At 42.4% G+C, this 144179-nt stretch overlaps 1 protein-coding gene and 1 non-coding gene across 3 annotated transcripts; both read left to right on the forward strand.

The window, feature by feature from the left end:
- The first annotated feature begins 6079 nt into the window (after positions 1 to 6079).
- On the forward strand, positions 6080 to 113934 carry CAB39 (calcium binding protein 39). Of its 2 annotated transcripts, none has more exons than XM_025404630.1 (9): positions 6080 to 6471; positions 52328 to 52484; positions 83775 to 83939; positions 86091 to 86209; positions 91638 to 91806; positions 103166 to 103225; positions 106918 to 106983; positions 110632 to 110775; positions 111388 to 113934. In XM_025404630.1, the coding sequence occupies exons 2-9, from the start codon at positions 52371 to 52373 to the stop codon at positions 111574 to 111576; spliced, it is 1026 nt and encodes a 341-aa protein (XP_025260415.1). In that variant the 5' UTR covers positions 6080 to 6471; positions 52328 to 52370; the 3' UTR covers positions 111577 to 113934. The 2 variants fall into 2 exon arrangements, with proteins under 2 accessions (XP_025260415.1, XP_025260417.1); XM_025404632.1 differs by lacking the exon at positions 6080 to 6471 and adding an exon at positions 6789 to 7043.
- LOC112636871 lies at positions 44692 to 44798 on the forward strand. Its single transcript, XR_003122328.1, has one exon. It is a non-coding gene; the product is annotated as a U6 spliceosomal RNA (small nuclear RNA).
- Positions 113935 to 144179: the final 30245 nt, after the last annotated feature.

A 144179-nucleotide genomic window follows, 5' to 3' on the forward strand; every position in this document is an offset into this window, starting at 1 on the left:
TCACCTGAGGTCAGGTGTTCGAGATCAGCCTGGCCAACATGGTGAAACCCCATCTCTACTAAAGATACAAAAATTAGCCTGGCGTGGTGGCAGGTGCCTGTAATTCCAGCTACTTGGGAGGCTGAAGGAGGAGAATCGCTTGAGCCCAAGAGGCGGAGGTTGCAGTGAGCTGAGATCGCACCACTGTACTCCAGCCTGGGTGACAGAGAGAGACTCCATTTCAAACAAACAAACAAAAAATCAGTATCTTCCTCCACTCCTCCCCATCTCAGCTTGTTAAAAATGCAGAAGCAGGGGTCCACTCCAGACCACTAAAACCACTATCTACATTTCTGCAAGATCCCAGGGAGATGCACATTATAAATTCACATAGTTCGAGAAGTTGCCCCAGGCCTTATCATTCCTGAAAACCACTCCTTCCATAATCTCAGGAGCAAGCGACCTGGCTCTCCAACCAGCACGTTCTTCTTTCCAGCTCACTCCCTTACTGTGCTGATTCCAACCATCCACTGATCCTGCCGCTTCTCCATGGGCACCTCTCCTCCCACCGCCCACAACCCCTCCTCACTACCTCCTGGACAGGCGTGGATTCAACAGTCCACCATAATTATTACTTCCTTATGGTACCTTCACCTTCCTTTCCCCTGTCTCCCTCCATGGAATTATCTAGCAAAAACAACTCTGGTGGAATCGAATTCCCCACCTTCCCAGCAAAATGTGGCTGCTGAAAAACATGGAACAACCCTGCCAACTGGTCCTTTACACCTGCTCCTTTCCCCTGGAACTTCCAACACCTCCTCCCTCTCTGCACTGAGCGAATGAATGACTTCTTCCTGTTTCCCTGAGGAAATCGAAGCCCTCGCAAGGGACTATCCACAAGTTCCAGGAACCTCGTCTACCTGGCTCCCTGCCTCTGCCCACATTCTGCCTGCCCTCCTGGTACCGTGACCTCACCTGCCTTGCTCCTATTCAAGGCCAGACCTTCCAGTGCACTCTGCATCTTTCTCTTCTCACTCACTCAGGGACAGCTCTCCAGAAAACACCCCCCAACCCTCATCATCACATTTTCCCTCACAACTGAATCATTCCCACCAGCATTTAAGAAACAAAACTTCATGAAAATGTTCTCTACACCAATGGTCTCTCTTTCTAGAGCCCCCATTCTTTCTAGGGACTCCCCTCCCCTCCCCTCCTGCTTTTGAGATGGAGTTTCGCTCTTGTTGCCCAGGCTGGAGTGCAATGGCGCAATCTTGCTCACTGCAACCTCCATCTCCCAGATTCAAGTGATTCTCCTGCCTCAGCTTCCCAAGTAGCTGGGATGACAGGCATGCGCCACCACGCATGGCTAATTTTGTATTTTTAGTGGAGACAGGGTTTCTCCATGTTGGTCAGACTGGTCTCAAACTCCTGACCTCAGGTGATCTGCCCACCTCAGCCTCCCAAAGTGCTGGGATTACAGGCATTAGCCACTGTGCCTGGCGATTTTTTTTTTTTTTTTTTTTTTTTTACTTTTTTTAGAGAGTTCAAGCAATTCTCCTGCCTCAGCCTCCCGAGTAGCTGGGATTACAGGTGCACACCACCATGCCCGGCTAATTTTGTATTTTTAGTAGAGACGGGGTTTCTCCATGTTGGTCAGACTGGCCTTGAACTCCCAACCTCAGGTGATCTGCCCGCCTCAGCTTCTCAAAGTGCTGGGATTACAGGCATAAGCCACCGTGCCTGGGTTTGTTTTTTTTTTTTTTTTTCCAGACAGAGTTTCACTCTTGTTGCCCAGGCTGGAGTGCAATGGCACAATCTCGGCTCACTGCAACCTCCACCTCCCAGGTTCAAGTGATTCTCCTGCCTCAGCCTCCCAAGTAGCTGGGATTACAGGCATGCGCTACCACACCTGGCTAGTTTTTTTTATTTAGCAGAGACGGGGTTTCTCTCTGTTGGTCAGGCTGGTCTCCAACTCCTGACCTCAGGTGATCCGCCCATCTCGGCCTCCCAAAGTGTTGGGAATACAGGCGTGAGCCACCGTGCCTGACTAGTCTCATTCTTTCTAAAGACTACTCCAATCAGGCCTTGCCGCTTACCTCACCACCAAAACAGCTCTTACCAAGGAGTGGCCTCTGAGTGGCCTTGGTGGAGCTGAGATCAATGACCAATAGTAACCTTACTTAATTATAAGCCACATTTGGCAGCACAGATCCAGCCTCCCCACTGAAAGGTGTCCCTTATCTCCCAGAAGATGATTTTTTTTTACTAATTTCCTTTCTCTTTCTCTTCTCTTTTCTTTCTTTCTCCCCCTCCTTTTCTCTTTCTTTTTTTCTTTTTCTTTTCCTTCCTTCCTTCTCTTTCTCTCTTTCCGTTTTTTTTTTTTAAACATAGTCTTGCTGTGTCACCCAGGCTGGAGTGCAGTGGTGTGATCTCAGCTCACTGAAACCTCCACCTCCCAGGTTCAAGCGGTTCTCCTGCCTCACCTTCCTGAATAACTGGGATTACAGCCGTGCAACACCATGCCCCACTAATTTTTGTATTTTTAGTACAGATGGGGTTTCACGTTGGCCAGACTAGTCTTGACCTCCTGGCCTCAAGTGATCCGCCTGCCTCCGCTTCTCAAGGTGCCGGGATTATAGGCCTGAGCCACCATGCCTGGCCATATTTTCCTGGATCTCTTCCTACCACACTGGCTCCTCCCCCTCAGGAACTGGTTCCTTATCATTCCATGACCTGTCATTGTTGGGGGACTGGGCTTAGTACTAACACTCACATCCTAAAGGATCTCACTGAGTCTAGAGGTTTTGCCTACTCTGAGAACTACCTAAATTCTGTCTCTGGTCGAGACTTCTCCCCTGAACTTTTTTTTTTAAGCCGAGTCTCGCTCTGTCACCCAGGCTGGAATGCAGTGGCGCAATCTCAGCTCACTGCAACCTCTGCCTCCCAGGTTCAAGCAATTCTCCTGCCTCAGTCTCCGGAGTAGCTCGGACCACAGACGCAAGCTGCCGTACCCGGCTAATTTTTGTATTTTTATTAGAGATGGTACAGACAAGGTTTCACCATGTTGGTCAGGCTGGTCTCCAACTCCCGACCTCGTGATCTGCCCGCCTTGGCCTCCCAAAGTGCTAGGATTACAGGTGTGAGCCACCGCGCCCGGCCTTCTCCTCTGAACTCTTAAGTCCGACTTCCAACTTGGATGTCCAACAGGCAGCTCAAACTTTATATGTCCCTAAATAAATTCCCAAGTTCCTCCCTTCACATCTGTTTCTGCTTAAATTTTCACCATATCACCAAATTGTATTTTCCAGTTGCTTGAGAAAAAAAAAAATTAGAAGTCAGGAAAATCCTTTTAGCTTTACCCTTTATTTATTTATTTATTTACTTGAGTCAGGGTCTCACTCTGTGGCCCAGGCTGGAGTGACAGGGGCACAGTCACAGCTCACTGTAGCCTCACCTCTCCAGGCTTAAGTGATCTTCCCTCCTCAGCCTCTGGAGTAGCTGGGACTACAGGCATATGCCACCACGCCTAGCTAATTTTTTTTTTTTCTAGAAACAGGACTCTATGTTGCCCAGACTGGTCTTCAACTCCTTGCCTCAAGTAATCCTTCCGCCTCTGTCTCCCAAAGTGTTGGCATTACAGGTATGAGCCACCTTTTATTATTATTCTTATTATTGAGGCTGAGTACCACTCTATTGCCCAGTCTGGAGTGCAGTGGCACGATCTTGGCTCACTGCAATTGCCCCTCACTGCAACCTTTGCCTCCCTTCGCCCCTGGGGTTCAAGCGATTCTCCTGTCTCAGCCTCCCAAGTAGCTGGGATTACAGGTACCAGCCACCACGTCTGGCTAATTTTTGTGTTTTTAATAGAAACAGGGTTTCACCATGTTGAGCATGCTGATCTCTAACTCCTGACCTCAAATGATCCTCCCACCTCCGCCTCCCACAGTGTTGGGATTACGGGCGTGAGCCACCTTTTAAATGTGTCTAGAGGTGACCATTTTACTCTTCTACTGCCACCACCCTGGACGGAGCTTTTTTTTTTTTTTTTTTTTGAGACGTAGTCTCGCTCTGTCACCCAGGCTGGAGTGCAGTGGCGCAATCTCGGCTCACTGCAAGCTCCGCCTCCTGGGTTCACGCTATTCTCCTGCCTCAGCCTCCTGAGTATCTGGGACTACAGACGCCCGCCACCACGCCCAGCTAATGTTTTTTTTGGATTTTAGTAGAGACGGGGTTTCACCGTGTTAGCCAGGATGGTCTCGATCTCCTGACCTCATGATCCGCCCGTCTCGGCCTCCCAAAGTGCTGGGATTACAGGCGTGAACCACCGCGCCCGGCCGGGAGTCTCCTTCTATCACTCAAGCTAGAGTGCAGTGGCACGATCTTGGCTCACTGCAACCTCCGCTTCCCGGGTTCAAGCACTTCTCCAGCCTCACCCTCCCAAGTAGCTGGGGTTATTTTTGTATTTTTAGTGGAAACGAGTTTCACCATACTGGTCAGGCTGGTCTCGAACTCCTGACCTCAGGTGATCCACCCACCTTGGCCTTCCAAAGCGCTGGGATTGCTGGCGTGAGCCACCACGCCGGGCTGAACCGAGCCTTATCTTTTGGCTGGCTGATTTCAGCAGCCTTCTCACTGGTCCCCCGGCTGAAACCCTCAGGGTTTTCAGTCTGCTCCTCATACCACAACCACAGGGATCCTTCTGAAATGTCAGTCCATGTCCTTTCTTTGCTCAAAACCCTTCAAATTGCTTCCCATCTCCTTGAGAGTAAAAACAGGAAGTCCTAACTTTGGTTGGTAGGACCGCACTCCTTCCTTATCTCCTGTCCTCTCTGGGGCCTGGAGCCAGCACATTCTGGCCTCAGGGCCTTGGTCCTGCTATTCCCTCTGCCTTTCCATGCAGAAAGCTCCCAGGCGCTCTCTCTCCAGGAAGCTGCTCCCTGAAGGAGCGCTGTAAATAACAATACCCTGCTTTCTCTCCCCTCCTCACCCAGTGGTGTTTTTTAACTGTCCAGTATTTTTTTGCTTCCTTTTTGGAGACAGTCTCGCTGCAATGGCGCGGTCTCGACTCACTGCAACCTTCGCCTCCCGGGTTCAAGCGATTCTCCTGCCTCAGCCTCCCAAGTACCTGGGATTACAGACACCCGCCACCACGTCCGGCTAATTTTTTTTTTGTACTTTTAGTAGAGACAGAGTTTCACCATGTTGCCCAGGCTGGTCTTGAACTCCTGACCTCGTGATCCGCCCACCTCGGCCTCTCAAAGTGCTGGGATTACAGGCGTGAACCACCACGCCTGGCCTAACTGTCCAGTATTATACATACCTGTAGGTTTATTAGTCAATTATTTGTCAACTGTTTGCGCTAGGAGCAGGGACTGTTTCGCTCACTGCCCCCTGGCGTACAGGAGGCGCTAAAAAAATAGTTCATTAAACATTAAAAATTAGTTCATTACACATTAAAAATAAAGAAACGAAAATACACACATATGGCATTTGTATGTGCCGGGCTCCGTTGTCAGAGCTTTGCAATGCACTGTCCCGTTCATCCTCAGAAGCCCGTGGCTGGTACCACTATATTATTATATACTTCTTTTTTTTCTAACGTGTGAGGAAATCCAGGCACAAGGACGTGAAACAGCCCATAGATAGCAAATGGTGGAGCAGGATGTAAATCCAGGTTGCTGATTTAAATAGGAATGTTCCCATTAATCTGGAACGTTCCGGCACTTTCTATGCTGTGTGCCCCTGGAAGCTAAAATGAAGTGATCTGCTCCTCGCAAGCAAGAAAGAATCGGTCTGCACAAAGTGGGATCCAGGCCTTTCGCAGAATTAAGCCTAAAGAGTTCAGGAAGTGGTCGTTCAAAGTGGGCGCGCGATTCCCGCTGGAAGAGCGCTCAGGCGGAAGAGACGGGAATGAGCCCCGCCTTGGAAGCTGCGGCGGAGGAAGAGGAACTGCGGGGGTTGACTTGTGCTTTTCTCTGCGGCCCCTCCCGTTCGGGCCTCGCGCCAACTCGCGGCGCCCTGAGTCCGCCAGCCGCTCGGGGGCGCCCAAGGCGGAAGGGGGCGTTGCGGCGCCGCCCGACGTCGCGTCCTCGGCGGCTGCGCAGTGCGCACGTCAAAGCCGGGCTCGGGCCGCGAGCGGGGCGAGGGGATCGGGGAGCGGCGGGGCCTGGGAGACACAGAACCTTCAGGCGCCGGGGCGGAGGCACAGACGAAGACTAAGGCGGCGCCGGGCCCCACAGCAGCAGCCGCAACCCAAGTGAACGCAGCAGCGCGGCGGCAGCCGCGGGAGCCCCTGGGCCGCCGTCCGCCCGCGCAGCCGCCGCCGCCGCCGCGGGAGCCCGTCGCCGGGAGCAGGAGCGGGCGGAAGACAACGGAGGGGCCGAGCGTCCGAGCCACGCCGCGGGGACCGAACGAGCAGCCCGAGGCGGCGGCGGCCGAGGACGGCGACGGCGACGACGCGGAGGCAGAGAAGGGAACGCCTGGCCCAGCCCCGTGAGTGACCCCCGGCCCGGCCCTGCTCGTGGTGCGGACGGCTGCCCGGCTTCCGCCTGCCCCGCCGGGCCCTCACCGGCCCCGGGGTTGCCTCCATTTTCTTGGGTGGCGGCGGCCCCGGCTCAGCTGGGCCCCGGAGCCAGCGGGAGCAGCCGGGCCCGGCCTGCCCTCTCCTCCCGGCTCGGCCCCAGCCCTCGCTGAGACGCTCCCTTTGCCTTCGCCGGCGTGGGGCTCCCGGGGGCCCGCGGTCCAGGCGCTCCTGCCGCCCCCTCCGTGGTTCTCAGGCGGGGCTGGCGGCTCGGGGTGGTCCGGGCCAGAGTCGGGAGGGCGGGGAAGTGCGGGCCGGGTCAACTGTCACCGGCTGCACCCGGGCTCTGGCGCCTCGCTCCCGCCCCTGGTAAACTTCCTGTTGTCGGGAGGCAGATACCAGCGTTGTGATCAATTGAGGAAAATGTCTAACTGATTTCTGGTTAGGAATTGTGCGGTCGGAGCGTTCTCGAGTTCAGTGGAATCACCCGGAGCGCAGACTGCGTGCAGGCGCCGTAGTCCACCCGCGCCGGAGGGATTCAAAGGTGAAGCGGCCCCGGTCCCCTCCCCCGAGGAGCTTAGGCTCTGGTGTGGGAGATAAGACGAGTACACAAATAACTGCGATACCGGGAAGGAGGTGATAAGTCCTGTGAAAGAACGACAGAGTGCTGGAAGGGCACCTGGAAAAACCGAACCGATCACTTCTGCCTAGCAGAAACCTGGAAGGCGTTCTGGGCGGGGGGTGCTGAGCACAGCCTTGAAGGCCTGATGGGATTTAGGAGAGGAGGGTTGCAGAAGAGATGTGTGGAAGGGGCAGCAAAAACGAGAAGACAAAGCCTGGAAATCATGGATAATTCCGTTTGTTGGCGTGGTGCAGGGGGCGGGGGGTATGGGGCTAAAGAGGTATTTTGGGGCTAGATCCTTGAATGCTGTAGAGGAGCTATTTGAGCAGCATTCTAAGAGAAACTTAAAGCTCATTTCTCAGTGACTCATGAGCCCGGAAATGTAGGCTAGGGGATATTAAAGGCGCTCTTGTGAAAGAAGAGAGAAGGAGGCCCAGTCAGGAGTTGACATTCTGTGCCTTGAATATAATGCAGTTTCAGATCGATTTTGACAGCTTCCCAGATATTCAAGTAAATCCATGCCCAAGCTAAGCAAAGTACCTTTGCAGAAAGCTTCATTAGATGTCAGGTTCTTAAGAGATAATGAAAAGGTGTATATAAAATAAGCTCATCTGCACACAGAAGGTGTTTCTGTTTGTGCGTTCGCTAAAATGCATAAAAACTTACTGCACTTTGTATTAGGCGTCTGTACTTCGGAATTACTAAGTTAAACCTACATTCTTTGAGGTGGCATTTGTGTAAAATAACAAATTGACGATTTTTAAAAAATAGTTACTAATAGTCTGTAGAAAACCGGACGTAGACCTTTTTGTAGAAAGGTAAAACTTTGTTTTTATTTTTATTTTATTGCGAGATCTTTATAGTAGAGCCAGAAGTGAAAGTGTTTAGCTTTATTTTGTAGTTTCTTCAAATTGCTAGGAAGTAATTAGCAGCTGTATTTGAAATCTAGAATATACAATCTGTGAAAGCAGCTTAGGGCCTAAGTTTTGTAAGCGTTCAAATGCCACCTTTTTGCAGTTTAAAAATTTTCTACATTTCAAAATAATACATGATCTTTGTCAAAGCTTGCAAAATTCAGGGAGTACTAGAAAATCTTTATAACATTTTCTGTAATCTTACCACTTAGATTTGGTTACTGTTAACATTTTCGCGTATCTTCTTTGCAGTCTTTTTCTGTGTATTTTTTCTCTGCATCATGAAATATATTGTATGCATATGTATACACACACATATTCCTAAGCTTTTCTTATCATTAAATATCTTTAGATAAAAAATTTTTACTCAGCAATGGAAATCTTTTAAGCGTGTTATGTTTTCCTGACAAGGTTGTATTATTTACCTCAGATGAAATGCAGTAGTTACTCTTAGTAACTACTAGTGTGGACAGAACTTTTTCTAAAAGCTTCTTGTTTCAAGTACATTTATTACTTTCTCTGTAAGACTTGGATCCTCTTGCTTGTTGAATAAAGTTTTTATTGGCAAGATGTGTGTTGTCATGAGGTATGGAAGAGGAAGAAAGCACACAGATCTCTGCTATAGGAGTGAATGGGCTTCTAAAAGGATGCTGTCAAAAGATTACGATCATGGCTGGTATACCATCCCCCACAGACAGCGATGCAGTGTCCCTTCCTACCTCCCACTTCGCTCCTGAAAAATAGTCTCTACACTAGGGCCATCCATATAGGGTAACTATTTTTTGACCATGATAACACGGAGATTCAGACTGGATATCAGCATAGAATATTTCATGAAATGGTTTGCTACTATAACAAATGGGTGGTATTTGCTTTCTTGGTTTTGGTTTTTGAGACAGGTTCTCTGTTGCTCAGGCTGAAGTGCAGTGGTGCGAACACGGCTCACTGCAACCTCAACCTCCTAGGCTCAAGCCGTCCTCCAACTTCAGCCTCCCGTAGATGGGACCACAGGCTTGTACCATCACATCCGGCTAATTTTTGTATTTTTATAGAGACCGGATCTTGCCATGTTGCCCAGACTGGTCTTGAACTGCTGGGCTCAAGTAATCCTCTCCCAAAGTGCACGGATTACGGGTGTGAGCGTCCAAGCCCGCCTGAATATTTGTATTTTAATTTCAAGGCAGCTTACTTCCCTTCATTAACATTTTCTACTTCAGGTTCTTGTACTAAGTCAGTTTTTTCCCATGTATTTTGCATTCTAAGGTGTATTAATAAGATCTCTGTTTCTGTTTCATCACGTATAAAGCGAGATGCTGAGTAAGGCTGTGTACGTTTCCTAAAGTTAATATAGAAAAACTGCTAATAAAGTCCAGTGTAAGTATGGGGTTTGGTAACTTGATTTTTTTTGAATATTTGTATATTGCAAATGTGTATGCCACACAGGGTCTTTATTATCTTGGAATATTTACTAAAGTTTTCTGTTTTGATCAACTTTTGTGGGATTATAGATTTCTTTAGTTACTGCCATACTTTCCCAAGAGCCTTTTTTCCAGATTGATGACTAATCACTCACAGTTTTGCCATCTGCCATGAAAATACACAAATCCAACTTCCCCAACCCCACCCCCCCAAAATAAAATTGAATAGTGGGACGGAATTTCGTTTTAGGTATTGTCTTTTGGTTACGTTTCTGGCATTGTTTCTATTCCAGGTCTATTTTATTTTTTAATTTAGAAAATGTTTTAATTAAAAGAGATGGGGTCTTGTTCTGTTGCCCAGGCTGGTCTTGAACTCCTGGTCTTATGCCATCCTCCTGCCCCAGCCTCCCAAAGCACTGGGATTATAGGCGTGAGCCACCACACCGACCTCCAGCCCTATTTTTAAAGTTCAGGGCGAGGGGTGTAGCTTACTCCTATAATCTCAATGCTTTGGGAGGCCAAGGTAGGAGGATTGCTTGAGCCCAAGAGGTGGAGGCTGACCTGAGCAACATAGCAAGACCCCATATCTACAAAAATGAAAAAATTAGCTGGGCATGGTGGTGTGTGTGCCTGTTGTCTTAGCTACTCAAGAGGCTGAGGCAGGAGGGATTGCCTGAGTCTGGGAATTTGCAGCCTCAGTGAACTGTGATCATGGCATTCCAGCTTGGGTGACAGAGTGATACCCCATCTTAAAAGACATATACATAAAATAAAAATAATAAAAATAAAAATTCATTTTTCTCTTTTTTATTGCTCCTTTTAATTGGGCATTTGGTTTTATGAATGTCTTTACATGTTACAGAAATGGGACTGTGGAAGGTAGATTAATATGGATAACAGAAAAACTTTGGTAGACATTTTTTTTACACACTTTGTTGTGTGATAAAATTGTGTAAAAAAAGATCAAATCTCCGAATCTCTGGGTTAAATTACTTGTGACTTGTTATTACTGAGGTGTAAAGATCTGGCATTATTACGAAGTCAAGTAATCTAAAATTGTGTAGCGATTTAGTCATCAGTATCTTTTGGCTATTGTGAGAAGACTTGTATTAGAGCCTTCTTTAATTACAGAAGGAATTGAACTGTGTGAGAGTTCTTACATTATGTGCTCTTACTGACTCTCCGACCAGATCCCAACCACTTTTTAAAAAATTCTCCTGCAAGGGAGTCTTGCAGTGGGAAAGAGAGACTGTCCTCAACTCCCCTAATCTCTACAGTCCAGAATATGGGGGCAGAGTAAAGTGAAGCAAATATTTCTGCCATCACCATTTGTAGAGTAGACCGGTCTGTGAATAAAATGATCAGTGTTCTGCCTGTTTCTCAGGCCCTCCAAGGATTATGAGAAGAGTTGCTGCGGGCCTAGGTGGCAGATCATAGACTGGTGGTGATGAAATCAGGTTAACAGCTTGTTGCCATCTGCATTTTTGGTGGGTGGGGTGCGTTTTAGTCCTTCATTGTGCCATTTCTGTTTCACTGAGCTTGCCAGTCCCAAGTGCTTTTAACTTTTAAAACAGAAGGGGTGAGGGGACAGCAGAGTTGTGGTTTATAGCAGCTGTGATGTCAAGCCTGCAGAGGAAGGGAGAATGGCATGCAGAGAATTGCAAGAGGTCATTCGGGTGTGAAGTGGCTCCAAAGGAGGGAGGTAAATCCTGCCTTGGCCATTTATGTTGACCATATCCAGTGCATACCTATTTGTATGATCTTTAATAGCTTTTGTCTTGGTACTCAGAATATAGTGTTTTAAGTTATAGATTGTGTTTGCTTGTTCGTGTGTGTGTGTGTGTTCATATGCATATTTTCAAAGATGGAGAAAATCTAGCCATTATTTAGTGGCAGTTTGGTTTTATATGGTAATTATTCTTTGGGAGCATCATCTAGCAAAAATTGTTGAGGACCAAGAAAGTACGATACTGTTAAAAAAAAAACACACACTTTATTTTGGTAATATGTTTGAGAAACAGAACATACATTGTGTAGCTTTATCTTAATTAAGTTCCTACTTTGACCTTGTCTAATGAACTGTAACTTGCTCTTTACAGGGTACGGACTGTTAACATGTTAGTCACTGTTGCCTCCCTTCACAGTAGATTATATGTCAGCTGTATTGAGGCACTAGGAAGAAATACTTGAACAGGTTTCTGTTTACATGTCTGTAGTTAAGGCCCACTCTTAGATTTATAGAATTTGGAGAGGCAGTGTTAGCTAGTGGTTAAAAGCACAGGTGCAGCCAGACTGCCTAGATTTTGAACCCTCATTCCTCTGCTGTGGGCTCTATAACATTAAGTTCCTTCTGTCTAGCTTGAATTCCTTGGATGGTAATAATAGACAATATCTGAGAGGGTTGGAGGACGATTAAATGAGTTGCTACATCTGATGTGCTGCCGTATATCAGATGCCTAGACATAAGTTGTGTGATGCCGAGGATAGGCTTTTCCAGGTGGGAGAAACTTTAGAACTTCAGAGACAACCTGGGCAGAATGGTTCTTTCTGCAGGTGGGAACACTGAGGCCCACCATAACTAGAGCAGAGTTTGGTTCACTTTGAGCGGTAACAGGTGTAGCTTTCTGCAAAGTGAAGTCTCTTTCCTAGGGTTGTATGGCCTATTAGCCACAGGACTGAATCTGGAGCCTGGTTTTCTTCATTTTTTGTCCAGTTTACTTGAATTAAGTATCATACTTTATGCAATAATGTCTCCTTTTGAATCTTTTCACTAACATTTACAAAGGTTGTATTCAAAATATATTAAATGCTCTTTGTCATATAATTCTTTTTTAAGGTTTAATATACTAATATTCATAATATTTGTGATGTAGCTGGCAAGTCTTTTGGGAGGGATGTATGAAGTTAAAAGTTTAAATAGGCAAAGAATCAAGGGAAATTAACAAAAATTAGTTAGCTTGGGGGAACAAATTACCATTTAGGTACACTAAATGTTGGGCAAACCTCTTAGGTAGTATTGTCCCCAACATCATTATTGATGGGAAACCAAAGTGAGGGGTTTGTCCAGGATAACACAGACATTGCACAGTTGAGCCAGAATTTGAACTCAGGTCTGCCTCACTTCAAAATATGTGCTCCCTGAAATAGGGTATGACTCCCTCATATGAAATCATTTTATTTTCCTTGCTGAGCAGTTTTGAATTAGTATTTTAGAATGAAGGTTTATAAATAGATCCTAATTTGGATTTTAATAGATTTCCAAGCAGTAACCACATGTTATAATCTAAAAGAGATGGTTTATTACAAATGCTTTAGTTGTATAGTCATAATTTGATTAGTGGCTTATAGTTTAGTTAGGCCAGTAGATAGTATTTAATTTCCACATTATTCTTGTAGAGAAGATGGGAGGCCTGTGTTACAGTGGGAAACACAGAAGCCTGGGAATCAAAAGCTCTGGGCTGGGTCCTGACTCTGTGACTAATTATGTTGTCACTCTGGACAAGTAACTCCATCTCTCTGGGCTTCAGTCATCCCATTATTACACCAAGGGTCCCAGATTGAAAACCCCTCAAGTTCTCTTGCCCTTATTTTCAGTGATTTGTGTGTAGGCTTCTGACTTGCCTTTTTCTCCTGCACTGGTTCCCTCCCCTTTTGCTGGTGGTCTTACAGTCTGTGTGAGTACTTCATGGCATGTGACTGTGCTTTAACCTTTTTTCTCCCAGTTGGTCAGATGCCTAGTGTTATTTCATAGTACTGAAGTTCTCTGCTTAGGGTAAAGAGAGTAACATCAAAATGTGTATTTTCAAATTTTCTACCTTTGTGCTTATGAATAAGTAGTTGTAGAACTAAATCTTTTATGTTTGTAAAGTACAAGCTTAATAAGTCAGGCTATTTATTAACAAATCCTCAAGCCTCACATCAGTTTCGTTGTCACAACTGTGTTGTAAAGTTCTGCGAGCTGTTTGTTTTAGGGGAAGGAAAGATGTTACCCAAAGGCAGTGAGAGTGGGAAAGAAAGGACCAAAAATGTAGAATCAAATTTGGGGATGTAAAGAACATGCTTTGGCTGTATGTAGTTGGTATTAATCCCCTACCTATGTAAAGGTGGCATCCTGGCTTAGATCACAGGGTTCTTTGCAGCTCGGGATTCTGTCACTGATAAGACATAAAGGTGATATTCACCACCCATTAGCATTCATAATTCCTCAAATGTCTGTTATTTATTTGGTCCACAAGTAGTTTGTTTTTTTCCTCAGGACGGAGTCTCACTCTGTTGCCCAGGCTGGAGTACAATGGTGCGATCTTGGTTCACTGCAGCCTCCGCCTCCCAGGTTCAAGTGATTCTCCCACCTCAACTTCCCGAGTAGCTGGGATTGCAGGTGTGCACCACCACACACAGCTAATTTTAGACAGGGTGTCATCATCTTGGCCAGGCTGGTCTCAAACTTCTGACCTTGTGATCCGCCCACCTCCGCCTCCCAAAGTGCTGGGATTACAGGCGTGAGCCACCACACCAGGCTTAAGCAGTTTTTAATGCCCCTTGTGCTAGGTAGTGTTCTAAAGACTGGGCCTCAAGGAGCTCTCGGTAAACAAGTTTTTTCCTGCTTTGATGGCATGTGATCAGCCAGCCAGTTCATTTACTTTTGAATTCTATAGCAGGGAGACAGAAACTCAGGCTGTTAACATGACCCATGTAGATACTCTTTTGGCTTCCGTCTCTCTAGTTACAGTATGGTTTCATCGCTGTTCAGCATTGGTGAGTTACAGGTTTTTCATATGTATATAAGTTTCATGTCTCTAGATTGTAATTTATTTGAATAGAGGTTTTTAGTTTTTTACCTCTTAAAATTTATCTCCTCTCCCCTTTTCCCCACCTCATGTTTTCAGAGTATAGTAATACGTTCTTTCTATAAATACTAAATGATACAGCTGTGTGGTAGTATGATAAAACTTTTTTTTTTTTTTTGAGAAGGATTCTTGCTCTGTCGCCCAGGCTCAAGTGCAGTGGCACGATCTCCGCTCACTGCAACCTCCACCTTCCGGGTTTACGCCATTCTCCTGCCTCAGTCTGCCGAGTAGCTGGGACAACAGGCACCCACCACCACACCTGGCTAATTTTTTTGTATTTTTAGTAGAGTCAGGGTTTCACCATGTTAGCCAGGATAGAGTATGAGAAAACTTTGGCAGTCAGCATGGTGGCTCATGCCTGTAATCCCAGCACTTTGGGAGGCCAAGATGGGCAGATCACTTAAGGTCAGGAGTTCAAGACCTGCCTGGCCAACATGGCGAAACTCTGTCTCTACTAAAAATACAAAAATTAGCCTGGCATGGTGTCAGGTGTCTGTAATCCCAGCTACTTAGAAGGCTGAGGCGGGAGAATTGCTTGAGCCCTGAGGGTGGAGGTTGCAGTGAGCCGGGATCCTGCCACTGCACTCCAGCCTGGGCAACAAGGAAACTCCATCTCAAGAAAAAAGAAAAAGAAAATTTGCTTAGCAGAGATGAAATACTTAACGAAAATACAGTTTTTTTCTGTTTATCTTTTTATTTCAGCTATATTTGTGCTTATTTGAAAGTGATTTACATACTATGATAATTGAAGGTTATGAGGATCCCCTTTTCCCAGATAAGTTCCACATAAAGCCGTGTTTCCCAAATTGTGTTTTGTAGAATGCCAGTCTTATGAGAGATTGTTTATAGGAGAGCTTCCAGGGTGAGATTTTAACTTGGGAGAACACTGGGTTAAACGTAGTTAAACAGATGTTTATTTTTGATGGTGATTGTGTTACTGTTTTTCTGCAGAGCTTGTCAGAGTTTTTAGTAGTGTGTATTGGCAAGTTGAGAAATACTGCACCTTATATTTCCTTCCTTCAAGTGTATTTGGTCGAAAGAACACCCCCTCCCCCCAGGAAATACCCACAAACATCTTGAAGAAAGGTTCTACTGGAACACAGTTTGAGAAACCCTCTTATTTGCATACTTATTAGTATGGCATTCAAAGCATTTACTTGCTAATTGGGATGATAATTTTTTATCAGTTGAAATTCAACTAAAATTGTAGTGGCTTTCCAAGCCTTTTTTTTTTTTTTTTTCAGCCTGCAGTGAGAAATTATATTTTTGATCAGTGACCCAAGACATATACACACACTCTCAAAACTGAAAAAGAAATTTCATGAAACAGTACTTAGGTCTTACTACATATAATGCATTCTGATATTTTCTGTTTTATTTCTTAATGCTTTTTAAGAACTACGAAAATAATTCAGCATGCAATTTGAGAGACACTACAAGTTTACATGAATTTATAAACTTACGTTAGAGTGAAAATATACAATTCAAACTTTCATTTTTCTATTTAAAAAATATGTTTTGTAGAGATGTGATCTCACTATATTTTCCAGGCTGGCCTTAAACTCCTGGGCTGAAGCGATCCTCCTGCACCAGCATCCCAGAATGCTGGGATTACAGGCATGAGCCACTTTGCCCAGCCCAAACTGTTGTATAAGTGAGAAAACTAAAGCTCAGTGTAGAAATGAGATGGGAGGGGTTCTGGCCATTCAGGATTTAAATCCTGGTTGTGTGTTGTTGGGCAGGGTGTTTAATGGCTGTTCTTCCTCAGCTTTCTCATTTGTAACAGAGCAATAATAGAACCTATACATAAAGTAGCTGTGAGGATTCAGTAAGAATGCCATGCATAGTGTGTCTGCTAGTGTGCTGTAAGTGCCCAATACATTTTAGCTTTTATGATGGTTGAAGTCTCAAATTCTTTCTGCTGTACTATACGTACTTTGAAAAGTATTTTAAGACTGTGGAAGTGTTTAAGTAACCTCCAAGTAAAGCTAGACTCTTGATCTCTAGTTGGATGTATCATTTGTTGTGATCTCAGCCCTCTGAAATAGTAAGTTTTAAAAATAGCGAAAAGGAGCCACTTAAAGTTGTTTTGTATCAGTTGCAAGTGGACTCTCAGTTGCTGAGCTTTATAGTATATTATTGTATAGTTTTAAAACTATTCTTCTTTAACTTTCTTAATTTTTAGTTTTGTTAAAGAAAAGAACGAATACTTTAGCGGCTATTCAAGCCTTTTTTTTTTTTATTGTTTATAAGCTTGTAATTAAATACAAATATATCAATACCTGTAACCTATTAATTTAGCTTTCTTGTAGTTTTAATTCATTAAAATTAAAAAGTTACTGTTTCCTGTTTTATCCCCGTTTCTGCAGGTATAGTGAGTTTGCCCATTCTCAATGTATTATATTGCCTTTGGGGGTTTAGTTTTGTGTCCTGACCTAAGAAAAGGGACATTTACAGGGGATTTACAATAGTTGGAGCCTGATTTCCCATTATCTTTTTTTTTTTTTTTTTCTTTTCCTTTCTGGTTTAGACACTTTATTTTCATTTTTCTGCTTTGGGCTTCCTGAACCCACCCCACTTAAATTTTAAGGTTGAACCTCCCCCAAAAACAGGAAGACAAGCAAGTCTCTGATTCAACATTCTTGGGGGAGTAAGTTTTACTCTCCAAAGCCACATCACAGAAATCCTGCTGCCCCTTCTGCAGCAGGTGTGTCCTCATCTGTACGTTCCTGCAGTGTGTTGTCTTTGAGTTGATCCTTCAGTTGTCTCACCTCCCAGATCCTTCGCCTCCTTTTAGTGCCCCACCCCACACTGTCCTTGGAGAGCCGCACTATCACTGGGGCACCCAGAACCCCCTGCCTGCTGATTGGGCTTTGGTTGGGTCTGGCCAGTAGAAGCCCTGGGCAGGAGATTAGAGAGTAGGAGGAAAAAGAACTCAGCGTATGTCTTGCCCTGCCCTGTTCGTGCCCTCGTGGCATTGTTTGGCCAGGGGTTCCCATTGTCTTAAACATAGCTCGCTACTTCGTATATTAATGGCACTACTGAGGCATTTGAGTTTTCTAGCCATGGATTGTTTTTCAGTTTGTTTCTTTTATACTCCAGTTTGTCTTCAGTGTGACCTGAAGTTGCTGAAATAAGAGGTTCCAATCAGCATCACCACCACATACCAATTCAGTATGAAAATAGCATAGAGGGTCTGGTGGTGTGGCTCACACCTGTAATTCCAGCACTTTGGGAGGCTGACGTGGGTGGATCCCTTGGGGCTTTTAGGAGTTTGAGACCAGCCTGGGCAAAACGGTGAAACCCTGTCTCTACTAAAAATACAAAAATTAGCTGAGTGTGGTGACGCACACCTGTAATCCCAGCTACTTGGGAGGCTGAGGCATGAGAATCGCTTGAACCTGGGAGGTGGAGGTTGCAGTGAGCCGAGATTGCACCACTGCACTCCAGCCTGGGTGACAGACCGAGACTGTCTCCAAAAAAAAAAAAAAAGAAAAAGAAAATAACATAAAGGCATACAGATTCTCTACTTGTGTGAACAGGAGGAATGTAATAAAAAGAATAAATAATTGCTAACATAGCACATGTATGTTAGCTGCTGATAAATTGTTTAAGACCTCTGTGAATAGTTTACCTCGTTTAATCTTTTAATAGCCCTTTTTAATATCAAATTTTGTCCTCATACTTTTAGGTGAGTAATGGAGAAAAACAAGCAAATTATGTAATTGGCCTGAAGTTATACATGTAGAAAGTGGTCCTAGATTTGAAACCCAGGTCGCAGAGCTTGAACTTGCAACCTACCATGCTGCCTCTACCACAGGATACTGGAATGTAGCGTCATCCTGGAACGTAGGACATTTCTGATACAGAAACAGATGAGATCAAGTCTCCTGGTCAGGATGTTGGATGTCTCAGGACACAGAGAACTTTCATTTCTCATGACTGAGTTGCTGTCAATGATCTTTGAGGAGTTGTGATGAAATGGAGCCATGCAAGAAAATTAGGAAAGTTAAAAGTACGATTTTTCCATAAAAGGAAAAGATGGAATCTACAAATCATGAGACTGCACTTGATGTTGATTGCCAGAGTCTGAGCTATGTGTTGATTTCTAGAAGCTACCATCCATTTATTAACTATTTCCTTTTTTAGTAGGATTCTATTAAATGTCTTAGATAAGGATGGGGCAGGATAGGATTGCTGAAAGAATGCATGGTTCTTCCATATTTGAGATTATCTGAAAATATTAAATCGTACAGTTTAAATTGGAATATTTTTCTAGGACTTAAAGTCATTTTGATGTTTTTGCTTTTTAATTTAATTAATTTTTTTTTAGACAGAGTCTCTCTCTGTTACTTGGGCTGGAATGCAGTGGCACGATCTTGGCTCACTGCAACCTCTGCCTCCTGGATTCAAGTGATTCTCGTGCCTCAGCCTCCTGAGTAGCTGGGATTACAGGTGGCCAGGCTGGTCTTGAACTCCTGGCCTCAAGTGAGCTGCCCACCTTGGACTCCCAAAGTGCTGGGATTACAGGCATGAGCCACTGCGCCTGGCCTCATTTTGATGTCTTTATAGGATCCTTTTACTTGTGTTCATTATAGCTATCTAATATGCTTTGGGGGAGTCTCATATGGCACATTAGTCACAGGTACGGTGGCCTGCATCCCTATGCCTTAACCTTCCCATGTAGGCAGGAAGGAACTAGGAACTGTTAGTATCTTCCTGTATGTAAACACAGCAAAGTAAATACTTTCTGTTTTTATATTGTTAAAATAATCCATTTCTGTTCTTGAAGATCGTTGCTAACCTATTCGTTTACTCAGAAGCTAGTCTTGGTCTTGTTCACATAGTGATTGGAAACTGAGTTGATGGAAAGAGGGCAACCCTTCCCCACAGAAGCTGAAAGGGAGGGGCAGGGAATGTTTTTCTTTTTTAGTCTTACAGAAGGTCCCCAACTTTTTAAACATAGTGAAAGGAAGACAGAAGGAATCAGTGTGCTTAGCATACGAGATTGTATGCTGATGCCCTTCAGGTGTTTGAAAAGGTCAAAAGACTGTCTTTTATGGAGGCTTTTGTTATTGAGAAGAGGAAGGAATAATACGAAATACAGAGAGGGAAGAGGAACAAGACAGGAGTATATCCAGAAGAAAGTGACCAAGTAACCATAGACACTGGGTCTAAATTTGTGTGTCATACACAACTTTGAAAGAGCTAATAATGAAGGTGGAACTGATTGCTTTTCAGAATTGTCTTAAGAAGTAGAGCACTTGAATAGATTGTTAACCATATTTAATAATATATGTAAATATTTAAATATATATAAATTGAAAGAGGGCAAGCCTTCCTCATGGAAGCTAAAAGGGAGGGGTGGGGGATATTTTAAATGTATGTAAATATTTAAATATGTATGTATTTAAGAAGTAGAGCATTTGAATAGATTGTTAACTATGTGTGTGTGTGCGTGTATGTGTATATATATATATTTTTTTCTTTTTCCTTTTCTTTTTTTTTTTTTGCGACAGTGTCTCGCTCTGTCACCCAGGCTGGAGTGCAGTGGCGCAGTCTTGGCTCACTGTAGCCTCAACCTGGGCTTGAGTGATCCTCCTACCTCAGCCTCCTGAGTGACTGGGACTACAGGTGTGCACCACCATGCCCAGATAACTTTTTTGTATTTTTTTGTAGAGATGGGGTTTCACTATGTTGCCCAGGCTGGTCTAGAACTGGGCTGCAGTGATCCATTTGCCTTGGCCTCCCTAAGTGGCCAAGTGCTGGGATTACAGGTGTAAGCCACTGTGCCTGGCCTTAACTTATGGAATATATTAAATATATATTAAAGGTTGTAGTCTCCCAACCAGATAGGGGAAGGAGTACTCCAGACCCAGTTAGCATAGAAATTATATGCTCATATATAAATGATATACCTAACATATATACCCGTGTAGAAATTATATGTTCTCTTTAAAAGTTTCAAAAAATATAAACTAGATTTTTTCTAGATCCTAGAATACCAAAAGATACCAAATTCATGTTACAAAACTAGCCTAGGCCAGGTGCGGTATCTCATGCCTGGAATCCCAGCACTTTGGGAGGCCTAGGCAGGAAGATCACCTGAGGTCAGGAGTTCAAGACCAGCCTAGCCAACATGGTGAAACCCAGTCTCTACTAAAAATGCAAAAGTTAGCTGGGTGTGGTGGCACGCGCCTATGGTCCCAGCTACTTGGGGGCTGAGACAGGAGAATTGCTTGAACCTGGCGGGGGAGGTTGCAGTGAGCTGAGACCACACCACTGCACTCCAGCCTGGGCGACAGAACAAGACATCGTCTCAAAAAGTAAAAATAAATAAAAACTAGCCTAAACTCTTAAAAACCTAATCAAATATAAAATATAAGAACAACAACCTGATAAGACATTACAAAGGACGAAAATTGTATTCCAATTTATCTTTTTTTTTTTTTTCTGCTCACTGCAGCTCTTCCACCCAAGCTCAAGTGATTCTCCAGCCTCAGTCTCCCGAGTAGCCGGGGTTACAGGGGTGAGCCACCACTCCCAGCTAATTTTTGTAGAAATGGTGTTTTGCCATGTTGAAAGTGCTGGGATTACAGGCGTGAGCCACCGCACCCTGCCCCAATTTATCTTTTATATGTGTTTTTGAGACAGGGTTTTGCTTTATCACCCATTCTGGAGTACAGTGGCGCAGTCCTAGTTTACTGTAGCCCGGAACCCCTAGGCCTAAGCAATCCTCCTGCCTTGGCCTCCTGAGTAGCTAGGACTACAGGCATGTGCCACCACACCCAGCTATAATTTTTTAAACTTTTTGTGGAGACGGGATCTCATTTTGTCTCCTAGATTGGTCTCCAACTCCTGGGCTCAAGCAATCCTCCTGCCTTGGCCTCCCAAAGTGCTAGAATGACAAGCATGAACCATTGCACCTGGCCCCAGTTTCACTTACAGGAACAATGAACATTCTAAGTAAAACACCAGCAAAACTAATTAAATATGAAATTGTTAAAGAAGATAAAACCTGGTATTTACTATGTGCCAAGTAAGTGTTCTAAGCACTAACATGATCTCAGTTAATCCCTGCAGCTTTGAGATTACTATGCTTATTTTACACATTATGAAATATAGGCCAAAAGGTTAAATAGTCTGCTCAAAGATAAGTAGCAAATAAGCCACAGAGCCTGATTTTGAACCTTGGGAGGTTTGCACCAGCTAGTATTTAACCTCTGGCTATATTGTCCCAGTATGTGCCAGGATAGCAGTGTTAAACAGGTATTCTTGTTTTATGAACTCTTGAAATCAGAAAACAAAACAAGGATGCCCAGTAACACTGATGTTTGATAATATCTTGGCCAGTGCAAGAATACATCAAATAAAAGAGTTAACTATTGGAAAAAATGGTGGAATATAGCAGTATTTGCAGATGGTCACAATTTTAAACCTGGGAAAACCAAGAGAATCAAATCAAGGGTTAAAAATAAGAGTTTAGTGCCTGGTGTGGTGGCTCATGCCTGTAATCTCAGCACTTTGGGAGGCCGAGGCGGGTGTATCACCTGAGATCAGGAGTTCGAGACCAGCCTGGCTAACGTGGTGAAACCCCGTTTCCACTAAAAATACAAAAAAATTAGCCGGGCGTAGTGGCGTGTGCCTGTAATCCAAGCTATTCAGGAGGCTGAGGCAGGAGAATGGCTTGAACCCGGGAGGTGGAGGTTGCAGTGAGCCGAGATCTCCAACTTGGGCAACAAGAGCAAAACTGTCTAAAAAAGAAAAAAAAAAAAGTTTAGTAAGATGGTTTTATAACACATAAAGATGTTTAATAATTGGTACCATTTGGTTATGAAAAATCTTGACCAAAAACCTCATTCATTATAGCAATAAAAAATGAAATGCCCAAGGTGAGGGAATCTATAAATATTTGAGATTTTTACAAGAAAAGTATAAATTTAAGTGAAAAAAGACTTAAGAACAAATGAGAAATTTTTTCCAAGTTGAATCAGTGTAGTATTGGCCAGATAATACTGTCAGATCTTTTAAGAAGTTGACTTACGAAACACAGTAAAAGATACATACGAGCCTACTACATAAGCAACCTCACACATTAGTGGAGAAAAATAAAGGATTATTTAGAAAAAATTTTTTCTTACAGTTTTTGAGGCAGAATCTTGCTCTGTCACCCAGGCTAGAGTTTCAGTGGCGCGATCACGGTTCACTTCAGCCTCTACCTCCTGGGCTCAAGTGATCTCCCACCTCAGCGTCCCGAGTAGCTGGGACTACAGTAGGTGCACGCCACCACACTCGGTTAATTTTTGTAGTTTTTGCAGGTTTCACCATGTTGCCCAGGCTAGAGCAAAACATTTTTAAATGTTTGGTTATTCTTTGGGAAAATCAATTGTGATAATTAAGGTACCCTTTATATGAAAATATATCAGATGGGAGAATGTATAAAAACCATACATTAGAAGAAAACTTTTTTTTGTTTGAGACCAAGTCTCGCTCTTGTCCCCCAGGCTGGAGTGCAGTGGCGTGATCTCGGCTCACTGCAACCTCCACCTCCCAGGTTCAAGTGATCTTCTGCCTCAGCCTCCCAAGTAGCTGGGATTACAGGCACCTGCCACCACCCCCAGCTAATTTTTGTATTTTTAGTAAAGACGGGGTTTCGCCATGCTGGTCTTGAACTCCTAACTTCAGGTGATCCACCCACCTCAACCTCCCAACGTGCTGGGATTACAGGCATGAGCTCCTGGCCAAGAAAACTTATGTGAATATCAATTGGAGGAAAAAGCAGGCTTATTTTCATTGCTGTCGAGTGACAGAAGAAAAGAACTAAGAAAAATGCGTGAAAAAAATTTATGCGATGATGGCCAAAGTGTTGACATTTACCTCAGTATAGTAAAAGCTTATATAAACTGATAACTGTCATTTATTAGTAAGCTCCTTTTATGTTTCAAATGCTGCCCTAGGCATTTTGTTCATCTTAAAATTTTATAACTAATTGAGATACAGAAGGTCAGTGTTGGCCGGGCGCGGTGGCTCACGCCTGTAATCCCAGCACTTTGGGAGGCCGAGACGGGCGGATCACAAGGTCAGGAGATCGAGACCATCCTGGCTAACACGGCGAAACCCCGTCTCTACTAAAAACACAAAAAATTAGCCGGGCGAGGTGGCGGCGCCTGTGGTCCCAGCTACCCGGGAGGCTGAGGCAGGAGAATGGCGGGAACCTGGGAGGCGGAGCTTGCAGTGAGCTGAGATCTGGCCACTGCACTCCAGCCTGGGCGACAGAGCGAGACTCCGTCTCAAATAAAAAAAAAAAAAAAAAAAAAAGAAGGTCAGTGTTTTATCCCCAGATTTTGGTTCACACCGCTACTAAACAGCAGAGCTGGGATTTAAACTGGGGTCTGATAAGAGATGGTCTTAATCCTTAAAGCATGCTGCCTTTCAGGTAAGTTAAAAGCTAAAACACTGGACAAGTGAACAGCCAGATCAGATAGTGGCTAAATAAAGTAAATGTAAATAAAACAATGGGCGGTGCTGTTAGAGATTTTAACAAGTAGTAATGCTTAATGCAAGTAGGGTTGCATTGAGATGCATAAGGCAAGATGATCTCATATACTGCTGGTAGGGCCTTTCTGGGCAAGAGTTTGGTCCAGGATATAGCCAGATTGTTAAGATACTCATGTAAATAAACCAGGAAAAAATAAAATTCCTTTTTCATTCTTACTACAAGTGATCTTCAGTGTCTCAAAAAATCTAGCTGTTTTATTGATGATGGTGGTGGTGGTTGCTTAACTCTGAATATACTGAAAACTATTGGATTTTATGCTTCAAAATACTTTTTTTGAGACAAAGTCTCACTCTGTCACCGAGGCTGTGAGTACAGTAATGTGATCATAGCTCACTGTAGCCTCAAACTTCAGGGCTCAAGTAATCGTCTCTCCTCAGCCTCTCAAGTAGCTAGGACTACAGACGAGCACCTCCACACCTAATTTTTAAATTTCTTGTAGAGACAGGGTCTTGCTATGTTACCCAGCCTAGTCTTGAACGGGTCTCAGGCAATTTTCCTGCCTAGGCCTCCCAGAGTGCTGGGATTATGATGTGAGCCACCATGCCCAGCTGAATTGTATGCTTTAAATAGGTAAATTGTATGGTGTATGAATTTTATCTCAATAAAGCCAATATTTAAAATATCTAGCTATTTTAGCTATTGAGTGGAGAAGAAAATAGTTAGCTTTTTCGAACTTTGTGTTGTTAAAAATGTTCCAACAAGTTAGAGCCTTCCAGTTCATCTTGCACTGATTTTATTGGTACACCCCATTTAATGGAGTATCCTAAATCTACAGAAAGTGGAATTAGGTCTAAGACTGTCTTAGTGAGTGGAAAGGAGACAGAGCTGAGAGCTTGGTGAAATTACCTCTTTTTTTTTTTTTTTTTTTTTTTGAGACAGAGTCTTGCTGTCGCCCAGGCTGGAGTGCAGTGGGGCTATCTCGGCTCACTGCAAACTCCGCCTCCCAGGTTCATACCATTCTTCTGCCTCAGCCTCAGGTCCCAGGTAGCTGGGACCACACCTGGCTAATTTGTTGTATTTTTTAGTAGAGACAGGGTTTCACTGTATTAGCCACGATGGTCTCGATCTCCTGACCTCATGATCCACCCACTTCGACCTCCCAAAGTGCTGGAATTACAGGCGTGAGCCACCGTGCCTGGCCGAAATTATCTCTTAACAGGAGAACTCAGTTTCAGGTTTATCAGTCAGTTTTAAGACCACTTACTTGGGTTTTAGGAAACATCTTCTACCTCAGATTTTTTTAAAACTAATATGTGCATACAAACATAATCTCTGTTGATTTTCAGTTGTATCTCACCTTGTGAGGAGTACATGAAGATGGCCCTTGCTGTCTAGGGGCATGTATACATGTAAATGCATTTATTGTTAATTTTCAAATATAGGGGTGCATAAATCAGGGTAAAATCGCTCAAAGGTTCAGTGGGGAGGGAAAAAAAAAAAAAACTCATGTTGAGATGCTGGCTGCTGGGGGAATGAGACCAGTTAGATCAACCTGTTCTGATTATTCAGCAGTGAGAGCAGGATGGGATGCATGATGATGATGATGAAGTACGTGCCTGTAGGAGAAATGGCAACTAGTTGCCCACCTGGCCTGGGTCAGTGTGGTTAGTGGGAAGTTGAAAAGTTATTTATTTCGTGACATAGGCAGAGTTCCCAATAAATCTCGAGAATTATAGATACTTACTGATTTGAGGTATTAAAAACTGCCAAGAGAGACTTCTTTACGTCATCACTGACAATTAAAGAGAATTTTAAATAATGGAATTTTTTTCAACCAGGACTAACAAATATTTATGTGCAGGTTACTCTGCTGCACCCTACTGTAAGTGGAGGGTTCTCTGTCTTTGCTAGATTGAGAAATGGACATGTGCAGGAAAGTTGGCTAGTCATAGGGAATCAAAATAGTCGCAGATTAGTAGGGGTGAACAAATGTCCTGACTTCCCAGACAGCACACGTTTATGCCTATTGTCCTGATGTATTTATTCATTGTGCCCCGCTTCATTCTCCAATTTGCCCTGGTTTGGATGATAAATTGTCGTCTTACCATTCAGCAGTTGCAAGACTAGCTGTTTCTGGACCGCCTCCTCTCATTTTTTTGCTGTTAAGGATGCAAGACTATTGTATTAGGTTCTAGGGTGTCCCCCTGACGTACCCCCAAGGTAGTTTGATTCTCAGGTGTTGCTTCTGGAGCTGTAGTATTCCTTCTTTGAAACTAAAAGGGGTTTCAGTAGATTGCCTTGACTTTTCTTCCTTCTCAATGAGAGCTGTATGCCGTTAGCACTTCTGGCTCTAAAGTATTTGACTTTGCTTGAAAGGAGACTCTGAATGTAAACACTGTTTTTGCCCAAATTCTCTCTTCCTTCACTCTCCCATAAGTAGCTTCTCAGGAGCTACTGAAAGAGAAATTAGGGAGTTGCAGATTTTAAATGGTCGTTACTGGATGCCTTATAACTCTAAAAAAGGACTGTTTAAGGAGACAGTGTGGCAGTATTCCTATACTTACATATTTATATAATGTTTAATTCTTTATTTTCCATATCCCTTCCAAGTTTTAGAGCAAATGTTTCCAAGGGAAATACCAGGAGTTTCACAAGATCGTTTTGGGAGTTGAGTTTAGGATGGCCAGGGTAAAAAATTACATTTAATTTGCATTTGCTTGTATAATCTTGAACTTTATTCTCAATTTGTGAAAATAAGACATACTGTTTTTACACTTTAATTTTTTCTTTGTTTCTTCCCCTGTTAATGACACATTTCAGATCTCCATCCCCAAAAGTAGATATGCAGAATATATGGAAGAATAAAAGACAGTGCCACTCTCAGCCTGCACTAAGCCAGTTTGGCCCTCTAAAAGGTGAAGAGAAGAAAGATCTGACCCCTGCCCTCAGAGGTAGCCCTTTGTATTAATTGGAACTCTCATGTTTCTTCCAACAAAACAGGGATTTAGTAAAATTTTATTTTGGGGAAAAGGAAGGAGGGCATCTGGGTCTCAAAAGCTGGAACCAAGAATACAGGCACCTTTAAGACTGTCCATTTCCTACTGCATTTCCTTGCTTATTCGCCCCATGATCTCTGTGCAGACTAGATTTTTCCACCTGATAGAAAATCTGGCCACCTGCATTTCTTAAGTATGTATCATGGAACTTCAGCCCTTGGATAGACTGACTTCCTGTTCGGTGTCTAGCTTGCCCCTCCCTAACCTCTCAGTTAGGTTGAGGCCAGCAGGGGTGTGGTCATGTAAGGCCTTAGTACCACCCACTGGAGCTATGTGAGTGGTATGTGTGAGTGGGCGAGTTGCCAGAAATAAATGGTGCTGGGGGTGATATAGAATGACCCTGTGACCTTTCCGAGGATTGGTGGAGTCTGTCGTCTTCCCCTCCCATTTGTTTAGGCGTCCAGAATCAAATTCCGTAGACTTCTTGGTTATTTGACCCAGACCACATCTTCATTCCTGTTATTTTGCCCTTTATCTCTCGTTAGTCTTAAAGGTAGGCCCTGTTTTAGGGCTTTTGGCCGCAGGTGTCATGAAGGCCTGAGGGAGTCTAAAAGGGCTGGCCCACAGGATCCCAGAGGCATTCCACCCTGACTGAGGAGCCACTGCACTTATATTCACTCAACTGCGGAGGGAGGAAATGGAATATGTGCCCCACCCAGGTGGAACACTCTTCTGCATTATTAGTCTTCTGGTCTAAACCACCAATATTTGGCAACGGTGGTGGGGTTGTGTTTTCTGTTGAGTCATAGGAAAGCATCAAGTGACCAATACTTGTTGATTGGGTAGCATTTGGTTTATCTCATCGGCCTGTTTTCCATTTACATTGTGCTCTTTGCTGGTCACCTCCCCTGATACCCTTCGAATCCTTGTTGTTTTCCTTAATTTCCTTAGAGAGTTTGGAGTAGAATGTGGAATCGCAGTTTACAGGTAGAGCTCAGCCATTATTTTATTTATTTTTTTATTTTTGAGAGAGAGTTGTTGCTGTGTCACCCAGGCTGGAGTGCAGTAGTGCAATCTCGCCTCACTGCAACCTCTGCCTCCTGGGTTCAAGCAGTTCCCTTGCCTCAGCTTCCTGAGCAGCTGGGATTACAGGCATGCGCCACCACACCTGGCTAATTTTTGTATGTTTAGTAGAGATGGGGTTTCACCATGTTAGCCAGGCTGGTCTTCAACTCCTGGCCTCAAGTGATCCGCCCGCCTCGGCCTGCCCAAGTGCTGGGATTATAGGCATGAGCCACCGCTCCCAGCTCAGCCATTATTTTAATTTATGAATGGTTTGTATACCTGGTTAAAAATTAATTTTTTGGGGGGAGGTTGTGGGGAGAACAGAGTCTCCTTCTGTCACCCAGGCTGGAGTGCAGTGGTGCAGTCACGGCTCACTGCAGCCTTGACCTTGCCAGCTGAAGCAGTCCCCCTACCCCAGGCCCCCAAGTAATTGGAACCCTAGGTGCGCACCACCACACTCAGCTAATTTTTAAACTTTTTTGTAGAGACCAGGTCTCACTGTGGTGCCCAGGCTGGTCTTGAACTCCTGTGCTCAACCAGTCCACCTGCCTCAGCCTCCCAAAGTGCTGAGATTATAGGCATGAGCTACCATGCCCAACAACAAAAAAAATATTTTTCTATAAAGACCATTTAGACTTTAATATCTATAATGGCTTGCATGTAATAGGGGCTTGAAAAGTATGTTGAAGAAACTTGGAAGTATTTTTATTCATCTTTACTTACCAGAAAGGAGAACAACAGGAACTAAGCAGTTACTACAGACTGCATAGGGGCTCTTCTAGAGATGGAAGAGTTATGCCGACCATCTCTCACGTTTGAGTGGGCTGGTTTGCTGTTACTCATGGATAGAACGTATTTGACTCTCAAGAAAAATGTAAGTTTCCTTTTTTGCTGCACATTGTACATGTTGATGGCTTTAACACATTTTCTCTGTTTGACTTAATGTAGTAATCTCTTCCCAGATAGGATGTCCCTGTCACGTTGTTACCTATTTCTACCACAGTGAGAATATTGACATGCTAGATCTTAACAGTATTTAACAAATTTATTGTGGTGGTAAGGTTAAAAGCTACACCCTCATGCTAAAATTAGACTTTTTCATGTTCTTTGCCCGCCATTTTAGGGAAATGGAGAAAATTAGGGACATGTTTCCTTCTCTCGTTTTTTCTTTTTTTTTTTTTTTTCTCCCCTTCTGTCTCATCTTCCACTTCACACCAAGCAATTAGATAAAAAGCAATGGAAAAGTAAAGAGAGACGAAATTACTCTCAGGGCAAGGTTAGTATCAAATGCCTGTCTTTTACACTAGCTGGATGAAGCCTACACATTTGGCTTTGAGTTTGAGTAGCCAGAACAAAGAAAGAGCGAGCAAATCCAAGACAGTTTATGAGGTAAAAAGAAAGCCAACCACTTAGGAGAAGCGTAATTTTCTATAATTGAGACCCTGTGGATCCTTTATTAATGCGAGCTCTGGGTCCTTAATATACTTCTCAAATCTCAGTCAGGAGGAGGGAAGGAGGGGAGTCAAAAAAATCTCAATAATTTGACATTGCTCAACTCTCAACAGTGTCTGTAAAAATGAAGTACCTGAGTTCAAGTTTAAGGTATATTAGTAGAAGACATAAAAGACAGTATTAGGCCAGAGTGCAGTTTAATTAAATCATTTTTCTGATGCTCTGGAGCTGTGGAAGTGGCCCTCTATAATTATTCATGCTGCCTACCTTTTAATTAAAATTGAGTACCAGAGAGGTCCAGGGTTAGTGTCTGGTAGCTGCTCTGGCTTTAACAGTTGGCTCTAATAACAACCAACACTAGTATCTGCCTTTCAAAACTTAACCAGGACTTGATTTCAAATCTAGTTACGTAAGTTGACTTGGAGGCCAGGTTAGTGTTTTCCTTAGAAACTGGTTATGCACCCAACATGCAGACATTTTTAATAGACACTGTTTTAAAGTAATTTTTAGAAAAAATTTTTTAAATTGATGACACTGAAACCCAATATATAAAACTGATAAGAGTGAGGTGTTTGGGCTGAAGAGATAGACCCTCACCTGCTCCAGATCTTAGAATAAGGCTTAAAAGCCACTGTCAGAATCATGGCTACTGTCATTTTAGTTTGACAAGACTTCAGTGCCTGGATCGCTGTTCTCCCACTGTTATGGAACAAGTTCACCCTATCTCCCCACTACCCTCTTAGGACACCTGCAGAACATCTAATTTTAAACAATATAACTTCCTTTTCAAGCCACTATGAGTCTGAGAGATTGGCAATATGGTTAACAATGACCCCAGCATTTAGGGGGAGAGAAAAATCCAGAGGATAGATTTTTGAGGCCTGCACGGAAATGATCATCTCTGTCTGTTAGAGGTTACAGAGCGCTGTCACAAATATTTTGTTTAGTCCTCACGTTGACTTATGTTAGTAATATTCTTCTGAAATAGTAAAGGAAAAATGAAATCCCATTTTTGTAGAGGAAAATAAGTTTTTAATGTAAGTAAATGTATCCATTGTAGCTCTTCTGAGTGGTTTTAGGCCTCTCACTAAAACTTAAATGTTTATGTTCCTTTGGATATAAGATACTTTTGTTGTGCATTTTAGATACTGCTTTGAGATTAAAAAGCAAGTTTTCCAGTTTGACTATATTATGATGTCAACACTTACCTGGAAAGCACCACTCCATAAAGTGTGGAATGTTCTTTGAGCAATAAAAAAGGTATGTGGTTATTCTGTAAACAGCACTTGGGTTTTTCACCTTCTGCCTGCCTTTTCACTTCATTACCCATCAGAGCTTGACGAAATTACAAAGTCATTTTTCTTGCCTTATCATACTTCAGACTGTTGCATAAAGTCTTCCAGTCAAACATTTTCTGACCCTTATCCAAATTTTTCATTCTACGCAATGCAGTTCAAGAAACGTCTCTGCTGAAGTCTGGGACCTTCAGCACAGAGTGCCCTGTCTCTGCATATTAATCTTCCATGAATTTCAGTCTTCTGTATTTGTGCCTTTCTCCCCAGCTGTATTCTAAGTCCTGGAACACCTAACGAGTATGTACCACTTATCATTCCTGCCATTTAGTTCTCATCTTTTGGTTTATGAGCTGAGTTTAGACTGTATGATTGGGAACTTTTTTCCTCCAAAAACACAAGCAAGAACTTTTATATTTGATCATGCCAGTCAGTTGGCAAATGAGGTTTGGTTACTTGCTCTGAAGTTCAGTATTGTTTAGCCTCATCATCTCATCGGGATCAAGACTTCATATGCCAGTTAGTGTGTTGATGTGGAGGAGTGGAGTGGAAAGAATATGTTGATTGGTTAGGAAAATTCTCAACAGAAATTATCCTTGGGTAGAATGTTCTATGTGATCCTCTACAGGGCTGTGTACTTGTGCATTCTGTGATTCTAAATACTGCTGCTGGAAAAAGTCTGTTTACACTAAATACCACCATACGGCAGCCTTTGAGCAGTTTAAAAAGAAACCTTCCAATCTCCTACTATGGTGGTTCAGCTCAGGCTGGTTTTGTGGCATGTTTGTGTTTTTGTGGGCATTTGGCCAGAACAGAAATAGCAATGCTTAGACCTTGAAGGAGAGTGATTTTCCAGGTTTATATCTGATGCTGTAGAAATAAGTTTAAGGTTATAAATTTTGCAAATAAAACTTTTTTTCAAAATAGTTATTCATTGGAATGACTAAAAGGAAAAACTAAAAACCATTTCACCACTCTCAGGTATGACTTTTTAGAACCATAGCATTTCTAATCTTCCTTAATTCTTTGACACAAAAGTAATTTTATGGAAGGCCTTTTCCCCATACTTGAATTTTCAAGTTTTCTCATTTGTTTAGGTATTCTTTTAAAGGAGTTATCTTTATAAAAGAGCAGGATTCGCTATTTACTTTTCTTATTTACCGAAACATGGGTGAGGCTGTGATGTTTGCCTGTGATCATATGGACTGTGTTTATACAGCCAAGTGAGAGTAAATTTAACCAGAAGGAAAATAGATATTTTAAAAATGTAGACATTGATTAACCTTTTGTATTTTAAAATATAGTACTTATTTGTCTAGAAATAGCTAAAGTTCCCATTTTCTGAAACTAGTTCTAAAAATATGATAATGTAACTCTTAATTTCTTAGGGTATCTGTGACTAAATCATTGTAAGTAAAACTAAAGATGGCAGATTTATATTGATAAAAGACTAACATATTCATAGAAATCAGTCATGTATTACAGATGTTTCTAAATAATGCTTTGTAATATGAAACTATAATTTGAAGTCCTTTTTTTTTTGAGATGGAGTTTAGCTCTGTTGCCCAGGCTGGAATGGAACAGCGCGATCTCTGCTCACCACAACCTCTACCTCCCAGGTTCAAGCAATTCTCCTGCCTCAGCCTCCCGAGTAGCTGGGATTACAGGCATGCGCCACTACACCCGGCTCACTTTGTATTTTTAGTAGAGGCGGGGTTTCTGCATGTTGGTCAGGCTGGTCTTGAACTCCCGACCTCAGGTGATCTGCCCAACTTGACCTCCCAAAATGCTGGGATTACAGGTATGAGCCCCCACATCCAGCCTCTAATTTGATGTCTTAAATCATGATAAAGTCTTTGTGCTTTGCCATAATTTGAGAAGTTGAGCATTGTGAATATGATTGCTATCATTAGTACAAAAGAGCTATTCAAATTGATTTTAAATCTACTAACTGCAGGTTCAATCTCATCAGTGAGTTATAAATCACCTTAGTGGGTTATGACTAGCATTTACAAGGAAGGGAAGGAGTGGGGAGCTAGGATAGAACAAAATAGAATAAAGAATGTCAGTATAATTTTACATAGTAAGTGTAAGTGCTATTTGGTGGCTCTTGTTTTCTTTGTATGAATGTATGTACATCATGGGTCATGAGGTCAAAGAAGTCTATATGCCACCAGTGATACTATAATGCAGTTAGGTGGCCTGGTGGCCTCGTGGTTATTTAATGACTACACAACATACAGATTGATGAGAGGCTTTATTGGAAAACTCCAGTACTGTCTTCCCTGACCTATTCATACTTTTAATAGGAAGTAAAGGAAAACTTGTGCGACTTGCTAATCAGATTTGTAGTTGACAGGAATCTGGTAGGGGAAGCTAGTGTATACTGGATAACAGCATTAAGATCCAGGAAAAAAAATTTAAATGCCATACTACATACTGAGTCTAAATCAGAAGGAATTAAATAGGAATAATTGTTCAATCCTGCTGGCATGTCCCAAAATGCAGTAATACAGCGGACCCCAACCTTTTTGGCACGAGGGACAGTTTCGTGGAAGACAGTTTTTCCATGGACTAGGGCTGGTGGGGTGTGCAGGGTGGGGGATGGTTTCAGGATAAAACTGTGCCACCAGGCCGGGCGCGGTGGCTCACGCCTGTAATCCCAGCACTTTGGGAGGCCGAGGCGAGCGGATCACAAGGTCAGGAAATCGAGACCATGGTGAAACCCCGTCTCTACTAAAATAGAAAAAATGAGCCGGGCGCAGTGGCGGGCGCCTGTAGTCCCAGCTACTCGGGAGGCTGAGGCAGGAGAATGGCGTGAACCCGGGAGGCGGAGCTTGCAGTGAGCCGAGATTGCGCCACTGCACTCCAGCCTGGGCGACAGAGCAAGACTCCGTCTCAAAAAAAAAAAAAACTGTGCCACCTCAGATCATCAGGCATTAGGTTCTCATAAGGTGCGGACAACCTAGATCCCTCAAATGCGCAGTTCACAATAGGGTTCACACTCCTGTGAGATCCAATGCTGCTGCTGATCTGACAGTAGGCAGAGCTCAGGCAGTAATGCTGTCTTGCCCACTGCTCACCTTCTGCTGTTACTAGCAGTCCACTGGACCCGTACCAGTCCGCAGTCCAGGGGTTGGGGACCTCTGCAGTAGTATACAATGGATGAAGGTGGGGCTTCCTGTGCAACATGTACAAAAGACTTGGGTCAATTAAATTGCTCAGTAGAAAGCGTTTTAGCTGTGTGGTGTGACTGTTAAAACTTAACGTAATTTAAGATCACATTTATGAAATATATGGAAAGGTAGTCTTGCCTGGTTAGCTAACATATGGGGAGTATGGGATCCAGTTTGGAGCACCACACTCTGAGAGGAGCAGTGACAAATAGGAATGTCTGGAGAATAATTCAGATGGTCCCCTGATTGAGTTAATTCCCCCAAGGTTTATCTCCCTCTGTAACAAAACCACAGCTGGACAAATTTTACGGGAATTTGGTTTGCTGACTATGCTAATGGTGGTGCAGATTCAATGTGAATATGTGGTTCTCGTTCCCAGACAGCTCACAGGATAGTTTTGAGATGGTTATTTACATATTAACATGTCTTATTAGACTGTTGAAAATGCTTTCAGCTCTTTCTTCATGACATCTCTTTCATTTTATCCCAATTCTGGATGCCACCATGCTTAAGACACAAGGATACAGGTCTGCTTCAGAATATTCCTACCTGATACCCATGGAAATGGTTGCTCAGATTTGATATTTTGTCAGTTTACTTCTGTATTTGCCTCTGGCTTGACTTGGACGGGGATAAGGTCTAGGAATGGGAATTTATCTTTTTCCTTAAAAGATGGAGTCTCACTTTTTGCCCAGGCTGGTCTCTAATTCCTAGCCTCAAGCAGTCCTCCTGCCTCAGTCTCCCGAGTAGCTGGGATTACAGGCGTCCATGCCCAACTCTAGGAATGGGAATTTGATCACATCATGAGTTGGAATCTAATTCTAAAAGGTATGTGTATACATTCAGTTCTTAAAATATCCTCAAATCATAAGGCTATAATTTTGAACAATATATCAAATTTAAATAAGTTTATGTAATGTTATACTTATTCAACGTGTATTTAGATATACTTACCATATAAAGAATATGTTTTGCCTCCCCCAGATTAACTTAATTAGTTGCTGGCTAAGTGGAGGAAAGTCACAAATTCTTACAGTGATTTCTTGATTTACTTTTTTGTCTATAACTAAGCAGTGCCATAATGAAAGCAGCCATCCTTTCTCAAACTGGATAGTATAGTGAGATTCATTAAATGAGACTCTACTAGAATGGCTTATTTCAGAAAGATACCATTGCTTGACCATAAATGTTTGATATCTATAAATATGAAATTTTGGATTCATATTCAGGATGCAGTTCCAAACCTAGTAGGAAATCCAAAATTTCTAAATAAAAAGATTTACAGGTAAATCTTATAAGAAAATAAAACTTCTTATATTAAGTGACAAAGTTGAAATGCAAATGGCAAACTAGGAGAACATATTTGCAAAAAAAAAAAAAAAATGTAAACAGCCAAAGGGATAATGTTCATAATTATTCAATATCCTACAAGTCAATAAGAAAAGGATTCCAAATTGGGCAATAGAGATGTGCAATTTCAGTAAGAAAATAGAAATGGAAGTATGTTCATTGTCATTAATGATTGGCAATTCAAATTAAAGAATTGATCAGAGGGGTGGAAAGAAGAGGAAGTCAAGAAGACAGCATTTTTAGTCTGGCAGATTGAAAAGGTTAATAGGTCCTAGTGTTGATTAGCTGGCAAAGAAATGGCTGCCATCATGGACTTTTGATGACTGTGTAAACTGGCCTAAGTTTTTGGTATGAGTTAAGAATCTTTGTGTTTTGACTCTCAGACTGCTGCTGCCTTATCTGAGTCACTCAGAATCTTCCTTGGCTGCATTTTACTCTCATATCTGGTGTACATAACTGCACAGAATATTGTGTGGTCTCTTTGTGGCCGGGTTAGCCCTTTGTTTAGCTAGTCCTTATGAATAGCTTTCTAAGGTGGACAGGACAGGTCTAATTACCTCAAGCTTTATAACGATGAGGAAACTGGCATTTGAGCTCAGTGACTGTCCTGGGTCTGGTTAGTAGAGAGGAAGACAAGGAGTTGCGGTTTCTTTCCCTTCTCTCACTCTATAGGACTTCCGCAGACAACTAGGCTGGCACTAAGACACAGTAAGGCTGGCTACATCTGCACAGAAAGGAAGGAACAGATAGAGTAACTCATTAAAAATAAGACCCCCCAAAGACGAATGTTTTTGCTGAAATAGTTACAAAGCAACCTGTCGTTTGGAAAAATGCTGTGATGACCCCCTACTGACTCTAGAAAGAGTTGTGTTCATCTGACAGTTTCAAGTGTGAAGAAAATATGTATTTACTTTTATAATTAATCTAAAGGACATTATTAAAGATAGTTTTGTGTGGAGTTATTGATAAAAATATTGGAAGTTTTGCCAAGCTACATTAATATAGAAAATTTAAACATAGGGCTGTAGACCTTAATTTTTAAACTTGTTTTTCTTTGTGATGTTATTAAGCTACTTTAGAACTTGATAATCATTTAGTCACAACTAGAAGAAACTCATTTAGAAGAGTACTCACTTTGATGGCAGCTTGTTTCAGTACTGAGCAAACTGCCTTTCTTGTAAACAATAAAAGACATTTGAAAACTGCTAATTGGGGCCAGTATTAAGTTAGGGCAAAAAATAAATATTAATATAAAAAAGAAACCTTTTGTCTGCAAAAATCAGGTATGTGTATGTGTGTGTATATATATGGTTATTAGAACTTAGAAGAATAAAGTCACAGAGCTCTGCTACATGATACTTTTTTTTTTTTGAGGCGGAGTCTCACTCTATCACCTAGGCTGGAGTGCAGTGGCACGATCTCAGCTCACTGCAAACTTCGCCTCCTGGGTTCAAGTGATTCTCCTGCCTCAGTCTCCCTAGTAGCTGGGATTACAGGCATCTGCCACCATGCCCGGCTAATTTTTTAATTTTTAGTAGAAACGGGGTTCACCATTTTGACCAGGCTGATCTGGAACTCCTGACCTCAAGTGATCCACCTGCCTTAGCCTCCCGAAGTGCTGGGATTACAGGCATGAGCCGCAGTGCCCAGCCCCATGATACATTCTTAACTTCGAAGAGCTACTTAGTTGTAGTCAGTTTGGTTAAACTTCCAGCCGTATTATATATACTTTTTGCTTTTTGGTGACAGAGTCTTACTGTGTCGCCCAGGCTGGAGTGCAGTGGCATGATCTCGGCTCACTGCAGCCTCCACCTCCCAGGTTCAAGCAAACCTCCTGCAGCCTCCTGAGTAACTGGGACTACAAGCACGCACCACCATGCCTCGCTAATTTTTGTATCTTTAGTAGAGATGGGGTTTCACCATGTTGGCCAGGTTGGTCTTGATCTTTGACCTCGTGATCCGCTCGCCTCAGCCTTCCACAGTACTAGGATTACAGGCGTGAGCCACCACACCTGGCCTCCAACCATATTTTGAAGTGTATTCTATAACTGTGTTTAGATGTTACAGTGTATGTTTATACATGTCCTGCCTTGTTCCAGAAAGAATTTAAGGGAGCTTGTAACAGTCTGTTGTATTTATCATAACTTTGGTTTTTGAAATCTGTAACAACTGCATGGTACACTGAAATCACCACAGTAAAATTTGATAATAGTAGTATGAGTCTCTTAGTAAGTATTTGAGGTTTAACGTGAAGTTCCTGTTTGTAAAATTAACACATAGCTTTCTGCAAGAGGTGTTGCTACTTTGTAAAATGATTTTTCTCTAAAAAATGAGCTACTAAAACAAAGCCCTCTGTTTTCTCTAAGCAAATATATTTTGTTGCTCCAGTGAAGAATGAACCTTACCGTTACAGCATATTTCATAAACATTCATAATTTGACATTTCTCGTTTACTATAAAGGAAATTTTTAAGGATTAACAGAAAGCCTTTTTTAAGAGGAATGTAAGTATTTTTAAACAATACATTCACTAAGCCCATTTCATTAAGTACTCATTTCTATAATTCATTCATTCATTAAAGATAGGTTAGCACAAGAATTATTTAATACTTTAGATTACCAAAATGGAATTAATGGTCTACTTGACATATATAATAGGTATATCTAGCTTTAGGATCATAGAGAATGTTCTGCTAACAATGGTCTACCTTTACCCTTGCTTCTCTATTCTAGAAAGGTTTAAAAAATTTGAACTCTTTGAAAAATCTTTTTAAGTGTTCTGAGAAAAATGTAGACATGTGCCTAAAGGAACCTTGTTTTAGTTAAGATGCTATTTTCCCAAAGGACGATGAGTATGTAGAGAAGCTCATGGTCCTCAGAGCTATGCTTGCACTCCGGAGACTTGGTTGGGACTGGAAGGTACTCTCTATGCAGCATATATCTGAGATTTAATAGAAAAGGAACTTTATCAATGATTATTTTATAGAATAGGAACTTTAATAGAAAAGGAACTTTATCAATGATGAGCAATAATCCTCTTAAAAGCAGATGAAGCTGGGGTATGGGCCAAGCTTTTTAAAATTTTTTTCTTTTTTCTTTTTCTGTTTTCTTTTGGCGGGGAGTGGTGGTGGTGGGACAGAGTTTCACTCTTGTTGCCCAGGCTGGAGTGCAGTGGTGCCATCTGGGCTCACTGCAACCTGCCGGGTTCAAGCGATTCTCCTGCCTCAGCCTCCAGGGTAGCTGGTACTACAGGTGCATGCCAGCACACCTAGCTAATTTTTGTATTTTTAGTAGAGACAGGGTTTCACTATGTTGGCCAAGATATTCTCGATCTCCTGACCTTGTGATCCACCTACTTCGGCCTCCCCCAAAGTGCTGGGATTACAGGCATGAGCCACCGTGCCAGACCAAAATCTTAAAAAAAAAAACAAAACTTTTTTTCTTAAGGATAGGGGCATTCAGGGGTACCCTTTTCATATTTATTGACTCATAATCTTAGAAATTGCCCTATGCCTATTTGGTCGGGATTTAACAAAATCATTCAGCAAACATTTATTTGTGATTACTGTTTAAAATTATATTTTTATGTTTTACTTTTTTTTTTGTAATACTCGATTTATGTGTAAGATGACGGAACAAGTAAGTACAAAAAGTAGAATCTGGAATCAGAAGACTTGCCTTGAATCCTGACACCTACATTCAGTGTGTAATGTCACGGCCAGCCTTTTATGTGGCTTTAAAGGTATACAGCAATTAGTTACCATGGGAGCTAGAGAAAGGGTGCAGGGTGGTTTCATGGATGGAAAGTGTTCGCAGACATTGGGTTAGGGAGTACACATCACAATATATAACATGCCTTAGACAGTTACTCATTCCAGTTTAACACTGATAAAAGCAGTCAATCCAAAAAAGCTGTGACGCTCCATAGCAGGATGGCTCTATAAGCCTGGTTGCACTGTTAGGAACCCAGATCAAGCCTTTAAATATTCCATCTTGGGTATTACATGAAGCCATCACACTTTAGTCACAATATTACCAGGTTTATATTCATGGCATAAACAATATTCAGGCAGACAAATTAGAGTTGCTCAGCAAACGTTGTGAGTTCAGCTTTGGGGTAGCAATAGAGAAATTATAGGCACTTTGCTAGATTTCCTGCTCACTTACCCTCCAAGAGCATCTTGGTTCTGGCCTCTAACTCCTTTCTGCATGGGTTTCAGGTGAAATTTTTCTAGTTAACTCTTGGTTATTTATGTATCATTTCTGTGGGTTTTTTTTTTTTTTGGTTGGTGTGATTTTTGTTTTGAGAAATGTTATTCAGTCCCACTCTGCAAATGTATCTGGGGTCTTATGCAAAGCAGCATGCCAAATGTTATAAGAATATAAAATGACTGTTAATATACAACTTTGCTATCAAGAGGCTTCCAGATTAATTGGGAGTGATACATACATAATAACACATAATCAAGGTTTTAAAAATCTTACAGGTATAAGGAGGGTCTTACACTTTTACTGTGGAGATCTTTATGGAGAAGCTGGTGTTTGAAAGTGGTCTAGAGGCCTGGCGTGGTAGCTCATGCCTGTAATCCCAGCACTTTGGGGAGGCCGAGGCAGATGCAGGAGAATCGCTTAAATCTGGGAGATAGAAGTTGCAGTGAGCCGAGATCACGTCACTGCACTCTAGCGTGGGCAACAGAGTGAGACTCTGTCTCAAAAAGAAAAAGAAAAAGTGGTCTAGATATGGGCAACATTTTGACAAGTAGAGGAGTGAGGGCATTTCTGAGGAGGGATTACCCACATTGGCATTGCTGTAGTTTCCAAAAATTACTTCAGGGAGAGAAGGGGAGAGGAGCACTATGAACCACTTGTTGATGGCATTGCCCATGGAACTGTGTCCTCTGTAGATATTCTTCCTCTTACCTGCCATCAACAAGGTGAGTTTAATTGAATTGCAGTGGACAAAATGAAAACACATGTAGATTGGAACAGTTAAGTAAGAAAGCTTTGAGACCCTGTAGAAGGAAAAGGTAGTGTTTATGTCTGAAACATGGATTACAGTGGTCATTTTGTAGTTAGGCATAAATCTAACTTTGAACTTCTTGGCAAATAAGGGGGAAAATTTACGCATAATACAATGGATAATACAGTTTACCTTCCAGTGATTTGAGACATACCAGTTCTTCAAATAGAAACTTTTGCCTTACTACTATTTTTTAAATTATGAAATATGTAAGTATATACATATAGGCTGCAGTATAATGAATTTCCAGCTTCAACAGTTAATACTTTGCTTGCTGTTTCATCTCTCCCCTGCTTTGTTCTCTCAGAGAGGTGGAACTAAAGTATTTTAAAGGAAATCGCAAATCACTCATACTTCCACATGTATGTCTAACTGATAAGGATATTTTTTACATACATTACTATGTTTCATCATAATACCTAACAAAATTAACAGTAATTCCTTAATTGTCATACCCAGTGTATAATTTCCTTGATTGCCAACGTATCTTTTTTTCAGTTGGTTTATTTGGATCAGGATCCAGGGAGGGCCCATGCATTGTATTTGACTATATGAGGCTCTTATTATTTAAGTCTCTGCTCTCTTTTTTTTTTTTTTTTCCTTTTTCTCACGTTGTTTGCTTTTTTGGAGAAACCTAACATCTGTCTTGTGAAGTGTCCCATTTTCTGGGTTTAATTTACTGCTTCCCTGTGGTGATGTTAAACTTGTTCCTTCCTCTTGTTGCCTGTAGACTGACCACTACATCTAGAAGCTTGATTTGATTCAGAATTGTAGTTGGGCTGGGGTGGGAGGGGAGAATCAGATTTTGATAGATGATGCTTTGTACTTCCTATTGTGTCGTATCATGAGTCACACTGGTGTGTGGTTGTCCTAATAGATTAGTGTTGTCCATGTACTTAGCCTGTGTATCCTCTATGAAATTCCCCATCAGCCTTTCACCTAATGGTTAAGGCCATTGGTGATTGTTGCCTAGTTGCATTATTTCATCAAGAATTACAAAATGGGCTTGGTGCGGTGGCTCACACCTGTAATCCCAGCACTTTGGGAGGCCAAGGCAGGTCGATCACTTGAGGCCAGGAGTTCGAGACCAGCCTGGCCAGCATGGCGAAACCCCGTCTCTACTAAAAATACAAAAATTAGCTGGGCATGGTGACACACACTTGTAGTCCCAGCTACATAGGGAGGCTGAGGCACAAGAATCGTTTGAACCTGAGAGACAGTTTGCAGTGAGCTGAGATCATGCTACTGTGCTCCAGTCTGGGCAGTAGAGTGAGACTGTTTCCAAAAAGAAAGAAAGAAAGAAAAAAAAAATATATATATATATATATATAAAACAAAATGGTAATTTTTTTCTTTCCACACTTACTAGTTATGAATCTCCTATGAAGAACTTTCCCTTGTCATCTGTTTGGTTATCCTGAAATATAGTCTGTACAGAAAAAGGCAGGATAAATGTGCATCCCTCCCTCTTTTTTTTGAGTATTGCATTGTTGCCTTCACAACCTCCAAGGTAACCAATGAAAATTATTTCTAGTATTATTATAATTGTAATGGGCTCTAATGTTTTACATATATTCTTATATATACATGTTACTATTAAATATACAATATTTTAATGTATGCAAATTCTTGATTTCCACGTTAATGCATTGTAATAATTTTTTTTATGCTCAAATTCTACCATCTTAGACCTTTGCAGCACTTTTCAACTTAGCTCCTGTGCCTTTTTTAGCATGACCTCATAAGTACAATATTTGCTCTCTGGAGTAACATATCCCTGGCTCATCTTGAGTATTTCCTACTCTTTCATGAAATCTTGGTTTCTTTTAGTAGGAAATGATCATGTGCTGATTTTTTAAAAATACACTTTTATATTAGAAAAAAAAATGCACATTGTAAATGCTTAACCTTAAGAAAAATATAAATATCAAGTCATGTTCTCACTACCCGTTATTAACCTTTGATATTTTTTCTCTTAGCATATCCCTCTGCATATATAAAGATGGAATTATATGTATGCAAACTTATATTCAAAGTGTTTTCACTTAAGAGGAGTTGTAGACATTTTTTCATGTCAATAGAAATCCTCAGAAGCATTGATTTTAAATTACTTCTGAATGTTCAGTTCTGTTCGCTGAGAATTCTGGTTGGTTTTCCTTTTCCTACTGTATTAAATAACTATTCAGTGGCCATCTTTGTATATAAATCTTAAAGAAGTAGTAGATTATGAGGATACACTCGTAGAAGTGTAATTGCGGGCTTAGAAACATTTTTAAGGTTACTGATACATATGAATATATTGATTATAGTATGAAAGATACTGGACAACCTGACAGACACTGCATAAGAGTTGGTAAAAACCTGCTTTGAAGTCCCAGCTTTTTCGCTTTACTAGCTAGCTTCATGATACTTGAACAAACTAGCCAATAATTTTAAGACTTAGTTTACTCATCTGTAGAACAGAAATAATAGAACTTCTTGTAGGAATGAACGAATGGAAAATCCCACGGTTACTTTCAGGATCAAAATAAATAATAGTTCAAGCTACAGATATTCTACAAATATGTGCCTTCTGTGGTTTCAGTGTTGTTTGTTTCCATCAAAACTTATGCTGAGGCTTGGTCCCTAATGTGGCAGTGTTGGGAGGAGATATCTTTAAGAGGTGATTAGGTCATTAAGAGGAATTAATGCCTTTCTCCCGTGATTGAGTTCTCGGTGTTTTGGGACTGGATTAGTTAATGCCAAAGCAGGTTTTAATAAAGTGAGGCCACCTCTGCTGTTTGGTCTCTTCACATACGTCCACCTCTTCTTCTCCACCTTGTTAAGATATAGCACAAAACCCTCACCAGAAGCTGACCAGACGCCGCCACCTGATCTTGTACCTCTCAGCCTCTAGAATTGTGAGCTAAATAAATCTCTTTCCTTTATAAATTACCCCAAATTTCAACTGCTTCTTAAAGCTACTCTCGATTTATTTTAATGGAACCTAAGTTACCACCTTTTTTTTTTTTTTTTTTTACTTCTCCGTATGTAGTTCTCAATTTTATTTTTATTTAAAAAATTTTTAGTTATCACAACTTAGTTGCAGCTAAGAAAGGCTTGCTTCCCATTCATCCAAAAGCTAAATCAAGACTTTTAGATGTAGGCTTAAATAGAACAGTAAGGTCATTCATTTTATTCCATTTTATATTGCTATCCAGTTTATATAATAGATATGCAGATACAGTTGTTAAGCACTTTTTAATTCTTATACCATATTGTGAAGTAGCTATTGCTTTTCCCATTTTAGAGATAAGGAAAAAGGGGCTTAGAAATGTCTAGGTCAGTTGAGGCATAACAAAGTCAGGATTTGAACCCAGGCTATCTTTAAAGCCCGTGTAATTAACTACTGTGCTTTAAATAATTGTTCTGTACTACCAGATAGGTAAGTCTAGCATCTAACACAGTATCTGTAAATAGTTACTGTTTTAACTAAGTAACATTAACACTGGAAGCAGGGGTTTAAGTCTTAGAGCCAGCTGTCTAAAAAGAATGTGTTCATGCATGTACTGCATTTCACTCTCCATGACTGCGTAAGAACCTTAATAATCCTTGTAGGCAACTATCTTATGGTGTGTGGGATTTTTTCTTTGTGCTTTTTGTATTTGACCACGAAGTTCGTGAGTCAGATCTAACACATATGTTAGTGTAGAGTCTTGTGAGCTCAGCTGTCTAGGAATGTGTTGTCATTCAGCAGCTTTTCATTATTGTCTCTAAACACATACGCCCACATCCATACACACCAGAATGTTGTCTTGAGAGCAGGCACTCTTGATGCCTTAAGTTTGTGGCATATAGTAATTACACAGTATTGGAGTGAATGAATGTTCTACTGACTGGCTTATGGACCTTTTGAGTTCTTTTCAGTATTTGTCAATACATAGGTGAATAGGAGTGTGTCACATAACCCAAAAGCAGTAGATCTCCAAAGATGTGCAGTACCTAACAGGCCTAACTTTAATGGTGTGGGCTTTTGTTTTCCTAATGGGTATCCTGTATATTCTCTAGCACTTTCTTGGGATGTTGCTTTGTACTCTTGAAAATATTCTTGAGAATATTAACGTAATAGAGCAGTGATTTGGTGTCTTTGTTCTTCGTAAGATAGAAGTGGCCATTTCTAGTGTCATCTGGTCTCCATCTGTTTTGGAAAAGAGAGTAGACTTCGGTACCAAAAACCCCCACAAATACAAAGCAAATAATAAAAAGGAGAATATATATCAAACTACTAATAATGACTGTCTCTTACAGGCTTTTCAGGTGACTTTCACTTTCTACCTTATGTAATCCTGTAATGTTTGAATTTTGCATAATGAGCAGTATAACCGTTTTTTAAAAGCTAGAATTTTAACTCTCTGTGATGGACTGAGATGCAGGAGTAGATGGAAAGACTTTCATATTCTGACCCCCCCACACACACACCCCCAACCTCAAAGGATATGGAAACTAGCAGAAGGATTTGCTTATGTGCTTTTAAAAAGCAATGCCTTTTTAAAAGTGATTTCAGTGCTCGCTTTGGTGGCACATACCCTAAAATTGGAACGATACAGAGAAGATTAGCATGGCCCCTGCACAAGGATGACACACAAACTTGTGAAACGTTACATATTTACAAAAAAAAAAAAAAAATTCAGTGGTCAGTAAATGTCCCAAGCACGGACAACCAGATCTCCTGCAACATCTCTGTCTTAGTCCATTTGTGCTGCTGTAACAAAATACACGAGTCTGGGTAATTTGTAAAGAACAAAAATTTATTTCTCACAGTTCTGAAGGCTAAGTCCAAGATCAAGGTGCTGGCATTTGGAGTCTGAGGAGGGCTGCATCTTACATGACGAAAGGCAAAAGGTCAAAATAGGGACAAGTGCCATGTCTTCGCAATGACAGAAGAGAGCAATCCACTCCTGTAAGCTTTTGTTATAGTGACAGGAGGGCAGAGTCCTCATGACCTAAACACCTCCCATTAGTTTCCACTTGCCAGCACTTGCATTGGGAATTAAATTTCCAACCCATGAATTTTGAGGTATATTCAGACCATAGTATCCCCTAGAGGTGATACTGACCCTATTGACAACTCCTGGCCTTTGTGGAGAATGGCGAGAGTCTACCCTTGATGTCTGTAAAGATAGATTTAGAAAACAGAATTGACTGAAATCATGAACTGAATATACATGGAAGAGTTGAGTAGAGTTTGCTATGACAACCAAGTTTAGTGATGGGGTGAACAGTGGATCCATTCACTCTGAAGGGGAACATTGAAAAAGAAGAAGGACTTAGATGAGATTTGGAGGACATCTATAAGGAGCAGCAGTTGGAAAGGTAGGCCATTGGTCTGGTCGGAAATGGATTTCAGATTGTTGAAACCATAGATGAGATCACCCAGAGAGAATATAGGGTAAGGTGACAGCCAAGAGTGGAACCTTAAAGGACAACAACATTGGAGTAGAGATGAGTCATTGAATTAAATGCAGAAAGGAAAATAAATAAATGGATGGATGGATGGATGGATGGATGGATGGATGGATGGATGCAGGAAAGGAAGGGGCATCGGGAGAGAGAAGATAACAATTAGCGGAGAGCAGTGCATGAATGCGAAAGGGGGAAGCTAAATGTCCATGCGGATTCAGCTTGCAGTGTCGTAAGTGTTCATTTTATATGAAAGTAGTATGTTAACAGTCCCCAACACCACCACTTTGGGATTCAAGCATATACCAATAATTACCATCAGAAGGAAGCCTATCCCCATAGTAGATATGGATTGCCACAGCCCACTTTAGAATCCTGTCAGTGTCCGGCTTTGTCCCAGTCACATTAATAATTTTGGCTTAGCCCACAGAATCCTGCTGAGGTTTATTATAAACCATTTTTTGGCCGGGCGCGGTGGCTCACGCCTGTAATCCCAGCACTTTGGGAGGCCGAGGTGGGTGGATCACGACATCAGGAGTTCTAGACCAGCCCGGCCAACATGGTGAAAACCCGTCTTTACTAAAAATACAAAAATTAGCCAGGCGTGGTGGCACGAGCCTCTTGTCCCAGCTACTGGGGAGACTGAGGCAGAATTGCTTGAACCCAGTAGGTGAAAGTTATAGTGAGCCGAGATTGCGCCACTGCACTCCATCCTGGGCAACAGAGCAAGACTCCATCTCAAAAAAAAATTTAATGGACAAGAGAATTGTATTTGAAAGCCAAATGAATTTTTTAATTAAAAATCTGTTTCTGTTCATTTTCTTCGTGAACTTCAGTTATGTCCAAAACATAGTTAAGGCTGTTTTAAAGCAATGTTAAGAAAAACATAGAACATACAGAAAAGTTAACTAACAATGAAAACCCACACACCCACCAACCATCTAAATTTTAAAATTGTAATTTTACTATATTTGCAAATTTGGTACTCTGGTTTAGAAGTAGTTTGGGGAGCAGAAAGGACTTCAGTGTGTCTGGACCTCTAGGATCAAGGCTAGAGGCTGTGCTGTGAGTTGCAGATAGGTAAAACCTAGAGGGCCATGGTAAGGAATTTGGATTTTATTTATTTTTAAATTTTTTTCCCATAGGTTATTGGGATACAGGTAGTATTTGGTTACATAAGTTCTTTAGTGGTTTGTGAGGTTTTGGTGCAGCCATCATCCAAGCAGTATAGACTGTACCATATTTGTAGTCGTTGTCTTCTTCCTCTTCTTCTTCCTCTTCCTTTTCCCTTTCCTCTTCTTCCCCTTTCCCTCCTTCTTCCCCTTCCCCTNCCTTCTCCTTCCCCTCCTTCTCCTTCCCCTCCTCCTCCTTCTCACTCTGTTGCTCAGGCTGGAGTGCAGTGGCATGATCTCAGCTCACTGCAACCTATGCCTCCCAGGTTCAAGCAATCCTCCTGCCTCAGTCCCCCTAGTAGCTGGGATTACAGGCACGCGCCACCATGCCCGGCTAAGTTTTGTATTTTTAGTAGAGACGGGGTTTTGCCATGTTGGCCAGGCTGGTCTCAAACTCCTGACCTCAGGTGATCCACCTGCCTTGGCCTCCAAAATGGTTCGATTACAGGCGTGAGCCGCCGCATCCGGCCTGTTCATAGTCTTCTATCCCTCGCCCCCTTCCCCACAAGTCCCCAAAGTCCATTGTATCATTCTTAATGCCTTTGCGTTGTCAAAGCTTAGCTCCCACATATCAGTGAGAACATGTTTGGTTTTCCATTCTTGAGTTACTTCACGTAGAATAATAGTCTCCAGTCTCATCTAGATTGCTGCAAATGCTGTTAATTCATTCCTGTTTATGGCTTAGTAGTCCATCATATATATACACGCATACACACGCACACCCCACAGTTTCTTTATCCACTCGTTGATTGATGGGCATTTGGATTGGTTCCATGATTTTTCTCTGGGTAGATGCCCAATAGTGGGATTGCTGGATTAAGTGGTAGTTCCACTTTTAGTTCTTTAAGGAATCTCCACATTGTTTTCCATAGTGGCTGTACTAGTTTACATTCCCACCAGGAGTGTAGAGGTGTTCTCTGATTACCACATCCATGCCAACATGTATTTGTTTATTGATTTTTTGATTATGGCCATTCTTGCAGGAGTGAGGTGGTATTGTATTGTGGTTTTGGTTTGCATTTCCCTTATCATTAGTGATGCTGAGCATTTTTTCGTGTGTTCATTGGCCATTTGTATATCTTCTTTTGAGAATTGTCTATTTATGTCCTTAGCCCACTTTTTGATGGGATTGTTTATTTTTTTTCTTACTGATTTGTTTGAGTTTGTTGTAGATTCTGGGTATTAGTCCTTTGTCAGATGTATATTGTGAAGATTTTCTCCCACTCTGGGTTGTCTGTTTACTCTGCTAACTGTTCTTTTGCCATGCAAAAGCACTTTAAGCTCCAGCTATTTATCTTTGCTTTTATTACATTTGCTTTTGGGTTTTTTGTCATGGAATTTGGATTTTATTCTAAGGGCAGTGAAAAATTATTGAAGATCTTAACCAGTGGATTCGTGTTATTCCCTTAAATTCCTCCAAATATGTATTAAAGGAAATATTGCTGATGATAAAGGGGAGATGAGAAAGGTAGGTGGATTGTTATGGTGAAATGTATCTTTAAACTGCTGGGACCCTTCTCGAACCATTGCTACTTCCAACTTGGGCATCTCCATACTCTAGGGATTGTCAGTTTCAAAACTCAGACATGCGCCCATGTGCTTCACATCCTTCAAGGTCACAGAACACTCCAAATGGCTTGATGGTGGACCAGGCCCTTTGGAAGGCAGCGTCCCCCCCGGGATAAAGCAGTACCAACTGGAGTCCACTCTTAAAGGTGCCTTTGCTATCACTTGAGCATGAAGGTCACACACGAGCTTGTGAAGGAATTAACTCCTGTGTTGCTTAACAACTGGGATGGATTCTGAGAAATGCATCAGGTAGTTTCGTCGTTGTGCAAATGTCATAGAGTGTACAGTACTTACATAAACCTAGATGGTATAGTCAACTACCTAGTAATCTATGTGATATAGCCTGTTGCTCCTAGGCTGTAAACCTGTACAGCATGTTACTGTGTTGAATACAGTAGGTGTTTGTAGCACAAAGCACTAAGTGATAGGAACTTTTCAGCTCCATTGTAATCTTATGGGACCACTGTCATGTAATGCAGTCAATCATTGACTGAAACCTTATCAGGCAGCTACATGACTGTGTAAGATAATTAAGCTTGATACTTAGCAAACCTGAACATAAGAAACAAATTCTGTAATGCAGAAGTTTTGGGGAGTGTTATTTCCTGGTTTTTGCCTACCAAAATCTTGGGTAATTATATTAAGAGTTGATGAGCCTAAGGACATACATGATTTTTGAGAATTATTACACTCATACTTTAAAGAGGATAGTTTTTAACTGTATTATTTATTTATTTATTATTTATTTTTGAGATAGAGTTTTGCTCTGTCACCCAGGCTAGAGTGCAGTGGTGTGATCTCAACTCACTGCAACCTCCCCCTCCCGGTTCAAGCGATTCTCCTGCCTCAGCCTCGTGAGTAGCCGGGATTACAGGCGCACGCCACCACGCCCAGCTGATTTTTATATTTTTAGTAGAGATGGGGTTTCACTATGTTGGTCAGGGTGGTCCTGAACTCCTGACCTCGTGATCTGCTGGCCTCGTCCTCCCAAAGTGCTAGGATTACAGGTGTGAACCACCACGCCCGGCCTTTAACTGTATTTTTAAAACTAAATCATGAAAAATGATTTATTTACCAATGTATTTGGATCCTACTGAGGAATGTCATTTCTTCTTTTGGGTAGTTGTTACTGTGTTTCTTTTCCTTCTTATTTAAATTTAAGTTAGGGTCTTACTCTGTCACTCAGGCTGGAGTGCAGTGGTACGGTCACCACCTCTTAGGCTCAAGTGATGCTCCAACCTCAGCCTTCCAGTTAGCTGGCTGGGCTCACATGTATGCACCACCATGCCCAGCTAATTTTTAAATTTTTTGTAGAGACAGAGTCTCGCTATGTTGTCTAGGCTGGTCTCGAACTCCTGACCTCAAGCAGTCCCTCCACCTCAGACTCCCAAAGTGCTGAGATTACAGGTGCAAGCCACCTCACCTGGCCTGTATTTCTATAGAATACAGTCTTACTTGTTCATATGTTCTGTAAAATCTTAGCTGCCTGGTATATTAATTAACAGAAATAATTGTGTCGTGCCTCCCCTTGCCCCCACAGAAATATTTTATATATGTGTTCTTTTTGGTGGCTGTACTCTTTCTGCTATAACCAACTTTTGATGTGTGGTAGGACTTGTAAACCTCTGTTACCCTGGAAAGTCACATCTTTCACTATTGAGCCAGAGCTGAAAATATCTCTGTTGCATAGCACCGTAACACTTCCTGCAAAATACCGTTTAAACATTCCCACCCTCCACATCACTGCTATTATTTGCAGAGTTACAGATAGGAAAGATAATATTTTCAGAGGACATATTGTGAGTGTGATACACTGTTTATGGAGAAGCAACCTGCATGCCTCCCCCCCCCCACGCCCACTCCCCTGCCCAAAGGAAAAAGTAATGATCCAGGAAAAGGAAAAGAATGACCCAGGCTTTTTGTCCCATCTAGCTTGTAGAGCAATCATATGACAGCTAGTTGAGAGTGACTCCCCTAACATCAGTTCAAACTTTTAGGCATGGAAAAGTTATTTAGAAGTGGACTTAAACATCTTTGGATTTTATGGCTGGGCATGGTGGCTCACACCTGTAATCCCAGCACTTTGGGAGGCCAAGGTGGGTGGATACCTTGAGGCCAGGAGTTGAGACCAGTGTAGCCAACATGGTGAAAACCCATCTCTACTAAAAATACAAAAATTAGCTGGGTTGGTGGCTCACACCTATAGTCCCAGCTACTTGGGAGGCTAACGCTGAAGCCCAAAAATCGCTTGAACCTGGGAGATGGAGGTTACAGTGAGCTAAGATTGTGCTACTGTACTCCAACCTGGGTGACACAGCGAGACTCTCAAAAAAAAAAATTCTTGGATATTTAAGAACCTATGACAAAGGACATGCATTAAACTGTTTCTCTTTGGTTAATGAAAATGTGGTTTTAATTTTATCAAAAAAGTATTTACAAGGTGACAGAAGGTGAGATAGGCAATATTTGGGGTTAGAGATGGGTTGGAACAGTTCACATCAGAACATGTTGAGAAATAACATACTCGTTTATGATTTAGTTGTAGGCTTGACATTAGCATTCATTTGCATGTTTTAAACATTCTTTATAAACAAATATGTAAGTCACTCTATTTCAAACTTAAGGGAAAAGCACGCAAGTTTGTTCATCAAATGAAATATTAGGCAAAGCTCAAAAGAAGTGTTACACTATGCAATGGACGTATTTTTGTGTTTATATAGAAGGAAAACTGTAGGGTTGGGGTGTCTGAGAGCCACCTTTTCTTACTTGGGTGTGTGTGGGGAGCACCTTGGGCAGTTAAATATAGGATTTTGAAACTTAGAAAACCACTGATCTAAATGATCCATAAGGTTTTTCTAAAAAGTGTCATCTTTTGGTGTCTGATACGAAACTGTTTAGTGCCTATGAGTTTAACTTCTAGTTTTTTTTTTTTTTACTGAGAAATGGTTAACTTCCAACATGTTCCCCAGTCACTTCCATTGTTTGTCTTGTTAACTTTGTTTCTTCATAGTGCCTTCTTGGAATAGTTTCATGTCCTCCTTTTGGATGATGTAATACTGTGGTTTATGTGGTTGAAATGTTGTTTTCTACTACACCCCCAAAATTAAGAACTTCTAGAAGTTCATCATCCCCAGAGTTTTATCCAGCGAGTTCTTTCATAGGAGATGGTCAAATCCAGGCAAATACATGTTGACAACTTCACATAGGGGATTAGAAGATTTAATGGGAGATTTTTTTCCCCCATCCAGCCTTCTCTCTAGCTCTGAGACGCTGTGACTGCCTGAATAAGAGGATGGGTATGCCAAGGAAGTGTGTGTCATATTCGGGGCAACCCACTGGGTGCTTAGGAGGAGCAGCATGAACACCGGGAAAAGAGCGTCTGGAGAGACCTAGATAGTAGGCTGTTGCTAGTGCTGTTTGGCTAAACACACTACCTAAGTTTTTGCCTCAGTTGCCTCAGCTATAAAATAGATAACTGTCATTTTGATGTACAGTGTAGTTAGTGATTAAGGATACTTTGGATCAAGACAGATCTGAGCTTGTTCGACCACTTAGTACCTTGAGCCTGACTCTCAACCTTGCTAAATTTCACCAGTAAACAGGAGCAGGAGATTGTTAGAAAGGGTTTCATGAAATGATGAATTCTAGTGCTCAGCATCAGGCCTGGCAGTAACAGTTGTCCTGTGAGTGGGAGCTGCTGCTCTCTACCTCAGTAGCATCAGGCAGTGTATTCATCCCCATTTGGGTGGTTAGGAGAGCAGTTGATTTGAAGGAAAGAAAAACAAAGTGTTTTGAAAAATACAGTGTTCTGTAATTCTAAGACATCTGTGTATTACCATTTCTTGCATATATTTGTGGATTTCCCTGTTCCTACTGATTTTGAAAGTTATGTAAAATGACTTTCCTAAACACGGGTTTTCTTCCCAGATTAGGATTTAGAAAGTCTGTCTTCCATTGATCCCAGTGTTTGCTCACATGAACCTTGTGCTGTGTTCTAGGTAGCACAGGTGGAGTGCAGCGGAGGTCCCTCCCGCTGCCGTCATGCCGTTCCCGTTCGGAAAGTCTCACAAATCTCCAGCAGACATTGTGAAGAATCTGAAGGAGAGCATGGCTGTTCTGGAAAAGCAAGACATTTCTGATAAAAAAGCAGAAAAGGTATGGATTTGGCTTTATTTATATTTGAAATCTCTTAATTAACAAATGCAAGACACCTTACGTGAGAAATCAGTAAGTCCCAATTTGGGTTTATTTTGGATTTTAAAAATAACATCGAAAAGCAGCATATCCTGCTGTTGCAACATACTAAAATTCTGGACTTTCATCTAACAAATAGATTTCTGACTGTTCTCTCAGGTTTTCAAGTTTATTTAAATTGTGTTTATTTCATTCTTGAAGTGTTTGATTCTTATTTATTTATTATTACTAATTACTTTTGTAGAGACAGGGTTGTGCTATGTTGCCCAGGCTAGTCTCAAACACCTAGCCTCAAGCGATCTTTCCACCTCTGCTTCCCAAAGTGCTAGAATTACAGTTATCAGTTATCTGCTTGGTTGGTTTGTTTGTAAAAGTTTTAGACCAAGAACAGAAGGAAGTAAAGTACACTTGAAAGAAGGCCAAGCAGGCAACTTGAGAGATATAAGTGCCACAGTTACCTGATTCTTGAAATCAGTGGTTCCCCCACAATCTTCCTGGGAGGACACCCCTCCTGGTTTTCTTCCTATATTTACTGTATCCGTGCCAAGTGCCTCCAGCTACCCAGTCACCCCAGTCCAAAACCCAGCTTTCATTCCACTTGTGTCTTGCCCTGTCTTCCCTAAAACATAATTGTTCACTAAATCTTGTTCAACTCCCTAAATTGTTTATGAATCAATTCTGACTTCCATTCCTTCTAGAAGAAGATGTTCATACTCTTTTTGATTTTAGCAGTAGCCTTCTTACTGCACTTTCTAAAAATCATCTCTACTTTACATCTTCAGTGTAGATTCTTCTTGTAACACACAGGACCTTCGTGATCTGGTCTTTGTTTCTCTGAGTAAATTGTAGAGGTTTAGTGTCACTTACCCAAAATGCTTGGGATCAGAAGTGTTTCAGAGTTTGGATTTTTTTTTTTTTAAGGAATATTTGCATGTACATAATGAGATCTTGGGGATGGGACCCATGTCTAAGTATGAAATTCATTTATGTTTGATATACACCTTATATACATAGACTGAAGGTAATTTTGTACAGTATTTAAAATTTGCATTAAATGAAGTTTGTGTACATTGAAGTATCAAAAGGCACAGATGTTGCTCTCTCAGCCACCAATGTCACAGTCTCTAGTTCTGTGGCATCATCATCATTCCTGACTCTGAATTTATATGCTACCAATAAGCAGCCATTTTCTTACACTTATTCACATGTAAGTACTTAACAGTAAAAAATATGACATATCATTAATAATACCAGGCTGGAGTGCGATGGTACTGGAACTAAGATGGTACCTTAGTTCAGGATAACTAAGCAGCATAGTAGTTGTATCACTTGTATCTGTTCTAACCTCTTAGATAGAATGTCATAATCATTATTTGATTTGGGATTTCTGTTGTAAGGATTATACTGCAGTGTAGAATGGATGCTTTCAGGTGAGTTGGAGGAGTATACAACTAATTATTCCTGCTCTAAATGGTCCTAGCTTCGGTACCTATGAGTTATCATTTCTGTTCTGTCTGTATTTTCCTTTATTGCTTATTATTACCTTTTGGTATGTGCTGCTGGCTGATCTTAAGCTTACCCAGCTTCCTTTCATTTTCTCATTCTGTTCAATGTTTCTAATGCCCTTTGGACTAGGAAACTAGATTAATTGAAACAATTTATAATAAGAGAATATAGATTCTAAGATAACTTCCTTGGGTAAGGTAAGTGATACTGTTTTTTGTTTTTTCTTTTTTGTTTTTGTTGTTGTTGTTGTTTTCTGAGATGGAGTCTCGCTCTGTCGGCCAGGCTGGAGTGTATTGGCACGATCTCAACTCACTGCAACCTCTACCTCCAGGTTCAAGCAATTCTCTTGTCTCAGCCTCCAGAGTAGCTGGGGACTACAGGTGCCTGCCACCATGTCCGGCTAATTTTTGTAGTTTTAGTAGAGACGGGATTTCACGATATTGGTCAGGCTGGTCTCGAACTCCTCATCTCAGGTGTTCCACCCACCTCAGCCTCCCAAAGTGCTGGGTTTACAGGTGTGAACCACCATGCCCTGCTGGCAAGTGGTATTGTAAGCACAGGATTCAAGTACATTTCTCATTTTATCAGTCAATGGGATGTAAAAATACGAAAAGTTTAGCTCCAGAAACTAGAAACAAAGTGACCTCAAGAAGTTAGAGGGGACTTTTGACTGAACCACATTAACATCTACTCACTCAGAGGGTAATAGCACAAACTTGGCCTCCCTCTCATGGCTGGACATCTTCAACTTCAGGAAGCACTCAGCAGTCCTGATAGCCTATGGGCTTTGCACAAGTTGGAGGCAGCTACAGCCAGCAGAGAGCAGAGGTGTTACCCGTGACTAGGCTCTAGAGGCAGTCGGGAGAGAGCAGACCCCACAGAGTAGACATGATACATGTCTGCTGGAACTGCCCTCAGTGCCTATTCCTTAATCCTTATCCTAAAACTGCAAATTGATGAAAGGGTAATGTGTATGTCCTATAAATTTAAAATGGTTCATCTTTTGTCTGTGGCTAAATATGTTGTCTACTCATTACATTCGTTCTATTCATCAGAATCATACTGAACACTTACTAAATGCTGGGTCAGATTTTAGTCACTGGGGATATAATACTTGATAAGATGGACAAGGTCTCTGCTCTTTCATAGCTTCCGTTCTAATTAAGGAAAGCTGAACACTAAATAAGTAAACATAACTGAGTAAGAATTTCAGTTGGCAGCAAGTGCCACAAAAGCAATCGAATGTACTGATGTGATGATAGAGACATTTCTTAAACTTTTGGGTCTCGGGACCCCCTTTATACTCTTAAATTATTGAAGACCGAAAAGTGATTTGTGTAAGTATAGGTGTGTTATCTATTGATGCTACGCTATTATAAATTAAAACTGAAAAACTTAAAAATATTTATTAATACATTTAAAAGTAATAAGCTCATTATAAGTTATAATAATGTATTTTTATGAAAAATAACCATACTGTCCAAAACAAAAAATTTAGTGAGAAGTGTTAGCATTGTTTTAAGTTTTGAAAATCTCAGTGTCTGGCTTAATAGAAAACAGCTGGATTATCTTAGCTACGTTTGTAGTCAAACTGCTCAAACATTATTTTGCTTTAAGCATATAAAGAAAATGTATACCTAAAGTTGGACTTGGTGGCTCACACCTGTAACTTTAACACCTGGGAGGCCGAGGTGGATGGATCACTTGAGGCCAGGAGTTCAAGACCAGCCTGGCCAACATGGCAAAACCTTGTCTCTACTAGAAATACAAAAATTAGCCGGGCACGGTGGCACACGCCTGTAGTCCCAGCTACTCAAGAGCCTGAGGCACAGGAACTTCTTAAACCTGGGAGGCAGAGGTTGCAGTGAGCTGAGATGGTGCCGCTGCACTCCAGCATGGATGACAAGTGAGATTCTGTCTCAAAAAAAGAAAAGAAAAAGAAAACCTGGTCTCATAGCTGTGTAGTTAGAAAAAAAGAGCAGTATTTTAATAGCCTTTCAGATACTGTAACATATTTAATACCACACAATAGGTGGTTTCTTGATTGGTTACAGAACATTAAACTATATGAATGAACTTTTTATACTCGGTACTTTGAAAGAAACTTTTACCAGTACATGATTTTATAACATGTTTTGGTCATTTAGAAAGTACAAATGGTGGCTGAGCATGATGGCTCATGCCTGTAATCCCAGCACTTTGGGAGGCCGAGTCGAGTGGATCACTGGAGTTCAGGAGTTCGAGACTAGCATGATCAACATAGTGAAACCCCATCTCTACTAAAAATACAAAAAATTAGCCGGGCGTGGTGGCGTGCTCCTATAGTTCCAGATGCTCAGGAGGCTGAGGCATAAGAATTGCTTGAACGGGGGAAGCAGAGGTTGCAGGGAGCCAAGATCGTGTCACTGTACTCCAGCCTGGGTGACAGAGTAAGACTCTGTCTCAAAAAAAAAGAAAGTACAAATGGTCCCCCACTTAAGATTTTTCAACTTTACAGTGTTGCAAAATAGGTGTACATTCAGTAGAAACCATACTTTGAGTACCCATACAACCATTCTCTTTTTCACTTTCATAACAATATTCAGTAAATTACATGAGCTATTCCACACTTTATTATAAAATAGGCTTTGTGTAAGAGGACGTTGCCCAATGATAGGCTATTGTATTCCAAGCACATTTCAGGTAAGCCATGCTAAGCTGTGATGTTCTGTGAATTGGGTGTGTAGTACATGCACTTTTGACTTAACAATATTTTCAACTTTTGATGGGTATATCTGCGTGTAGCTCCATCATCAGTTAATGAGGAGCATCTGTGTTGGATCACTGACATAATACAGATCTCCCAGATGTTGACACATTATACAGATTATCAAGATTATTATTAAGATTAACATTTTTAAATAACACTACTGATCTAGCTGGGCGCAGTGGCTCACGCCTGTAATCCCAGCACTTTGGGAGGCTGAGGCGGGCGGATCACGACGTCAGGAGATTGAGACCATCCTGGCTCACACAGTGAAACCCTGTCTCTACTAAAAATACAAAAAATCAGCCGGGCGTGGTGGCGGGCGCCTGTAGTCCCAGCTACTTGGGAGGCTGAGGCAGGAGAATGGCGTGAACCCAGGAGGCGGAGCTTGTAATGAGCCAAAATCGTGCCACTGTACTCCAGCCTGGGCGACAAAGCGAGACTCTGTCTCCAAAAAAAAAAAAAACACCACTGATCTCATTAGAAGAGTCTTGAATATTGGGATGTGGTCAAGCTTATTCATGATCTATTCAGAATTCAGATTTGGCAACAAATACAGTTCGTCGTTTTCCTTGAAATGACGGGTTCATTTTATTCATTTTAGAGAAAATATCTGCCAAATAATTCAAGTCTGAATAATTTGTCTTTCTTCCAATAACAAAAACAGTTAGTTGAACTTACAGTTGAAATAATCACACAAGGACTTTTCTTTAAGATAACCAGTCATTCTATAAGGAGCCAAAAGTACTTTATATGTACATCCCATTTGTTAACTCAAGTGTTAAAAATACTGTGTGTATATTCAAAGGTCAAGATTTAATAAAATTAATTTTTTACTGCTTCATGAGCATTCTTAAGTTGGACTTTTTTTTTGTTTCTTTCTTGAGACGGAGTCTCGCTCTGTTGCCAGGCTGGTGTGCCGTGGCACAATCTTGGCTCATTGCAACCACCACCTCCTGGGTTCAAGAGATTCTCCTGCCTCAGCCTCCGAAGTAGGTGGGATTACAGGCATGCACCACCATATTCAGCTAGCTTTTTTTTTTTTTGTATTTTTAGTAGAGACAGGGTTTCACCATGTTGGCCAGGATGGTCTCAATCTCCTGACCTGGTGATCCGCCCACCTCAGCCTCCCACTGGACTGACATTTTTTTAACTGAGTGCACGGTGATGAAGACTGCAATAACTGCCATTATAGTTTGGTGTCACTGCCTTGGTTCATGCCAAGGTGTCAGCACCATCAGTATAAATAGCAATACAGAGGGAGGAAGCGCATGTCTTATATGAAAACAGCCTTGACCTTACAGACCCTTTGAAAGGGTCTTGAGGACGTCAAGCGTCCGCACTTTGAAAGGTACTATGATAGTTAAAAGACTGTGTTTGAGAGTAGCTGCAGGTAGGGAGAATGTCCTAATTTAGGTCGGTTATGTAGGGAAAGTCTTGTTGAGAAGGTGACATTGAAAATGAGTCTTCAATGATAGAAGGCAAGTTTAGTCTCTGATGGAATCCATATCATCTGCTTGACTAAATGAATGATTTTCAACCAGGGGCAATTTTGCCCTGAAGGGGACTCTTGTAATGTCAGGAGACATTACAAGTTGTAACACTAGGGGAATACTGCTACTGGCATCTACTTAGTACAGGCTAGAGATGCTGCTAAACATGGAATGAATAGCCCCCCACAACAAAGGGTTATCCAGCCAAAAATGTTAACAGTGCCGGGATTGAGAACTCCTGCCCTAAACCAGCATTGAACAAGAATCGACTTTGCACTATTAGGATAAACAAAACAAAGACAAACATTTGAATTTATTAAAAATAAATTTTAGTTCAAAGGAAGGAGGCATTTCTGAAGAGCAATCCATGCAAATTACTTATGCTGAAGTAGCTTAGGAGGGAAAAACCCTGGAATTTCCAGTTCACTTTCTTATCAGGATTCTAAAGGAAGTAGCAACTAATGCAAATGATGAAGAGGGTACTAAGGCAAATGATGAAGAGGGTACCAAGACCTGAAAACAATGGAAAGGTGAAAATTGAATCACTAAATTGAAAACAGTGAAAAACAACTGATGTCATACTGAAAATCTGATGACTTTAAACCCAGGTGCTTGCGACTTGTTCAGCGTTGTTCTGGAAATTCTAATCAATGCATAAAGACGTGGTTTAGAAATAAAGAATATACCTATTGCAAATAAAGAGGGAAAATTAGTGTAGAGATATTTATAAACATTTACAAAATACAAGATAATTAATGGGAAGATGAGAGTTTATTAGGAGAGAGAGAAAGAGGCTAGGAAGTGCTACAGTCTTTAAAACAACCAGATCTTGCATGAACTCACAGCGAGAACTCTGTCATTACCATGGGGAGGGCACCAAGCCATTCATGAGGGATCCACCTCCATGATCCAAACACCTCCCACCAGGCCCTACCTCCAGCACTAGGGTTATGTGTTTTCTTGGGACAGGGTCTCACTCTGTCACTTAGACTGGAGTGTGGTGGCACAATCATAGCTTACTGCAGCCTCCACCTCCTGGGCTCAGTCAGTCCTCAGCCTGCCAAGTAGCTGGGACTACAAGCATGTGCCACCACGTTTGGCAGATTTTTCTGTTTTTTGTAGAGACTGAGTCTCACAATGTTGCCCAGGCTAGCCTTGAACTCCTGGGCTTAAGCTTCACCCAAATTGGCCTCCCAAATTGCTGGGATTGCAGGTATGAGCTGCCATGCCTGGCCTGGGGGTTACATTTCAGCATAAGATTTGGAGGGGACAGATACCCCAATCATATCACCAACCATATCTAGAAAATGTAATTTTACCAAAAAGTAGCTCTTTCACTATAGCAGCAAAAAAAAAAAAAAAAAAAAAAAAAAAAAAAGTATAAGATGTCCAGGAACATTTTCATCAGGAAATACTCTGAACCTGTATGAAGAAAGCTCGAGGACCTTGTTCAGAGGTACAAGAATTACCTGGTCTGTTATCAGTTGTAAATATGGAATATAGTTAAAATGCCATTTCTTCCCAAATCATGCTTAAAGCAATTCTATTCAGATCACAGCAGAATCATTTTGAAACTTTACAAATACAAGTTCTACTCTGTTTTGAAGCAAAATGCATACTTCAAAACCCATTCCACTCACATTCTTCACGCTCATCATTAGCAGAACTGTCCTTTCAGTTTTTCAGGTCAAAATCTTAAGGGGTCACCCACGACTACTTTCTCACTCCCCAGATCTATCCATTTTATCTGGGGGAAAAAAAAAAGATCCAGAATCTAATCCCATCTCCCCATTTTCCTTGTTTCCCCTGAGCTGTCCTTTTCTCTGCCCTGGATTACTGTAGTGTCCTGCTCACTGTCTCACTGGTCTCCCTTGGTTTCCCTACGACCATAGTGATTCTTTCAAAACATTAGTCAAATAATATATTCCTTAGAGTAAAAGTCAAAGTCCTTACAGGGGCCTAAAATTAGTTCTGCAGGCAAATCTTGTAAGGCCTATTTTTATCAATCTCGTGAGCTAAGAATGGTTTTTACATTTACAGAGTTGGTTAAAAAAGCAAAGTATATGAGGCAGAGACCTTATATGGCCTGCAAAGCCTAAAATATTTACTGTCTGTTCCTTTGCAGAAGAATAAATGCCAACTCCTGCCTTGAACAGTGAGGCCCATGACCTTTAGTGATCTTGTCTGCTAATATTCTTCACCACATTGGTCTCCTTTCTTCGTGCACTCCAGTCATACTCCCACCTGTTGTAGACCTTTGCATTTGGCTTTTTCCTTTGCCTGGAAGGTTCTTTGCCTAGTGCTCTATTTGGCTTACCTCCTATCTTTTTCAAGTCTTTGCTCAAGTGCCATTTTTCACCCAGCCCTCTATTTAAAATGCAGCCCTACCCTATGGCATTCCTCTTCCCCCTTATCTTGCTCTGTTTTCCTGTGCACTATACTTAATGATACATGCTATTTTCCCCATGTTAGACCGTCAGCCTTTCAAAGATAGAGCTCACCAAATAGTTGTATTTGTTGAAAATGGAATAAAAAACAGGGTTACTAATAACACAAAACACAGTCATCTTGTTCTCTTCTGAATTCTTAATCTTACCTGATTAGTTAAATATTGCTAAGACTGTTATAACAGTTTATATATTGAAATTGTGACTGAGGAGAGAGTACCGTAGCTAGATATGTTCTCTCTGGATTCTGTGATGTTGGCCGACTACTGTATTACATTTCTTTTCAGTGCTACTGCCCACAGAAGTAGTAAGATAAATGTCCTTTCTCAAGAGATCTTTACTGGTGGTCCTGGTATTGTCCGTGTAGGTTTATATTCATCATGTTCCCTGTAGTTAAGGATGATCCGGGGACATTTTTCCCAATTAGATAAATAAACATACCTAATGGATGTAATGATTGAATCACTGTGAGCTTGTTGGCAGGGTTTAGGTGATCTATAAGATAACAGTTCTCAAGTGTAAGCTGACATTCATTGTGATTAACTTATGTGAAGAGAATTAAAGGGTTTAATTAGCCAAGTTTGTGAAAGACAAAAATTGGAGGAGAATAGCACATTCTATGGGTGACTGAATTAAGCACCAAAAAAGCATTAATGGTTAGAGGGAATGGTTGATACTAATTGACAAAACACAGTATAAATACAAGTATGACTCTATACTCTTTGTAAAAAAAAAAAAAAAGACCATGTATCAAAAAGAAAATAGAATCATTAAAAACGCTTGATTAATTTAGAAGAAGGCAGAAAAAAGATGAAGGGAATTAAATAACAGTTGGGGTATGGAAAATAAGTAGTAAGATGATAGACTCAGATATACTGTATCAGTAATCACATTACATATAAATGGTCTGAATAACCCATTTAAAAAACAGCAATTGTCAGATTGGGTGAAAGAATCCCTACTATATGGTGCCTATTAAAAAATGTACAGCTAGCAACTTAAATAGGTTAAAAGAAGAATGGAAAAACACGAACTTATGTTAATACTCATCAAAAGAAAGCTGGAGTGGCTCTACTAATAGCAGACAAAATGGACTTCAGAGTAAAGAATATTACCGGGGTAAAGAAAGTCATTTTATGATAAAGTAGGGGTGAAATGTTCCAACAGATATAATAACTCTAAACATTTATGCACTTAATAACAGAGTTTCAAATTAAAGCAAAATAAAACCTGTTAGAACTGCAAGAAATAGTCAAATACACAATTAATAGTTGGAGATTTCAGTACCCCGCTATCAATAATTGATAAAACAAGCAAGCAGAAAATCAGCAAGGATTTTCTAGGTAGACTAGAATGATACTGTCAACCAACTTGACCTGATTGACATTTATAGAACACTCAACAACTGTGGAACACACCTACACATTCTTTTGAAGTTCACATGGAAGATCTACCAAGGTAGACCATATTCTGGGTCAAATAAAAAGGTCTTAGTATATTTTAAAGGATAAAGTTATACAATGGATGTTCCAAGACTGCAATAGAATTAAATTAGAAATGAATAACAGAAAAATCCTTGGAAAATCCCAAAATATTTAGGAGCTAAATATCATTCTTCTAGATAACTCATGGATCAAAGAAGATATTAGAAAGTAGTTTGAGGCTGGACATGGTGGCTCATGCCTGTAATCCTAGCAATTTCGGAGACTGAGGCGGGCAAATCACTTGAGCTCAGGAGTTAGAGACCAGCCTGGCCAACATGGCAAAACCCTGTCTCTACTAAAAAATAAAATAAAATAAAAGCTGGGCATGGTAGTGTGAGCCTGTAGTCCCAGCTACTCGGGAGGCTGAGGTGGCAGGATCGCTTGAGCCCTGGGGGTGGAAGCTGCAGTGAACTGAGATCACACCACTGCACTCCAGCCTGGCTGACAGAGTGAGACCCTGTCTCAAAAAAAAGAAGGTAGTTGGAGTGGAATAAAAGCAAAAACACATCTCAGAATTAGTGGGATGCTGCTAAGCTTTACTCAGGGAAATTTCTAGCACTTTTAAATATCTATGTTAAAATATGTTTAAAAAGAAGAAATGTCTGAGTTTCTACCCTAAAAATTAGAAAAAGAAGAGCAAATTAAATACAAAGTAAGCAGGAAAAAGGAAATAGCTATCAAAACAAATCAGTTAAATAGAAAAATAAATTAAAAGATCAATAAAATTGTTTAAACTCTAGCTAAGACTGACCAGGTGGAAGAAAACACAAATTCCCATTATATCGAGGGAGAGATTCTTGTAGTGACATTACCACAGATTGTACAAGTTAATAGGGAATAAACTTCATGCCATTAAACTCAACAGCTTAGATGAAATGGACAAACTCCAAAGATACAAATTGCCAAAGCTAACTCAAGAAAAAATAGATAACCTGATAGCCCTATATAGTTAATACCCTTCCTTACCACAGTGAAAACTCTAGGCCCAGATGGCATCGTTAGAGATTTCTACCAAATGTTTAAGGAAGAAATAATACAATTTCTATGTAAACCTTTCCAGAAAAGTTAAGAGAAATCATTCTTAACTCATTCTATGAGGTCAGAATTATAATATCGTCAAATCAGACAAAGGTATTACAATAAAATAAAACCCACAGACTAATATGTCTCACGAACATATATGCAGAATTTCTCTGTTTTAGCAAATTGAATAATAGACCAAGTGGGGTTTATTCCTAGAATGCAGAGCTGGTATAACATTACAAAGTTAATCAATATAATTCACTATATTGAAAAAGTACATGTCGGATGATGGAAAGGGGAAAAAACCCAGCATCTATTCCTGATAAAAAAAAAAAAATCTCAGCAAACTAGAAATAGAGGAAGGGAACTTTCTCAGCTGATAAAGGGCATCTGCAAAAATCCTACAGCTAGCATTATACGTATGGTGAAAGGCTAAATCATGTTATCTCTGAGATCAAGAAGACAACAGGGATATCTACTTTCACCACAACTATTCAACTTTGTACTTGGAGGTTCTAGAGCCTATGCAATCAGACAAGAAAACTAAATTAAAGGCATTCAGATTGGAAAGAAAGCAGTAAAACTTGTAATTTGTAAATGACATGATCATCTACATAGAAAAACTGAAGGAATCTACAAAACTAGTAGACTAGTAAATGAGTTTAGCAGGTCACAGGTTATAAGGTCAATATACAAAAATCAGTTTTATTTCTGTATAGTAGCAATAAACAGTCCAAAATTGAAATTTAAAAATACTTTGTATTTGAGAGTATTAGGTGTAATTGGGAAAAAAGAATGGAAAAAAAGAAAAACTAGCATTTAGAATAGCATCAAAAAATATGAAATGCTAAATACCTTTTAGAATAGCATTAAAAACATGAAATAGGGATAAATCTGACAAAGTGAAAGAGTTGTACACTGAAACCTGCAAGATACTAAGAGAAATTGACCCAAATAAGCGGGAGATTCATGTTCATGGGTTGGAAAACTCAGTATTGTTAAAATGTCACTTCTCTCCAGATGTATCTAGAGATTCTGTGCAATTCCAGCAGGATTTTTAAATCAAAGAGTTTGTTCTAAAATTTGAATTGAAGTGCAAAAGACCTGGAGTAATCAAAGTAACTAATTAAAACAATGTTGGAGGGCTCACACTGTCTGATTTCAAGACTTAAAAAGCTACAGTTGTTAAAACAGTGTGGTGTCAGTGCATAGATAGACAAATATATTAATGGAACAGATTGCAGAGTGCAGAAATAGACCTACACATATGTGGAGCATTAATTTTTGACAAAGGCATAAATGCAGTTGTGCAGAAAGAAGGTTGTTTCAGCAGTTGTTGCTGAAACTATTTAGTAGGGCAGAGAGATAGGACTCAGACCTCATACCATATTTAAAAATTAAGTCAAAATGGATCACATAGGCAAATGTAAGACCTAAAATTATAAAGTTGCCAGAAGAAAATCTTTGTGACCTTGGATTAGGCAAATAATTTTTGGATGTTATGCCAAAGCACAATTCATTAAAAAAGTTGATAAATTGGAGTTCATAAAAATTAAAACCTGTTCTTCAGAAGACACTGTTAGAAGAATGAAAAAGGCAAACCACAAACTGGAAGAAAGTCTGCAAAGCATTTACCTGATAAAAGACTGCATCTAGAATATATGAAGAATTTTCAGCATTTAACAGTAAGAAACAATCCAGTTAAGAGTGGGCAAGATATTCATATATGCATTTCACCAAAGGAGATAGGCAGATGTCAAATAAGCCCTTGAACAGATGTTAATCATTAGGAAATTGCGTAGTAAAACTATAAGGAGATTCCACTACACAGCTGTTAGAGTGGCTAAAATGGAAAGTATTGACTATACCAAATGTTGGCGAGGATACAGAGCAGCTGGAACTGCTGGTGGGAATATAAGATGGTACAACCACTTTGGAAAATAGTTTGGCTGTGTGTATTGGGGGGTGGGAGGCAAAGTCTCACTCTGTTGCCCAGGCTGGAGTGCAGTGGTGCAATCTCAGCTCACTGTAAGCTCCACCTCCCTGGTTCACACCATTCTCCTGCCTCAGCCTCCCAAGTAGCTGGGACTGCAGGTTCCCGCCAGCACACCTGGCTAATTTTTTGTATTTTTTAGTAGAGATGGGGTTTCACCGTGTTAGCCAGGATGGTCTCGATCTCCTGACCTCGTGATCTGCCCGCCTCGGCCTCCCAAAGTGCTGGGATTACAGGCATGAGACCCCGCACCTGGCCTAGTTTGGCAGCTTTTTAAACCAAACTCGAACCAACTGTATGATCTAGCCATTTAAATATTTACCCAAGAGAACAAGAAATGTATGTTTGTGAAAATACTTTTGCCTAAATGTTCATAGCGGCCTTATCTGTAAATAGCTCAGATGTGTGGATAAACAAATTGTAGTACATCCATGTAACAGCATACTACTCAGCAATTAAAAAAAAAAAAAAAAAAAACTATTGCTGTACACAACAGCATGGTTGAATCTCAAAGTGATTATGTTGAGCAAAAGAAGCCAGATTATAAAGAGCATGCAGTATATGATTCTATTTGCACAAAACTCTAGAAAACAAAGCTAATCCATAATTACAGAAAGCAGATCAGTGGTTGCTTTAGAGTTGTTAAAGATACGAAGGGGAATGGTGGCGGGGTAGAGGGAGGGGACCACAAAGGGGCATAAAGAAGCTTTTGGTGGTTTCGGTTTGGTGGTGAAGGATATGTTCACTATTTTGATGGTTTTGTGGGTGTGTATATATATATATGTGTGTGTTAATTAGGTACTTTAAATATGTGGCGTTCATTGTATGTCATTTATACCTCAGTGGTGAATAAGAGAAGACTGTTCATGTACCAACTGGGGCAGATGTGGCTTAGAAACCATAAAGCACCCAGAAAGGCCATTGGAAGGCTAGATTGCAATACTTAAAATACACTATTGAAATTCAGTGATTATCTTCTACTCTGTGTGGACAAGTCCACACTTGAGGATGTTAGAGAAGCTGCAGTGTGCTGAGACCAGGGGTGACCAGGCCGACATAGAAATTCAAAACTCTACCGTGAGGAACAGTTGAATGACCTGAAGATGTGAGGTGCAGCCTAGGGAGAAGATTTGAGCAGAGTAATGTTGTAGGGCGGAGTAGCTCTTAGGAAAATGTATTTGGGAGACCATATAACGTAACGAAAGGATTAGAACTGATTTTGGCAGGAGGTAGAATTCAGACCCATGAGTGGAAATAAAACAGGAAGTCCAACTTTGTCTTGATATTAGGAAAAACAGCAAGTGGAAGTTGACTTTTTCAGAAGATAGCAAGTTTTTTGTTTCTGGAGAGGTATTGGCATGGGCTAGGTGACCACTTAGTTAAGTGTTCTAGAAGCAATTCAAGCTTTGCACCTTTGACACATCCTTACATCGATATACCGCCATACTTTGCAAAGCGTCTTTGTGTAGAGTCCCCCATCTTATTTTGAGATAAAATTGGTTCCGGTTTCTCGTGATCCAGATGAAGAAAGCTGTTGTTTACTAGGCTCATTACTTTGACTCATTATATTCGAGTCAAATACAGAATTCACACCTAGCTCTGCCAAATCCGTGGTAAAATTATGCCTTTTTCCACTTTATTCATTATATCCCTGGGCTTTTTCCATTCATTTCTTGTGATCACATAGACAAAATGATAAATATAACATTCGAGTGTTTATTCCTTTATTTGTTGTATGTTGGTATTTGTATTTGTTTTATATGGTACACAGTTACCACATTAAGAATTACGTGTGATACAAATAGATTAGTCTCTTAGGAGGCTAATTCTTTTTAAAGAATTCATACAAAACTAATTTTCTTACATTTTAAAAAAGCGGTTAATCTTACCGTCTTTATTTTTAGATAACTAGGGGACAGGGGTGGGGTGGGACTTAGTCTTTCACTGCCAACAACCAAACAGATGTGGTGTGTGTGATGACTGTTTACACACTCTTTGCCCACCACATGCTGTATAAAGGAGGTATGGCTGCCTCACTTAGCTTATAGGTGGGTTCCCTTCCTCACGATGAATGCTTGTGTTCACAGGGTTGAAGAGCTATATTCACTTATTTCATGAGAGGAGTAAGTTTGCTGACATATTTTAAGAGGGGGAAAGGGAGTAGCCTCTTCATAGCATGGCCATTTAACAGTGACTCATGGTTACTAAACTTGTTTACAGTAATCTTGGACACCAGAAGGTTATTAATAGACTTTTCTTAGTCTGTGATCATTCAGCTTAAGAATACGCAGACATTTTCTTTAGTAAAGAGGTGGGGGTGGGGGGAGGTAGAAAGCATTTATCACTGGAATTAATGTGATAATAGAATTGTTCTTATTATCAAATACTTGGCACCAACAGGTATCTGTCAGTTCACCTTTAGATTCCATTTCACATCTTGGTCTTTATTTACTTTGATACAGAACTTTCTTTTTTCAACAAGGTCATTTAATCTCTTCTTTTAGAATGAATGGTATTTCAGGCAGTAAATATAAATGGGTAAATATTTAGAGGACTCTTGTTTAAAATGATTCTTTTGCTAAAGATTGGGTTTAAAGAAACTCAAAAAAACAAAAAAAATAATTTAAGCCTCACCATTCCCCCCAAATCTGAGCTCTTTGAGGCTTTTCTTTTCTTTTTTCTTTTTTTTTTTTTTTTTTTTTTTGAGACAGACTCTAGCTCTGTTGCAAGGCTGGAGTGCAGTGGTGCGATCTCGGCTCATTACAACCTCCACCTCCTGGGTTCAAGTGATTCTCCTGCCTCAGCCTCCTGAGTAGCTGGGATTGCAGGCATGCGTTGCCATGTCCAGCTAATTTTTGTGTTTTTAGTAGAGACGGGGTTTCACCGTGTTGGCCAGGATGGTATCGATCTCCTGACCTGGTGATCCCCCCACCTCGGCCTCCCAAAGTACTGGGATTACAGGCATGAGCCGCCACACCTGGCCTCTTTGAGGCATTTCTTAATAATAACTAGTTTTATGTAAGTTAGAATCAATTCAGTTATGTAAACTAATGAACACAGGCATGGAAAATTTTGCTAAACAGATCCCTTCAAAATTCTTTCTAAAAAGATGACTTAACAGTAGTGTGCATCGGAATTAGCGTTTCCCTCATGCATGGAGGCCTTTGTTGTTGTCTGCTGTCTTTACTTGCATCAGTATCTGTTGCAAGAGATCCCCAGTTTGATTGAATCCACAGACATTTTAGTGCCTCTCTGTGTTGGCAGATAGGCATAGGAGTCAAACCTTGTCCCCGTTCTTAAAGAGTATACAATCTAGTAGAGGAAATACACATGTAAGTAATATAGAAGGACTTGGGGGTGCAGATAAAATTCTGTGGGAACCAAGAGGATAAAGCAGTTCCTACATCTGTCAGAGACAGATACAGAGATGACAGGTTTGAAGTGACATTTAAGCTGATTTTTAAGGTTTTTGGCAGGCAAAGTGTAAAAGGGAACAGAATTTGAAACAACCTAAACTATGGCATGTTCAGAAAACAGCGACAAGTTCAGTGAGACTTTAAGAGGTGGAGATAAGGAGGAATGGTAGGAAGTAAGACTAGAGAAACAAGCTTTGGTGGAATGAAAAGGGCCTTATAGACAACCTAAGGGTATACTGAGGGGGGAGTGCAAGAGGTCTTACGCTATGGAAGTCTTATGTTGCCTTGCTTTGTTTTATTTTGAAATTAATCAATTCGCAGGAAGTTGCAAAAATGAGTACAGGAGAACCCGTGTACCTCTCACCATATCCCCAGTGGTAACCCCTCACGTAACTATATATAGTATCAAAACCAGAACATTGACATTGGTATAATCCTCAGGGCTTGTTCAGATTTCACCGGTTTTACAATTTGTGTGGATGTGCATATAGCTGTATGCAATTGCATCACACTTTTGTAGCCAACATTAACACTTATGATACAGAACTGTTTCATCAGCATCTCTATTGCTACCCCTTTATAGCCAGACCCATCCCCCCTATTCCTAACCCCTGCTGTCAACCACTAATCTGCTTTCCAAGTCTATACATTTTATTACTTCAGGAATGTTAAATAAGTAGAATCATATAGTGTGTAAACTTTTGAGATGGGCTTTCTTCCACCCAGCATCATTCCCATGAGATCCACACAAGTGGTTGTGAGTGTCACTAGTTCATTGCTCTGGAGAAACAAGTAGGTCATGGTTCCAGGTGCTCTTTCTCTCCCTTCACACACACACACCCCCCCCTTTTTTTTTTTTTTTTGAGATGGAGTCTCGCTCTGTCACCCAGGCTGGAGTGCAGTGACACAATCTCAGCTCGCTGCAAGTTCTGCCTCCCGAGTAGCTGGGACTACAGGCGCCCGCCACCGTGCCCACCTAATTTCTTGTATTTTTAGTTGAGACGGGGTTTCACCGTATTAGCCAGGATGGTCTTGATCTCCTGACCTTGTGATCCACCTGCCTTGGCCTCTGAAAGTGCTGGGATTACAGGCGTGAGTCACCGCGCCCGGCTCTTCATCCACTTTTTTAGTTTTACTTTATTCTAACTAGTATATTGGAATTCTGCATTGGGTAGTGGGGAAGTGTATATGAGTGTGTGCAAGAAAGATCTTTGTTTCCTTCATAGATTCTAATTTATTTCTATATCTATAGAAAGTCATGTTCTAATGATATATGTTCATTCCCCAAAAAAGCAGAAAATACAAGACTATAAAGAAAAAATAAAATTTATCCTTAATTCAATGCCAGGTGAAATGACTACTGTTAACTTGGTGGGAATTCTCATTCATATTCTAGGTTGCTGTCTCCCTCTCTTTGGGGCAGATAAGTAAATGAGTATGGGGTCATGCTACTCTGTAACCTATTGGTTGTTTTTTGTTTTGTTTTGTTTTTTGTTTTTTAAATTTTAACATCCTTTCATGTTAATGTAGATCTCCATTTTTTTTTTTTTTTTTAAATACAGAGCCTTACTATGTCACCCAGCCTGGAGTGCAGTGGCATAATCTCAGCTCACTGCAACTTCTGCCTTCCAGGTTCAAGCAATTCTTGTGCCTCAGCCTCCCAAGTAACTGGGATTACAGGTACCTGGCCGATTTTCATATTTTTAGTAGAGATGGAGTTTCATCATGTAGGCCAGGCTGGTCTTGAACTCCTGACCTCAAGTGATCCACCACCTTGACCTCCCAAAGTGCTGGGATTACAGGTGTGAGCCACCGCACCTGGCCCTGAATTATTTTTAAAGCCTTCCATTTCATGGGTACATCATGATTAAACTAGTTCAGTGGGATAACTTCTGATTCTTTGCTGTTGTAAGTAACACTGCATGTACTTACCTTTGTGTACTTGTCTGTTTCCATAGGGTAAATTCCTGAAAGTGTAATTCACAGGAAGTTGCAGAAATGAGTCAGAGACCTTGCACCTTTTAAAGCTCTTCAGTAACATTTTGCCAAATTGCCGTCCAGTAAAGTTGTACCAATTTATTTTCCTACCAGCAGTGTATGTAAAAGCCTTTGCCTCTGATAAGAAGGAAGAATATTTTATCCTTTTAAGATTATTACTATTACTATGAAATAGAATCTTTTGTGAGGTTTTTAATGTCTGACTTAGCCATTTCTATACTTCAGCATGTTACTGTGTTTGTCTTTAAGTGTGCTTTCTATATTGAGGTTAGTCTTGCTACTAACTACTAAAAATTGGGGACAGTGAAGAGGGTAGCCTAGTCTTGTATCTCATCAGGTACAGTCCTGTCCCTTCATCTGGGAGTAGCCTTCTTGTCACCTTGTTTCCTAACGTAAAGCCAGTTTGGATCTACTGAGTGCTTGGGTCCAGAGGAGGAGTGTTGGTAAGGGCTGTTGAGTACTTCAGGGACATGGCATAGAAGCACTAATGGGTATGTGAGCTCTCTTCTCAAGTCTTCTGAAGTTGTACTTCGGTATCACTACTTTTTATCAGCAGTTGCCTCTAGTGACAGTAAAATAGTGCACTGATAGGTACCGTGGGAATGTTGAATTTAAGTCAAGAGAGTTCATACGAAACCTCCTGAGCTTTTGGTGATCTCTAAAAAGGCCATTTGTACTAATGTTTCGATTACTAATTGCTTATTTTCCCATCCTGTTCTGTTTTTCAGTGGGAAAGCAGGCAGTGAAAAATCTCATAGCGTTAGTGCTACTTGAAGAGGTTATTATGGACTCTATCCTTAAAAATTTAAAGTCCTGTTACATGTTATTTAACTGGGATACATTCCAAAACATTGCATCATTAGGCGATTTCTTCCAGCCTCTTGCTCCTGGGCTACAAATATGTATAGCATGTTACTATACTGAATACTGTAGGCAGTTGGAGCACAATGGCAAATATTTGTTTATCTAAACATAGAAAAGGTACAGCAAAAATATGGTATTATATCTATGGGACCACAGTTGTCTGTGTGGTCTCCTGTTGACCAAGACGTTATGCGGCACGTGACAACTTATAGTTAACTATGTCCTCACCCTGGGAGGGAAAGGAGTTTAGTTTCTGATACTGTTACTAGCGAGGTGAGCATTAGGTGTGAACTTTGGGATGTTGGTTACTACTGAAGTTGATCCTAACACTTAAATATTTTAATTTTAAAAATGTATTAAATGTAATTAAAGATGAAGTTGTTATCATTTGGTCATATGTGGAAGTCAGGCTCCATAGTTTAGAATTAATATGCCTGGCCCCGTCGGACATAGGGACTTCACCTCTCAACTCATAGCCTTGATCTGAGAAGCTCTGCCAAGCCCCAGACTCTTTCCTCTGTGCTGTGCTTTTTTGGAGCCTCCACGCTGCCACCACTTACGGCAGCTCTGTACAGCCACACAGGATGAAGCACTTCTCAGAAGCCACAAGGAAACAACTAAGAATTGAAACAAAACTCTGTACCTCCCTCCCAGAGGAGTCAGCAGTAAGGGATGATCCACATCTCTTTCTAGGCAAGTGAATGGGCTTGTTGTAAAGGGGGGCTTTTCTCTCACGTCTTTCTTCTTGACCATGATCTATAAAACAGTTGGCTGCTTTTAATAAAGCAGTCTGCCCATGAAAAGTAATATAATGCTAAGTGGTCTATAGAAATGTAGCATCCGTGTCTTGTTCAACTGAGGAAACTTCCCAGACAATTCAGTCAGTTAACAAAATCATCAAGTCATTCCATGTGTAAATTGCCATCATAAGTGCTTTCCAAAGCCCTTGAATGTGTTAGGGAGATGAGAGGTACATGTGAGAGATTATAGCACTACAAGGTCAGCAACCGAAATAAGGTCACAGCTGCTGTAGGCATCAGAGGAGGAGAGAGCCATGCGAGGGAGGAAAGTCTTCTTGGATACAGGAGCTCTTAGAGTGGAGAGAAGGAATGTGAGCATTCAGGCTTTTATGTTAGCTTGAGTAGAGACAGAGATGTCCAGGGTGAGAGAAGGAATGTAGATGACAGGGCAAGAGAGAATTGAAGAGACCTTTATTTGGAATTTGAGATCTTAAAGAAATGGAATGGGTCTCAGGGGTCTTCTGGTCCAGTTCCTTTAATTATTGGATGGTCCAGTAAGACCCAACAGGTTTCCATGAGGCCACACACTGGCACAATTGCACAGGGGTACATGAGTCAAAGCTAACCTCCTTTTTGTTTGGAAGCCCTTTCTGTAGTGCACAGAGAGAGAGCCATCAGCCTTGGAACGAAGTAGGATGCCCCTTACCTGTGAAGAAAAGGCAAAAAGATTATTGATGAACTTACCAGACTTACAAAATGGTTTGGAAGGGTACCTTTCACCCAGCCTCCCTAAATGTTAACATCTCTTATAACCACAGGGCAGTGATCAAAATCCAAAAAATAACATTGGTATAATAATATTAACTAATGCACAGGCCTCTTTCAAGTTTCATCAGTTGTCCTACTCATGTCCTTTTTCTGAACCAAAATCTTAATTCAGGATCACACATTACATTTAAGGAGTCGTAACATCTCCCTAGGTCTCCTTTAATCTGAAACAGTTCTTCAGTCTTTCTTATGACTTTTATGACCTTGGTACTTCTGAGAAATACTAGCCAGCTATTTTGTAGAATGTCCCTTGATTTAGGTTTGGCTGATGTTTCTTCATGATTCAATGTTGATTATGCCTTTGGAAGATACCACAGAAGTGAAGTACCCTTTTCATTGTATCGTTTCAGGAGGCAGTGATGTCAGTAGTCTCATTACTGATGATGTTCAGTAACATCATTTGGTTAAGGTGGTGTCTACTGGAAAATTACTGTTTTTCCTTTTGTCATTAATAAGTATCTTGGAGCCAGGCGTAGTGGCTCATGCCTGTAATCCCAACACTTTCAGAGGCTGAGGTGGGCTGATAACTCGAGCTCAGGAGTTTGAGACCAGCCTGACCAACATGGTGAGAGCCCATTGCTGCAGAAAATTTAAAACTTGGCCAGACATGGTGGCACGTACCTATAGTCCCAGTAACTCAGGAGGCTGAGGTGGGAGGATCACTTGAGCCTGGGAGGTTAAGGCTGCAGTGAGACATAATTGCACCACTGCATTCCGCCTGGGCAACAGAGCTGGGCCTGATCGCAAAAAAAAAAAAAAAAAGTATCTTGGGGGAACTGAGCATCTCTTCTGAGTTTCTCAAGTGATTCTGAGTGTGTTGACAAGTTCGAGATAAGATGCAGAAATACATCAAGATGGAGTGAAGAAGTTGAGAATATTTTAATTAGAAAGTCTTATGGTAATATAGGAGGAGTGAAGCTAGATGTTCAGATAAAGGAGTAAAGAGAGACTAATAGCTCTTGAGGGAAGTGGAGCCGTCTTGAAATATGTGCTGCTGGGAGTTACTGGTTGGAAATCAGCCCGGTTTAAAGGATTGTTTCTGAGCTGCTTTGAAGTCAAATGGCATGGTGTATTGGTTAACCGAATGTGCACAAGTTCCATCACTTTTTCTACAGTGCTCAGAAATTTGGGAGCTCAAGTAGAGAAAGTTTTGAATAAAGCACATTTAAGATTGTGTAGGAGAGCCAAGAGACCTTGAACTGCTAGCATGAGTGGCACTGAAATGTGCAGGCTTGGCAGGACCGGGAATGTGGTCATTAAGGGGTCAGTGGATTAGGTGACATGATGATTCAGCAGCTTGAAAACAATACAGTGTTTGGAGGAGCTGTAAGTGTGAATACGTTACTCAGTTGGTGTGAGGGGACAGACGGGGAGGTGGGAGATGCTAGAAGGATGTGGTTAGAAGGGCAGAGAACATATTGACATAATGCCTGCAGGCCAGAGATGGGGCCCTAGGCATAGTCCCTAATGCGAGCTCCTATGAAGGGAACCAAGTCAAAACTAAACAAGAACAACCAAGGTTTTGTGTTTTTTTGTTGTGTTTTGTTTTGTTTTCTTGAAACACAGTCTCGCTCTGTCACCCAGGCTGGAGTGCAATGGCTCAATCTCGGCTCACTGCAACCTCTGCCTCTGAGGTTCAAGATATTCAGCCTCCCAAGTAGCCGGGGCTACAGGCTACAGGCGCACACTGCTGCACCCACCTAATTTTTGTATTTTTTAGTAGAGACGGGGTTTTGCCAAGTTGGCCAGGTTGGTCTTGAACTCCTGACCTCAGGTGATCTGCCCGCCTCGGCCTCTCAAAGTGCTGGGATTACAGACCTGAACCACCACGCCTGGCCACAACCAAGTTTTATTTGTTCTGTGTGTGGCATCTTCAGTTAGTAAATACTTGCTGAATTACCTTCTCTTGTGAAACACTTATTAAAATTTTCTGATCATCTTTTGGTAGTATTTGGATATATTTTTCAAGCTTTTTGTTTAATCAGCTTATAATTGTCCATGGTTATTTGGTTATTTGTTAGAAATAAATCTTTAAAATGTTGGAAGGGGGATGTCTCATGGGGAGGGCTGAAAAAAGAGAAATGGAAGAAGTAATCAATCAATGAGTACCAACATAATGATCATTTTGATCTGTGTAATTTGTCTCATCTTTTTTTTTTTTTAAATAAAAGTAGAATGTGAATTATAAGAAAAAATATACAGACAAATCTGAAATGGAGCAAGTGAAAATACTCTTCTTACTCCACCCCACAGGTAGACGACCATACTGTTTGGTGTGTCTTCTCCCAAAGTATTTTCTCTGTGAGACCATAGGGAGTTACGTTGTAAATTGAGCACAAGGCAAATCACAACCAAATTTACCTTTGAAAACCCCTTAATTGGGCCGGGCGCGGTGGCTCATGCCTGTAATCCTAGCACTTTGGGAGGCCGAGGCGGGCGGATCGCAAGGTCAGGAGATCGAGACCACGGTGAAACCGGTGAAACCCCGTCTCTACTAAAAATACAAAAAATTAGCCGGGTGTGGTGGCGGGCGCCTGTAGTCCCAGCTGCTCGGGAGGCTGAGGCAGGAGAATGGCGTGAACCCGGGAGGCGGAGCTTGCAGTGAGCCGAGATCGCGCCACTGCATTCCAGCCTGGGGGACAGAGCGAGACTCCGTCTCAAAAAAGAAAACCCCTTAATTGTCCATATAGAGCAGTAAACAGTGTGGGCGTAGTGTAACTCAAGATTTCCAACACCGTGTTTCCTCCAACATTGAAACAGATTGCTTTTTTTTTTTTTTTTTTTTGAGATGGAGTCTCACTCTGTCACCCAGGCTGGAGTGCAGGGGCGTGATCTCAGCTCACTGCAAGCTCTGCCTCCCAGGTTCACACCATTCTCCTGTCTTAGCCTTCTGAGTTGCTGGGACTACAGGCGCCCACCTCCATGCCCGGCTAATTTTTTTTTTTTTTTTTTTTTTTAGTAGACAGGGTTTCACCGTGTTAGCCAGGATGGTCTACATCTCCTGACCTCGTGATCCCCCCACCTCGGCCTCCCAAAGTGTTGGGATTACAGGCGTGAGCCACCGTGCCTGGCCCAGACTGCTCTTTCTTTAGCGGAGCACCAGATGCAGTAGTTGGCTTTCATTGGGCTCAGCTTGGGAACATGTCCACACTATGAGCTGTGCGTGCACACTGAGACCCAAGCTCGGGGCATATGCTCATTAAGTGAAATGGCCAGCATTGAGTCACTCAGCTAGTCTCTTTCCTTGCTCACTGCTGTAACTCTTTGTTAGGAAGACATCTGCTTGTAATTATTTAGCTGGCTTCCTTCCTTTGAACTGCTGTTATTTTTTCACAACTCAGGTGATTTATTTCTTTGCCCGTTCTTAGAGGGAAGTCTGTTCTTGTCCAATTTTTGTTGTTGTTGTTTTGTTTGTTTGTTTGTTTTGAGACAGGGTCTTGTTCTCGCTCTGCCATCCAGGCAGTGGATGGAGTGCAATAGCACCATCTCGGCTCAGTGCAACCTCTGCACCACTCCCAACCCCCACCCCCCAGGCTCAATCTATCCTCCCACCTCAGCCTCCCAAGTAGCTGGGACCATAGGCATGCACCACCATGCCCGGCGAATTTTTTATATTTTTAGTAGAGATAGGGTGTCACCATGTTTTCCAGGCTGGTCTCGCACTCCTAAGCTCAAGCCATCCACCTGCCTTGGCCTCCCAAAGTGCTGGGATTACAGGCATGAGCCACTGTGGTCTGCCTCAATTCAGCATTTTTAAGGAATCCCTTGACTTTATGGTATGATAACATCACATTTCTCTACATCCAGTTGTAATCTGGATTTTATAACCCTGTTATCAGGAATGCTGATGTTCAGCCATTCATCAATAATGTCTGAAGCATTTTAAGCAACAGCAATGTCTTAATCATATTCATGTTGTGAAAAGATAATTCTAGGTGTGATGTGGAGAATGCATCCCCATTAGGCCCCCTACAATCCACAGAAACCAGTCAGTACATGATGTATTAATGTAGGCAAGCGTTATGGGGAACTTTGATTTGTGTGGTGATGGTAGACAGGGGGATAAGTGGATGGATTTGGGAGTCGGTGATGAGTTAGATATTGGGGCAAGGTGAAGAAGAGGGGAGAGTCGAAGATGACTCCTGAGTTTCTGAAATGTAATAACCTCATCAGTGGTGTCGTTACATGAAACAGGGAACAAGGGGGGATATCAGGCACTAGGGTGAGATCTTGAGTTCTATTTTAGATGTATTCAATTTGAGCTACCTTGAGACATTACAAGTGGAGGCATTTTGAGAAGACTGCCCAGTGGTACTGATAAGGCCTGGGAGAAAAGAACTGGATTAGAGATAGGAATCTATGAGGCATCTGCATTTAACTGTTAATTAAAGCAGTGGGTGTGGGTGAGATCACTTAAGAGTCTAGGGGATAAGAAGAGGAAGCCCTAGTACCCTGCCTTGAGGGATTGCGTGTTTAAATGGCCTAGCCAAAGTGAATAAGGCAAAAAGGAGACAGAGGAGGAGCAACCAGAGAGTTAGGAGGGAAAATACGGATGTTGGTGAGTCACAGAGGACCCGAAGAATGGTTTTCAGAGGAGAGTGTAATCAGCAGTTCCGAATCCTGTGGAAAGTTCAGGTGTAATTGTTGGGAATGAAGTTTTTGGTGTCGAGGAAAAAAAAAAAAAGAACACAGGAACACATGATCTCTCAACAAGGAGAGCTTTACTTTCTGCAGAAAGGGTGCTACTCAATAGTTGTCTGGCCACAAGAGCACACCAAACAAAGTAGACAGAGTTACTTAGAACCTGACGTGTTTACCCTACTGCTGTGTCCAGTTTCCTTTGGCTGGGATAGGACCTCACATTTTACACTTTATCCTATTGGCTATTAGTTTAAAACTTTCTTAATTAGGTACGGGGAACAGAACAAAGAAAAGGAAGTTGCCCAGGGCTAGTTAAGGAAGCATCTCCAAATAAGGAATGGCATGCACTGTGGGCTCCGGTGTGCCTAGTTCTGTCCAGGCATGCTGGAGCAAGCTAGGAGAGCCGATTTGGAATACATATATATATACACACACACTAATAGTGGATAGCAATCTTATAGTAAGAAATTGTGACCTCATAATCTTTGAAGAAGAACTTTCCCATTTCTTACAGTAATAAAGACACAAAATTGTATTTAATGGCATGCAGGTCAGTGACTAGCCAAAAGAATTGGGCTGAAGAGTGAGTAAGAAAAAAAGACTTGGACTATAGTAAATACAGGCAAATGTTTTGAGAGGTTTCATTATGAGGTTCTGGGCAGGGGCAGGGGGGCGGTGGGTGATTGTGGAATCTAAGGAGGACCTATTTGATTTTGTCAAGTGGAGTCTTAATCAGGTTTAAAACGGATAGGAAGAAATTAGGTGAGGGGAGATTGACTCTGTGAGGAGGAGATGAGGTAACAGGCAGGGTGAGTTCCTAAGACGGCATGGGGGTGGGGAGATCCAAAAGCAGGTGAGGATTAATGTAGGTGGCGGGTGCAGTATCAGCTGGTGAGGGAATTCCTTCTGAAAGGGAATGGGGCTTTATACACAGTCCACAATGCCATTCAATTCAGAAGTATAATATATAGCTTTCTCTTCTTTTTTTTTTTTTTTTTAAGACAGGATCTCGCTCTGTCACCCAGACTGGAGTGCAGTGGTGCAATGATAGCTCACTGCAGCCTCAACCTCCTGACCTCAGCCTCAGCCTCCTGAGTAGCTGAGACTATAGGTGCATGCCACCATACACTCAGCTAACTAACTTTTGTTTTTTTTTTTTTAAGAGATGGAGTCTCACCATGTTGCCCAGGCTGGTCTCAAACTCCTGGGCTCAAGTGATCCACCTGCTGCAGCCTCCCAGAGTGCTAGGATCACAGGCGTGAGCCCCCACACCCAGCCGTAAATAGCTTTCTAATTGTGTTCCTGCCTCTCTTCTTCCTTCCTTTTTTTTGGGAGGGGGGGTGGGGCATAGGGGGGAACAGCTTTATTGAGATATAACTTACATGCCATATAGTTCACCCATTTGGAGGGTACAATTCACTGGTTTTTCGTTTATTCACAGGTATGTGTAACCATAACCACAAGTCAATCTTAGGTCATTTTATCACCTCACAAACCTGTACCCTTTAGTTATTCACCTCCCTTCTTTCTTATTCATCTTTTGCTGTCAGAATAGAATATGGTCTGAATTCAGATTTAAAAATCATACAATGATTTCAAAGAAAAGTATAAACTGAGGTACATGAAGAATTGTTAAGCGCTTTAAAACTTTGATCTAACCAGAGAAGCAAAGGAGGCTGAGGCCTCCTACTTAGGGTCACTGACATAGAATCAATAGATAATGCATTCACAAAACCTATTAGGTATCAGATTCTTCCTGTCAAAGAGAATTATCTGAAGAATAGAGATAGTAAAATGGAGTGGAAAACGCAATGCATGCAGATAGATTGTAAGAGAACACCTACTATTGCTAAATGATTTTTCTCTTGGCCCGGAAAAGTTACATTCTGGGTTACTGAATTTGAGATTTCCAAGGCATTCCCGAGAATGAAGTAGTAACAGCAGGCTGGAAAAGGTAGACTCGGCTTAGCATTGATACTGAGTATGGTTTCATAATGGGATTATTAGGAGGATGACTTACAAGCATTTAGAAAAGTTAGTCAGTAGATATTAGTGTAGGCATAGTAAAAAGGTCAGACCAAATAACTTCATTTTCTTATGGTCAGGAAATAGGGAAGAAATAGTATAATTTAATTTTATCAAGGTATTTGACAGAAAAAACCTTTTGAATGTAACTTGGAAATAGTTGCATATATACAAGACTGAGCAGCCCTGCCCCAAGATTTGTAGTAGATCATTACTGAAAGGAGCATGATGATTCAGAGACATGAGGGCCTCTATTCATGCATCATTCCTTTCCAGCATTTTGGTCAATGATTGAGGCAGGTCATGGGAGACATGCATATGAGATTTTCATATGATACAAGTGGGAAAGCGGGTAACTAATACATTGGATGTCCATCAGAATCCAGAGTTACTGCCATAATCTTGAATGATGGGATGATGAGATTAAATTAAATAGAAAAGTTAAAGTCTTCATCGCAGTGTAATTCACCCCAGTTTAAGACTAACATTTGGAAAGACCTGTCTTTATCAAGTAGTACCTGTGAAAACCAAAGACGTTTTGTTCACTGTAAGCTCTCTCTGAGTCAGTTATTCAACATAATTGCAAAAATTCTTAAAAAGTAGCCTTGGGCTGCACTAACATTTGTAATGAAGGAGTGGTGGTCTGGTGTCTTCTGCACTGTACCGTTCTGGATAGGGCTGAATGTTAGCTCTGCCTTTCTTAGGTTAATCAAAGAACCTGAGGGGAGGTTTTCTGGAGAAGATGACAATTTAGGGAACATAGGCAGGCTGCCCTCAAGAGATTTATGTGGAAGAGAAGTTAAAATATTGCCTGATCTGCAGTATAAACCCAGGGCCAGCAGACAGTGTAATGAAGCAATGTTTGTCTCATAAATTTGTCTAACAGATATCTGATTCTGAATTCTGCTAATCCTGCATTACTGGACACTGGAAATATTTAAGGTAAAGTCTTGTGATTTGGTAGGAAGGTTAGAAGGTTATATAACTGAGTACCATGAGACTATATGATCCTCTAAGTACTGTTGAACGCTGAGGTTTTGTGAATCTGTGCAAAGTAATCTCCTTGAAGTGTATTTCTGATCATAAATGCTTCAGTTTATATAAGTTTTTATAGCCTTTATGTTATGTCTCTTTAATACTCTACTTGGATCTCCTTTGTTGGTTTATTAACTATAAGTCTTTTGTTTTTGGGTTTTTTTTTTTTTAAACTGGTTGCTTTAGGGCTTATAGTATACACCTTTAACTTTCTATAGTCTATCTTCAGGAAATATACTGCTTCAGTTGTTATAAGAACCTGACAACAGTATACCTATGTACCTCCATTACACCTCTTTGAGCTATTGTTGCCATTTTTATTCTACATATACATAACCCCAGAATACATTGTTATTTTTGCTTTAAAGAGCCAGTTCTCGCTGGACGCAGTGGCTCTTGCCTGTAATCCCAGCACTTTGGGAGGCCGAGTCAGGTGGATCACAAGGTCATGAGATTGAGACCATCCTGGCCAACATGGTGATACCCCGTCTTTACTAAAAATACAAAAATTAGCTGGGCATGGTGGCAGGCGCCTGTAGTCCCAGCTACTCAGGAGGCTGAGGCAGGAGAATCGCTTGAACCTGAGAGGCAGAGGTTGCAATGAGGTGAGATTGCGCCACTGCACTCCAGCCTGGGTGACAGAACAAGACTCCGATTCAAAAAGAAAAAAAGTTAATTCTCTTTTAAATAAAAGGGAAATTTTTGTTTAATACTTACTCACGTTACTATCTTCATTGCTTTTCATTCCTTTGTGAAGAATCATTTTTCTTCAGCCAGTAGAACTTCCTTAAATATTTCACAAAGTACAAGTCTCTGGTGATGAAATAGTTCTAGTTTTCTATGTCTCAAAAACTCTTTATTCTGCCTTTGTTTTTGAAAAATATTTTTGCTGGGGTATAAAATTTTAGGATGACAATTTGGTTGTGTTTTTCAGTATTTTAACAGTGTTCCTCCACTATCTTTTGACTTGCATCATTCCTGTCAGGAAGTCTGTTGTCATTCTTTGATTCTTTGTCCATAATATTTTTTTCCGTCTGGCTACTTTTAAGATTCTTTCTTTAGCACTGAATTTAAGCAGTTTGATTATTCTATACCTTGGTATTGTCTTCCTGTTTCTCATGCTTGGGATTTTTTAATGTTTTGGCTCTATGGAATTCAGTTTTCATTAAATTTGGAAAACATTCATCCATTATGTTTTCAAATATTTTATCTGCCCTTCCACCTCCTTTGAGGGCTGCAGTTACACATCTGTGAGATTGCTTAAAGTTATCCCCTGGCTCACTAATGAGATGTCCCTTCTTTCCCCTAAGTTTCATTTTAGATAGATTTTAGGCTCTATGTTTGTGTTTACTAACCTATTATCTACTGTCTAATCTGCCGTTAAACCCATCTGGTATAATTTTTGTCTTAGACCTTGTAGTTTTATTTCTAAGTGTTTCAGGTGTTTTTTTATGCCTTTCATTCCTCTACTTATCATGGTACATTTTTCTTAAATATATTGAATACGGTTGTAGTAACTATTTTAATGTCCTTGTTGAGTAATTCTGCCATCTGTGCCATTTCCACAGCTGTTTCTGTTGATTAGTTATTATTAGTCGTGTTTTCCAATTTTGGTCCTTTCCAGGATTTCTGTTAAGCTTTGTTGGGCAGGACCAGATCAGAGTTTGGCCTAGGATTAATTTTGTATGCCTACTGAGGCAAAATCCCCTGAGTACTTTGCTTGATGACTAGTGAATATGAGGTTTTCCATTAGGCTGGTAGGAAACAAAAGCTATTTCCAGCCCCATGTGAGCTCCAAGGTTCTGGTTCCTAGCCTTGGCTACTTTCCTTACCCACATGTGGTTATCAGGACTCAGTTGAAGACAGGAGTGGGCTCTGCAGGGCTCTGCCATGCTCTGTCTGGGCAGCTCTCTCCTCTCTGCCCTGTAAACTCTAGTCTTCTTGGCCTCCCTGGGTTGCCAGCTCTGCCCATGGAGACTACCACCTCTTCTGGCTGGCTTCCCCCTCCCTGTGCTGTGGCCTAGCAAAAAAGTAGGGTAGTTATGAAGTTCCCCTCATTTGTTTTCCTTCTTTCAGGGATCACTGTCCTGTACTGCCTGAAGTCCAGTGTTTGAAAGTCATTGTTTTGGCCAGGCACGGTGGCTCACACCTGTAATCCCAGCACAAGTTGGGCAGATCACTTGAGCCCAGGAGTTTGAGACCAGCCTGAGCAAGATGGCAAAACCTCATCTCTACTAAAAATACAAAAATTGGCCTGGCATGGTGGCACATACCTGTGGTCCCAGTTACTCAGGAGGCTAAGACAGGAGGATTGCGTAAATCCAGGAAGTTGAGACTGCAGTGAGCTGTGATCACACCACTGCACTCTAGGCCTGGGTGACAGCACGAGACCCTGTCTCAAAAAAAAAAAAAAAAAAGTCATTTTTATTAGTCTTTTTCATGGGAAAAGGTAAATCTCACCCTCCTGTCTCTTGAGCGGAAGTAGAAGGTCTTTAGTGACTTTTTAATCTATCACTAACACCTGAGCTTTGCACTGAGCCATTTTCTGCTCTCTCCTTTATTTCCTCCACACCTTTTCTGTGATAGGACTTGTACTTTCCCTTCTCCCTCATCCCTAGCTCATGCCATTCCTTATTCTCCATACTTGCTTGACAGAATCTCTTCATTCTTGGGAATCAGCCCAGTTGCCTCTTTGGTGATGTTTCCCTCCCACTTGAGGAAGTGAACCTTTTCCCTGTTTTGTTTCTGCCATACATAAACATGGTTTTCAGTATGTGGGTGTCTGTTGTGCACATGCTGGCTCCTGTGGAGTATGCATGTTGGTTCCCATGTGCACGCATACATAGCGCCCAGCTCCTGAGGGCGAGGATGGAGCTTGCCCACTTTGCTTCTTGTTCATAGGTCCGTGGGTCTGTAATATAGAGAGGTGATTTGACAAATTTTGATGTGTTATATGTTTGTTAAAATGAATTTTTTTTTCTCCTCTTCCCCAACTCTTCTCTCTAAAATTAGGCTACAGAAGAAGTTTCCAAAAATCTGGTTGCCATGAAAGAAATTCTGTATGGCACAAACGAAAAAGAGCCTCAGACAGAAGCAGTAGCTCAACTTGCTCAAGAACTCTATAATAGTGGGCTCCTTAGCACCCTGGTAGCTGATTTACAGCTCATTGACTTTGAGGTAAGAAATCAGTTTCTTATTTTTAAAAAACAGTACCCTACACATAATTCATCTCCATACGTTCTCTCTTTTGGAACATTGTAAGATTATTCTTGGGCTCCTGACTCAGGGTTACTGACCTCTGTCAACATGCCTGGGCTGCCTACCTGATTAGCAGAGCAAAGGCAGGAACCTAGGGGTGTTTCAGGCTTGGGACAGGATTCTTCCCTGTTTCATCACATTGGACGTGTAGTTTCTTAGATGCTCATTATGCCCTTTCATTTAGGTTGTTTTAAAAAACAACTGCTCATTAGAGCACTGTAGTACTCTAATAATTCACTGGCCCTTGACTTTCAAAGAATAAACAATCTAAAGACAACTATAGAATGTTAGAATTTCAGAGGAAAATACAATCATAGAGAACTATCCAGTTATGTCTCTTTGTTACCTGTTAATTCATTACAGCCAGAGACCATATATGTTTTGTTTGCTTAGCACTGCTTTTAAATTTTAAATTAGTATAACATTTAAGTGACAGGACATTTATACACAGTCTAAATTTCTGGCTTCTCTTGAAAAATTTGATTCTAGCAATATTGGGTATATAGTCCTACTTGACCCTTCAGCTAGGGCAGAGTAGCATCACAGGGCATCCACACCTGGGTTTGCTTCTCCTGTCTCAGGCCCATTTGCATCTCCTGCCCAGCCCTGGTAGGCATTTGACATTGTTGTCCAAGTTAATACAGTTGGATCATGCTATGTTAAATATTTAGTGAATTTAACAGTGAGAATAATGATCCTGGAGACCATCTGAATAGTCACGATGCATATATGGTAACGAAGCTAATGAAGCGCCATGGCTTTTTGTCATCAGTGTGCTTTGTTTTAAGCCCCAGTGTCTGTCAGCCTGAATGAGTGGATGTCTGTACAGGTGCTTGAAAGACAGGTACATGTTTCAGAGGAGAAAATGACAGACATATAGTCAGATTAAATTTTGGAAAATGATGAGAGGGTATGGTTCATAAGTTGAGTATAATACTGATAATAAAGTAAAATTTTATTTCTGTCCTACTGTAGAGCGGATAGAACTGCAGTGTTTCCATTTTATAGCTGATTTCATCTGTTTTTAATAATATATCAAATTCCAACAGCAACAATTTTTATTTCCTCTGCAAAGTTGGGGATGTAGTTGAACATCTAGGTTCCTTCTCCTTTGTCTGCCTCCACCTGACCTGGACACTGAATTTAATATTTATGTGGAACTTTAAAGACATCAGCTTAAAAGAAAATTGTGCCCTTAAGGCTGGTTCTTAAAGAAAGGCTGGTTCTTAGAGGTTTCCTTTACTGCTCCTGAGCTAGTGCAGGGCCCAGGATTATCTCTCTGTTTGACTTTAGATATATCCTGGAAAGCTAGCATTTCACTCACTCTCCTGTGGGCTTGTTAGCCTTGTAACAAGTGACTGTTCAGCAATGCTGCTTGGAGTCCAGTTCTCCATTTGTTGATTTCTTGTGCAGCTTTCTGATTGTAAGATTCACTGGAAGGATCCATCTGTTTTGTACAGTAGTGTAATGAAGTTCTGATCTCTGAACTACTGTATCATGTGATTCTTAGTACCTTCATTGTTAATCTATATAAAGTCTTCCCTAAATAGGCCTCATTTAATTAGAAGATAGGTCTACTTTCCATTAAAGCCCAGTTTCATACAGAATTCTTCCATTTTTAATATAGCGGCAGAGTATATTTTCCTCTCCTTCCATCACTATAAAAGGAAAGCACATATAGTGTTCCCAATGTAAGCATCTTATTTGAAGCTACTTGTTCCATTTGGGTGGAATTCAGATCCCTTAGATTGTTAACATATTGCAGGGTTTTGTTTCTCATATCAGAGTCAGCATGATCCTGAGACTTAGAAATCGTTGAAATTATATGTGGAATATAGTCAACCCATTGTTGTTTTTGTCAACACATTGTTCATGTTAAAAATAGTACACTAGTAAACTTAGAATATAGAATTACAAATGAAGAGATAATTTAATGTCTATGAATGTGTTAAAGTCAGATACTCAGTCGTAACAATAAGTACAATGGCCTTATTCGAGTTCATTTGGGAGGGTGAATGGGCATTTTGATGTTTAGTCAGGACAATATGTTAATGATTGTATTCCTAATAGGGCAAAAAAGACGTGGCTCAAATTTTCAACAATATTCTCAGAAGACAAATTGGTACAAGAACTCCTACTGTTGAATACATCTGCACCCAACAGAATATTTTGTTCATGTTATTGAAAGGGTATGTACAATGTAATAAAATTTGTATTCTCAGTTGAACATAAAGGAAAGGTTGCCTTGGGGAAAAAAACAGGATGCTGAATGTGGGAGGCATTTTCTCTGTAGTTAAGATTATTTTTTCATAGATTTTGAACACCTCTCCCTCCTTGAAATCCAACCTGTGAGCAAAATTGAATTTGAAAATGCCCTACAGGTGGGAGTTTAAAATTAGGTGAATTCTGAGCTTTCAAATTCACAAATCCAGCATGACTGAAGGAAAAAATAGTAATTCTCTGTGGTCTTATTTCTGTTCTCTAGGACTTAAAAAAGTTGGATTTCATTGAAGTATCAGTTAAGTTATATATTGAAAGACATCTCCTTTGGACATAATATGCACGCCGTAAGGCAGTAAAAGCTGCCTCTTAAATGGAGCATGGATTATCTACAGCTTTACTTTGTTGAGTCAGCAAAGTACATGTTTATGAAGTAGTGCCCTTTGATCTTTACCTCTCTGTGTCCACTTACTAATCCATATAATTTGGTATTTCACAGTGCATCTTCCTGAAATTACTACTGGTCTAAGCAGGCATTAATGTTTGGGGGTAGTCTTGTCAGTTTAAAAGAAAAAAAAAAAAAAAAAAGCCTAAAAACCGAACCATAGAACCAAATGCCCTTCTCCCTCATCCCTGAGCCTCATTGACTGGCAAGGTAATGTCCTGCTGTTTCACACCAGAATTGTGTGCCAGCCCCGGGTATGGTGTGCATCTGTTTGTCCCAGCTTTGGTGGTGGTCTGTTCTATTAAGTTGGTGGGCAGGCATGTTCCTGGCATGGCTGTTGGTGTGAATCAGCTTGCTCTACTCCTCCTGGCTTTATAGCTTGCCTCAGTCTGATTCACATCTCTGCGGTTTAACACTTCCCCCAAGTTCAAACTTGTTTAGACAAAGTGTGAGTCAGTGCCTGTGTTGCACGCCAGCATTCTGTTTCCCTCTTTCTATTTCTAACCATCTGTGTTACTTCTTCAGATTTTGGGATACAGAACTTTTGGCATCTGATTTTTTGTTGTATCAATTCAGAGTTGTATGTATAAACATGCAGTGAGTAGTGTGAAATTTTGGTGATCTTAGAGCAGCCTTCAGGTGCCTTTGTGTGTTTTTAAAGCCCATATTTCCTTTTCCGTAGAAACCAAGGATTATTAAAATCAATACATTAGTTAACTCTGCCGACATTTTTCACTTCAGAGTAATCAGAGGCATGATATGAATATTGTTAAATGGCCTGTAAAGAAAGACTTTTGAGATACAATTTATAGTTTAGAGCTCTCACCTGGGCTGGCCAGAGCGGACACTTCCAGCCAGCAAGTACCATGGAGAATGCAACTGGTGGATCCACCAGAAGCCCCTGCCCACCTCCTTTGTTGTGAAGAATGTACATACAACACTTACCAGTTCCTACCCTAAACCCAGCTTCAACAGTTAAAGTTCTGTCATTCTTGTTCCTCTAGTCCTTGCCCCCTTTTTCCTCTGACACATGACATCACCTCAGTATGCATCCCTAGTACACAGTACAAAACACAGTATAACACAGTTACGATACCATTTGCCAACCTAATGTCTAATGCCTGATTTGCAGATTTCCTCAATTTTCACAAAAATGGCATTTTACAGTTAGTTTATTTCATATTACTTCCAGGCCGGACATGGTGGCTCACGCCTGTAATACCAGCATTTGGGAGGCCAAGGCAGGTGGATCACTTGAGTCCAGGAATTTGAGACCAGCCTGGGCAACATGGTGAAACCCCACCTCTACTAAAAATACAAAAATTAGCCTGGTGTGGTGGCGCACACCTGTAATCCCAGCTACTCGGGAGGCTGAGGCACAAGAATAGCTTGAACCCAGGAGGTGGAGGTTGCGGTGAGCCGAGATTGCACCACTGCGCTTTAGCCTGGGTGACAGAGCAAGACTTGGTCTCCAAAAAAAAAAAAAACAGTTACAAACAAGGTCCACAAACTGAATTTGGTTAATGTAACTCTGAGCTCTCTTTTAATCTGTAATAGTTAATATTATGCCATTTCTTTGTTGAAGCCTGGATTGGTGGTTTTGTAGAAAAATCATGTATTTTAGACTTGGCATTCCTGTTGCTTCTGTAACATGTTCCACTATCCACTATTGATTTAAGTGGTGGATAGTTAGATCTGGCTTTTTTTAAATTAGATTCAGATTCACTTTGAGGGGGACAGAAGTTCATGGATGGTGCTATGTGCTTCATATTGGGTGGCACTGGTTATCCCACTGCTGGTGATGTTGGGATTGACCAGTGGATGCAGGTGTTCTCAGTCTGTAATCCGTCCATTACAGAATTCTCATTGACCTTTCGCCTCCTGGTTTTAGTTTCCATTGAGAATCATTGCCTAGATTCAGAATGGCAGTTTCCTGATTCTGTTATTTCTTCTTCATATAATTAAATTGTTTTTATAAAGAAGAACCTTTCCTCCTTGATGACTTAGTTATCCCAAAATAGTCTCATTTTTTAGTATAATCAGGTATTATTTTTTAGTATAATCAGTTGGTGACCTGGCCACTTCCTTAGATAAGTATTGAGTTGTTTTAAGGATCATTATACACTCAAGTTTTTGTCTTTTTAAAAATTACATTTGATATGTCTCAGTCGATTCCAGTCATTACTTTCTTGTGTCCAAATTGCCCCATCTTTGGCCGTTGGGAGCTCCTTCAAGTTGGCTTCTGCGTTCTTTTGGCAAGACCCCATCAGTCTGTGATAGCTTCCTTGCTTTCTGGCGTAGGATGACCATCTTGCTCGTTTTGTACGAGTCCTGCCAGACCTGGAAACAGCCATTTCTTCAAGGAGCACTGTGAACTGCATTTTAAGATTTTTGTACCTTTGTCGATTAATTTAAACTGCTTCCATACAGTGTGATTATCTTCTTAGGCTGTAAGTACTTCTATGGTAGATGTTTATTTGGGGGGCCATGTTGCTAATATTAGCATGCATTTGAAGTCTTATTGCTGGTGTTAGACTGCATTTGGAGGCGATTTTTTTTACTGGCAGTTTACATGTTAATATGCTGTTCACTCTAGTGCTCACAGGTTATACAGCATAACTGTTTGCCTTGTACTTGTTTATGGTTTAATCATTTAGACAAGCTTGACAAGCCTCCATCAAAACCTGCTCAACTTGTTGTACCAAACTGTCTTACCCTTGTCCTTCCTGCCTACTAAAGTTCAGCAAAGATGAATTGTATGATCAGCCATTTTGTGAGCAGATATTTCCATCAAGTAAGAGCCGGTCAGCATTCTAGCTGCATGCCTCCACTGATGCCAAGGAGTGTGGTTTTATCTTGTTGAGGATCTATGATGTGTAAGAGGACACCACTACTAGATAACAAATGAGTACTACAGGATTTCAGAGGATAAAATGTGGTTTGAGTTAATAAGGCAAGGATTGATAAAAGGATAGGACTTAAGATGGGAATTCCTAGTAGTTTAGAATTTACATAGGCAGAAAAGAGAGAGAACGCATCCTAATGGCATATGACTGGGAACAAAGGTATAGGGGCAGGAATGAACATAACATGATTGGCAGCAGTAAGGAGAAAATTTGAAAGTTGTATGGCAGGGTGGGAGGTGACATTGTGCTATATAACAGGAGATCTAATGAGGGGAAGACTGGACAGTTAAGTCCAGAAGTTTGTGTTTATTTGATTAGCTAGAAGAAATCATTTTAAGCTCCCAAGCTGGAAATGCTGTTGATACACTTGTGTGTTGGGTAGATTTATTATGACAGAGCTTGAACAAAGATGCTGGCTAGGAAGCATTTGCAATTGTCCGGGTATGAATAAATGTAGCAGTGGGAATGGATAAAAACAAATGAAACTAAGATAATCAGAGAAATATTTTTTAAAGCCTTTGAAGGCTTTCAAAGCCTAACATTGAAGGTGGGAAGATTTGGAGTAAAGAAGGAAAGGTTTAGAACTGGGCTGTCCAATATAGTAGCTTCTAACCACATGTAATTAATTGAAATTAAATAATATTTACGATTCAACCCCACAGTCACACTAGACAAATTTCAGGTGGTCAGTAGCTGTATATGGCCAATCTCTCCATAATGAACAGCACAGATACAGAACATGGAAATTTCTGTTAAACCTGGTTTAGAACTGGATGACTGAAACAAAATAATGATGCCAAATTATAGAAATGAGGAAGCAAGTGGGATGGGGGTGATTTTATGGAGGGGGATGAGATTTGATTTGAGACACGTTGAGTTTATGGTAGCGCTTTAACGGAAGTTGTCCACAGGCAACAGAAAGTGCCTAATTCAGGAGTAGACATGGAGGTGGGGTTAGTAGTCGTGGTGGGAGCCATGAGATTGTATGGGCTTTCATTAGCAGGTTGTGGGATACAGGTAAAGACCTCAGCCAGGCAAGAAATAGGAACAGTCAGAGAGATAGAAAGGAGAGAACCGTGAAATGTTTTATTTTGGTTTGGTTTTTTACAGCCTGTCAGGACACTTGAGTAGAAGACTCTATTTAGCCAAGAGGGAATCTTTGCTGGCCCGTTATTTATTTCGCTAGTGTGTTGGGAAATGGAATATGACTACAAGAAACTAGAGGAGAATGTGAGGTGGAAAGAAAGCCAGTGCATGCAGCTTGAGAGGAAGTAGAAGAGAGCGATGTGTTTGAGGGGGCGGAAGAGGCCAGTCAGAGGGCCTGTGCACATCCGAAGGGGAAATGCCTCTTGCTTGGCTGAGAGGTGTCTCTCTAATGGCAGGGGAGGAGAAGCCAGAGACATGGGGATGAGCATAGGGAAGGCTATGTGTGGAGAGCTGACGAAGGGGGGCCGCCTGCTTCGTCGCCCCTGGGCTCTCTGATGGGGACCCTTAGTAAAGTCCTCAGGAGGAGGCTTATCAGCTTGGTGGTGTTTACATGTGGCTGAGAGTCTCCAAGTACTATCTTGAGTATTGAATTAAAACAACAAGGTATAAATTCTATATATTTATAGACCTATGTAGAGACTCTGAATTTGGGGAAATATTTTGTCTTCTGTGTTTTGATTTAGCTTTTGGTTTTTCTGAGTGTCAAGAGCACCATCTGTAAAAGCTAACCCCTGTATAGAGTTATGGTATGACCCGAAATACCTCTCTTGAAATCTTTCAGCTTAAATAATGAACCTTTAGTCACACAGTCACTCGTATGGCTATTTTTCTTTGGTTTAAGGTGGTCATCACCAACTAGTGTGTGTTTGCACTCTGGAATCAGTTTACTTGAGCACATGCTCTACAGAAATACCTTCTGTAATCTGCGATGGTCATTTAGTTAGGATACATGTCCGAAAACTTTCTGCCCTAAAAGTTTGAACTGTTCAGTGTTGGAGTTTTGAAAGAGCAATCATGTTTGTTTGTTTGTTTTGTTTGTTTGGTTTTTTGTTTTTGCAGGTATGAATCTCCAGAAATAGCTCTAAATTGTGGAATAATGTTAAGAGAATGCATCAGACATGAACCACTTGCAAAAATCATTTTGTGGTCGGAACAGTTTTATGATTTCTTCAGATATGTCGAAATGTCAACATTTGACATAGCTTCAGATGCATTTGCCACATTCAAGGTAACATAAAAACTGTAGAATTCTAAATATGCTTGAAAGTCAGATTAACAGGTGTGCTGTTTTTCTAAACCTTCGTTGCTCTCCTAAATCTACACGTGGCTGCCCTCTAGTGGGAAGAGAAAGATACATTTTATATGTGTCTGTGTGATAGAGGTATATGCAGTAAAGTCACAGCTTTAAAAGGGTGGAAAAGTTAGATTCTAAAATATATCTAAAAGACAAAAGTCCTGTGTGGTCAACATTTTACTTTGCTGTTAAATTATAATTAAGTATGATATACTGTACAGCATGTGTAACAACCGGATTTTCTCCTGTGTTGAAACATTGTGTAGCAGTTTCTTTGGTTAAGCACCAGATGAAGTAGTTGGCTTCTGTTCAGGTTTATGTTAATTTGGAATATACACTTCATGAAATATTAGGACCACATTCAGGACAGAGATACATTGTAGATAGGCCCGAGGAAACAGTGGATTCACCTCTCCCATCTCCTGCTCACACTGGATCATGTCTATTAAATGTAGTGCGTGGACAGAATCACCTACACTATTCAAATCATAATGTATCTTCCCTGCTCCCCCATCTGCCTTTCCTCCCTTGGTGTATATTTGTATAAATTAAATAGATACATGATGTGATATCACTGTACAACGTGTAGATTCTTGTTTTGAGTTACAAGGTTCTGTGCTGTTTACAATCTATGAATAAAGCAGGAGTCTTTTACAATGAGAGCAAGCCTTTGTAGCCTTATATAAGTTGCCTAACCTTATGAGTAAATATTTAGAGCTATTTTAATATAAACCAGTACTTGCCAGGCGCAGTGGGTCATGCCTGTAATCCCAGCACTTCAAGAGGCTGAGGCAGGGGGATCACCTGAGGTCGGGAGTTCGAGACCAGTCTGACCAACATGGAGAAACCCCGTCTATACTAAAAATACAAAATTAGCCGGGCGTGGTATCGCATGTCTATAATCCCAGCTACTCGGGAGGCTGAGGCAGGAGAATCACTTGAAACCGGGAGGCGGAGGTTGTGGTGAGCCAAGAATCACACCATTGCACTCCTGCCTGAGCAACAACAGTGAAACTCCATCTCGAAAACAACAACAACAACAAAAATACATATATATATATATGTGTGTGTATATATATATACATACACCAAAGAATACACACACACACACACACACACACACAAACCCCAGTATTTAGCATACTGATATGCAGACAACCATGCTCAGAAACCATGAACACTATCACAGTGAGAAGTGGCCACCTTTCTTGGAGGGTTCAGTTTCATGATTTTGAAGAGCCCCTGAAATAATGAGAACACACTTTGGTGTCTGGGTGAAATATGTCCCACCTCAGTGAATGAATGCCCTAAAGATAGGATGAAACCTGGGGACCTGATCATTGATCATTAGGGTTTTACCTTGAATGAGAATCAGGTCATAGTATGAGAGGCCCCCAGGGATTTATTGAATGAGAATCAGGTGATAGTGTGAGAGGCCCCCAGGAATTTATTTCCCAAAACTCTTAAAAGAGGGAATCAAAAGCCTCAGGTGAGGCCCCAGATACTTGTATGTAAGTGTACAAAGCAAAACAAAATGAATTTGAGATTATAACATAGAGTGGTCAATATGATGTCTTAGGTGTCACCACAGTTGGTGGGCTAGGACTCATGCTTATAATACATCAGTGGAAGGTTATGCCTCATTCAGAAGCAGCAGACCCACCATGAAGGGCAGTGTAGCAGCACCATGTGTCAAGGAGAGATACCCCTGTGTGGAAGGACAGCCAGGAGCCTGAGGGTGGCAGCACTCTGGGCACATGAAAGTGAGGGAAGAGGATTGAGCAGCAGTGGTGTGGGAGAATGCAGCAAGACGCCTGACCCTGTCAGGATGTGAATGACATGCTTCCGGCACAGATGGCAAAGGTGGCTCAGAGGTGAGAGAGATGTGCTGACTACGTGCTGGAAATGGGATTTGCAGTGAGTCTTGTCTGGCCTGGCTGATAATTTCATTTCAGTTAGGGCTACTTCTTTTGCTAATTCTCACCAAGGAGAAAATGACAGTGAGGGATCACTGTGGGTAAAGCAGCCCTCTCAGGTCATGGTAGCCAGAGAGGAAGACTGGGCAGCCAGGCAGGTCACGCCTACTTGATAAAGAGGAAGCTTCATAAAACAAGGTAGTGTCCTAAGGGTGAGCTCTGGAAGAGAAAGCACTGGGGAGCCGGCCTGGACTGTGCATCTCAGGTGCTCTTGATTGCATGGAAAGGAAGGAGCTGAGAGGAGAGGCCCCCAAGAAGAGGGTTCTCCAAGAAACAAGATTAAGCAGGGTCTACAGCCAACACAACACATGAGAGAGAGGACAGACCTCCTGTTGTAATCTCAGGGTGGCTAAACTAGCAGACAGGTGAAAGTCACCTTCCTACTCCTCCCTGAAAGAAATTCCAGTCAGGGAAGAAAGGAAGACCAGCAGGAACAGCCTCACAGCTGTACACCAGAGGCACTGACAAGGAGGGACGCGGAGCTGCTCCTCTCCTGCCTTGCTGCTAGTCTCCTCTTTGCAGAGAATATTTTTATAATGGAAAAGGAGAATAGATCTATGGTTCATGCTTTCCTTTGAGAATGTGGCAAGAGCGCACTCCCGGAAAATGTGCTCTACACACAAAAATTTCCAAATACATGTGGCTCATCCATAGCTCTGGAACAGGTGCTGAGTCTTAAAAGGAAATTAAAACTGCTCTAGGCCAGGCACGGTGGCTAACACCTGTAATGCCAGCACTTTGGGAGGCTGAGGTGGGTGGATCACCTGAGGTCAGGAGTTCAAGACCAGCCTGGCCAACATGATGAAACCCCGTCTCTACTAAAAATACAAAAATTAGTTGTGGTGGCGTGTGCCTATAGTCTTAGCTAGTCAGGAGGCTGAGGCGTAAGAATCCCTTGAGCCCGGGAGGCAGAGGTTGCAGTGAGCCGAGATCACGCTACTGCATTCCACCCTGAGCGACAGAGTGAGACTCTGTTAAAAAAAAAAAAAATGCACTCTAAATATGTCCAAAATGCATAGCTTGAATAAATGGATACTCAGTAAACCAGATGGCCAAATATTTGTTAATTTTTTTTCTTTTTTGAGGAATTAAGGAGATGGGGAGGGGCATTAGAAAGCCAAAAATATGTTTCCAATGTTCTAGAATAAATGAAGGTAGCTTCCCCAAACTGTGCCTGTATAACGTTCTAGAAAGTATTTCTAAAGAGATGGTTTCTGCCACTCAAAACCGCACAACTACATGGAAACTGAACAACCTGATCCTGAGTGACTGCTGGGTAAATAATGAAATGAAGGCAGAAATAAAGATGTTCTTTGAAACCAATGAGAACAAAGACACAACGTACCAGAATCGCTGGGACACATTTAAGGCAGTGTGTAGAGGGAAATTTATAGCACTAAATGCCCACAAGAGAAAGCAGGAAAGATCTAAAATTGACACTGTAACATCACAATTAAAAGAACTAAAGAAGCAAGAGTAAACACATTCAAAAGCTAGCAGAAGGCAAGACATAACTAAGATCAGAGCAGAACTGAAGGAGATAGAGACACAGAAAACCCTTCAAAAAACCAGTGAATCCAGGGAGCTGGTTTTTTGAAAAGATCAACAAAATGGATAGACCGCTAGCAAGACTAATAAAGAAGAAAAGAGAGAAGAATCAAATAAACACAATAAAAAATGATAAAGGGGAGATCACCACTGATCCCACGGAAATACAAACTACCATCAGAGAATACTATAAACACCTCTACACAAATAAACTAGAAAATCTAGAAGAAATGGATAAATTCCTGGACACATACACCCTCCCAAGACTAAACCAGGAAGAAGTTGAATCACTGAATAGACCAATAACAGGCTCTGAAATTGAGGCAATAATTAATAGCCTATCAACCAAAAAAGTTCAGGACCAGACGGATTCACAGCCAAATTTTACCAGAGGTACAAAGAGGAGCTGATACCGTTCCTTCTGAAACTGTCCTATCAGTAGAAAAAGAGGGAATCTTCCCTAACTCATTTTATGAGGCCACCTGATACCAAAGCCTGGTAGAGACACAACAAAAAGAGAATTTTAGACCAATATCCCTCATGAACATTGATGCGAAAATTCTCAATGAAATACTGGCAAACTGAATCCAGCAGCACATCAAAAAGCTTATCCACCAAGATCGAGTTGGCTTCATCCCTGGGATGCAAGGCTGGTTCAACATACACAAATCAATAAATGTAATCCATCACATAAACAGAACCAAAGACAAAAAACACATAATTATCTCAATAGATACAGAAAAGACCTTTGACAAAATTGAACAGCTTTTCATGCTAAAAACTCTCAATAAACTAGGTATTGATGGAATGTATCTCAAAATAATAAGAGCTATTTATGACAAACCCACAGCCAGTATCATACTGAATGGGCAAAAACTGGAAGCATTTCCTTTGAAAAGTGGCACAAGACAGGGATGCTCTGTCTCATCACTCCTGTTCGACATAGTGTTGGAAGTTCTGGCCAGGGCAGTCAGGCAAGAGAAAGAAAGAAAGGATATTCAGTTAGGAAAAGAGGAAGTCAAATTGTCCCTGTTTGCAGATGACATATTTAGAAAACCCCATCATCGCAGCCCAAAATCTCCTTAAGCTGATAAGCAACTTCAGCAGAGTCTCAGGATACAAAATCAATGTGCAGAAATCACAAGCATTCTTATACACCAGTGACAGACAAACAGCCAATGGAACTCCCATTTACAATTGATACAAAGAGAATAAAATACCTAAGAACCAAACTTAAAGGGATGTGAAGGACCTCTTTAAGGAGAACTGCAAACCACTGCTCAGTGAAATAAAAGAGGACACAAAGGGAAGAACATTCCATGCTCATGGATAGGAAAAATCAATATCATGAAAATGGCCATACTGCCCAAGGTAATTTATCGATTCAGTGCCATCCCCATGAAGCTGCCAATGACTTTCTTCACAGAATTGGAAAAAACTACTTTAAAGTTCATATGGAACCAAAAAAGAGCCTGCATTGCCAAGACAATCCTAAGCACAAAGAACAAAGTTGGGGGCATCATGCTACCTGACTTCAAACTATACTACAAGGCTGCAGTAACCAAAACAGCATGGCACTGATACCAAAACAGAGATATAGACCAATGGAACAGAGCAGAGGCCTCAAATAATACCACACACCTACAACCATCTGATCTTTGACAAACCTGACAAAAACAAGAAATGGGGGAAAGGATTCCCTATTTAATAAATGGTGCTGGGAAAACTGGCTAGCCATGTGTAGAAAGCGGAAACTGGATCGCTTCCTTACACCTCATACAAAAATTAATTCAAGATGGATTAAGACTTAAATGTTAGACCTAAAACCATAAAAACCATAGAAGACAACCTAGGCAATACCATTCAGGACATAGGCATGGGCAAGGACTTCATGACTAAAACACCAAAAGCAATGGCAACAAAAGCCAAAATAGACAAATGGGATCTAAACTAAAGAGCTTCTGCACAGGAAAAGAAACTACCATCAGAGTGAACAGGCAACCTACAGAATGGGAGAAAATGTTTGCAATCTATCCATTTGAGAAAAGGCTAATATCCAGAATCTACAAAGAACTTAAACACATTTACAAGAAAAAAATCAAACAACCCCATCAAAAACTGGGCAAATGATAAATGTGTCCCAGCGATTCTGGGACCTAACAGACACATGAAAAAATGCTCATCTCTGGTCATCAGAGAAATGCAAACCAAAACCACAATGAGATACCATCTCACACCAGTTAGAAAGGCAGTCATTAAAAAGTCAGGAAACCACAGGTGCTGGAGAGGATGTGGCGAAATAGGAACACTTTTACACTGTTGGTGGGAGTGTAAACTAGTTCAGCCATTGTGGAAGACAGTGTGGCGATTCCTCAAGGCTCTAGAAATAGAAGTACCATTTGACCCAGTGATCCCATTACTGGGTATATACCCAAGGGATTATAAATCATGCTACTATAAAGACACATGCACACGTATGTTTCTTGTGGCACTATTCACAATAGCAAAGACTTGGAACCAACCCAAATGTCCATCAATGATAGACTGGATTAAGAAAATGTGGCACATATACACCATGGAATACTATGCAGCCATAAAAAAGGATGCATTCGTGTCCTTTGTAGTGACATGCATGAAGCTTGAAACCATCATTCTGAGCAAATTATTGCAAGGACAGAAAACCAAACACCACATGTTCTCACAGGTGCAAATTGAACAATGAGAACCCTTGGACACAGGGCGGGGAACATCACACACCAGGGCCTGTCGTGGGGTGGGGCATTAGGAGAAATACCTAACGTAAATGATGAGTTAATGGGTGCAGCAAACCAACACGACACATGTATACACATGTAACAAACCTGCGAGTTGTGCACATGTACCCTAGAACTTAAAGTATAATCCAAAAAAAAAAAAAGATGGCTTCTGAGCATTTTGGAAACTGTACCCACAGCCATCGTGGATTCACTAAGAGGAAGTTCAGTCATATTGATCTCATAGGTACTGGTGGATTGGGGAAGTAAAAGGGCATGGCTGCCTGGGTTCACACCAGCTCTGCTGCTGATTTAACCTCCAGTCTCTTCATCTGTTGAGATGCAGGTAATAACATGACCATATCAGTTGTTATGCCTTCACACAGTGTCTGTGCAATAAACATTAGCTGTTAGAATTACTCCTTCATCACAATAAAGGATATGCTAGATGTTGTATAATTCTACAAATCTGTTTTCATAGAAACAGTAAAAAGGCTGAGCTAGATGGAGTTTCGGTATAGTGATTCACAACCAGTTGTATGTTATATCCATACACTACTTGCAAGTTTCACCCTGCAGAGAAACTTCTAGTGAATTTCCACGGGGCTTTCCCCACCCAGCTGAACGTTTTTATTAGTGACTGAAATAAAGGGTGACAAGGCATACTTATCAAATGTGTAGATGTTAGCCATGAAGGTAAGGAGAGCAGATAACAGAGGACCCCAAAACTTAGAAAGGTTAGAGAGACCAGAATATAGCAGGATGAAGTTAAATGCAGTAACTGAGGTCTTCCACTGGAGGACTCAACTGTATAAAATATGGGATGGAGGAATAACAATAATTAATAGGAAATGAGATACTCAGTATAATAATTACTAGAATGTAGATAATTTCAGATCATACTCAACCCTAGGAAGGAAGTGTTGTTATTACTGACTTTACAGATGAGGAAAGTGAAGCCTAGAGATTTTGACTGAAATCAGACAATAAATGGGGAAGTCAGACTTTGGACCCAGGCAGGCAGGCTACCAGAGCCCACTTTGAGTAAACAATTTTGAATACCTCCAATACAATTAAGCAGTATGGTAATGCATCCCCCAGAGCTCCATGTGACCAGGTAGTATGTGACCTAAGGAGCTAACTGATAGTCTCACTCTGCTATGAGCTTATCAGGTAACAACACATAAATGTGTTCCATTCCAGGCGCTACAGTTTAAGAGGCACATAGACAAATAGATGACTTTCAGAAGACAGTAGTTGGTGAGGGAGACTCAGAACCCTGTCATTCGAGGAGTGGTTAAAGGAACTGGACGTATTTAGCCTGGAGAAGAGAAGACTCGGTAGGGACCTGCCATGAGAGCGCTACTTGTATTTGAAGTGGGGTCCCATAGAAAATGGACAAAACATGCATCTGTCGGCTCTGATGGTTCCTGGAAAGTACTTGGGGATAGGTCTGACCCTAGCACAGGAAGAACTTTCTCACTCTAAGAGCTCCAGAGGTGAACCACACAAGTGGGAGAATTGAGTTCCTTGTCCTTAGACATAATCAAACATCAAGTAGGAAATGGGGCCAAATGGTTTGCCAAGATGAATGTGAAAATCAGCCCCCTGGGTTAGCAGGATTTCTTCAGGGATCCCAGGGCTGTCTTAGTCACATGATGTTTCGGCCCAAACTCAAGCTTTTAGGAAGCTTTTAAATTCAGCCCACCCTAAAAGTTGGCTGCTCAGTCTGCTGGACTTGGGAAATGATCCCTAGTCTTTCTTCCATTATACAAGGGCCTGCCATAGACTGGAATTCAGATAGATGGAAGATCAAGAATCCTTTTATTCTCACCTCTGCCGACTGACCTTGCAACTCTGCTGTTCTGGGGTCACATGCACCTTAAACTTTGCAGGTCTGCATGCCCTTTGCCCATTATGTTCTATTCTGTTGGTCTACACACAGCCCCTCCCACCCACACTCACACCAGTTTGAGCTGTCCAAAGTTTTTGGCTGCAGTCACTAGGCTAAGGTTCCTTCTCATTTGTCGGTAGATAGAGGCACTGCTGATTGTCCTCATCTCCTCCTTTTCCCAGCTTAGTATTCACCTTTTTCTCTGTGCTAGCTCTTAACAGTTGCTCTTTTCCTACTAGTGTTTTACCCCCCCAACCCCCTCCCCAGGCCTTTGACTGACCCTTTTTAACAAAGGGTTTTCATCCTGTTATGTACTGGGTCCAACTGCTCCGTGGGCAGACTCTGAGTGCCCCCTTTCAATCTCTCCTACCCCAAAGCCATTGAGATTTGATTTCTGGTTGGCAGCAGTTTCCTGAGTTTCCAGATGATAACACATAGAATCTCCCCTATGTGGGAAGATGTTAGAGGTCCCCCTTTGCATGGCCCATCTGTGAGCCTCTGGCTCCTTTTGAAATACCTTGCAGAGTGAATACTCGCTTCACTCAAACTTTCAGTAAAAATCTGTTGTGCAACATGTTAACACCTAGAGGGCCTTTGCTTTATAAAGTAGATACTGTCTTCCTACCTGTTTCTAAGAATCCAACCCCAGTTGAGAGCCAGTGTCTCTCAGGACCCTCCTGCTTGGCATTCCCTTCATTATGTTATGACAGAACAGTGAGCAGCAGGTTCCTTCTGCTATACTTCCTCACACTGGCCTCCAGAACGATATAGTCGCAAAAAGGTAGAAGCAACACTGTCTGACAGGGATCCTGACACATGAATTCCTAAGTTAACATACTCATTTGTTATTCACCAAGATTGTCAGTGCCTGCTCTGTGCCAGGCACTTATGTTACGTTATGTTATGTTATGTTATGTTATGTTATGTTATGTTATGTTATGTTATGTTATGTTATGTTATGTTATTTGAGATGAAAGTTTCACTCTTGTTGCCCAGGCTGGAGTGCAGTGGTGCGATCTCGGCTCACTGCAGCTTCTGCCTCCTGGGTTCGAGCGATTTTCCTGCCTCAGCCTCCTGAGTAGCTGGGATTGCAGGCATGCGCCACCACACCCAACTACGTTTTTGTATTTAGTAGAGATGGGGTTTCACCATGTTAGGCTGGTCTCGAACTCCTGACCTCAGGTGATCTACCCACCTCAGCCAGGTGCACTATTCTTTAGGTGTGGGAGATTCAGCAGTGAACCCTACAGACAGGCATTGCCTTGTGGCACCTCCACAAGCAGGACACCAGCCATAAACACACCACAATAGTATGTTAAATGGTGCTGTCCGTACTTGATACATTCTCCTCATGTTCCTCTCTCCTTTGCATCTGTGACCCCATGGACCACAGTAGGAAGATAACAGAAATTCTCTTACCACTTTCCTCTTCTCCTTCACCTGGAGGGGAAACGTTGTAGCACTTCTTGCCAAACTCAAGGGTACTCAGAATAAACTCCACATTTTCTAATATGTCCTGTTGAATCCTCAAGGAGAATTTGGAAAAAATTGGGTAGGTCCTTCCTGGGCATCCCTGTTATAATCAGGAAATATAACACATACCCTATCCAGCAGTTTGAGCAACTGTAAATCTTTGGGTGGGGTTAGAAACCTTCTCAAAAGCATACTTTGAAGATTGCTGAATGTGATGTTTTTCCAGACATGTTCCCTGATTTCATTGGTTCATTCGTTGATTTATTAAATATTAAGCTCCTGCTATGCGCTGGGCACTGCATAGGTGCTGGAGATTCAAAGATTAATAAAAATAGACATGATCCTGATATTTACAGAACTTACAGTGTAGTATAAGAGAGACTTGAATCAAATAATCCCACAACCAGTGTAAAGTCACAGCTATGTCTGGTGCTTTTGTGCTGGTGACCAATCAAGAGGAATCGAGGGCCGAAGGATGAACATTAGGTTACCAGGCAGTGGGGAAAGCCTGTACAGAGGCCCTTTCGGGAAGGACTTTCACAGAAAGTAGGTGACAAAAGAGCTCCCTGTGGAGTCTGGGACCTGACATCTGAAGTGAGCTATGGCACTTCCCTCGTTTGCTTGACCATGGGGCATTCTTAAAAGCATTTCTCAGAACCAATGTTTCATTTCAGCATACTTCAGGAAACACTAGTTTTTTGTAGTAACTTGGGCAACCTTCAAACATAAACAGGAACGAAAACTAGGAAAGTTGGTTGGGAGAAAGGCGATGATTGACACTATCTGTAGCAGTGGTATGAAGGACCTTGATCCATTAGTTTACCAGCTACTAGCCAGGCCTTCCTGCTGTCACTCGTTCCCATTCTCTTTCCCACCCAGTGAGACCAAGGCTAGTCCTTTGTTACCGTCTAGGTCCTGGAAGGCAGGGATCATATCTTTTTGTCTTTGAAGCCCTAGCACCTAGAATTTTACCTGGCACATAGTAAATATTTCTGAATGATTGTTCTTTGGGAAAGCTGTAGAGTGAGGCATAGGTTCTATTTCATGGTAATACAAAATCAGACTGGAGGTTCACAGTCATTGTTAATTCTACATTATCATGCCAACATTCTGCTTACCTAAAACACATTCTGCCTCTAAAAAATTTGCATTAGCTATGAACCTGAATGTGATTGAACTTAGGAGGAAGAAAATAGAGCCTCTAATCCTTTTTCTAATAAAAGAAATTTCCTCTTTCTCCACTAGGAGCGCTAAGTGGGCGTGGAATTGTTTGATACTTTACCACTACTGTTAGCTTTGTTTTTGTGTGTTTGTTTTTAAATAACCAGCCCACTTGGGGAGTGTTAACTTTAATTTAACTACAATTCCTTATTCTTTTTCTTTAGCATATATTTCCATTGCCTTTATCATTTTTTCCTTCTAAGAGCTATAGATCCATGATGACTCATCATAATCACTAAAATTGCAGTTCCAAATAATTAATGATTTTATTTTGCTTTTATAGAATCAACGTTTTTAATACAATTCATGCTGAAATGTTAAGTATCGTGATTTTTAACAACAGTTTTTATTAGATAAAATGGTGTGGAATGTTTTAGGATTCTCTTTCTTGAAAACTTGGAAAACAACTGTAAACTTTCTTTTTTTAGGATTTACTTACAAGACATAAATTGCTCAGTGCAGAATTTTTGGAACAGCATTATGATAGAGTAAGTATATGAAATATTATTTTTAAATAATAAATTATAACTTGTTAGCAGAAAGACTTAAATTAGGTTTTTGTACTAGAATATTTATTTTGCATATGTAATGTTTATAAATGGTGCTGTAGTTATTTCTCTTCTTAAACAACTTACAGAATATTACTTGGTCAGAAGTAGATATTTTTGATTGACATACTGCCCTTTGAAGCTTTTATTGCTTTAAAAGAGGAAAAGAAAGCATTTTGCTGCTAAAATGATAGTAAAGATAGTGGGAACATTATCTGACTTTTTAACTTTTCCTTCCTTTTCCATCAGTTGCCCCACATTTCTGCTGCATACAAATAGAGAGAAAGGGAGGCAGCAGCTGATAGGATGAGAGCAGCACTGGCCAGAGGGGACGGGAGCCCGGCTCTGCTCCTGCTCTACTGCTCACTCCTTTGTGGCCATGGCCAAGGCAGTTAACCGCTTGGGGACTTAGAAGTCCGTCCTTATTGTAAAATGAGGACATTGGACTAGCTTGTCGGTAAGGTCCCTTCCAGCACTGAGTCAATGTCAGATGTTCCTGGTAATAGTGTCCTCCAGAGATTTGTCAATGATTTCCAGAGTGCTTGATAGCTTGATTTCCCTACACCCCCACAACTGCCTCTAGGGCTGCCGTGTGAAATAATGTCTTCCACTACTGCCAGTTCTGTCAGTCTCGGGAGGACCTTTCGCAATACCCACAAGCACTGTTGTGATGTACTGGTTTAACTACACATCGCCGAAGGTTCTGATAGGTGCCCTTAGAGAGGTTGGAAGAATGACAGTGCACTTAAAATTCCTGTCTATCCTGCAAGATTTGGTTTAGATTTTAATTTTTCTACTAGTTTAAATTTTTGAAATCCTAAGTATTATTAATACTTCATTATTCACTTTGCTATTCAAATACATTATGAGATTCTTAGAGGCAAAAATCTATGCTTTCTCATTCTTTTGTTTTTTTGTGTTTTTTTTTTTTCCTGTCTTTTTCTCCTGCCCTCCACTCCCAGTAAAAACATAACACAACACTGATCACACAAGTCCTTCATAAGTAGCCTCATAAATGGCTTAAAAGTTGCTGGTCCTTTATTTTTATTTCAGCTCATGTATATTTCGATATAGGTGTGTTTTTTCTTGTATGTTCATTGCTTTAAAATGGCAGCCCTGTCATCATCAGGGTGTTTTTACAGTAGACAGAAGCATGGACTTGAGCCTTGGACTGCCTGGATTCTGGCTGCAAGTCTCAGCCCTACCATGGGCTAATAAGACTTCAGCAACTGCCTTCATGCACCCTCTGTGCCTTCAGGGTCTTCCACCCTGAAGAAGGTTCTTCATAGTACCTGTCTACTGGGATCATCATGAGGATTAGATAAGAATGCATATGTGACATGCATGGCATAGTGTCTGGAACACAGGAAGCATTTAGTAAATGTTAGCTCATTTATCATCACCACAAAGATTTTTCAACATACTAGTAATTTAAGGCCTACCAGAGACACAGACCAGCTAATTTCCAAGACATTTGCTACAGTGAAATCTATTTAATCTTGCAGTAAAATAGCTTCCTACATGTTGTTAATAGATGACATCAGTTAGCAGGATTTTAGAAAAATGTATGTGAGGCAATTAATAAATATATAGAAAGCAATCAGATCTTACAGAGGGAGAAACCGTGGGGGATGTGGGTAATTCAAAGCCACAGGTGAGGTTATTACACCAAAATGCATGCTCTAAATTCTGGTGCAGTTTGGCTCTGAGCTTTCTAATAACCAAAGTGTAGAAAGAAAGAAAAGCAATTAAAAGATGACAGTATTTGTAGAGTAAAATATATACTGGCTGCTCAAAAGAAACATAGCTTTCCTAGCACTGGGACCTGAAACAGATTTCTCTCCTTGGCATTCTTAAAGGAGAGTCAAGTTACAGTGTCATGTAGTGGACTGTCATTGCCATGGCATTGCAGTAAAGAAAATGCTCAACTCCGATGCGGTTCCCTGAAAGCAAGTCTTTGAGGAGCCCAGAAGTGGGTGGGAGGACAGGTATCTAGATTTGTTACTTATCCTTTGTCTGTCCTAATTCAGAGAAAAAAAAACTAACATAATCTGAAGGAAACGGGCCACATACATACTCTTCAGGCAGTTCTCCATGAAAAATTTTTTGCAACCAAACTTATCCAAAGATGCAGCAGAAAATCAACTTGCATTTTCTATCAAGAACTTGAGATGTGTCTATTTTGTTACTGATTAAAAGCAGGTCCAGTTGTTTTGGTCATCAGTTTGATCATCATTTGAGAAGGTAGAGTTAACAGCTTTTTCTGAAAAGAGAGAAATCTAACTCAAATACTTACTAAATAGATGGCCAGCTCACCTCTGCCAAGAGGTAGGCAAAAGAAATAATGTATAATTCTGTGTTAGCTCTAAACCAAGAAGGCCAGAAAGCAAATTTTTGAGGCTTTGTAAGCCATGTGGTCTCTGTTGATCTCCTGTCTGTTGTTCTGTGAAAGCAGCTGCAAATAATACATAAACTTTTCAATGAATTCATGTTCAGTAAACAAATGAGCATGGATGTGTTCCAGAAAAACTTTCCACAAACAGGCAGCAGGCCATAGTTTGCTATCTCCTGCTCTAGACCACAGGTATATGGCTAATAAGGACCCATCATAAAGCATGGACACCAGTAGTTCTCTCTTGGACAGATGACAAAGCAGGCATCCTCTGGCACTCGCCATGACCAAAGGAAAGTCTCAGGAAAGCACCAAGATCCAACAGTCATACTAGTGCTGCAGACTTTTAGAATGTTTTAAACCTATATGTGGTTTAAACAGACAGGCAAAAAATAAAATCTTAAGGCTAGCTGGCCTTGTCTACTATGTTTTTTGAAGGATAGCCTTGGCCCCTGAGTTCCCGTCATTTTGGTTTTCTAACTCTCTGCTTTAATGGGCTTCTAGCCCTTACTATGCCAGCAGTGCCACTCTTGCCAGTGACCGCTGTTTTGAAGATCTAGTGGACCTGTCAGTTAAATTTGCGGCATTTTGTTCTCCCCAGGGCTTCATTCATGCTATGCCCTTCCTTTTTTATCTGCCCGGAATCTGTTCTCCCCTCCATTTCTGAGTGAAATCCCTCCCATCCGCCGGGTCTGAGCCTAAGCCCCACCTTCAGTGTTGCCCTGGTTAACACAATGCTGAATTTCTCCTCCCTTAATTTCTGTTCTGAATTATTTTCTCTCTTTGCCTCATACATTGAAAGAGCAGGTAACTTTTCTCTTTATGGTTGTGCTTTAAACAAATTGAGTTCTTGTTTATATAAAATACAAGTTTTTCAATCTGACATCAAGATATGAGAGCAGACTCAACAAGCAGAAGTGTGAGGGGTAAGGAAGTTAGGTTTTGTGCATAGGGAGCTTGGGGTGACAGAGAGGCCTGGATTTCAGCTCTCTCTGCAGGCCTGGCTGGAACTGGGAAGGGGCTCAATACCAGGAGCCCTCTTCATGGAGGGGATTGGCGGGATCACCTGAGGGTCTTAGAGCAAACATGTCAGAGGAAGACATGAAAGAGAATGGCAGGGGAGCCAGGGCAGCTGTTGGCCTTCATGGTGTGAGAAGTGTGTCCGTAAGCTAATTTACAATGTTACCTACCAGTCTTTTTTTTTCTTGCAATAACCCTGATACATGTTTTCTTATCTTAGTTTTTCAGTGAATATGAGAAGTTACTTCATTCAGAAAATTACGTGACAAAAAGACAGTCACTGAAGGTATGACATACCATTTTATATAGCTTATTTCTCTGCACCTTGTGTTTGAAATGTGGATGTGGGGAAAGGGAGATATGCAGGATGGGTCATAGACCTTTGGGGGAAATAAATACCTTTGCCAAGGGTCAAGATTTTTGCGGAAAGGGATGGAGTTGGACAGTGATCCATGTGGAGTACCTTCCAGCTTCCGAGTAAGGTGGAGACATGGAAAGGGAATAAACAGGAGTTTGAAGAAGACTTCATCTCCTAGCAGTGCCTTCTTTGAGATTTTGGGCCGTAGTCATACCAGCTAGATGAAGGCACCCAGGTGCTGTGCTCCTGGGCCGTGGCCTGGGTGGCACAAGCAGGTGTGTGAGGGTGGAGGGAGGCGATGTGCGTGTGAGGCTGTGAACCACAGACAGGGTTGGCTGCTTTGTATCAAAGTAGGATATCCTTTGCAAGTTTAGAATGTTAAATTTAAGATTTAAATTCTAGACTAAGGGTTGGCGAACTACAATCCATGGGCTAAATCCAGCCTGGAATAAAGACATGCTTATTTATTTACATATTGTCTGTGGCTATTTTGAGCTTCAGCAACAGAATTAAATAGATGCCCCAGAGACCCTATGGCCTGCAAAGTCTAAAATATTCACTGTTTGGCCCTTGATAGTTTGCTGACCCCTGCTGAAGAAAATTCTTAACAGCAGTTAATAAGTGCATACCCTCCATTCTGCCAGTAAGCAGTCCCGACAGGAACTGGAGATGAAATCACAAAGGATTTGAGGGGAAAAATCGTAATTCCATTCAGTTTTTTGCCAGGTCCATTTAAAATTTGACTCTGCCCAGAGTTCTTCCCCTCATACGTGTCTGGACCAATAATGACCAAGACTTTATCCAGTCATCCCCTGCCTACCGTGGGGAAATCTCCCTTGAAGACCTTATCTTTCTGTGGAAAGACTAAAGGACACCAGGAGCATCTGGAATACTTTGTGTCCTTTGATAGGAACACTCCAGCATCCGCATTTTCAATCAGTACTTTCTTTCAGACCAGCATATTCCTTCTTTCCGTGTAAGGCTGTAATTCCTACAGCAGGGCATCTGTGACAGCCACAGCTGGGGAATGGGCACCGTCCAGCCAGGCCCCTTGCTTTCCATTCATTGCTGTTGCTTGGGCCCAGCCATCCTCTTCATCTAGTGTTAGGGATCCCTAATGATTCTTTTCCCCGCCTCCCCTGGCTAGAGGATCATTTGCTATCTTTAGAGGGTTGGACAGAACTTCTTGGCAGCTGTGGGAGGAGTTTCTCTTCCCTGGACATCAGTGTGTGAGAGAGTGGAGGTTTCTGGGGCCTCTCCTGCTCTGTGATTCTCAAAAGGGCTGAGGTGTACTACTCTTGCCAGCGGTTACACAGACGCGCACAGTTCACTGGAGTCAGTATCTTCTAAGGCCACAAAGGCCAGACAGGATAGCCTTGGTTAGTAGCTTCTAAGGCTGTTGTGGGAGGAAGCGGGGGTATTGGGGAGGTTATTGGCAAATCCATAAACTTTGACCAAATGTTGGATTCTTGGGCTGTTTGGATAAGTAAGGAGAACGGCCTTCAAGACCCTTCTGCCATTCAGAATTACCAACATAAAAGGCTGAGACCGCCATTTCCAAGCCCCTAGGAATGAATGTAAAAGCAAGTCGCTGGTTCCTGCAGTTGATGTTAGCGGTGGGCCAGTGAGTGCCCCATGAACACATGGAGCAGCTTCAGCACCAGCCGTACTTTAAAGATGGATTTTAATTAATACTCTCTTTTTTGTAGCCACATTGGCATTTATTTATTCCCATATTTATGTTGCCAGCAAATTTATATTCCCTATGCAAGACTCCAAGTTTTTTAGTAAAGAATTACATCTTTGGGCGGAGTACGGTAGCTCACGCCTGTAATCCCAGCACTTTGGGAGGCCGAGGCAGGTGGATGGATGGAGGTCAGGAGTTCGAGACCAGCCTGGCCAACATGGTGAAACCCTGTCTCTACTAAAAATACCCCCAAAAATTAATTAGCCAGTTGTGGTGGCACAAGCCTGTATTCCCAGCTACTTGGGAGACTGCGGCACGAGAATCACTTAAGCTTGGGAGGTGGAGGTTGCAGTGAGCCAAGATTGTGCCACTGCACTCCAGCCTGTGTGACAGAGTGAGACTATCTCAAAAAATAAAAGAATTACGTGTTTGAAGTCATCTTCCTTCAGATTTTCTTTGGTTTCTGTGATAGAAAACACGAAAACTATAAATCACACAATACTGACTTTTCAGTCTTTGTAGTAGATGCTGGTTGCTTCTCACCGTAAGAATAGATTTTGTGATTCACATTGATATGAAACCTAATCTTTTGAGTTCTTCCTGTGAGTTCCTTATAAAGCCTAAGTAAAATAGATTTGTTTTCTTGCACATCAGCTTATGTTTTATTTAATATAATGACAAGTTATTTATCCAGAGATCAGTTATCTGGAAACTTCAAGTATATAGAACATAGCCAGAAACCCAGAAAGGAAGCAACAAAAGCAATTAAAGCAAAGACACAGCGGCGCTGTTTGCACCTTTTCTTCCCTTAGCCCTCACTCAGTCACATCTCTGCAGATGCAGGCATGATGGGTGCTTTGCACATACTGACGCTCGTTTCTCACTGCACTCTCCTGAGATAGAGGCACTGTTGCCCACCCTCATTGTACAGATGATGGAACCGAGGCACAGAGGAGTTCAATAAAATGTGCTCAAGATTACAGAGCTCACAAGAAGTAGGGAGCCAGGATTGGAACCCAGGCAGGCTGGCACCAGGGACCAAGCTCTTCACTGCTCTGCCTCTGCCCACAAGGACCGCAGCTTGGGCAGCCCCACTGCTGGCTCTGCACACTCAGCTTTGGCCAGGTTGTTGGCATGTTGACAACCTGAAGAAGTGACTGCTGGTTTTAGGAAAGAGTAAGCAATGACAGTTTAAAAGTTGTGAGTTTACATGATACAACCAACTTTCCAGAAATTAGTAAACCCTGAAGTAAACAGATGTTTTTTAGCGTAATTGGTATAATTAGTGATAATGAGGGTCGGTAAGAAAACCCTGGATTATCTTCAGGAGACTTAAGAAGGAGCAGAAAAATACTTACTTGTGTAAACCTTTCTGAATTAGCTGTGATAAAATGGTACTTGTGGCATGTGCAGGGTTCATGTATGGAAAACTTGGGACACAAAACCCTTCATCCTGGAAAGTCCCGCTAAATAAAATTTTAAAATAGTTATTTTAAATTAAGCTAAGCTTTGTGGTTAGTTAACAGGAATAATCAATAGCTTTTGACCATTTTCTGAATAGTTTCTAACACAAATGCACGCTTAAAGGGGAGGCTCTGAGAGTCTCCAACTCAGGGCTAAGGGGACATCTTGAACATCCTCTGCAGAGAGCAGCGTCAGGCCTCCTGTAGATTTCATCTCCTCAGGGAAAGGTAGGAAGGCATTCAGGTGGCAGAGAGAAGGCCCTTGATAGCTTTTAGTTTGTAATTCAGTTCAGTTCTTCAGTCTTTTGAGTGCCTACTAATATGCTATACTTAATGATGATTATGAAATAAATTATTTTTTTAAACTTTGATTTTTCCTTAAATTTTAATAACAATGTAAGAGTAATTGTTTAAATGTCTTCTCAGCTTCTCGGTGAACTACTACTAGATAGACACAACTTCACAATTATGACAAAATACATCAGTAAACCTGAGAACCTCAAATTAATGATGAACCTGCTGCGAGACAAAAGTCGCAACATCCAGTTTGAGGCCTTTCACGTTTTTAAGGTAGAGTATAGAACCACCAGTGATACTGTCCACTAGAATTGATCGTCGTATTTCATTTGCAAATGACGGAAATTATTAGCCTCACTTTGGTAATCCAGGTGACTTAATTAAATTCAGTCACTTTTCATATTTGTGTGCTATGACTTTTAAACAGAAAGGTAGACCTGGAAACGGGTTACTATTTGGATTTGGGAACAAGAAAGTTTATTTATAGAGGAGTGTCATTTATCTTTGGCCTAGAAGATTATTAACTGCAAAACAAAAGCATTTCTTAATGCTTGCTGTGGAGGTGTCATTCTTAAAATCCAGTCTGACCTCTTGTGCGGAGAAATAATTTCTGCCCGTTTTATTCTAAAATCAGAGTCTGTATTTAATACTGCACACTGTGTTGCAGGGCTGGCAGAATGAGTTTATCAGTCGTATTAGTGTTAAAACATGTAATTACTTCTCTCAGTTGTAAAATAAGGCCTTCTACAGCAAAACCTAACGACCCTGACTTCTGCCCCACCCCAGGAGAGCGTAGCTCTGTGCTTTCCTGCGCTGTGGCTGCAGCTCAGGTGTGGCTGCGTTTTCTTCTTTCTCTGTGCCTCATGTGCATTTCTCTCCATGCAGGTGTTTGTAGCCAATCCTAACAAGACACAGCCCATCCTAGACATCCTCCTCAAGAACCAGACCAAACTCATAGAGTTCCTCAGCAAGTTTCAGAATGACAGGACGGAGGATGAGCAGTTTAACGACGAGAAGACCTATTTAGTTAAACAGATCAGGGATTTGAAGAGACCAGCTCAGCAAGAAGCTTAATCTCCAATAAACATCTATGTTAAATCCAAATTCAGCGTTTGCTGTTAGCTATTCAGCATCAGGCACTCTTACTGATTCATGAGGAACATTACTGCTAATCTGCTGTTAAGTGAACGGTTTTTCATTTTACCCTTTTGTTTTTCAGTCCAGGTTGGAGATCGTAGCTGCTGCTGCTTGCACACTAGGGCACATGTGGGCTTTCTCTTGATCTTTGTGTCATTTCAGAATTCGAAGTACTACGGGAGTTCTGAACATGGCTGGGTTCATGAAGGCAAATGTATGGATGAGAGTGTGGTTTAGGAAAGAGGGCATTGATACCAGATTAGACCTATGTGTTTGCACCCATCTTTGTTGGCGATCTGAGTGCAGTGTGGCAAGTGCACACCTGGCATCCCTGCGTCAGATCGTACCCCTTCGCTGAAGGAAAATGACGCAGAGCTTTATCTGAAATCAGAGGGGAACTGTATCCAAAATGGGAGTTTGGGGGCAGATAAAGTTGACATGCGAATAAATTGATACTGAAACTTAGCAACTTCTCAAAAGTGTAAAGAAGCCTCATAAGATCATAAGGAAAATGTATATATGCTTTTCACAGCTTTCTAGAATTTTTTGACATTTGATTTTCTTGAGACTTGTAAACCTGGATATGTTGAAGGGTATTTGTTAATTTTACTTTTCGAAGATATTTTAAAAAGTAGAGCTAGCAATGACACCTTGCATTTCATTTCAACACTGCTTACAGGTTTCTTTTGTATATAATTCTTAGAATGCTCATTTCTTTTAAATGGTTTAATTTGTACAGCAGAGGAATGTCATTGTAGTAGTATGTAACTATTACCTAATACTGAGTTTTTGCAAAAAAACAATGAATGCTCATATGTAATTGAAATACTTCAGATCACATGAAAATGCTGATTTAACATTTAAGTATCACAGCATTAAAAGAAAAAAAAAGTAAACCAATCCTTTGTATTCAGTTACCTAATGGGGTGCCATCAGTAAGCTGCGATACAGCCCTGGAGCTCAGTCAGCCACACCTTCTTGCATCCTATTGGCCTTATTCATTTAAAATGAGTTAATGAATCCGCCAGATCTGTGAATGATAGAGATTATGCTAAATTAATGCTGATTCTTTGTGTGTGTGGGAAACCTCTGTAGAGCACCTTTTCTTTCTTAGACTAAGTAATCCAGTACAATAGTTGTGAACTGAATAATTAAAACTTTGGCTTCTCTTAGGAAAAGAAGACTTCCTAGTCATAGGTGTCCTATGGGGAAATTTATTTTTTTTATGTCCTGTTCCTTAATGCTGCAAATTATCAGTATTTATAAAGTAACTGATTTTGCACCACTTTTGTGTTACTGTGACCACGGCAGAACAATGTCTTCTAGACTATATCTATGTAAAGTTATTAGAATGGTATCTGTTCATTTTAGTGATATGAAGATCACAACTAACAACTTACAAATCAGAGTTTGCCAGTTCAAATTCAGCATGGCTGCAGCTGAAGAAATTGATATGATTATTCTTTGCTAGCCTCTCTTACTAATGGAATTATATATTGGCCAGTAAAATGGGCCTCCCAATTGCTGTTTCAGCAGGTTTTAAAACCTTCAAGAACATCAGTTAGGAAAATAGCTCCAGAAAATACAGATGTATTTTATTTTTATTAAAATGGCAGTCTGCATCATAATTGGCGTTTCCTGAGACTGTCTTTACCAGAATCTGTGTGAAATAAGGCAATCTAGTCTCCTCGAAAAGAAAATCTCTTAGATGTTTAGGAGGGCAGACTTGGCCGTGATGTGGTGTCCTGGCTTTTGTGGTATAGTGCTGTGTGTATGGAGTTAGTGTAAAAACATGGATTACACCAAGTGGAAGAAATGTCTTCTTGCCAAGCTCATTCTTAGAACTTACACAATAAAACAGCTTCTACTTTGGCAATGATGTTGTAGCCTTTTAGGTGGAAGACAGTGAGGGGGTGCAGTGTGTCAGAGACAACATTAATGTGTTACTCTTGCATTGGAATCTGAAGGTAGTTCAGACTTCTTGGGTTTTGTTTTTAAGCAAAACAATGAAAACATTTAAGGTTGCAATGTTGCATTTGAAGTTATGATCGTTTAATATATTCATATTACCAAGACTATTATACTGGAAGTGGTTTCTTTTTGTGTTATAAAGGTTTAATTTTACATAAGGCAGTTACTTAATGTGATTTTTAACCCTTAAAAAAGTGGAGATGTATACATTTGTTAACAATGCCATGAAAGCATTTTCTTTCTCCTAAGGAAAAGTGAATTTCTTATCAGAATATCTGGCTGGCCCTGTAATTTAAATTAAAATAAAATTTTGAAGAAACAGCATTGTCTGTCTTTATGATGTATTGTAGACAGTTGCATTTGTGTTACTGTGAACAGCTTCATCAGGAGACACACAAGCCCGAATTTTGTCACCAGCTGAAAGCGGAGGGACAGTTAACACCCATTCCTGTCTGCCTTTTTCCCTGTTCAGGGGCTTCACTCCGCCGCCGCCCCCGCCCCCCAACCACCTTCATGCTCATGTTTTCCTTACCCTTCCTGAGTAAAATTATACCCTTTAATGGCACCGTTTCTTAGACCCTAACGTTTTGAGGAGTGGATCCTCTCTTTGATTCTGTGTCCCGCTGTTACCAACACTGCAAGGCTAAACTAGAACGCTCGACCTGGAGTATTCACAGGTTACTGATGTGAAATGATCATGAAGGCGAGGGGACAATGGAAGCAGGAACAAGAACTCTGGCACTGTAAAGAATGTCCCTCGTCTGTCTTCCAGGGTGGCTCGTAATCCGTAGTGCACAACCCTGCCCTCGACTTTAACCCCTGTCGGTAAATGAAATCTTTATTCTCTGGAGTGAAGGCAAGGGACATGCTCTTGCCAAAAACACTTCATCTAAGTAACAGTGTCCTATTTGTTATTTCTGCCAAGTAGTTTGGTCTACTTGTATGTTGTAGTTCCCCAAAGGTGACAAGGGCCCATTAAGTCATAACTTGTGACTTGGCCACTTCCAAGGATCACCAGGCTGAGGACTGGATTCATGCTTCAGCTCAAATTCCACTTCCTACCACAATCACCAATCAAATGCCCTCCTCCCCTTGCCAAAGAAGCCCCAGAACATTGCCCTTCAGGCAGTTCAGGAGTAGTGCAGTTCTCACGCAGCCTTCCTAGTTAGGCTCCAGCAAGGTCCTGATCGGGGAGTGCTCTGAGGCTGCAGTCAGTATCCAATACCTTGTTCATGCTGGAGGCTAGAGCCGCTCGAGGTCCTGAAGAAAGCCCACCTGCTGATGTGCCAAAGTTGTCCTTTACGGGAAGAGCGGGCGGCCCAGGACACACCGCCCTTCAGGTGCTCTGGGATGTGTCAGGAGTCTTCTCCCTGGCCATGGCTGTGTCCTCACTGACCAGGGCTGTGTCCTCACTGACCAGCTGGTTTCCAGAAGACATGAAGGACGGTAAGATTCTCCCCACTCAGCAATCTCAGTCCTGCAGAAAGACCCACTGGAGCTTTTCACTACTAATACCGTACGCTTTCACCCGCTGACAGTCCGCTTGCGGTCAGCCAACACACCTTTGCCACCAAGCACTGAAGATCCAAGAAGTGCCTAATAAGGACCTTAAGCTTTCGAACCTCCAGGAATCCTGCCGCTAGCATTCACACTGAAGAGGATGGTGGTGGTTGCACAAGGCTGTGTCACTGCACAGCTGTATTAGGGCTTCATGCTGTGTGTGCCCTTACAGTGTACCTTGCTCATGTCTGAGAACTGGCAGCCAAGTGCCCGTCCCCACTGTGGCTGGCAGGCCCGTTCACCTGGAGCTAAATCTCCAAGGACGGTGACCCCCTGGTTGCTATGCAGAGGACTTCATCCTTTGCAATTTGTTAAAACTTTTTTTTATTTTTTCTAGGTAGCACTTCAGTAGTAAGACCCCAGAGATTTCTGGAAAAGATTGACATTTTTTCAACATTCTGCACAAGATTGACAGGTTTTACAGATGAGCTTTAGCTCATAAGAACCCCTTTCCCTTGGTAATAATTGATTATCACCTAAATCTTGGTGTTCCGTGGAAACCGCGTGGTCTAGCTCTAAGTTTTGGTAGCTGAGTCTTGTTTCTTTGAAATGCAATGGGCGTGCAAAGGCAGGAAGAGCCGCAGGCCAGCTGGAGAGGCTTCTGCCCAGAGGAAGTTTCCAGGCAAGACTGCACCACTGGTGACTCCCTCCTTCTTCCCCATGGGCTGCAGCTTGAAGACCTCAAGTCCCCTCTAGCCTAAACCAGTCCCAGGGAACAAATACCCCTCCCCGGAAACACTGCTTACACACATTCATGGGGACCTTTTCATATATCCCCATCATCTTAACTAAGTCCTCACCTGTGTGGAGAAAAAGGAAGTGAGGGTCCCTCTGCACCAAGTCCCCTCCTAATCCAAGGAGCACCTTTTCACGATTAGCTGAATCTCTGTGTGGTCCTGGGCTCAATCTAAGACATTGAGGACCTGCTGGTTTCTGGGATCTCGCTCCTTTGAAGATCCGGGGCATGAGGTAGGGTTGGGTGCCAACCTGTGTCATCTAAACACTAAGAGGGCCCTGTCAGGGCCCCACACCTTGTCCTTGACACTTGCTTCTGCTTATTATGAATACCTGTGACCCTGCCTCAGCGCTCTTCTCTGGCCCCAAATAAAGGAGTGACTGTCCCCAGAAGCAGCCCTTAGCTGATGAAGATGACAATGGCTGGTGGATAAATACCCCAGTGTCCTTGGCCCCCAGCTGGGACAGCTGCACTCCTGCCTTCCAGCGCCCGCAGCAGGGCTGAGCTCTGACACCCACTGCATTAACCAACTTGTTAGAAACCTTTTGTCAGATTATTTCCATCCCCGGCTCACATCCCACTCTGTAGTGTCTCCTGGGATCGTGTCCGAAATAATAACCAACATTGGAACCCTTATCTGAGGGTGTGCTTCTGGGGTAACCCAAACTAAGACATGCTCGTTTTGTTTCTTCTAACTCACAGCCATTCCCGTGGTCAGCCAGGTGAGAGGCCTGTCTCCTGAAAGAGGAGGCCAGTGGGACAGCACACAGGGCTGCCTGCCCTTCTGGAAGCATCCTTCTTGTCTCTCGCCTCAATATTTAAGAGAGGCTGGTCCCCAAGTATGCATCAAAGCCTGACACCAGGTAGGGAGAAGCCCAGCTCAGCAGAGCCACTCTTGACCACAGCTCCTGCTGCCTGAAGAAGCTGTTGAGACCCTCGACATAGGCTTGCTGTTCCCCAGTCAGCCAATGCCCCCTGACTCGTATCCTTTCAAAAGCAGCCGGATAGGACACACCATCTGCTCCCAGATAGTTCTTCATGGTCATAAACGTGCTAGCAAAACTGGAAAACTCCAGATTTTCTCACGTTTTGCCCCCTTAAAAAAAAAAAAAAAAGACTTGAAAGGTATAGTCTAGCCCAACAAAATGATTGCACAATTGGGAATTGGTGCCAGAATTTTATGAACCGTGTTGGTTAAGAATTTGGATGGGGACAGTGGAGAGAGGGCGAGGGTCTGTGTGGAGGCAGAGCCCACCTAATGGTGCTGAGGCAGCTCAAAGACACCTGAAGTGGCCCCTCTGCCTTGCGGGGTCCCCTTCAGCTTTTCCTGCAGTCAACTTGCTTTCATTTTTTTAAAAGTCCACTGGGTGGCAGTAGAGCTCCTTGTTTTTAGCAGGCACTGAGCTAGCTGGAGGGAATGGAGCATTCCTAGGGCAAATCTGGGCAACAACAGAGACCCTGGGATGTCGTGAACCCAACTGCCCTGAGCTTCCTGGACGCCGTTTTGAGCAAAAAGGCAGGGGTAGTCTCAGGGGGTTATGGAAATAATGACAGAGGCCGGGCGCGGTGGTTCAAGCCTGTAATGCCAGCACTTTGGGCGGGCGAGGCGGGCATATCACCTGAGATCGGGAGTTCAAGACCAGCCTGACCAACATGGAGAAACCCCGTCTCTACTAAAAATACAAAAAATTAGCCGGGCGTGGTGGCGCATGCCTGTAATCCCAGCTACTTGGGAGGCTGAGGCAGGAGATACACTTAAACCTGGGAGGCAGAGGTTGCAGCGAGCCGGGATTGCGCCTTTGCACTCCGGCCTGGGAAACAAAAGCAAAACTTCATCTCAAAAAAAAAGAAAAAAGAAAAAAAAAAAAAGAAAAGAAGAAAAGAGTGACACAGGGCGGGACAGATGTGTGAGAGTAACATGTGAAAGGTAGAGTTTAGGTGGTAGGTATATGGTTGTTTTTGTTGCTAATAAACTTCAGTTTTTGGAAGAGTTTTAGATTTACAGAAAACGTTGCAAAGATGACACAGAAAGATCCCATATACTCTGCACCCCATCTTCCCTGTTATTAACATCTCACATGACTGTGGTATATTTGTTAAAATTAAGGAACCAATATGGATACACTATTATTAGGTAAAGTGCATACTTTATTCTGAGCTCCTTATGTTTTCCCTGATGTCCTTTTCCTGTTCCCAGATCCCATCCAGGTCCTATATTCTATTTAGTTGAGAGTTTCTCGGACTTTGGTTTTTGCTGACAGTTTTCAAAAGTACTGGTCAGGTATTTGTGGAATCTCCCTCGACTGGGATTTATCTGCTGTTTTTCTCATGATTAGGATGAGATTGTGGGGTTTGGGAGGAAGACCATACAGATAAAGTGCTTTTTTTTTTTTTTTTTTTGAGATGGGGCCTCACTCTGTCACCAAGGCTGCAGTGCAGTGGTGTGATCTCAGCGCACTGCAACCTCCGCCTCCCAGGCTCAAGCAATCCTCCCACCTCAGCCTCTTGAATAGCTGGGACCACAGACGCGTGCCACCACTCCAGGCTTATTTGTACTTTTGGTAGAGACAGGATTTCGCCATGTTGCCCAGGCTGGTCTCAAACTCTTGAGCTCAAGCGATCCACCCGCCTCAGTTTCCCAAAGTGCTGGGATTATAGGCATGATACACCGCACCCGGCCTAAAGTGCTGTTTTCATCACGTCATATCAAGGGTACACGCTATGGACATGACTTCTCCCTGTTGATGTTGACCTTGATCGCCCGGCTGAGGTTATGTTGGTCAGGTTTCTCCACAATTACTTTTTATTTTCCCTCTTTCAGTTCTGTAAGGAAGGAAGTCACTCTACGCAGCCCACACCTACCAGGTAGGGAGGTATCCTCCACCTTCCTGAGAATGGAGTATCTACATAAATTATTTACAATTTTTCTTCAAGAAGATTTGCTCTTTTCCATTATATATTTTTTTTCCTGTAAAATTCTTTCAATTCTCTGTATGCTTGAAATGTTTCATAATGAAAAGGTGGGAAAAAATGGCTGGGGTGGGGGCGATGATATACACCCTGCTCATGCTACCAAGTACAAGGGCACGGGGGTTTCAGGGCCATCTGGGGATGCAGCAGCACACGCGGCACCTTCTCCAGAATTCACTTCCCAACTGTTATGGTTTGACTATGTCCTCACCCAAATCTCATCTTGAATTGTAGCTCCCATAATTCCCACATGTTGTGAGAGAGACCCAATGGGGGGTAATTGAATCATGAGGGTGGGTCTTTCCCATGCTATTCTCCTATAGTGAGTAAGTCTCACAAGATCTGATGGTTTTATAAAAGGGAGTTCCCCTACACAAGTTCTCTCTTGTCTGCCACCATGTAAGACGTGCCTTTCGCCTTTGGCCATGATTGTGAGGCCTCCCCAGCCATGTGGATCTGTGAGTCCGCTAAATCTCTTTTCCTTTATAAATTACCCAGTCTCAGGTATGTCTTTATTAGCAGCATGAGAACAGACTAATACACCAACTGCCCAGCGGCCACAGCACACAGATGTCAACAACAATCTCACCTGCACTGTGTCCAAAACAGAACTAGATGGAGGCCCACCCATCAGGACCCCAAAGCTCAGGGTGCCACTGCCTCCTGGTTTTTTAAGCCAGCAATGTGGGAATCACCCTTACCTGGGCTCCTCCCCCATCCAATCGAAAGCAAATCATGTTCTGCCTTAAAACACTCTAGTTTCAAGGTTGCAAGTCAAACATCCTTGAAACTATTAGAGCAAGCCTTCTAAAATTACAAGAAAGCTCGTTTCCCTTCTTAGGAAACAGAAATGCAATTTTCTGAGGAAACCATGCAGAATACGTACAGATTTCATTTAAGTGTTCTGGTAACTGATGGGTAAATCTTTGCTAACCTTGTCCTTATTCATCTGAGAAATCCAACTACATCTTCCTAAAGCACCCATGACAGCACATTCCCCATTCATTCAAGTTCTTCATTAACAGTCAAAAATCTTCATTAATGCTTGGTGAGTGATTACCAAGGCTTCGCGAGGGATAATTCACTCAGTCCTCAGGACACTCAGAAGCACAAATACTCTATTCTGATTTTGCAGAGGAGGAAACAGAGGCACAGAGAGATTAAGCCAAGACCACACAGCAGTAGGTAGCAAAGAGATGGCTGCAACATCTCTTTTCCTTCCTTCTTGTTTTCTTTCTTCCTTCTTTTCTTTTCTTTTCTTTTCTGTTCTGTTCTGTTCTTTCTTTTCTTTTTGAGACTGAGTTTCACTCTTGTTGCCCAGGCTGGAGTGCAATGGCGGGATCTCAGCTCACTGCAACATCTGCCTCCTGGGTTCACTCCTGCCTCAGCCTCCCGAGTAGCTGGGATTTCAGGCGTACATCACCACGCCCGGCTAAATTTTGTATTTTTAGTAGAGATGGGGTTTCTCCATGTTGGCCAGGCTGGTCTCGAACTCCCTGCCTCAGGTGATCCGCCCCCCCTCGGCCTCCCAAAGTGCTGGCAGTACAGGCGTGAGCCACCTCGCCCAGCCGACATCTCTTTTCATTAGTCCAGCCCTCTGCGCCCTCTTCCAAATGCATGGCTTCCTCCAGAACCTCCAGAGCACATTGCTGGGGCCCGAGGAGCAGTGCCAAGGGTCCCGGAATCCCATCTGCTCTGATCAACAGTCACAGGACCGCCGATTGGCGATTTGCCACTGTCCCCTGACAGGTTAGAACCGGAACGTTCCTCCCTGCTGGGCCCAGGGCCAGGCTCGGAGCAGGCTTCTCAAACTGCAGGATCCACGCCACTCATCGGGGGTCCGGCGGTCTAGGGTGGGGCCCGAGACTCCAGATGGGGCTGCCGTAGAGACCACACCGGGAGGCGCCCTGCGGGGCGGGCGACCCCAGCCGCTGGGGTGGAGAAGGGCCAAGCGCGCGCTCCTGGAGGGTAGCAGGGCCGGGGCGCGCAGCCCCGAGGTGTGCCCCGGCCGAAGTGGGCCTCTCCCGGGCGCGCCCGGTCGGACGGCGGCGTCGCTGGGTTGCCAGGTCCCGCGGAGCTCACCGAGGCCACGCCGATGGCCACCCGCGTGGAGCCTGGGCTGTGGGCTTCGCCTGCATCCCCGCGGCCTGTCCACGCGTCCCCGCACCCCGAGGTAGGGCGTGGCCAGGTTGGAAGACGGCGTAGGGCGCCTTTCACCCACGGCCCCACCCAGGGCTCAGCCCAGCGCAGCGGCGGGCCCGGGCTCCCAGGTCTGCGGCTTTCACTGGGCCGCGTCCCTGCAGAGGGCACCGGCGGCTGGGGAGGAGGCCGCCCTTTCCTTAGGGCCCGCGACCGCCCCAGGCTGTCCCTACCCAAAGGAGACCCCCAGCGGCCCAGAGCCTCGGACTCTCCGGGAGCCAGGCGGGGGCGCCCCAGGGCTGCGGTCTTGGAGCCTGGGAAAGCAACCAGGAGTCCCTGGGGAGTCCTGAGAGCAGGCGCCTGCCCACGGCCAAGACTGTGGCCCAGCCCTCCTCAGACCTCCCAAGGGGCCCTGTCCCTGCGGCCTCAGAGCCTGTCCCTGCTGCCCTGAGGTCCTGTCCCTGCGGCCCGGCCGTGAGAGCCTGTCCCTTGCTGCCCCAGAGCCTGTCCCTGCTGTGTCGAAGGCCTGTGCAGGACTTGAGGCCCTGTCTGCCACTCAGAGGGCCTGTCCTTGCTGCCCCTAGGGCCTGTCCCCGCCGCAGGGCCTCAGCCTGGAAAGTGGACACTCAAGAGTCCCTAGATGATGTTTGGGGGTCCCTCTGCCTGAAAGCTGTTCTGTTCCTATGGCGGTGGCAGCCTCTGTCTCCCTCACTGAGTGCAGGACTCAGGTCTTCCTGCCTTGGGGTGCATCGCAAAGGGAGGCACTCCTTGAGCCCTGGAAAGAATGGGAGGTGCTTCTGCAAGAGGCAGCTACTGGCTGAGCCTGGTGCCCAGAGAGGTGGTGATGAGAACGCACTCCTCCCACTTCACTGGGTGACTCTAAGGGACACCAGTACAGGGACTGGTGGGGCCGGCCCCCCTGAGAGAGTCAAGGGAAGAAGCAATACACATGGTGTCACCCTGCTCAGTCCGCCCCAGTCCACCACCAGCCAGGCATGGAGACAGGACCAGGAGGACAACTGCTGGGCTCTGGGGTTGCTGAGTGCAGGTGAAAGCGTCCTAGACGCTTGGTATCAACCTGGACACAGCCCAGCCCAGGCTTGGACTCACCACTTGGGAGCGTTTGTGAAGTGAGGAGAACCCCATGCCACTGCCACATGGCTTCTGTCACCTGCATCCAGTCACAGTTCCTGAGGAAAGGGTCCCTGAGACCACCCTAGGTGCGAGGGAGGAAGCCTGGGCAAGTGGCTATCCCTGTGGACACCACGGATGATTTCTCCCTGACATACATGGGAATGTCACTGAGGCCAGGAAGACAGCAAATCCTTTATTCCTCATGTAAGAGTTGGGTCTTTGACCCAGACCCGCAGTTGTGAAGGACAAAGCTTTAAGACTGTCTCAGTGAAAGAACCTGTCAATTTAAATATTACTACATTTTGAAAATATGAGAGATGAAATGTCAAGTTCATGCAGGCATTGAAGCCAAGTGCAATGGCAGGACATGTGCTTCCCCCTCTCCCCAGCTTGCTTTCCTTGTCTCTGTGCAGGCGGGAGAGAGTAAGAGCTACCTCCTAGGCCTTCTGTGAGCACTAAATAAGCCAGGGTTTGTGAGAACCTTGGAGAGTGCCTGGCTTAACACATGCTTGCTTGGAAAAACCACTGGGTGTCACATGTGTAACATGACCTTCAGGACACTGCTTGCCTTGACTCATCACCCTGTTTGATGGATGAAAGCACAGCCACTCACTGGCATTTACAGTGCTAGAAACATCCTGGTACCTTCCCTGCTTGTGCCACCGTGCTTTGTAGCCACTGTTACAGCTAGTGCCTGCTGAACCCTGCTACCAGCCCAGGCGGTGCTGAGTGTGGCTGTGTCTCGGTCTTTCCACCCTCACATAGTGAGGTCAGGACTGCCAGGACAGTGAAGCACAGTGGGTAAGAGCCCAGTGGGTTCACCCTGTCCACTGCCTAGACAGAGCCGATTTACCAACACAGGGGAATTGCAACAGAGAAAGAGTAAATTCACCCAAAGCCAGAGTTTTATTATTACTCAAATCAGTATCCCCGAGCATTCTGGGATCAGAGTTTCTAAGGATAATTTGGTGGGTGGGGAGTTAGTGAGTCGAGAGTGTTGATTGGTTGGGTAGGAGATGAAATCATGGGGAGTCGAAGCCATCCTCTTGCCCTGAGTCAGTTCCTGGATGGTGGCCACAAGATCAGATGAGCCAGCTTATCGATCTGTGTGGTGCCAGCTGATCCATCAGGTGCAGGGTCTGCAAGATAGCTCTAGCACTGATCTTAGGTTTCACAATAGTGATGTTATCCCCAGGAGCGATTTGGGGAGGGTCAGAATCTTGTAGCCTCCAGCTACATAACTCCTAAACCATAATTTCTATTCTTTTGGCAGTCTAGTCCCCAGGCAAGAAAGGGGTTTGTTGGGAAAGGGCTGTTACCATCTTGGTTTTAAACTATAAACTATAAACTAAGTTCCTCCCAAAGTTAGTTCCACCTACACCCAGGAATGAACAAGGACAGCTTGGAGGTTAGAAGCAAGATGGAGTTGGTCAGGTCGGATCTCTTTCCGTGTCTCAGTGATAATTTTGTAATGGTGATTTCAAGAGCAGTCACCCTGAAGTTCAGGGCACCCAAGAAAGCACTCCCGATTTGGCCTCTGCTTCCAGCTAGGATTTAGGTCACAAGAGACTTCAGTCTTGTGGTGACAAGAAGAAAACAAGCAAAGTAAGAAACAACTTGCTTCTTATGAAGCTAGCAAAAAGTGGTAGCAACAAGGAATCTGGAAGAAGTAAATTCCGGAGCATTCTGAGGCTGTTGTCGGTGAATGGGAAGCTGAGGCAGCTTCCATACCTGGAGGTGATGCCTCCTCTGGGTGAGAGCAGTCCTGCTGAGGATGGAGTGACTTTTAGGGGAAATCAGTCAGATCTTGGAAAACAGGGTTGTGGGACAGACTGGAGTCTGGACGAGCCTCAAACACAAGAACAGGTCACTTGGCCAGAAATATCCTCCTCTGAGTTTTGCTAAGAGAACAGCAATAGGACAGAGGATGATAACTAGAAAGAAACTGTGTAATCTGAAACATTCTTGCAGTGATTGGATCCTGGGGCTCTGCCAGCCTTGAATCCAAAGGTGAACCAAAAATAACTGAAATTGAAGACAATCAGCTCCCTGTCTATAAGATCAAAAGGCAGTGGCTCAGGAGACTGGGGACTAGGCTCCCCATAGAGAATGCATCTGATTAAAGCTGCAGCCCAGTCAAACTCATCTTGTCCTAGAAGGAATCTGAAAGATCCATCCCTGCACCAGATGGAGGGAAAGACTTACCATCAACAATATGATTGTACGTGAAATAACATTATCCCACACATCCAAGAAACTCAACGAACCCCAAGTACGATCAATGCAAAGAGATCCACATGGTAGGTCCTCAAATATGTTGAACCTACCAAGAGTTGTTGTTGTTGTTGTTTTGGAGACGGAGTTTTGCTCTTGTTGCCCAGGCTGGAGTGCAATGGCATGATCTTGGCTCGTTGCAACCTCCGCCTCCCAGGTTTAAGCGATTCTCCTGCCTTGGCTTCACAAGTAGCTGGGATTACAGGCGCGTGCCACCACGCCCAACTAATTTTTGTATTTTTAGTAGAGACGGGGTTTCACCACGTTGGCCAGGCTGGTCTTGAACTCTTGACCTCGTGTTCTGCCCGCCTCAGCCTCCCAAAGTGCTGGGATTACAGGCTTGAGCCACCGCGCAGGCCATACCAAGAATTGTTAAAGCAAACTAACTATGGCCTGAGAAGGACTCCGTACTTCCATGTTTGAGTCCTTGTGGATGAACTGCAACCTAACTTAACAGGTAGACAAGATTGAAAACCTAACTTAGGAGTATGCACCTGTAACAATAGCTGAGTCTTGGCCAATCCCAGTGGCCCTACTTCAACCACTCATACAGGGCTGCGTGTTCGGACTGTGTTGAAATAAGGCAAATGCTAAGCTGCAGTTGTTTCTGTACCTCACTTCCGATTTCTGTATGTCACTTTACTTTTTTTTGGTCTATAAATTTGTTCTGACCACGAGATACCCCTGGAGTCTCTGAATCTGCTGTGATTCTGAGGGCTGCTCAATTCATGAATCATTCATTATTCAATTCAATTCCTTTCCATTTAATTCGGCCAAAGTTTTTCTTTTAACAGAGGAAATCTTGAAAGCAGCAAGAGAAAAACGACCCATCCGTCAGAGGAACAATAATACAATTACTGGCTGGCTTCTCTCATCTGCAACTATAGAAGCCAGAAGGCAGTGGAATGGCATATTTTGAGTGCTAAGGAAAAAACTGTCAATCAACTATTCTATATCCAGCAAAACCGTACTTTAGAAATGAAGGCTGAATAAAGATATTTTCAGATAAATGAAGACCGAGAGACTTGATTGCTAGTTGGTCTGACTCAAAAGAAATACTAGAGAAAGTCCTTTAGGGTGAAAGGAGAGGACACCAGAGGTTAAGCTGAATCCACAGGGTAAATCCAAGTAAATAGGACTAGAAATCATACATATATACATTCATATAACAGATAAACATGTTTTGCTTTTATTTCTTCTTTTAACTTCCAAAAGACATAAGTTTGTATAAAGCAATAAGTATAGCTGTAGTGTTACGTCTATAATATATAGATTTACTATCAATGATAATAATAGCACCGAGTGTGGTGGCTCACGCCTGTAATCCCAGCACTTTGGGAGGCTGAGGCAGGCGGCTCACAGGTCAGGAGTTCAAGACCAGCCTGGCCAACATGGTGAAACCCCATCTCTACTAAAAATACAAAAAAAAAAAAATCAGCTGGGCATGGTGGCGCACACCTGTAGTCCCAGCTACTCAGGAGGCTGAGGCAGGAGAATCGCTTGAACCTGGGAGGTGGAGGCTGCAGTGAGCCGAGATCTTACCACTGCACTCCAGCCTGGTGACAGAGTAAGACTCTGTCTCAAAAAAAAAAAAGCCAAAACAAAAAACCCAAAAAAACCTTACCGTGTGACTTAGCAATTCCATTCTAAGGAATCTTCCCAAGAAAAGTGAAAACTTATGCCACACAGAGCCAGTATCTGAATGTTCAGAGCAGTGTTATTCATAATAACTATAACCTTAAAACTATCCAATGTCCAACAGGCTAATGTAAAACAAAGTCTGATAGATTCATATGGTGGAATACCATTCAACAATTGAAAAGAAGAGACTGCTGGTCCACACTACAACGTGGGTGAACCGGAAAAGCATTATGCCAGCTGAAAGAATGCAGGCACAAAAGACTTCCTATTATAGGATCCCATTTACATGAACTGTGCCAAGTTTATGAGAACAGAAAGCAGATCTGTGGTTGTTTAGGGCTGAGGATGGGGCAGAAACTAATTCCAAATGGACATGAGGGAACACTTTGGGGTGACTAAAATGTTCTAACAAACACCAGATTATAAAGATAGTTGCTGAATTCCATAAATTTACTAAAAATTATTGAATTGAAAAAATTAGCAATTAACCAAAATAATGAAAAAGTAGCAGTTAACCAAAATGATGAAAAAAGTATAATTTAACCAAAAAACAATTGACAATGTTTTATTTCTATCCAGCTATCTTTTTTTTTTTTTTTTTTTGAGACAGAGTCTCGCTCTGTCACCCAGGCTGGAGCGCGGTGGCGCCATCTCGGCTCGCTGCAACCTCTGCCTCCCAGGTTCAAGCGATTCTCCTGCCTCAGTCTCCCAGGTAGCTGGGACTACAGGTGTGTGCCACTATGCCCGGCTAATTTTTATATTTTTAGTAGAGACAGGGTTTCATTATATGTTGGCCAGGCTGGTCTCAAACTCCTAATCTCAAGTGATCTGCCCGCCTCGGCCTCCCGAAGTGCTGGGATTACAGGCATTAGCCACCGTGCCTGGCCCCAGCTATCTTAAAGTTTAGAAACACTTTATTGTTAAAAAAAAAAAAAGTTTGTATCTTTTTATTGAATAAATATAATCTATTGATAAATAAAGTAATAATTGCTAATGCATTTTTCTTAGCACAAAGTAGTGGTAAAATATCATTATAATATGGAAATAAAGAATAATTTCCAGGCTAGACACGGTGGCCCATTCCTGTAATCCCAGCATGTTGGGAGGCCGAAGCAGATGGATCGTTTGAGCCTAGGAGTTTGAGACCAGCCTGGGCAACATGGCGAAACGCCGTCTCTGCTAAAAATACAAAACATTAGCTAGGCATGGTGGTGCATGTCTATAGTCCCAGGTACTTGGGAGGCTGAGGTGGTAGGATCACCACCTGAATGTTCAGAGCAGTGTTATTCATAATAACTATAACCTCATAGCCTGTAGACTCACCAGACAAGAGATGTTACAGGGAGCTCATTAGCTGAAGAGAAAAGATCCAGATGAAAACAGGAAGGCATAAAGAGAGCCAGAAATTCAAATCTATGGGTAAATATAAAAGACGATTTTATCTCTTTTCTTCATTTCTTTAAAAGGCAAAAATAGGCCGGGCGCGGTGGCTCAAGCCTGTAATCCCAGCACTTTGGGAGGCCGAGACGGGTGGATCACGAGGTCAGGAGATCGAGACCATCCTGGCTAACAGGTGAAACCCCGTCTCTACTAAAAAACACAAAAATCTAGCCGGGCGAGGTGGCGGGCGCCTGTAGTCCCAGCTACTCGGGAGGCTGAGGCAGGAGAATGGCGTGAACCCGGGAGGCGGAGCTTGCAGTGAGCTGAGATCCGGCCACTGCACTCCAGCCTGGGCCACAAAGCGAAAACCCCCCCCAAAAAAAAAAAAAAAAAAAAAAAAAGGCAAAAATATGTTACGGAGTTTATAACAAATGTGAAACAAAGTCTATGACAGATAGATCAAAGACAACAGAGGAATAATTATACTAATGTAAGGTTCTTGTATTATACAGAAGTGGTTTAATTGTGATAAATTAAGGATACATGCTTTATTGACTGCCTGAAGCAACCACTTTTAAAAAATCAAATAAAAGGAAACAAAAATATGTATTTGAAAAACCAACAGAGGAGATAAGATAAAATATCGCAACGTACCTGGTCAATCCTCAACAAGACAGAAAATCAGAAGCCACAAACAAATAACAGATAGGATAAATTGAAAACAAATAGCAAAATGATGGACTTAAAACTCAACCATATCAATACTTAACGTTAAATGTAAACAGGGTAACCACTCCATTTAAAAGACAAAAACTGTGAAGATGACAGCAAAAACAAGAGGAAAAAACAAAAAACACTGTTGAACTGAATAAAAAAACAAGCCCCGACTACATACTGTTTACAAAAGATGTACTTTAAATATAAAGATACAGATACAAAGATAAAAAGTAAAAGGATTAAGAAAAACATGCAAACACTAATCACAAGAAAGCTGGCGTAACCATATTAATATCAATAGACTTTGAGGCAAGAGGCATTACCAAAGATAAAGATAGTTCTTAATGATAATCAAGTCAATTTATCAAGAAGATAACAACCCTAAATGTGTCTGTATCTAATGACAGTTTGAAAATACATGAAACAAAAATTGACAGAACTCAATAGAGAAATAGATGACTCTGTAATCATTGTCACGTTGTCTCCAAAGATGGCCACCAGCAATGCCACCATCATCCCATCACGCACTACACCTCCCAACAAGAGTTATTTTCCTACTCTTTATTTATTTAACCTATTTTTATTATTATTTGTTTTTGAGACAGAGTCTTGCTCTGTCGCCCAGACTGGAGTGCAGTGGTATGATCTTGGTTCACTGCAACCTCTGCCTCCTGGGTTCAAGCGACTCTCCTGCCTCAGCCTCCTGAGTAGCTGGGACTACAGGCATGTGCCACCACACTTGGCTAATTTCTGTATTTTCAGTAGAGATGAGGTTTCACTACATTGGCCAGGGTGGTCTCGAGCTCCTGACCTCAAGTGATCCACCCGTCTTGGCCTCCCAAAGTGTTGGGATTACAGGTGTGAGCCACCACACCCGGCTGTATTTTCCTACTCTTTAAATCAGCATGGTCCTTATGACTTGCTTTGACTAACAGAATGTAGTAGAAATGATTCTGGGCCAGCTCCAGCCTGGCCGTTAAGAGGCTGGAAGATTCTCTTTCACTCTTTTGGAAGCCAGTTTCCATGGAGAATACCTTGGACTAGACTATTGAGAATTGGGAGATCACATGGAGACAGAGAATCCACAGGGACTAGAACTGACGCATCCAAGCCAAGGCCCCAACACGTAAGTGAAGCTAGCAGTAGCTGAGCTTCCGGATGGTTGCAGCTGTTTAAATGATACCAGCTGAGACCTCAGCAAGCCGAATGACCCAGTGGACTCACAGACTCATGGGGAATAATGAATTGTTTTAAGCCATGAAGTTTTGGGGTGGTTTGCTATGCAGCAATCTATCAACTAAACATGCCTTTCTCTATCATTGATGGAATAAGCAGATAAAATCCAGTGAAGACAGCAGCTTCCTCTGGATACTCCCCTACATTTTGCTGCCACTGCCCAGCCCAAGGAAGTCAGTCATGGAAGTCCCCAAGGAGCAGGAGGGCCAGTGGCTCTCAGAGGTGGAAAGGAGAGATGAGACCAAAATGCCAGGTTGACTGAGATTCTGGAGCTCTTGGTTGCAGCTGTTCTTCCAGACCAAGAATTAAAAGCTCATGGCCTTTGAACAAGGCCATAGGAGAAATAACTTGGTGCATCCATACAACATGGATTCTGGCTTATTCTTTCATGAAAACCCTACAGAGGTCGAAAGCTAGCTCCATCAGCTCTGCCAAGCATGCACCGTCCACACTAAATGGGGCCCTACCAGACTTGAGATTTTTTTCCATACATTTTCTATTATTCAGTGGCTGGTGAGGTGAAGCGAGCCGTAGAAACAAAATAAGCAATGGATGACTACACCTGCTCCTATTCTAGATCCTGGTTGTGGAAACCTACAGCCTTCCTGACAAGGATGACTTCAGGAAGAGAAAGGAAACGGTCATCAAAACAATCGCTGGTGTCTCCAAGGAAAGACACACGTGGGGCAGAGCTGAGCACCCCACTAAGCCCAGCCTACGTCAACAGACAGACAGCCAACCCTGAGACACATGAGTGTGCCCAGCCAAGATCACCAGTGTCCCCCACAGTTCAATCTCAGAATTGGTCAACCCCCAGCAGCCCCTGAGACATATGAGCAAGTCAGGCAGAGGACTGTCAAGCTCAGTCAACCTTCAGCTGACCCTGAGACACTGGAGTGAGCTCAACTGAGGTCAGCAAACTTCCCAGCCATGCCCAGGCCAAATCAGCCAACCTCCAGCTGACCTGCAGCCTCATCATCAACACCCAGCTGCTCATTAAGCTAGACAAGGCTGGGCTCCCCCATAGCCCAGGGACCAGATTCTACATTGCAGAAGTGTTCAGGTGGCCCAAACCTCTTGCCACACATTCCATCCAGCATCTAATACCTTCTAAGGGCTTCTGACTCATCAAACACTTCACTCCTATAAGAAGAGCTGAATGTCATGCCTTCTTTGCTCATGTTGGCCGGCTCATTTCTTGAACGATTGAAACCACCTTTGCAAAATTATAACTGAGACAGTGAAAGAGATCTAACTTCATAGACTTCATCTTACTTCTAACCTCCAAGCTATCCTTGTTCATTCCTGGGCGTAGGCTGAACTAACTTTGGGAGAAACTTCACTTATAGTTTATAGCTTAAAACAAGGACGATAACAGCCTTTTCCCAAAGCAGACCTCCTTCTTCCCTGGGGACGAAATTGCCTTGTAGGACTAACATTAGCCACGAGATTAGAAATTATGGTTTAGGAGTTATGCAGCTGGAGGCCACAAGATTCTGTCCCTCCCGAAACTGCTCCAAAGATCAGTGCTTGAGATATTTTGCAGACCCTGCACTTGATGGATCAGCTGCTCCCACCCAGAATGATAAACTGACTCATCTGATCTTGCAGCCCCCACCTAGGAACAGACTCCATGCAAGAAGACAGCTCCGACTCCCTATGATTTCATCTCTGACCAATCAGCACTCCTGGCTCACTGGCTTCCCCCCACCCACCAAGTTGTCCTTAAAATCTCTGCTCCCCAAATGCTGGGGGAGACTGATTTGAGATGATAAAACTCTGGTCTCCTGCACAGCCAGCTCTATGTGAATTACCCTTTCTCTACTGCAATTCCCTGTCTTGATAAATTGGCTCTGTCTAGGCGGCAAGCAAGGTGAATCCCTTGGGCAGTTATACTATTAGGACAAAAAATCCCACTTACTTTCATAGTTTAAAGATGAAGTTAGTGAAGTAAGCCAAACCTCATTGTAGGACCCCCGGTAACCTCTCCTGAACCCCTCCCTACACACATTCAAGGGTGGCCAGACCCAGACCAAGGAGGGACTGAGCATCAAGAGTTTTGTGTAACTTTTTATGGACAAGATGACGCCTTCAGGGCCTCAGAATGGAAAGTTTATTCACGAGAAGAAAGAACTTTAACCAGATCCACTAACTTGTCCCCTGCCCCATCTCCACTGGAGTCTGCCCTGGTTGCCAAGGCTGGTTTGGTTCAGTCTTTGTGATTTCCTCAGTTTGTTGTAGCTGGCAGGGTCCTGACAACCTGAGGGATTTCACGGTGGCATCAGGGCCATGTAGGATCTGTTATGGCCATGATGCTCTATGTCATACTGGTCCTAGAGATCCCACGCCAGGTGGTGGGAGCAATGCTCAGGACCAGGCCCAGCTCCCCAAGGACTGTTGGGCAAGAGGGCAGTTTTGGTCATAGTCAGAGTTTAGTTGACAGCCTACTTTATGCAAGTAGAGACAGATTGGCCACTGACATTTCTATCCTTCTGGGGGAAAACATCACATTTTTGGAAACTCAACCACATGGAAATATAAAAACTGGAGGCTATTAATCAAGAGTTGGAAACTGCCAACTCTTTATTTGGGCTTAAAATAGAGGCTTTTAAAAGAGGACATAAAGAGAAATCTAAACATTGAGAACAAGTTGAGTTGACGGCTGGCATTGCAAGAAACGTTCAGTCTTTAGAAGATGCACCAAATATATCCGGTATCAAGTATCTGCAACCAAAACAGCCTTCAAAATACATCAAAGGAAACAGAGTACCTTTAGACAGCATGAAGCATGGCCTGGATGACCATGGTGGTCTTCAGGGGTGCATGAGGCTGCTTTCGCAAGAAACCAGAGAAGAGAAGGAGGAGTGAGTGAGCATATTAAGCAGAATGAAATATAGAAAACTCTAAAGGAGATCAGATCAAGCCTCTAAGTGGCCACTTGCTTAAAGAGGAGTGATTGGATGGCCTTCCTGGGAGAAGGCAGCATGGATGGTGGGAGCTCAGAACTGGGTAGAACAACTGCATTCGAAAACCAACGGCTCCTAGATTATTCAAAAGGAGTTTTGAAGAAGTGAATACAACTCAAAGAATTCTTATAAAATACTTTATTTTTTTAATTAATTATTTTTCTTTTTTTGAGACAGGGTCGCCCTGGCTGCAGTGCAGTGCTACAAACATGGCTCACTGCAGCTTGGACCTCTTGGGCTCAAGCAATCCTCCCACCTCAGCCTCCCAAGTAGCTGGAACTACAGGTGCACACCACGACACCCAGCTAATTTTGTATTTTTTGTATAGACAGGGTCTTTTTAGCTTGCCCATGCTGGTCTCCAACTCCTGGGCTCAAGTAATCCACTTGCCTCAGCCTCCCAAAGTGTTGGGATTATGGCAATAAGCCACTGAGCCCAGCTAAAACACCTTAAAAGAAATCAAATGTACGCTAAATTAGCTGAAGGAGATGAAATGATCGATGCCCTCATATTTAAAGTCTACAAACTGAGACAGCCTCACTGAAGTCAGGCAAACACAGAAAGGGGAGGCAACAGCTCCAGCAGGAACTCCAAGTCCTTCCTGAATTGCATCAAGAAAAAGAAATCAATGTGCATCAAATAGCCAATTTAGAGAGAATTTGCCCTTTAATGATAGAGGATACTATTTTCGAAGCAGATGGCAAGATCAAGCATGCTGGAGACTTATAAAGTACAAGCCCAAATTCTGTCAGAAAAATGCAGAAGAATCATAAGCTATTACTCAAGCTAGCCTATTTCCTGTGAGAGAAAAAACCCACGATAATGGGCTGAGAGCTCTGTTGGATGGAAAAAAAAAAAAAGCCTTAGAAACTTAAGAAAAATTATACTTTAGTAAAAATTATTGGAGAAGAATGTTAATGCGTTCAAGAGTATGCCTGCAACCCTGATGTTCCAAATGGGCATTTGGCCAAGGCCAAGAGAACCACCAGGCAGGGCTGCCATGTTAAACACAGGACACCCAGCTAAATTTGACAGACTCATACTACACAAATTATCATTATTATTTTATTCTTTGAGACAGGGTCTTGTTCTGTCACCCAGGCCAGAGTGCTGTAGTGCAATTATAGCTCACTGCAGCCTCAACTTCCTGGGCTCAAGCCGTCCTCCTGCCTCAGCCTCCTGAGTAGCTGGGACTACAGGCAGGCATCACCATGCCCAGCTAATTTTTAAAATTATATTTAGAGATGGGGTCTCGCTCTGTGGTACAGGCTGGTGTCGAACTCCTGGGCTCAAGCGATCCTCCTGCCTCAGCCTCCCAAAGTGCTGGGGTTACAGGTGTGAGCCACTGCACTAGGCTATTTCTGATCTTTATTGAAAAAAATCTAACTATCTTTTCAAGCTGTCTTTAAAGATTTATCCATATTTGGATTTTAGTTATCTCTGCCCAACTTACTTACTTTCTTTCTTTCTTTCTCTTCTTTCTTTCTTTCCTTTTTTTTTTAGAGGGAGTTTTCTTGTTGCCCAGGCTAGAGTGCAATGGCGGGATCTCAGCTCACCACAACCTCCACCTCCCAGGTTCAAGCGATTCTTCTGCCTCAGCCTCCCGAGTAGCTGGGATTACAGGCATGTGCCACCACGCTCAGCTAAATATATATAATTTTAAAAAATTTTTTAGTAGAGATGGGGTTTCTCCATGTTGGTCAGGCTGGTCTTGAACTCCCTACCTCAGGTGATCTGCCCACCTCGGCCTCCCAAAGTGCTGGGATTACAGGCATGAGCCACCGTGCCCAGTCATCTCTGCCCAACTTTCTACCTCCCTTCATTCTAATTGTCCTCCACAGCTCCTTTCCCACAGCCCTCGCCTACACAGTAAGAGCTCCAGGCTATGCATTCAGACAGCCTGATATACTAAATGTGTAATCTCGAGCAAGTACCTTAACGTGTGTGTGTGTGTGTGTGTGTGTGTGTGTATGTGTTTGAGACACAGTATCACTCTGTCACCCAAGCTAGAGTGCAGTGGCATGATCTCAGCTCAACACAACCTCCATCTCCTGGGTTCAAGCGATTCTCATGCCTCAGCCTCCCGAGTAGCTGGGATTACAGGTGTGTGCCACCATGCCCGGCTAGTTTTTGTATTTTTAGTAGAGATGGGGTTTCGCCATGTAGGCTCAAACTCCTGACCTCGGGTGATCCACCTGCCTCAGCCTCCCAAAGTACTGGGATTACAGGTGTGAGCCACTTTGCCCAGCCACCTTAACCTTTTGTACATCAGTTTCCTTGTCTGTAAAACCGTGATTAAAGTGGTACCTTTATATAAGGGATATGTTCAAATTAAGAGAAATAATACGTCAAACACTTGGAAGTATTTTTATACTTGCCGTATAAATCTTGCTGTATCTACCTGTTTTATTCAACTGAATTTAGTAAGCACTAAAGATGATAAAGCACAATAACCTCCTATTAGTTACTGAACAACTGTTTCTTGAGTTAGGCATTGTAACAACCACTGGGTGTATGAAGATAACGAAGACAAGGTTGCTGTCACTGGTGTCTCTACATGCAGAAAGGAAGAAAGATGAGAAAACAATAAGCAATGTGATGGAATGGAACATCATATCATAAAGTAAGAGTTCAGCGGCAGCTGCTCCCCGCAGGGTCCAGTAAGAGACCCCTGACCCAGTCATTCATGAAGAGAAGGAGGCCATTATGGCAGAAGTAACAGAGGAAAGACAGGCTCAATTTTCCAACAAGCCAGATGCCCATAGAACAAAGCTTGAGAAACTTCCATTTGTACAGTGAGTCACACCTGCTGCCTGTTGACCAGCTCCTCTTCCTCGTCCCTTCCTAACTCCTGTTCTCCTGCACGTGGTTATGAGACAGGCACTAGACCCCTCATCTAACCACCTGCTGCTGCCTGCTGAGCAACTCTTCTTCCTTGCCCCACCTGTTTTCCTTCCCCTGCTATAATATAAACCCCTAACTTTAGTTGGCGAGGGAAAGACATATTTGAGGCTTCCCTCCCATCCCTCCAGCTGATGTCACCTGTAATAAAGCCATTTTCCCTGGCCATACTCATTGTCTCAGTGACTGGCTTTCTGTGTGGCAAGCAACAGGACCTAGGCTGAACCCCTAGCAATCGGTAACAGGCATTGCTGTTTTAAAGGCTCCAAGTCGCTAAAGGAGATGAGGTTGAGAATACAGACAGCAGAACAGACAAATCATTAAAGATGCTGATGGTAGACAGAACAGATTCTGGAGGTAGCCTGCTTGGGTTCAAATCCTGTTTCTACCGCTTAGCAGCTTCGTGACTTTGCAAAAATTAAATACCTTCAATGCCTCAGTTTCCAGGTCTATAAAATGGGGACAATAGTAATGATAGTAATAACTACCTCATAGAGATGGGAGAAATTAAGTAATGGACATAAAGGGCTTAGCACTATGCCTGTATTGAAAGTAGTAAATACGGCCGGGCGCGGTGGCTCAAGCCTGTAATCCCAGCACTTTGGGAGGCCGAGATGGGCGGATCACGAGGTCAGGAGATCGAGACCATGCTGGCTAACACGGTGAAACCCCGTCTCTACTAAAAAATACAAAAAATTAGCCGGGCGAGGTGGCGGGCGCCTGTGGTCCCAGCTACTCGGGAGGCTGAGGCGGGAGAATGGCGTGAACCCGGGAGGCGGAGCTTGCGGTGAGCTGAGATCCGGCCACTGCACTCCAGCCTGGGCGACAGAGCGAGACTCCGTCTCAAAAAAAAAAAAAAAAAAAAAAAAAGAAAGTAGTAAATACTCAATACATGTTAGTGGCTGTTGCTTTTAATATAGTTCTAGATCTCTATCTTCCAAGATGACATAGATTTAGATATATGAATAACTATAGATACCTCAGGGGAACCACCTTCCTCACCATGTCCGCCCTGTTTTATGCTGGGAAACCAAATCATCTTAAGTCATTTCCTGGTAGACTTCGTTCACAACAGTTCTGTCCTAGCTGCTGAGAGGAAAGCATGAGTAGATTTTCTGTGCCTACGCTGTTCCCACCCACTAATTATTCTGGACTCCTCAACCCTCCTTTCCAGATACCTGTCCCTGTCCAATCTCCTTTCTAAGTAACCAAGTCAATTAATATGTAAAGGTTTAGCACTGAAGAACTGCCAAGAGCAGAGGGTCCCCAGTGGCTAAGCAGACTGTATTGGTAGAATACAGAAATCCAAGGTTTCTTCCTCCTTCCCTTGGAGGATCTCTAGTTTCTATTGCCCTTGTCATCCTCATCCATCTATCCATCCATCCATCCATCCATCCATCCATCCATCTATCTATCCATCCATCCATCCATCCATCCATCCATTCAGCCATCCATGTGGCCATTCAAACATCTATCAACCAGGGGCAGTTTTGCAAGGAACTTCCAGCAATGCCTAGAGATAGATATTCTTAGTTATCACAATTGGTGGTGGGGGGCAGGGTGCTTCTGGCATCCAGTAGTTAGAGACCAGTGATTTTACTAATGCAGAGGACAGCCCATACAACAAGAGTTCTTCGGCCTAAAATACCAATGGTCCCAAGGTTGTGAAACTCTGTATCCAGCCAGCCAACTGACCATCCAGGCATACCTTTATCTACTTATTCCTTCTGTATTTACCTTCATCCTGGAAAGACTATAGGTAAGGTTTGCTCATAGGCCCCCCATCCCAATCTTTAATGGTGTTTTATACCTTCCCATTCATGTCTAAGAAGATAATTTAGCTATTCAAAGACAGAAAATACCTTAACAATGTACTTTGGTCTCTGGATACGTCTACTGGCATTGACAGTTGGGGGGCTGTCTAGACAGACACCCAGAAACATTCCCCATTTCTTGAGCGGGAATCCCGATGACCAGGGACTGACTGATACTAGGGAATCTCACAAGGTGATCAGTTTGCAGTGGAGAGTGGCACCGTCCCTGCAGACCTCTCCCCGTGGCTGCCAGGCGGTCACCCAAGACTTCCAGTCTCTGTCCTCATCTCACCCTGCTTCTCTGCAGCATGTGACACAGTTGACAACACCTCCCCTGTTACAGCATCATCCTCTCTTGGCTTCTGTGCACCACACATTCCTGATAGAAGGAGGCCTCCTCATCTCCATGCTGGTTTCTTCCCGTCTTCTGCTCAACCTCTCAATGTGTGCAAGCCCCAAGGCTTCATGCTGGCCTTTGACTGCTCCTTCTGTGGGTTATTCCCAAGTGGCCTCGTTCAGCCTCATGACTTTCAATTCCCTGTAAGCTGAATCCCAAATCTGTATCTCCAGCCCAGCCTCCAGAGGTGGGCTGCAGGGTTGGTTTCTCCAGAGGCCTCTCTCCCTGGCTTGTAGATGCCATCTTCTCCCAAAGGGTCCCATGGTCCCCCTTTTGTGTGTGTCTGTGTCCGAATCTCCTCTTCTTATAAGGACAGTGATGTAAAAGGAATGAAGGGAGGGGGGTGGCCAGCACTGGATTAGGACCCACTCTAATGACCTCATTTTAATTTAATTACCTCTTTAAAGACCCTATCTCCAAATACAGTCCCATTCTAAGGTATTGGAGATTAAGACTTCAACATATGAATTGAGGATAGGGTACAATTTAGCCCATTAAACTGTCACCAATTCCTAGACTTACACTTTTTTATTGACAATAATAATTACAGAGGAAAAAATGTCCTTAAGTGTCCTTAAGCATAGCCCAAAAGACAGCTCAAGTTCTAAAAAGAAATGCCTCCCATACCCAGGCCAAAGAGGTCCACACTCCCTAAACAAGTACAAACTGCTAGGAGAAACCAAATACCCTTATCCCTGTGGACGAACCTGAACTTTAATCTTGTGGGTGGAACACAACTGTGTTGTGAAACATGAATGTGAAAGAACAGACAAGGCAACCTGGCACATGCTATGATTTTTCCTGATTGAATTTCCACTTCTACAACAAATAGACTCTGAATTTGACAAGAGTGGGTGATCTCTAGTTGACCCATCTTGCCCCGGCTGACTCCTGTTCATCAGCTCATCACTTCAGCGATGCCTCCCCAGAAAAGCCCACCCTGAATACCCTAGCCAATGCTGGCCACCCCCCACCCTTCATTCCGCTTACATCACTGTTTTATTTTCTTCAAAGCACTTACTCTTGGAAATAATCACACTTACTTACTTACTTGCTTATTGCCTGTCTCCTTTCACTAGAGCATAGATGAAAGGGAATAGTAGGGCCCTTGTCTGTCTTGGTTCAGGTCTGAAACCCCAAGGCCTGGTGCATGAGACACCTCGCTCAATCAATAGGCGTTGAATGAATGAATAAGACGCTGCTGCACTTTTAAGAGTAGGTTTGACTTTCAGGTGACTTTTTTTTCCTTTTTCTTTTTTCTTTCTTTCTTTCTTTTTCTTTTTTTTTTTTTTTTTTTTTTTTTTTTTGAGACAGGGTCTTACTTTGCCACCCAGGCTGGAGTGCAGTGGTGAGATCTCAGCTCATTGCAACCTCCGCCTCCCAGGTTCAAGTGATCCTCTCACCACAGCCTCCTGAGTAGCGGGGATTATAGGCATGCGCCACCACACCCGGCTACTTTTTGTATTTTTCGTGGAGACGGGGTTTCACCATGTTGGCCAGGCTGGTCTCGAACTGCTGACCTCAAGTGATCCGCCCGCCTCAGCCTCCCAAAGTGCTGGGATTACCTCCCAGAGTGCTGAGCCACCGCGCCTGGCCTCAAGTGACTTTTTCATATTCATCTTCCAAACTGTATTTGTCTTTTTCTGAGTCTAAAGTGGTTAAAAATCATTTGCCTTCCTTCTGGGCGGTGACTCAAACTTGCAGCCGGGAAGGAAAGCGGAGGAGGGGAGGTCGGGGTGGAACGGAACAGTAGCAGAAGCGCGGCCCTGCAGACTGCCACAAGGGGGCGCCGCCGGAACCCAGTTTCTCTAGGGTTTTTTGCCCCTAGCGAGGCCCGGCAGGGGACTCCCAGAGGCCTCAAAGGCCCTGAGCTGGGCGCCACCACCTCCAGGCCTGCGGTCCCCGAACATGCCTCTTGCCCTCTGCAGGTTCCCCCAACCGCGGGAAGAGAGGCCCGGCCCGCGAGGCGTCCCCAGGAAGAAGGCTGGCTACAAAAACGTTCCCTTTGCAGCAGCTACAAATACAGAATTCCTAGGAAGAAATTAATAATCTACCTAAAGAAAGGCACAAAGCTTTACTACGGACCATAAAGCTTAAAGTAAATGGAGAGACAAACCATATTCTTGGATGGGAAGATTATGAAGATACTGATTCTCCCCCAAATTAAAGCAAATCCAATGTAAATCCCAATAGGTTTTTACAAACGAGTAGCAAAACCATTTTAAAATTTGTCTTGAAAAACCAACACACAACAATAGTCAAGATCATTTAAAAAAAAAAAAAAGTTATAATGATCAATAATTTTGATGTTTGTGTGTGTATATCAGTGCTGGAAGGAAATGTTGGTCAGTATACAAGGAGAAGAGGAACTTTCTGTGTGTACAAGCAAGGAATAAACCTAATAGAAAAGTTTGATAGATTTATGTATCAAAAGAGCCCATGAATGCAATAAAGAGGCAGATGTCCAAATGGAAAAATACCAATGACTTCTGATGGACACAGGTAATATTCTTAATATACAGAGGGGTCTTGTCTTTTTTATGAAGATCAACAGACAAATAGAAAACTGGGAAAGGATACCGGCAGGCTATTCAGAAAGAACTATTTAATAAACACATAGGAAAATATTCCAGACCTCCCAGTAATCAGAGAGGTGCAAGTTGAAACAACATGATGGCCGGGCGCAGGGGCTCACGCCTGTAATCCCAGAACTCTGGGAGGCCGAAGTGGAAGGATCACTTGGGGCCAGGAGTTCGAGCCCAGCCTGGGCAACATGCAGAAACCCCGTCTCTACAAAAAATATAAAAAACGCCAGGCATGGTGGCTCATGCCTGTAATCCAGCACTTTGGGAGGCCGAGGTGGGCAGATCACCCGAGGTCAGGAAATCGAGACCAGCCTGGCCAACATGGTGAAACCCTGCCTCTAGTGAAAATACAAAAATTAGCTGGGCGTGGTGGAGGCGGGCGCCTGTAATCTCAGCTACCCTGGAGGCTGAGGTAGGGGAATCACTTGAACTCGGGAGGTGGAGGTTGCAGTGAGCCGAGATCGTGCCACTGCACTCCAGCCTGGGCGACAGAAGGAGATTTCGTCTCAAAAAACAAAAACAAACCAACAAAAATTAGCCAGGTGTGGTGGCATGCTCCTGTAGTCCCAGCTATTCAGGAGGCTGGAGTGGGAGGATTGGTTGAGCCCAGGAGGTCAAGGATTCAGTGAGCCAAGGTTGCACCACTGCGCTCCAGCCTGGGCCATAGAGCGACACCCTGTCTCAAAACAAAACAACGCAACACTCCCACCCCCACCCCCGCCAAAAACCCATGACGCTCTCTTCTGCCTACCAAACAGGCAAATATTAACTAAAAAGATGGCCCCAGAACCTGGGAGATACCTTCCTCCAGTCAGTTTCTACCTCGCATCTCCCACGGTCGGGCTCGCTCCCAGACGCGGGCGACGCGCAGCGAAAACGCTGAGCAAAACTCCTGCTGTCCTGGGGCCTACACTCCCGGGACAAAGGTGGGAACGCGGAGATGTGCGACAAAACAGATAATGCGTCACAAACACACACTAGCGGGCAATGCGTGCTATAAAGAAAAATCACGCGGTAGGGGCAGAGGGTTGAGGCGGTTACCATTCGATGGGGAGGCGGGGGAAGGCAGGGGTGCGGGGGGATCCCAGACCTGGATGACGTCAGTCAACCACGCACAGGTGCGGGAAAGGATGTTACCGGCTGCAGGGGCCAAAGCCTGTATGCAGGAGCGGGGCCAGTGTGTTCAAGAGATGGGAGGAGAGGTGGCAGAGGGGGAGGCCAGGGCGCCGACCCCCGGTAGAACAGGGTGTGGAGCCCCCTGGCCAGGCTTGGGGTTATTTCTTAATGACAGAGCAGGCCGGGGAGGGTGTTTGGCAGGGGCCTGGCAGGATTGATTTATGTTCTCAAGTGCGCCCACTGGCGGCTGCGGGAAGAACAGCCTTGGCGGGGTCGGTGGAGGCGCCAGGTGACAGACCAGGTGAGATGGTCCCAACGAAAGGATGGCGTGGACCACGGTGGGAGAAACGGGCCCATCTGGATAGACTTTGGAGGAAGAGCCTGGGGACTTACTGATAGATTCGGTGTAGGCTGTGAAACAAGGAGGGGAGACAAGGATGGTTTCAAGTTTGGGCCTGGGCTGCTGAGACACAGTTGTCCTGGCTGGAATGGAGAAGGCTGGAAGAGGGGCAGGTTTGGAAGAGACCGTCCTGTGATGGCGGGAATGTAAAGAGTCACAGCTTTTTAGAAGAGCAGATTGTCAATATTTGTCAAATATTTTGCGAGGTGCAGGCCATTTAAACCAGCTAACCCACTTGTAGCAATTTATCTTAGAAAAATAGCAGGCTAGGAAGCAAGGAAGCACATTGCGCATATAAATATCTTCAAGGCTGCTTTGCTTGCAAAAGCAAACATTTGGAAAAACATAAATATTTTCCATCAAATAAAATACAGTGCATCAAAAGATAGAACCCTATACGTCCATTAAAATATAATCTGCCCTGGATGACATGGGGAGGTGATCAGAAAATTTGAGGTGAAAAACAGCAGATCAGAAAATTATACAATCTCACTTTTTATAAAATCAGCTTTGTAGGTGTGCGTATGTAGGTAGAGAAAACCTGGAAGAATACACTCTGATTGCACATTGAGCTGGATGACAGCATTTATCCTAGGAGAGTCTAATTATGGTCAAGGCAGATGTTATGGGCTGAATTGTGTTCCCCTCTACATTCATATGTTGATGCTGGGCACGATGGCTCACATCTGTAATCCCAGCACTTTGGGAGGCCAAGGTTGGCAGATCTCTTGAGGTCAGGAGTTTGAAACCAGCTTGGCCAACATGGTGAAACCCCGTCTCTACTAAAAATACAAAAATTAGTCAGGTGTGGTGGTGCACAACTGTAATCCAGCTACTCAGGAGGCTGAGGCATGAGAATCGCTTGAACCCAAGAGGTAGAGGTTGCAGTGAGCCGAGATCACGCCACAGAACTTTGGGAGACAAAGCAAGACTCCATCACAAAGAAAACAAAGGAAAAAAACGTATATGTTAAAGTCCTGACCCCAGTACCTCAGAATGTGTTGCAAATAGAGTGGTTACAGATGTCATTAGTTAAGGTGAGGTCGTTAGGGTGGGCCCTATTCCAAGAGCCTGATGTCCTCAATAAAAGGGGAAATTTGGGTACAGACACACAGGGAGAACATGGTGAGAAAACAGAGGCGGAAATCAGAGCAATACCAAATACACACCAAAGAATGCCAAAGAGTACCAATAAGCCAACAGGAGCTGGGAGAGAGGCAGGCAGCAGTTCTTCCTCACAGCCCCCAGAGGAAACCAACCCTGCTGGCACTTTGATCTTGCACTTCAGATCCTCCAGTGCTGAGAGACCATAAATGTTGTTGTTTGAGCCACTCCATTGGGGTACTTGATTATGGCAGCCTTAGCAAACCAATACAGCTGACTTGCTCTCTCATCTGAAATTTCCACACTACGCAATATATTTATCTTCAGAAAACCTAAGTATTTTCCTTTTAAATAGAAAATTTAATTAACGATTAAGTTATTTGGCATAATAACTTAATTGGGCAAAAACAACATTCAAATTTGTATTCCTGTTGATGGCATTTTCATTTCCTGAGCGGTATCCTGAAAAATTCAGGTAAAACAATGTCATTGTTTTAAAAAAAATGTTTTAAATTGAAAAAAAAAATTCAACACCCTGCTGGCGAGGCTGTCAGAAGGAGGTAGCAGTAGTGGCAGTGCTGGTTGGTTTGACCGAGGAGACCTTTGTGAAGAGCAATGAAGATATCCATTGCAGTGTTGTTTATAACAGTGAAAAACTGGACGTAATCCAAACAACCAGCAGTTGAAAGTTCTCTGGGTTATAGCACCTCCCAGCTCTATGCCATTTACCTCATTTAATCCTAATATTATTATTTAGCCATTATTACCTATGAAATAGATAATGTTTCCCCCAATTTGTAGACAGAAACATAATGAAGATGAGAGAAGGAGTTCATCTTCACTAGCAATGTTTTAAAGTTAGGAAAAGAACAGAACAACATGAATAGAAGAGAAAGAAATTACTGTCATTGTTTTAAATGCAGAAATAATCAGAAAACAAAAAATATATATAATTGATACATCCAAAAGCTGGTTGTTTCAAAAAAAAAAACATAATCAGCAAATGTCTGTCACTTCCACTTTTTTTGAATTAAAACAACAACAACAAAACTTTACAATATTGAGGTATATGTTCTTATGAAATTAAAGGACATGTTTCAAATGACTTCACTAACTCTTGATAAGAGCATGGTGTCACCAGTTCTTGCAAGCATGGCTGATGATAAATTGAAAAAAAAATTCTGGAGAGGAATTTAGCAACTTTTATTAAAAAGCCTGTTATATGGGGATGAAGATTTGTACACAAAGATGTTTACGCAAGCTGGAACCCTTGAGCTCAAGTGGTCCTCCTATCTCAACCTCTAGATTAGCTGGGACTACAGACACGTGCCACCATGGCCAGCTAATTTTTTTTATTTTTTATTTTTGTAAAGATGGGCTTCTCGCTATGTTGCCCAGGCTGGTCTCAAACTTCTGGTCTCAAGCAATCCTCCTACCACAGCCTCCCATAGGCTGGGATTAGAAAAGAAGCCACCTAAACTGGCCCTCTCTCAGCTCTT

This window comes from Theropithecus gelada, chromosome 12 (assembly GCF_003255815.1).
Source record: "Theropithecus gelada isolate Dixy chromosome 12, Tgel_1.0, whole genome shotgun sequence".
NCBI classification, from domain to species: Eukaryota; Metazoa; Chordata; class Mammalia; order Primates; family Cercopithecidae; genus Theropithecus; species Theropithecus gelada.

Bases quoted from the DNA above. Each gene is read 5' to 3' on its own strand.
- CAB39 (XM_025404630.1), top strand. From the start codon at position 52,371: ATGCCGTTCCCGTTCGGAAAGTCTCACAAATCTCCAGCAGACATTGTG. The intron at 83,940-86,090 runs GTAAGAAATCAG...TATTCCTAATAG, and splicing joins TACAGCTCATTGACTTTGAG to GGCAAAAAAGACGTGGCTCA. The intron at 91,807-103,165 runs GTAACATAAAAA...TTCTTTTTTTAG, and splicing joins ATGCATTTGCCACATTCAAG to GATTTACTTACAAGACATAA.